Source organism: Microcebus murinus, chromosome 12 (genome assembly GCF_040939455.1).
Source record: "Microcebus murinus isolate Inina chromosome 12, M.murinus_Inina_mat1.0, whole genome shotgun sequence".
Classification (NCBI taxonomy): Eukaryota; Metazoa; Chordata; class Mammalia; order Primates; family Cheirogaleidae; genus Microcebus; species Microcebus murinus.
In genome coordinates, this window is record NC_134115.1 from 48,464,097 (window position 1) to 48,608,275 (window position 144,179).

Here is a 144,179-nt window from a genome sequence, read left to right on the forward strand (position 1 = left end):
GGTAATTTATACATTAAAAACAGAAATGTATTTCTCAAAGTTCTGGAGGCTTAAAAGTCCAAGATAAAGACAACAGCATTTGGTGAGGATTATTATCTGATTCTAAGATGGTTCCTTGATTAGTATGTCCTCTGGGGGTGAGAAACTCTGTCCTCACATGGCAAAAGACAAAAGGGCAAAAAGAGGCAAACTTATTCTGTCAAGCCCTGTTATAAGGACACCTAATTTATTTCATGAGAGCTGAGCTGTCATGATTCAATTACATACCAAAGGCTACATGAATTTTGGAAGGGACAAAAACATCTATGTCATAGCATTCCATCCTTCCCCCCCTGCAAATTTATGTCCTTGTCACATACAAAATACATTCATTCCAATAGGCCTAAGTGTTAACTCATTCCAGAACAAACTTTAAAGTCAAAGTCCAGAGTCTAATCTAAATCAGATATGAGTTAGATCCAAGGAACAATGCATCCTTAGGCAAATTTCCCTCCAGCTATGAGCCTGTGAAATAAAATTATGTGCTTCCCAAACACAATGGTAGTACAGGCATAGGACAGACCTTCCCATTCCAAAAGAGAAATAGGCAAGAATAATGGAATAACAAATTCTAAGTAAGGCCAATGCCCAAGAGAAAAAAACAAAATTAAATGTTGAGGCTTGAGAATAATCTTTGACTCCGTCCCACCTTCCAGACACAATGGAACAGGAGTTGGGGCCGCCAAGGACCTGGGTAGCTCTGCACTCATGGCTTTGCTGGGAATAATCCATGCTACCCTCATGGGTTGGAGCTGGGTTTCTGCAACTATCCTAGGCTGACAGGGCATGCTAGAGGCTTTACCTTAATAGGTTCTCAGAGGTAGCTCTGTACCTACTGCTCTACTAAGCATTGCCCTGGTGGGGACTCTCTGCAGAAGCTCTGTCCCCATGCCAAGTCTCTGCCTGGGCCTAAAGCTCTCCAAGACATCCTTTGAAATCTAGGTGGGGGAAGCCATGCCTTGTGAAGTTTATGTGCCTACAGAATCAGTATTCCATAGATACCACCAAGGCTTTCTATTTCCTCTCTAGCAGTGGCTTGAGCTGTTCATCATCCCACTTGAGCCACACCTGGGGTGGCAAGAAGTGCTGTATTGGAATGGGGAAGAGCAGAAATCTGAGTCAGCTCAAGACAGGGAGCCCTGAGGTCCCATAAGTACCATGGGCCCCTCTCTCAGAGCTGTTCTGCCACCAAAAACAGTACTGTGGGCCTACGATAGGTGTGGCAGCATCAAAATCTCTAAAATACCTTCAGGGTCATTTTTCCATTGCCTTGATGAATAACACCTGGCTTCCTATTATCCATATTAATTCCTTAGCAAATCTTGGTCACACCCTTAATTTTCTCTCCCAAACACACTTTTCTATTCTTTACATGGCCAGGCTCAGAATTTTACAAATCTTTATGTTTTGCTTCTCATTTGATTATAAATTAAATTTTCAAATCATTTCTCTCTTCTCACATTAGAAACCTTCTCACTATAAGGAATCAAGACAGGACATGCATCATCTTAAACACTTTTCTGCTTAGAGATTTCTTTTGTCAAATATCCTTGTTCATTGCTCTTAAGATCCAGCTTCCACAAGGTCCTAGGATATAAACATAATTTAGCAAAGTTCTTTGCCACTTTATAACAAGTGTGGCTTTTCCTCCAGTTTTCAATACTTTGTTCTTCATCTCTTTCTAAGACCTCAACAAATTGCCTTTACTGCTCATATTTCTACCAATACTCTGATTAGGACAATTTAAGTAACCTCTAAGAAGATTCAAGCTTTCCCGTGCCTTTCCTCTTCTTCTGATCCATCACCAGAATAGTCCTTTATGGCTTAGCCTCTACCTGCTACCTAGTTCCAAAGCCACTTTCAAATTTTTAGGTATTTGTTATAGGAACACACTACTTCTGAGTAGTGAGTACCCATTTCTGTCTCTGTCCATTTGTGTAGCCATAATGAAATACCTGACACTGGGTACTCTAGAAATAATAGAAATTTATTTCTCACTGTTCTGAGGCTAGGAAGTCCAAGATCAAGGCACTGGCATCTGGTAAGGGCAGCTACCTGCTTTCTGGATGGCACTGAATGCCGTATCCTTTGGAAGGAAGAACACTATGTCTTTACATGGAAGAAGGTAGAAGGTCAAAAAGAGACAAAATCCCTTTGGCAAATTCTTTTATTGGTCCCCTAATCCCATTTATGGGAGCAGAGCCTTCTTGACTCAATCACTTGCCAAAGGCCACAGCTCCCAATTGCATTGGGGATTAAATTTCAATATGAATTTTGGAAGAGACAAACCGAGCTTAAAATTAGCAGAAGGAAGGAAATAATAAACATTAGAGCAGAAATTAAAAAAATAAAGACCTGAAAGATAATAGAAAGCATCAACAAAAAAAGCTTCTTTCAAAAAAATAAACAAAATTGACAAAACTTTAGGTAGACTAACCAAGTAAAAAAGGGAGAAAACTCAGAAAAATAAAAATACGAATGAAAGAGGAAACATTAAAAATGATACCACAGAAATACCAAGGATTGTAAGAGAGTCCTATAAATGATTATATACCAATGAATTGGATAACCTAGAAGAAATAGATAAATTCCTAGAAACATTCAACCTACCAAGAATGAATCATGAAGAAATATAAAATCTGAACAGACCAATAATGAGTAAGTGGATTGAATCAGTAATCGAAAACATCTCAATAAAGCAAAACTCAGGACAAGATGATATCACAGGTGAATTCTGTCAAGCATCAAAGGCTAATTAATATCAATCCTTCTCAAAATTTTTGAAAAATTGAAGAGGAGGGAACACTTCTAAACTCATTATATGAGGCTAAGTTTACTTTAATAGCAAAGGCAGATAAAGATACTATAAGGTAAGAAAAGTACAGGCCAAATTCCTGACAAATGCAGATGCAAGAATCCTCAACAAAATACTATCAAACTAAATTCATTAGCACAATAAAAGAATCATATATGGAGTATGGCTTTTTAAATCCAGCAAAATAAGTCACATATAGTTACAGACAGTATTTTTTCTATTAACAAAAGAACACAGAGGTCAGATACAAGTGTTTAAAGCTCTACAGCTTCCTCCAAGTTCTTCTTTCTTCCAGGTCGCAGTACCATTAGATTTTATAAAATTACAAATAAGGTCAATACCACTACAAAATAAGTGAGGAAATTGGGAGCAAATGTACCAGATGGAGTTCAAATGGGCCCCATTGCACAAATTCAAAATGTACTCATTTATCAAACTTAAACACAACATAAATAATTATTCAGCAAATTAGAAAAGAAGTAATTGCAGTAGAGATCAGGTTGTTGTACAGAATCACAAAATAATTTAATATATTTTCTTTTAAGAATAAAAATTGTATTGGTAGAATATTTTCTACTGTCATGTTGAGAAATGCATAACATAAAATCAATTTTGGCTAAAGAATTTGAAGAGTTAAATGTACATTATATGACACATTATCTTATAAAATTTTAAAATATATTTTCACTCTTTGTAGAAAAAACAGAAACCCATGCACTTGACCTTCTATTCAAATTATTATGCTGCAGAGGATTTATGTTACTGAAAACATTCAACCTCAGTAGCTGATTTTATCTTTAATTCCCAAGAAATTTTATTAGAATCATGAGCAATAAAAATATAATTGTATTATTATCAGTAATCCTGAGTTTTAGTAGTGGTTTTCTTTTCTTTTAACTGCTCTGAAATTGAGCAGAAATTTAACTCTTTTGAACTTCACTTTCCTACTCTAAAGTAACAATACTTATACCATAAGCCTGCGTGAAAAAAAAATAGTATAATGATATAAGTGAAGAAAGTGAAGAAAACTAATATAGTAGTTATTCAAAATATATGCATTTATGTTTATATGCATATATTCATTCAAGTTTTGCCTTACTCTATAATAAATTTGGAAGAGCCTATAAGAATTAAAACTAAAAATAGAATGTTAAGTTTGGAGAAACAAAAGTGTGGATCAGAAAAAAAAATAGGTCAAGTTGGGGAAAGATGAATAATACACAATTGAACAGATCTTAAGGACTTATATAAACCATATAGCTGAGTCATATATTTTGCTCTGTTTCCTGAAAGTTGAAGTAAAAAAGGGTAGTATATTTAGCGATATGGTTTTGATTAGTCATTCAAGGAAACTGCATTGTTTTCTTGCAGTTAGCTCTAAAATCATTTAGTTTTTTTACAGAGTCCATCAGAAACAGGGGGAAGCACTAAGCTACATAACAGATAATAAGCAATGAGCAATCACCTGACAGGCTGGAACAAGAATGGATCTTATAGTAACTCTCTAAGAAACCTATCATCTCATTAAAATGCAAATTATTGAATGAAGTTCTGTAGGGCTCCAATACTAGATGGTTCAACTTTTGCCTTTTTGTTGATATATTATGAGCTAACAATGAGTCATAGGCTATCTAGAGGGGTAAAGGACCTATATGTTCTTAACTCCCACAATTATTACCTTTCCAATGAAGCTTTCAAAAACAACTGGACCTCGAACACTTTGCAGTACATTACCTGAGATGGGCATTAATGCCTGGAGTACAAAAAGTCTGATTTATTGTGTTTAACAAAACTTGGATGCTTTAGAGATCAAAGAATATATAGAAATTTAGAAAATGCTATAAGACTCCCAATATGATTAAATAGATGTTTTAAAATAATGCTTAAAAACAAGGAGTAATTTTATAATTGATAAACAAATTAGTATCAAATTTATCCATGCTTTGGAAGAGTCTTCTACTGGGAAGCCAGAGTGTATGAAATATAATTGATTATTTGAGAGACTAATTTAGTAAATATAATATATACTACCAACAAATCACTCTTGATAAATGCATATATTACTACTTGAACAAAAATTAATAGTTTTCTTTTGACACCTGTGCCCTCATTACCTTGTCATGATCAAATACTGCTTCCTGTCATACCATTGAAAACAAAGAGAATGCCTGGTGCTTTAGAAAAAAAATACCGGACAAGAACATGTAAAAGCCAAATTAGAGCTCTGCGTCTCCCAACTGTCTGTGTGACTTTGGGTAAGTCAATTACCTAAACTTTAGTTTAAGTCTTCATCAAAAAACTAGGACCTCAAATTTTCTTATATTCAATTTTTTTTCTAAGTTTAGCAATTAATAAATTACTAATCTTATGAAGGCCTAACATAAGTACAGATTCTTGACTAAAGCTGAGGGCCAAAGGAGGAAATTAGATGAAAATATGTATAGAAGACAGTATAATTTGAAGGCAGAGTGTTTAAAAGACTCACTAAAGAACATACTAAAGAAGCCAGTTTGAGATTTAACAAAGAATACTGTATGGATGCAGTCTTGAGATTGTGAAGAAAGATATTAAAATCACAAATCACGTTTATAATAATCATAACCTAATTTTTTTTTAGTCAGTTTAGGACAGCTAATTCAGTTGTTTTCAGCATATTTGTTGGATGAGGTCAAAGTTGTGAGTTAAATGTAAACACAATCCATTTATAGGATAATTCCTCTTTTTCTTTGTTGGCTTAAAGTCAATTTTATCTGATATGACAATGGCTATACCTCACAATGTCACTAATCATCAGGGAAATGAAAATTAAAACCACAATGAAATATCACCTTATCCCAGTTAGAATGGTTTTTATTAAAAGTCCCAAAACAATAGATACTGTTGTGGATGCAGGGAGAAAGGAACATTTATACACCCTTGGTGGGACTGCAAATTAATACAACCCCTGTAGGAAACAGTATGAAGCTTCTTCAAAGAACTAAAAGTAGAACTATCATTCGATCTGGTAATTCAATTATTGGGTATCTACCCAAAGGAAAAGAAGAATTTTCCTCAAAAAGACACATGCACTCAAATGTTTATTGCAACACAATTCACAATTCCAAAGATGTGGAATCACCCAAGTGCCCATCAGTTTATGAGTGGATTAATAAAATGTGGTATATGTATACCATGGAGTACTACTCACACATAAAAAGATGAATTCATAGCTTTTGCATCAATCTGGATGGAACTAGAGACCATTCTAGTGAAGTATCTCAAAAATGGAAAACAAACACCACACGTATTCACTATTACATTGGAACTAAGCAATGAGCATAGAGGGAAGTAAAACTCAGTGGAAATTAAGCAGAGGGGAGAGGGAAAGAGGGGAGGGGTAAAAACATACCTAATGTGTACAATGAACATGATTTGGGTAATGGGCACACCTATTAGATGTGACTCAAACATTACAAAAGCGATCCATGTAACCTAAAACATTTGTACTCCCTTAATATTTTGAAATTAAAAAATAAACACATTCCAGTTAGTTTGAAAAAGAATAAATAGATGTTCTTTTATTTAAGGGCAGCCACTGTGGAAGCTACAGCAGACACTGGACAAAGTGTGAAGAAATCAAGGCAAGCCATTTCAAATAATACAATGATTTGTGACTATTAAATGCCTCCATACTGATGATATCATTACATGCATATCAAGGGATATTGAAGTATCATTAAGAACATGTAAAAGGCTATTACAGATTAGTTTGCAAAGAATTAATTTCAAATGAAATATTTGGGAAAAACATACTCTGTGCCAGATTATAGAAAAACTAAAAAAAAATCTCAAATTCTTCCCATTTTTGATTATATCCCCTTTGTAATGTGACTTTTTTTGCTTTTCCTGTAAAGTTGTGGAATCTTTCCCTCTGCTTTTTCCTATACCTTTCAATTTGGGCTTGATTATTTGACTTGGATTTGATCAGTAGGACATTAGCAAACCTGACATAAGAGGTTTAAAAAGCACTTGTGCATTGGGGTTTATTCCCTATTTCTGTTTTGGGATCCCAGAGTCAGATGGAGTTCCAGGGCTGGCCTCATAGGTGCTGGAGATGTGCCCAGTTTCTCTCACTGCCCTAGAAACCACAAACTCATGTTAGTGAAGCCCTTCAGAGCATGACCAAGAAGAATCCAGACAACCCTTAATAGAAAATACAGGAATCCAGGACAGCAATTAATATGGGTATAGGCTAGAGAATCTCAATAATTTGAGAATTGTAAAAACAAACATACTCTATAAGATATATCTTATTAAATTATGATTTCACTAGGTGCATATCCTTTAACTAACATAAGGAAAGAGATATTGCAAAGACTAATCAAGCAATTAATCTGCAAATTAATCTTAACTTTTTTGTTATAATTTTGGTCATATAGGCAAGTCACTTAATATTCTAAACCTCGCCTAATTGATCTCCTAGCCATAGGAGGTCAGGTCTTGACCTTGAAGTTATAATCTGCAAGGACTATCTACTTAGAACTTAAATCTGATTATGATAATTCTCAGGTTTAAAAAATAAAAATCTGGTTCCTTTTGTTGACAGCAGAGGTATAAGTGTTTGGTTTTAGTCTGAATAGGCTTTGATTAAGTAAAACATTAGATGGCAATAAAAATGAACACCAGTAAGCAGAAACTGCTCTATTTGAATAATAGGTGAGACTAGAAATGAACTCACTATTTTGTGGATGTATTTAGAGAGATTACCATAAAGTACACTTTGAAAATAATCTGGTAAGAAATTACATTTCAAGATCTTTCACATGGCCAGTGAGATTTAAGCTCCTCTGTAGCCTCATCTCTAGCAACTTTCTGTCTTGCATTCCACACTTCACTAGTGCCAAACTATATGTAGCTCCTGAAAAGCAGCATGCCATTTCAGACCTCCACATCTCTACTTTTGCTATATTGATTCTTCTGGTTTAATAATCTTTCCCTTCTTTAGAATAATTTCTAGTAGTCTTTTAATGTAAACTTTAGGTGTACACTCCTTCCCTAACTCTGGATGACTTGCATGCATCCCTATAAACCTGAGTCAGATCTATGTCACACTGTTTTTGAGTTTTCTTTTACATATTTTTAAAAAGAACATATATGTTTTTAAGAGCAGAGCTGTGTGTTACCAATTTCTAGGACATGGAAAATTTTTGATGGCCTATGAATGTTTGAGAATAAAACCTTGAGTTAGAGCAAGTATTTTAAGTAAATAAAATGGTCTGAGAAGTGTGAGGAATGAAATTTCATCACAAAATATCTACTCTCTCTGCTCTGCCAACCTGCCATTCTAAAAAGTACATTCTCTTCTAAGAGATTCATTCTTTTGATAATTAAAGTTTTACTGGCCTACAAGAATCCATTATGCCCCTGGAAGGAGGAATGCTTTGATTCTCCTCTAATATTTCAGTGTGATTTAGTTTACAAGTACGAACTTTTTGAAAATATCAAGATCAAGCTGAAATGACATAAATAGATGGAAGGGAGAATTAAAGGTTACAAGGAGAAAAGTATTCCAAAGAAAAATAACGTATTGAATTAGAGATGAAAAAATCTAACAGTTATGTCGTATGCATTAGAATGACCACAGATTTGGTTAAAAACTAGAATTTTGCATATCAGCAACCTTGACTCAAATTTATGTTTCTCAGACAATATCATGGCAACTACGTTTCAGCTGTAAGACAGAGATGGGAATTCATTTTCAGCATGCAATCTAGAAGTTATGATTCTTGCAAAACGGAGCATTATTATAAAATCTCCCCATGTGTGGCTAAGGACATTGAATGTGGAATGCATGCTCTGATTACACTCAAAGCTGTCTCAGTTATGTAAAAGAAGGAACTGACACTTTTGAAGTACATTTTGAAGAAAGTAGACCTCACTGGAGGAATTTTCTGTTAGTTAAAAAACTTGGAATTATTATAGAAAGATACAATTTTAAGTAGAAACGAGGGCCTTATTTCTTCAACTACAAATTGCTATGATACTGGAATATCCTGAAACTCAATGAAGAGATCCAGCAGAATTTGAATAATATAATCAGAAACTAAATCTGGAATACTTTGAAACTGAATCAGTTCTCCTAGTTGCATTTACCAAAGGGGTTTTTCCAATTTCTTGGAAGGAAAAGCAAGAAATTCAAATTTTATTGCATCTTATATTTATAGATTTCTGTTAACCGAATATTGAACCATATGTAGTATCATTCTATATGTCTTGCCTATTTATTCTCAATTGATTCTCTTGGTGTTTTTATAATGTCTTAAATTAAAGAATATTTTTTATATAGAGCAGTGGTTCTCTTATCACATATTAAGATCACTTGGGGAATGTTTATAAATTACTAATGCTAACATCAGAATTCTGATTTAATTGATCTACGTAGGTACTATTCATCTGATATATTTTGTAAATGGCCCCAGTGACTCTAAAGTACCTCCATGGTTACTCTGTTTTATAGGAATTCTCAGACAAGGAAGACTTAACATGATGATGGCAGTTATAAGATTCAGGTCTTAAGCAGAACACAAAAACTTATAGCATGAGATCTTAAACGATCTTATTTTCATCTACATGCTTTTTAAGTTATAGTTATACTTGATATCCTCCGAGACATTAAATCTTTAGTCACAGAGCACCTTAGGTTCAAATAAGTATGTTTTTTCTACAGCAGAGATTGCACATGCCCAGAATGTGACAAAAAAAATTGTCATTAAATAGTTTAGTATTTATAGGGAAAAAAACAGAGCTAAAGGTGTATTAGTGAAGAGGATAAGAAATCAAGATTTTTAAGAAATTGGTTCTTATCTAAACAAGAGAGGCAGGATATTGGAATGGAGGGTTGCTAATGGATTGTTAGAATATATAAAAGAACCTAAGTAATATAAAAATAAGAAAACAGGATGATTAATAAATAGCAGAACAAATTCAACCTTAAGCACAAGCACATTTATAAAAATACTATAACGCAGGGTTAGGAGTAGCCTAATATCTCATCTAATACTATGGATTTAAATCTAAGGTGCACAGAGAACACAGATGATCCCCATTGAAAAACCCACTGGATTTTTCCTTAACTCTTTAAAAATTAACTTTTCAATTGTAAGTCTAAAAGAATCTTTATGTTAGAACATGTTAGATATTTAGGTTTATTTAAACCTAAAGACTTCCACATGGTGGCAGTAAGAAGCTGTTACATTCAAGAAAAAGAACTGGCAAATGCTTTGTATCTCCATGTATTGGAAACCTCTGCTATGATATTCTAGGGAATTCAGAATCATTGTGAATAACCCATTTTTAAGTTGCCCTCTGCATTTTAAGTTGCCCTATGCATTGGTACACATATGTTACAACTCTGAGTATATGGTAAAACCAAGAACATCTGGTATCCACAGTGAGAAAAGACATCAAGATTTTTACACTTTCTGCCTCTGCCTACCTTTCCAGTGGTGTTATTTGCCAATTCCATGAACAGCACTTGTGCTATAATACAATTTCAGCGCTCTGCCTTATCTTTATGACTCTTATTAAGCTTTCACCAGGCCTGGAACGTCACTTACTCCTTCCTTCACATGACTAAATTCTACTCTTCATTTGGGATGAGCATAAGGAATCCCATTTCTCTCCATTTCAATTAGGTATTCTGCACATTAATGTTTGCCTGGTTATATGCTTAGCACTACCATAATGCTTGTTACCCAGTATTTTAATCATCTGATTCTCTGGTATAATAATAGTTTGGCTAAGATTTTTTTATCTCTGAAATATCTTAGCACCCATAAGAACTCTAACTCAAAAATTACTCAGTTCACAAACCTTAATTTAGATTTGTTTTTCCCTATTAAATAATCTAATGGAATCTAGTAATTATTTTCATTATGCCACTTCTAACAATTATAATTACACAGTTTTTCCATCATCACATCTTTAATGTCTCTCTTCAGACTCTAGCCTTTGTGACGGTAAACACCATGGCTGTTTTATTTCTTGTTCTATCACCAACCACTACCACAGTTCCTAACACATAGGAAACATAAATTTGCTATATGTCAGACATTTACTCTTGTTAAATAATTAAATGAATGAATGAATGAAAAAATATATGAATTAAGGAATGAAGAGATAATATGAAAGATAAAGTTGAGTTGATTATCTGATAATTCAATAAAATAATTATAAACTACTGTAAATAATTGACAAGGATTATTTCATAATCAGATAGGCCATTCTTTTTTGCCTCTCATACTTTAATTATTCTTTATTAAGTATATCCATCATGAATTTCCTGGATCCCTAGAGGATTTACAAATTCCTGAAGATTATGCATATTTTCAGTGAAGTATAAGTGATCAATAGTTTATTTAATTAGTTTTGAGTGGGCCTGATCCTATCATATCTAAAATCCAGTTCTTTGCCTTCAACAAAAGTTACTTAAAAGTGAAAAACATAAGTTGATAGTCAATTTATGCAGATATCTATATTCTCATGTTTATTTGGATAAACAGAATACATATGTCACATTTCTTGATGCTATGGATTGCATGTTCATGTCTCTTCCAAAATTCATGTTAAAACTTAATCTTAAACTGTATTAAGATGTGGGGCTTTTAGGAGGTGATTAGGCCATGAGAGCTCCACACTCATAGATGGGATCAGTGACCTTATAAAAGGGTTTGAGGGAGTGAGTTTGATTCTTTTAGACCTGTCTTCCGACATGTAAGAACACAGCATTTGCCTCTTGTGCCATTTGAGGACACAGTAAAAAGGCTCATTCTTGGAAGCATAGACTAAGCTTTCACCAGACACTAAACCAGCCAGTGCTCTGATCTTGGACTTCCCAACATTCAAAACTATGAAAAATTAAATTTCTGTTCTTTATAAATTACTCATTTTCAGGTATTTTTTTAAACAGTGGCATTAACATACTTGAGCAGGAAAAAACTAATACAATTTGCTGAAGTAATACTGTACCCTTTGCTTTAATAGATATTTATAAATGCTTTTGTATTCCAGGCTTAATACTTATCTTGTCTTAGGTATTGTCATATATAGCTAAAAGTGGGTGGTTGGTGTACAGATGGAAATGTAGCACTGTTTTATCAAGATATATACATAAAGGGTCCTGAGTCAGAGGAAGGGGAGATAGAGGGAACCTTGTAGTAATAGGGGTAATGGTTATATAGCTATGAGAAACATTCTCTCCCACCCCCATCCTGCCAACAAGTACAGTCATCACAGATGCAGTTCAAAGAGAATTGTGATAAATCTACATACAATTTCTAGAGAGAGGGTCATCTAATTGAGGGAAGAAATTTGAAGGAGTAGGTTGAGAACTTGAGAACTGAGATGTTTGGAGCCAGAAGATCCCAAGAACAGCCTGGAGACAGGACTTGAAGAAAGTATGAGGACATAGCTACTGGGCTAGTATACATACCAGGCTTTCACACAGCTGAAAGGACACCAATTTGCAATTGCACAAACTTCACATCCCACTGATTTATTGTGCAACTTTAGAAAAAAATATTTATTCTTCTAGGGCCCAGTTTCTTCTTTGATAATGTAAGGATAATAGCATTACCAAGAGCTTTTATGAATATATTAATAGTAGGGACATGAGGGACCCTTGATAAAAATTTCATTTCCTTTCCCTCCCATATAAGGTAAAAGTCATAACTTCAAGTTTGTTCTTATTCGCTCTAAGAACTGAACTGATTCTACAGACTCTATTTAGTTTTCCATAATTACCTGTGACTGATTTTCTTATTTATTTATTTATTTTGAGACAGAGTCTCACTCTTTTGCTGGGGCTAGAGTGCAGTGGTATCATCATAGCTCACAGCAACTTCAATCTGCTGGGCTCAAGTGATCTTCCTGCCTCAGCCTCCCAGGTGTCTAGGAGTATAGGTGCACATCACAATGCCTAGATAATTTTTCTATTTTTAGTGGAGATGGGGTTTTCACTCTTGCTCAGGCTGGTCTCAAACTCCTGAGCTCAAGCAATCCTCTGGCCTATAGGTGTTAGCCACCCCACCCCAGCCTTGGGACTGATTTTCATTGAGAATGTATTCTTAGTCAATGGTTGAAAAGTAAGTAGATCCTTTTACAGGCTGCTGAGGGTTGGAATAAGTGCTGGTAATAATAGCATATGCCTATTTCCCTTTAAGCATGTTGACAGTATTTTAAAATGCCAGGTATTAATTGTTGTAACACTTCACCTAAATGTTGTACAGGTTAGGCTTTTCACTGAGAACCTATCCTAAGTACATGCATTACTGATCCTGAAAACAAAGGAAACTGTGATTCTACATTCCCTATCGCAGTTGTTGACATCCACCTTCTTAAACAAAATACTCTAGGTGGTAGCCAATTGAGATTAAGAATGGAGGACACTCAAGGTAATCTGTAGAAAAGAAACTTTAGCAATAAAGCAGAGTAGCTGATCTTAACAATAAAAAAAAGAATGGAAACAATAATGAAGGACAAAGTGACGTTGTGGAATCCAATATACCCTCTCTACTCCCACAGAGAAAGCACCTAACAACAAAATGCTTCCTTATCTGTACTTTAAACTTAATACAATGCTTTTCCTCAGTTTATGAAATATTTCTTGTAACTTATGTACTCTTTGACAAATAATAATGATCTCAAAATGAAATAAATTGTTTAAGGGGGAAATATAGCAACAACCAAAGTATTAAGCTAGCTTGTAAGCCTGCATTCACTTTTGTAGTGACAATCATGTTGAAATCCCAAGAACTTGCTGGGGAATTAATGTTTAAAGATTTTTAAAAATAAATCCCATTCTTGGTTATACATGCCATTTTGATAGCTATTTCTTATACTTTTTTACAATTTAGTAACACAGATGATTCTAATGTAAGGTTAATCTTGGAAATCTCTGATTTGTTTATCATTTCTATCTATCACACAGGAGACATTTGGGGAAGAAATGATTAAAATGATTAGGTAGTAGAAAATTACTAAGTTAGGTTACTGCTCAGGTCCTTGGAGGTAAACTTGAGTATGCAGGGCTAGCCTGAGGGGAATTAAGTAGAAGCAAATCAAAGAGATAGGAGCACTCATATAGTTTTGCTAGAACTGCAAACTAGTAAAACCTCTTTGGAGAATAGTATGGAAATACCTCAAAGAACTAAAAGTAGAACTATCATTTGATCCAGCAATCCCACTACTAGGTATTTTATTCAAAGGAAACAAAGACATTTTATTAAAAAAGACACCTGCACTCAAATGTTTATGGCAGCACAATTCACAATTGCAAAGATGTGGCAACAACACACTTGTCCATCAATACAGGAGTAGATTAATAAAATGTGGTATATATATATCACAGAGTAATACACAGCCATAAAAATGGTGAACTAGCACCTCTTGTGTTAACCTGGATGGAACTGGATATCATTCTTCTAAGTGAAGTATCACAAGAATGGAAAAGCAATCACCACCACGTACTCACCAAATTGGAACTGATTGATCAGCACTTATGTGCACATATGGAAATAACATTCATTGTAAATCAAGCTGGTGGGGTAGGAAGGAGGGGATGGGGACATTCACACCTAATGGGTACAATGCACACTATCTGGGGGATGGGCACACTTAGAACTTTGACTCAAATGGTACAAAAACAATTTATGTAACCAAAACATTTGTACCCCCATAATATTCTGAAATAAAATTTAAAAAAGAAACAAAAAAATTGAAATCAATGATAGCTATGTAAAGCAAAACAAAACAAAACAAAACAACTATTACCTCATTTATAAAAAAGACATTATATAATTGGGAAGAAGTCTAATTTCACCCTCTTTAGAATTTTGCCCACAATTTATTTGTGAAATAAACAACAACAACAAAACAATAAGCAAACAAGAAAACTCAAGAGTTATTTAACTCAAATCTATAAATGCCACTAACATAAACACATGAATAATTTCATGATTTTAAGTCCTGGTATTTCTTCTTCCTCCTTTCATTCTTCTAGTACCATGGCTACTGCCTTAGTTTAGGCCTACAATACATTTTACATGTGATGTTGAAATATTCAAACTGATTCTCATTGTTTCTGTTTCCATTCTCTCCTATGTCTATTATCTCTACCACAATGATTTCAAAATGACTATTTGCTATCTCCAAATTCCTAAGCCTATCATACAACTTTATGATTTGATTTCTATTGATCTCTTTGGTTTTGCCCCTTGTCATGGCCACATGTATGCTCCACACTTACTGAACATGTACAGTTATTAAAACACAACTGATTTAGATTATGTTTTTAACCTCAATGTCTCCAACCTCATGCTACTTCCTCTTTCGGTCTTTCACTACACAGTCTATATATTTCCTCCTTTGAGAAACAGTCACTGATCACCCCTTAAATAAATCTGATCACTCTACTTTTTGTGCTATACACTATGTATTATGTTAAGATTTACTATGTAATAATCATCTTCTATATCTGATGATAGCCTGCATTGTCCTGCACCTCAATCAGTGGTATAAAATAGATCTATCAATCACAAAAAAATTCTTAATAAAATAACTGAGCTGATGCTTATGCCAATTGTAGAATTGATATTGCTTATTCTACTGAGATATCACACTAAATGAGGCAAGAAAATACATTCTGTATCTTTCCTACCACTGGTGTAGTTTATCTTTATTTTTCTGAATGAAAGCAGCTGTAATATATCCAGAGGGTTTAGGAGTATCTTTGTTGTAAAAAAGCTAGTCACTGAGTTCCATTTGTTCAAGGAAAAGCATACTTTAGAGCTGCTCTTTTTGAGTCATAATGGTATCAAGTTGATATTGTTGTTGCATGAATCAATAAAGAATAGTCTGATAATGGCAACACTCAATGGGGATACTTGCATAAATGCTCCGTTTTGTTGTATTGATGTGAAAAACTCTGATTCTCTTTCATTAAGGCTATTTCTGTACAGAGCATTGTGAATCACACACATGCACACACACACAAATCCATTTTCTCTCTCCATTCAAATTTTACTGCATCTCAAGAGCCTAGGATATTTTAGTATGGAGAAAAACAGCAAGAGAGAACCAGAGCTCTATGGTTGTTAAAATTATAAAATGATCAAAATATGTCACCATTATCAACCAACCTAAGTTACCCTCAGAAACTCCATTTTTTGGGTCAAAATAGAATTTAAAGGTTCTGAACATTTTGACATGACAGAGTGTTAATCTTCTAGAAAATAAAATTTAAAGACTTGTTTCATGTCTTTATGATACTGTAGAAATAGCATGAAAGAAACAAAATACTTGGAAGGAGAATATCTGGTTTTGAAACCTGACTTCAGAGACTTAGAAGCTATCTAATGTTTTAGCAAGTAATTTAATATCTCTGAAATTTATTTTCTGTATCTGTATGTAATAAAACTGACTTCAAGTTAGCTAGAAATTCAATGAGAGAGGCCGGGCATAATGGCTCACGCCTGTAATCCTAGCACTCTGGGAGGCCGAGACAGGAAGATTGCTTGAGGTCAGGAGTTCAAGACCACCCTCAGCAAGAGCGAGACCCTGTCTCTGCTAAATAATAGAAATAAATTAACTAGACAACTAAAAATAGAAAAAATTAGTGGAGAGTGGTGGCTCAGGCCAGTAGTCCCAGCTACTCAGGAGGCTGAGGCAGGAGGATCGCTTGAGCTCAGGAGTTTAAGGTTGCTGTGAGCTAGCCTGATGCCACAGCACTATAGCCCAGGTAACAGAGGAAGACTCTGTCTCAAAAAAATAAAAAAATAAATAAATACAAAGGAAGTTCAATAAAAGAACAAATGGGAAAGTATTTTACTATAAATCAGAAGGGATTACACATTAATCACTAAAGGTCTCAATATTAATAAGTCATGATTATCACCTATTAAAAAACAAATTTATAATTAATAGATCAATTATTATTATATTCTGAGTTGTGGTTCCCCACATTTTCAATCATGCAAAAATATTTTATAGTAGTATGAAAAATTGTTGTGGATTAACCCTTACAATAGCATTGATAGAGAAAGAGCATAATGGCAGAAAGTATTATAAATTTAATAATATGGAATTACAAAGCATTTTAATCAAAGTAGCATACATATATATTTTGGGCATATAGTAAACCAGTGTGTGTGTATATATACGTGTTTGTGTGCATGTGTGTGTATGTGAATATATATGCTTGATGGATGGAACGAATTTGTGAGCCACAAAGCCACTGTAGCTCAGCTCAGGAATTCTTGATTTGGAAGTCAGAAACAGCAGTGCTAGATGAATATGCATGAATAGATTGCATAAATCTATCTGCTTTAATTTTTAACAGTGTCCTTCCATGACTTAGTAATAGGCTAGTATGTCACAAATATAATAATACTTGAAGATTCCAGTTTCCTCAATACAATTAGATTGCTTTTGTTATCAAAGCAAAGTCCTGAAAAAGTATTTGATGCCTTATTTGAGATGTTTTAATAAAATGACTAGAGTAGTTCAATTTAGATCAATGGTATGTTTTATAAAGCAAAACTTGCCATAAATATGGATTGGATTTGCAACCAGATTCCATTAACTTATCTATGGGGAAGCAATTTTTAGAGATCTTTCTTTAAAATGTTTGTCCCACTCCAAAATTTTTCAGAATACTTTTGATATTTGTGTGAAAACCTTAAAAGAAAGTATGTGACTAGTTCTATATGCCAGTATTTTCTTATCTGAAGTCTAGAGAGTGACATGTAATGTCAGGCAATGTTATCTCTATCCTCTTAGCCACCCAGAGTCAAAATCTCAGTCATCTTAACATATTATTCTCTCTCTTACTTTTCATCCACCTGGCTCCAAAATGTATGTTTATGGATGTTATCTCTAATGTAGTCAAAGACATCCTGAATTGAATTCATAAACTGATTTAAGAATAACTGAAATCTTTACATTATTGAGTCTTCTAATTCATGAAGATGATTCCTCCATATATTTGAGTTCTCTTAAATATCTTCCATAAACTTTGTAATTTTCACATTGATAATTTATTACAAGGTACTTGATATTTTTGTGCTATTATAAATTTTTAAAATCATATTTTTGATATCTTTGTGCTACTGCTACATAGAAAAATTTTAATTTTTTATGTTAATGATGTTTTTCATGTCTTCTATATTCTTCCTGGTTATTTTTCTATTTGTTTTATTATATTAACTACCCAGGAATGTTTATGACTCACTCTAATTGTAGATTTCTTTATTTGTCCTTTCAGTTTATCATCTTTTTTTTTTTCCCTTGGACATTTTGAAATTGAATTATTGCCTGCATACAGATGTAGTGTTGTGTTATTATCCTTGTGGAGTAAATACATTATCATTTATGGCATGATTTTCTTGATATCTAGAAATGCCGATTGCTTCAATTTCTACTTCAATTTTCCTAAAAAAATACCAATAATTTTTTTTGGATAGGGTTTATACCTTTTTCATTCAATTTTACTATGTCTCACTTTTTAAGATTTAATACTTTAAGAAGCATATCACCTTTTAAGTTTGTAACCTTAGCTATTTCTAAGTATATTTTGTTCATTTGTGTTATTTATATATATGCTTATATTTAATATTGCATCTTGCTGTATTTCTTTCTATTCTACTCTGTTGTTACATGTGCTTTTTTTCTCCATTTTTGCCATATTTTTGGATTGATCAACAAGCTGTCTTACTCCACTATTTTTCATCTTTAACATTTTATGTAGTGTGTTAGTCTGTTTTATGTCGCTATAAAAAATACCTGAGGCTTGATAATTTATAAAGAAAAGGGATTTATTTGGCTTACAATTCTGTAGACTGTACAAGCTATGGTAAGGGTTTCAGGGAGCTTCCAACCAAGGCAAAAGGCAAAGGGGAAGCAGGTGTGACATGCATGGCAAGAGAATGAGCAAGACAGGGAGGAGGTGGTGCCAGGCTCCTTTAAATAACCAGCTTACACATGAACTAATAGAGAGAACTCATTCGTTACCATAAGGAGAGCAACAAGCCACCCCCCTCATGAGGGATATTCCCTCATGAGCCAAATATCTTCCACGTGGCTCCACCTCCAATACTGGGTATCAAATTTCAACATGAGATTTGAAATGGCCAAACATCCAAACCGTATCATGTAGATCTCTTACCTTTAAGTTATTATGCAAAAGATGCATCTTTTAGTTAGCCTAGTGTTACAAATAAAGATGACTTTTTATCTTTTCCTAACAATGTCAGAACCTTGGACAACTTTTGTGTTTATATCCTTCTACCTTTTATATTACTGTTGACATGAATTTTATTCTATTTGTAATAACCTCATAAGACATTATGACTGTTTTCAAGCAAACATTTACTTATTTTTATCTATATATCTATCTATATAGAGATAGTTTTCTTATTGCTTTCTATGCCTCCTTACAATTTTATTTTTATTTCTGTGATCATTTTCCTTCTGCCTAAAAAACTCTTAGCTTTTCTTTCCATTCAAATATGTTAGCAAAGTTTCTCTCAGTATTTGTTCTTCAAAGTTTCTTACATTATTTTTATTTTTTTATGACATTCAGAAACAGATCACTCAATACCTGGTTACATTTTGGGATCTGTCAGTTTTGGGTTCACCCATACTCCTGGGATGTAGCCTTCTAGGTATCCAGCTGGAAATCAGGATTGCTCTTGGTTCTTCTGTAAATGAGAAAAAAAAAAAAACACATTAAAACATTATAGAGTCTTTATAAGTTTTTCCCAGATAAGGAACAGAACAATAAACAGAAAAATTTAGTCAGATGATTTATTATAGCATTATCATATTAAAATATATAAAGTGTATATTTATTAAAAGTTAATATAGATAGCTTTTAATAAAAAGAATACGTAATCCTCAAAATAAAATATTTTTAAACTGAATTATATAAAAAGAGTAGAATAAATTTAAAAATATTTTACATAAAGATATCTGTATATCTTAATTTTTATTTTATATTTCAGTATATTTTCATGATTTCCCATTGCCCTATGGAAAATTTTCTCATTTTACATATCATATCTTTATTATTGATTTATTATTCCAAATATTTATCAATCTTCCTTTTTTCCATAAATATTTGATTTCCAACATACTGATTTCTTTGTCATAAAATAACATTTTTTCATACCTAAACTTTTCATTGGGATTTATTTTTATGATTTCTATTCTTGCTTTATATTAATAATAGCATCTTTATCTTATTAAATACATACATTACACCTATTTTATAATATATTATTGGTCCACCTGTTTCATTAATTATGGTGGAATACAAGGGTATATAATAATTAATTTATCTTTTTTTAAACAGTATTTGAACTACTCAGATGTCTAGCTATTTTGTCTTGTTGAGATCATGGTCCCCAATGCTATAAGCTACTTTGTCTCATATATAGTATCTAATGAAAAGAGGCTGATGGTCAACCATAGTCAATGTTAGTCTTGGTTTGAGTTCAAGGAGATGAGAGAGATTAATCTCTAAAGCAGGTAAACTAAAGCACAATAAACCCAATATTGATAATACCAGTTCGCTTCTCTTTAGTCAGAATTTTATGTTTAAGCTCTTATAGAGAAGAAGCAACAGAATGTGGTAATGTGTTCTGATTATAATTTACAAATCTTGAAGAATTGGATACAGGGGAAGGCAGAGAAAAATGAATGAGTAAATACTTGTCAGTCATGCTTAGCCTTCACTTTTTTCATTAACTTCCAACTCCACTGTCCAAATTGGCCACACAAATGCCAACAAACTTGACTGTTGCTGCCAATAGTTGTATGGAAATTATAGACTGTTATAATCTGAAGATAGTGCAGAGGAAAGGTTAGAGAAAAAGAAGTTCCTCTCAACATTTCCTCTCATTTATGTCTTTGGTTATCCCTGACTCTTACTACAATTATTCACCTATCCATGAATTTACCTGACTTCACCAGATTTTTCTCAGTTATCCCTGTTATATTTTGGATGGTAAGGAAGTCGGGAATCTGTACATACTTCATGATTTTATAGTTTCTATGGAAAGTGTTTGTGAGAAATGTCAACAATCTGTAATAAATCACTATGTTACCTGAATCACTTGAATTTATTTCCATAATTTTATATTTTTGGTGTTTAATTTATTCTTTTAATAATTATCTAGAATTTTATATATGTCAAATAATGTAATATGTATACTTTTTGGTCTGACTCCTTTCACTTAGCAGAGCTATTTTGAGTTTCATTTCGGTTTTTATATTAGTACATATCTATGTCCCATTCTTTTTTATTGCCGAGTAGTAGTTCATGATATGAATATGTCACACTTTATTGATTCACTGTTGATGAGTACTTGAGTTTTTCTCAATCTTTGGTTGTTACAAATAAAGTTGATATGGACATTTCCTTCTAAGTCGTAGTTTGGATATATCTATTAATTTACCTTGGGTAAATATTTAGGAGTAGAATGGCTACGACATATGGCAAGTGCATATTTACTGTTTAAAATAAACTCTCAAATTGTTTTCCAAGATGATTGCAACATTTAATATTCATACTAGCTATGAGTAAGGTTGAAGTTTATCCATCTCCTGACCAACACTTGGTGTAGTCAGTCTTTTTTATTTTAGACATTCTAGCAAATGTGTACTAGTTTCTTAATGTGCATTTATTTTCTTAATTTGCATTTACCTAATGAGTAATGATGTTGAAAAACTTTACATGACCTTATTTTCTATCTATATAACTTCTCTAATGAGATGTCTCTTCAAATCTTTTGTCCATATTAATGGGGTTGTCTTCTTTAATTTTTAATTTAAATCTGTTGCTGTCAAAAAATCTACTTAGTATGATTTCAAAGCTTTTAAATTTGTTAAGTCCTGTTTTATGATCTAAGAGATGGCCTCTTGTGGGGAATTTTTGTTGTTACCTAAGAAGAATGTGTATTCTGAGAATGAGTATTCTGTTGTTGGAGGAAGTGTTGTATAGATATCTATTATGTATAATTATATTGTAGTTTTGTTAATGTCTTCTATTTCCTTGATCTTCTGCATAGTTTTTCTACCTAGTATTGCTAGTGGATTAATGGCATTTACAGATATTATTGATGTATTATCAGTTTTACTTTTCAATTCTTTCAGTTTTTACTTCAATGTTTTGAGGCTCTGTTTTTGTATGCATATATATGTATAATTGATATGTCATGCTGTTGGATTTAAAATTTATCATTACAAAAAACACTTACTCATCTCTAATAAAAAATTGTCTTAAAATATGTTTTATTTGATATTAGAATAGACATTGTAGCTCCCTTTTTGCTATGACTTGCATGGAGTATCTTCTTTTTATTAAGGTAAAAATCATATAACATATATTAACCATTTAAAAGAGTACAATTCAGTAGTATTTAGTGTATTCACAATGTTGTTCAACTACCTCTATTTTTTATTTCAGAATATTATGGAGTACAAACATTTTGATTACATATAATGCCTTTGCCTCCCCCAAGCCAGAGCAGCAAACATACCCTTCCCCCATACAGTGCAATCTGCATCCATTAGTTGTGAGTTTACCCACCCCCAACACCCTCCTGCCACCTGACCCGCATCCAGTGAATATTACTTCTATGTGAGCACTTTAGTGTTGATCAGTTAATACCAATGTGATGGCAAGTATATGTGGTGCTTGTTTTTCCATTCTTGTGTACCTCACTTTGAAGGATGGCTCAAGCTCTATCAGAATAATATGAGGTGCTAGTTCACCACTGCTTTTTGTAGTAGTATTCCATGGTATACATATACCATATTGTATTAATCCACTAATGTTTGATGGGCACTTGGGTTGTTACCGCATCTTTGCAATTGTGAATTGTGCTGCCATAAACATTCGAGTGCACATGTCTTTTTTATACAATGTCTTTTTTTTCTTTGAGTAGATGCCTAGTAGTGGGATTGCTGGATCAAATGGTATTTCTATGTTTAGCTTTTTGAGATATCTCCAAATTACCTCTCACAGGGGTTGTATTAATTTGCAGTCCCACCAACAGTTTAAGAGTGTTCCAATCTCTCTACATCCACACCAGCATTTGTTGTTTTGGGACTTTTTCAGAAAGGCCATTTTCACTGAAGTTAGGTGATATCTCACAGTGGTTTTGATTTGCATTTCTCTAATGATTAGAGATGTTGAGTACTTTTTTATATGTTTGCTGGCTATTATTCTGTCTTCTTTTGAAACGTTTCTGCTCATGTCTTTTGCCCATTTATTGATGTGGTTGTTTGATTTTTTTGTTAATTTTCTTAAGTTCTGTATAGACTCTTGTTATCAGCACTTATCATGTGTAGCATGCAAATATTTTCTCTCATTCTGTAGATTGTCTATTCCCTCTAATGATAGTTTCTTTGGCTATGCAGAGCTTTTTAATTTGATCAGTTCCCATTTATTTATTTTTGTTGCTGCTGTGATTGCTCTGGGGTTCTTGTTCATCAATTCTTTCCCTAGATCAATGTCTATAAGAGTTTCCCCAATATTTGCATCTGGAATTCTTAAGGTTTCATGCCTTCGGTTTAAGACTGCTATCCATCATGAGTTGATTTTTGTGAGAGGTGAACAGTAGGGATCTAGTTTCAATTTTCTGCATGTGGTTATTCACTTTTCCCAGCACCATTTATTGAATAGAGATTTTTTTCCCCAATGTATATTGTTGTCTGCTTTGTCAAAGATTAGATGACAATATGGGGATGGTTTTATATCTGAGTTCTAAGTCCTATTCCAAAGATCTATATCTTTGTTCTGGTGCCAGTCCAGGCTGTTTTGGTCACTATAGCCTTGTAGTAAAGCTTGAAGTCTGGTTTGATTGATGCCTCCCAATTTGTTCTTTTTGCTTAATATTGCTTTGGCTATATGAAGTCTTCTCTGGTTCCATACAAAACATAGAATTATTTTTTTCTAGCTCTGTAAAGAATGATGATGGTATTTGAATAGGGATTGCATTAATTATGTAGAACACTTTTGGTAGTATGGACATTTTAACAATATTGATTCTGCCAATCCATGAACATGGTAGGGTTTTCCATCTGTTTATATCTTCTACAATTTCTTTGCTCAGTGTTTTATAGTTCTCACTATATATGTCTTTAACCTCCTTCATTAAATATATTCCTAAATACTTAAGTTTCTTTGATGTTATTATGAAAGGTATTATGTCTATGATTTACTTTTTGGCTTGACTGTTATTGATGTATATGAATGTCATTGATGTGTGTGCATTGATTTTGTCTCCTAAGACTTTACTAAATTCATTTATCTATTTCAGGAGTCTTTTGGTTGAATCATTGGGATTTTCTAGGTATAACAGCATATCATCAGCAAAGATAAGAGTTTGACCTCTTCTGTCCTCATTTGGACACCCTTAATTCCCCTCTCTTGTCTGATTGATCTGGCAAAGACTTCCAGCACTATGTTGAATAGAAGTGGAGATGGTGGGCAACCTTGTCTGTTCCAGTTCTAAGTGGGAATGCTTTCAAATTTTCCCCATTCAGTATTATATTGACTGTGGGTTTATCATGTATGGCCTTAATAATTTTAAGGTATGTCCCATCTATGCCTATTTTATTAAGAGTTTTTATCATAAAAGCATGCTGGATTTTGTCAAATGCTTTTTCTGCATCTAATGAGAGAATCATATGGCCTTTGTTCTTGCTTTTATTTATGTAGTGAATTGCATTTATAGTTTTGCATATGTTTAACCATCCTTGCATCTCTGGGATAAATCTCACCCAATCATCTATTTCTTGGAATAATGGAGGAAAACTTACCTGGCTTGGCCAGAACTCTAGATATCCAGGTACAAGAAGCACAAAAAATGCCTGGGAGACTCAATGTGAAAAGGCAATCACCACATCATATGGTTCTTAGGCTGGTGAAAGTAAACACAAAAGAGGCAATTCTTCCAGCAGTACGAAAACAGCAGATAACCTACAAAGGAAATCTTATCAGACTAACTGCAGACTTCTCAACTGAAATCTTGATGTTGAGTTATTTTTCATTTGATTCTTTCCAGGTTCTGTTTTTGCTTTTATCTTTTGCTAGTTTGACTGTGATATGCCTACATGCAGATCTCTTTCATTTGGCCTTTGTAATGTGTAGATAAATGTTTTCACAGATTTGGTGGTGTCACTTTTCTTCAAACATTCTTTCTGCAATTTTTCTACCTTCTCCTTCAGATACTCCTATTATGTGTATGTTGTTACACTTGATGGTGCTCCAAAGGTTTCTGGGCTGTGTTTATTTTTTTCTATTTGTTTCATAGACCTGGATAATCTCAATCGAACTATCTTCAGGTTGACTGATTCTATCTTTTGCCACCCTAATTTACTTTTAATTGCCCATTAGTAAATTTTTATTTTAGTTATTGTATTTTTCAGTTCTAGAATCTCTATTTAGTTCTTTTTTTAAAAAAATTGTATCTCCTCATTGATTTTCTCCATTTAGTGAGACATTATTTCCATTCATTCTTTTAATTTTTAGACACATTTTTCTTTAGTGTTTTGAACATATTTATGATATGGACTTAATGTCTTTGTCTAAAGAATCTAATGTCTGGGCTTTCTTAGAAATAGTTTTATTAATTATTTATTCCTATGTGTAGGCCATAATTTTCTGGGGTTTTTCTTTTTTGCATGTCTTTTAATTGTATTGTTGTTGTTAAAACTAAACATTTTAAATAATATAATGTGATAAATCTGAAAATATTTCCTTCATCTCACTTTTTTTATTATTGTTAATTTTTTAAAGTGAAATTCCCCAGTCTTTCTAAAAGCATGTATCATTTTTGTTTGTGGCCTCTGACATTAATTCTTTTAGCTTAATGTCAATTATAATTGGACATAGATTTTCTTAAATGCCTTAAACCAGCAAGTTTGTTAGGGACAATCTTCAATGCCGTGGTAGGTAGTTTAATACTCCATGCTTGTGTAAAGCATCAATGTCTACCAGAAGTGGGATTAAAGTCTTAACAGTTCATTCTTCCTGGACATGCACACAGCCCTGCATATACATATGGTCTTCTAGTTTCCTAAGAATATGTGCAGTCTTTCAAAGTCATCAAAGACATTTTATTTACCAGGTTTTTTTTGTCTTTTGTTTTGTTTTTTAGTTTTTTTTTTTTTTCAGCCTCTTGTTAGTCCCAGCTAGTATTGCTGCCTCAGACACTTGCAATGTGAAACAATTGTCACTGAGTTTTATCAACAAACACTGTAGGGATTAGGTTTTTCTTATAAGTGACTTTTAAGTCAGATCAAGTAAAGGCAAGCCTTGTGAATGGTGCTTTTCCAGAAGGCTGACAGACAGATCAAATGGTGACAAATATCTCAGAATGTACCTTTTAAGGAGCTCCAAACTCATTTTGCCCCCTCCAGTGGCTTGTAGGCTGCTAGTTTTCACTGCTGCTGTGGCTCCAAGGTTGCTGGTTTTCAAGGCTAACACAGAGCTGGGGAGAGGAAAATAGGAATGGAGAAAGTTAAAATACTAGAACTCTTATTGCTCTTAAGAATTTTAGCTATTTGTGAGATAGAACAGGGACCCCTCTTAGGGGCCTGCCTGGTGCCCCAAGCATGGAAATAAAGGAAAATCTTGTGTCCCATCAAGGAATTTTGGGGTATCTAGCTAGTCTTTTCTTTTTTGAGACAGACTCTGTTCCCCAGGCTAGAGTGCCATGGCATCAGACTAGCTCACGGCAACCTCAAACTCCTGGGCTTAAAAGATCCTCTTGCCTCAGCCTCCTGAGTAGCTGGGACTACAGACACATGTTACCATGAGCGGCTAATTTTTTTTATATTTTTAGTAGAGACAAGGTCTCGCTCTTGGTCAGGCTGGTCTCAAACTCCTGAGCTCAAGCAATCCTCCCTCTTTGGACTATCAGAGTGCTAGCAGTGCAGGCGTGAGCCACCATGCCCTGGCCTATCTAGGTCGTCTTAAAGAGTGAATGAGCAACGTGAGGAGCAGGTAGATAATAACAACAATGGCCCTTCAGGTAAGCCAGAGTCACAAGGTTTTTGGTTCCCTGTGGAAACTAAAAGATGGCATCTTAACAAACATGCAATGTAGTAAGAAGGAACTGAGGAATTGAACTCTGATCCCAGTTCTTGGTTTTAAATTTCTCCCTGAGGGGCCTGAAGAGAGTCATACCATACCCATCTTAAGATTTCTCCTCCATGTACTGATGTACAATTTTGCCTGCAACTTGTGCTTTCCTGAAATGTACCCCTGCCTTTAAAAATCCTTGCTTACAAGCCATCGGGAAGTTCTGGTCTTAAATGTTGGCTGTCCATTCTCCTTGCATGGCACCATGCAATAAAAATACTTTTCTCCTGCTGTAACTCTCTGTTTTAATATCTGGTTTTCCTGCACTGAGCAAGTAGATGCCAGTTTAGTTTGGTAACATCAGTCTTAAATAAATTCACATCCAATTGTTGCAAGGTCTTCTTAATTTCCAAAATTCTTAATTTTATGCCATGTTCTTATTGCTTTTATGGAGAGCAGAGGTACTTACTCCACCATTCTTAAAGTGCTATATTAGTTATTTGTTTCATATTAAGTTTTAAGAGTTCTTATGTATTTTTGAATGTGAATCCTTTATCATGTAACAAAGGTAAAGGTCTGAAAAGGGGCAAGGAAATGTTTTACAAGTTGTCTTTATAAAATCCCCCATTTAAAAAGCCCTGTTTTTCTGTTTATAGCAGGGATGGCAGTCTTTGAGTCCACTGCCCTCCTCATTTGCCTTCAAATTAATAAACTTTTCATTCCTTTTACTGAAACTACTTGTTCTCATTCTTCATTCTCACTGATTCGATGTCAGGGTAGAAGTATCTGATAAAATTCACATATGTGATTTGCAAATATATTCTCCCATTCTGTAGGTATCATTCCATTTTTTACAATGTCCTTTCATGAGTAGAAGTTATTACTTTTGATAAAGACTTTTTTTATTAAAATCTTTATTCATTTTATTTTTTCAGAATTAAATCTCTCATAGAACACATTAGAAAATTCGATGCATATCTGTCTTGTTGGGTGTCTTACCAAGTACAACCTTTATTGGTGCAACAGTTCTGAGATAAAATCCTTGGCAGACCAAAACAGAGGGTTCCTGCATCTCCTGTTTAAACAAATAAATTAGTTTCCCAGTAAGTTATTCCCAGTTTCCCCCAACATTTTGTGTTTGTGAGGAACACCTCAGTTCCTAAAAACCTGTAAAACTGGCCTTCCCCTGTGAAATAAATTTCATGAAGTCAGGTTTACCTGGCTCACGGGTATGCCTAGCCTGCACTGGCGCACCATAGTTGCTCAGTAGGTGTTTGCTGAATGAATGGTCTTTATGTGACCTAGGGTCCACTCTTAGAGATTAAGAACCTTTTACTAACTTCAGGTCTTTCAGCAACATAAGTCAGTGTTCCCGTGTCAAGATAAATATATTTTTCTGGCTAGAATACATATCCAGCTATATACAGAGATATACCTTTACTCATGTTTCCTGAAGCTCAGCTCACAGGATGACTCATAAGACAGCTCACGGATACATGCTGCTTGTCGTCGATGTGTGCTCAGTCACTGCACAAAGAACACATGGATGACTGAGAAGGCAGGCTGAAGGAATATGGTGGCTGGGAAGGGCTAGCCGAGGCATTTTTTTTTAAGAAAGGAAAAGAGGAATTTCTTTGGAAGACAATGTTAACTTCAGGTGACAATGAAATTGCCATGTGAAGGATTCATCTTTCCCAAAATAATATGCAATAGATGGACCTGAATTCCTCCATTTCCTTCTTAAATTTCATTTGATATATTAATCCAGAGTGTAAACAGGGAGAAATGTCTTAGTAATACATTATTGAAAAATACTTTGACCAAATCAGATCCTATTAATTTGTTTTGCACAGAAAATTATTTGCACCCCTTCCCAAACCCACAATGCAGCCTCATATTAAAGAACAGTGGTAGAAATTTCTGCAAACTTTGGAATAAACATTTTCAGAAGTGGGAGGAGGGCAGGAAACGGCAATCAGTTCTAATTTTCATACTTTTAAATATAAAAATGTAACCACATCTACCTTTGGATGTTTGGTTGGCACACCTAACTTAGACCTACCAAAAACCTAATGACTTGACTTTAACAGCCTTAGATTCTAATAAACTCTAAAGAGAACAGTGTTACAAATTTTTTTAAAAAAGATATCCACCTCTTTTTTCAAACAGAATTTAGTGTTTCTGAATTTTGGGGCTGTAAGCATATGGTTGGTTTTCTCCAAGATTTGCCTAGGCACACTTTTCCTTATATTCTCAGCGCCACACTGTGCCACTCTGTTAGCTTAATTCTAACTTTAACTGCTGTGAATCAAAATATCTCTTAAGATCATGAGTTTGAAAATAGTAGGGAAGAGAATAAGATGATACATTTTCTGCAAACCCTTTGAAGAAAGAATGAGACAATATTCAAAGCAACTTTCCTTCCTGCTTTTTTCCTTAGCAGAATCTTCTGCCTTCAACATTATGAAGTTCCCAGTTTGAGAACAGTTCTTACTCATTTCAGTGTGGCATATTAAAGGCATCATGTGTTTGAAAGAACACAAATCCATAATTTAGCTCAAGTAATATTCACTAAGGAATACAGAGATGATAATCCTTCCTACTATTTCCTGCCAGCTGTTCTCAGAAGCTTGTGGGTAAGTGCTAATCAAAATCTTAAGGCTCTTCCTGGTAACCTCCTTAATTTCAAGGCTCAGAACGCTTAAAATCTTTGTTTCCAGGTCTTTCACTTGGCCCAAATCACAGGATAGCAATAAATCCTGCCACCTGTAGGGTGCACACTCTCATCTGTAGGTGTGAGCTGCCTTTTCTCACAAGAAAGGCACAAATGGGTTGACTAATTATGAATTTCCCTGGACATATAACAGCCTTAAAGTAGCCTTAAAGTTGAAACCTCACTCAATGATGATAAAGACTTTTTAATAAATTTTTATATGCACCTTGGTTTATGTATTATATGTAATTTTTTTTGTCTAACAATGTCACATAGATGTTTAATTTCATGTCCTTAAAAAAATATATAGTTTTACATTTTACATTTATGTGTTTGGACTATGTCATTTGTTTGTGTATTATACAAGGTATAGATCAGTGTTTACATTTTTCAATATCGATATGCAATTGTTTGATCATCATTTGTTGAAAAGAGGACCTTTCCCCCACTAAATTATATTAGCAGCTTTCTTGAAAGTCAATTTATCATATATGTGGGTCTCTTTCTCAACTCCCTATTACCTTCAATTGCTATTTGGATATATTGATGTCAATACCATACTGTCTTTGTTAGAGCTTCAATGTCTGGCTTTGCTGTAGGTCTTCCTTTTAAAAGAAATTTCAAAGTTGTTTTGCCTTTTTAAAGGTCATTTGCATTCCCATAAAATTTTTAAAATCAGCTTTAGGTTTATTTTTAAAAACCTGCTGGGTTTGATTGGAACTGAATTGAAGGTACATATCAATTTGGGAGAATAGACATCTTAACAATATTGAACCTTTTATCATTCCTAATATTAGTAATTTGTGTCTTTTAAAATCCTGATCAATCTGGCCAGAGGCATATCAATTTGATTGTCTTTCTCAAGAAACTTTTGATTTTTTAAATCTTCATTGGTATGCTTCGTTTTGTGGCTTGATGTCTGTTCTATTTCTCTATAATTTCCTTTCTTCTGATTATTTTGTATTTCATTTGCTCTCATTTTTCTAGTTTCCATTATAGCAGTGACAAACAACAGAAAATATATTTGCAGACTAAAAAATACAAACTGCATCTTCTAATATCAACAAACACCCTATAAGAAATGTAATAAAAATGTTGAAGTTCTTTGTCAAGAAAATTATAATTAAAGGACATTCAAAAATACTCAAATTAATTGAAAGATGTTTATAAAATATTCACTATTTTTTCTCATTTCCTTTTTAATTATTTCTTATGAGATTATGAATATATATGTGTACATATATATTCTAAAATGTGTATACTTTTGTTATTCACACTTAAATATTTAATCTGTATAGAAAGTTTTTGTGTTTGTTTTAAGGTAAGCATAAATACACACAAATACACACTCACACAATTATCTTATTGGTATGTAGTAAATTATACATAGTTTTCTTCACTGTTCTACAAAAGCTAGTCTGTCAACATCAAATTTTTTTAATAAATTAATGATTTTAATTTTAGGGTCTCTATTCCATTCACTTATTGACTCTTTGGACTCTTCACCAATAATGTACTAACTTATTTACTATGGATTTCAGTGAGTTGTTGTACTTCAGAGTGTTTTTTATTATTAGCCTATTCATTTTCATAAAAATTTAGGAATCAGCTTATTTAGTGCCATAAAATATATGTAAGGAATTTTATTTGAGGCACAATGAACTTATTGAATAATTTGAGAAGAAATGACAGCTTTACAATATTGAGGCTTTTTATCAAACCACATGCTATATATTTATTAACTTAAGTTTTCTTAATGTCTTTTCTTTGTAATTGTCTTGACTAACAAAAGCTTAAACAGCCTTTGTTAACATATTCTTATAATTTACAATTTGGGGGCAATTGAAAAGGGTAAGATTTTTTATTATTTAATAATTTTTTCTGGCTAATTTTTGTTTTGTGATAAAACATCAATTGACGTTTTTCTATTGGTTTTATATCCAAAAACCTTGTTAAATTTTCTTCTAAGCTTATCTGTAATTTTCTATAGATACTATACAGAAACATATATAAACTGCAAGTAACTAGCAATTTTTCTGTTTGCGATTCATGTTTTTCTTATATATTTCTGAACAAATAGCATCTCTAGAAGAATACTGAATAAGAATAGGTAGCAAACATCTTTGTCTCGTTAAAGGAAATGATTTTGATATTTCATCACTTGTATCTTCAGTGTATTTCTTTGGTAGACACATTTATCCATTTACAAATTTTCACTTCAATACTGAGTTTTCTATGAGGATTAGGATTTTTAAAAAATTTTTATTAATCATGGCTGATTTAGAATTTTATTAAATGCTTTTCTGCATCTAGTGAGCTGAGTATAGCATATGATTTTGTTCCTTTAAATTAATAATAGTGAATTGCAATAATCAAATACCATCTTCTAGTATTCAATAGTATCATAGGGAAATTATAGTTTATAATAAAGTATTGTATATTTCATAATAACTAAAAGAGAAGAATTGTAATGTTCCCAACACAAAGATAAATGTTTGAAGTGTTGGATATCCAATTACCCTGACTTAATTATTACACATTATGTACATGTACTAAAACATCACGTGTACCCCCAGAAAATGTACACCTATGACATATCAATAAAAGAGAAAAAATTGTAAAGTAATCAGAGAATAGAAATGACAGGAAAATGGTGGTAGTGGGGAGGTGCTGTCAGAATCTGAGAGTGTACATGCTGTTTCTCTGCTGGAGATGCCATTGTGACTGTGGAAGGTGCTAGAACTACTGACAAAGGACTAACCAGGCTAGAGCTGTGACCACTGAGCAGAGGCTACTGAGGCTGAAGCTGGGCTCATCAAGGGGATTCAGAAATTTTGAAATGCCCCCAAAGCAAGGGGGTGGGAGGGAGGGAGAGTGAGAGAGAAGACAGTGGTTCCTCTTCCTTTCCTACCTACTGTTCTCTGCCAGAGCCTCCTGCTGAGAAGCCAGATGGCAACAGAACCTGGAAATGTAGTTTTCAGCCTTCTAGTCAGCCCTCACAGAGTAGTGCAAGAGGAATGAAAAAAAAATTACCTAATATTAATTTTTCATCACCAAAATAAATATTGTTTTATTAACTTTTGTAATATTTTCTTTAGGATTTCTTTATCTCTTGCATCCACAATCAGAAATGAGAATGCCCTGTAATTCTTCTATCCTGTCTGTGCCTCTTCTGTCTTGACAATACATTTTTCTGCAACTATGAATGATATAAATGAGAATGATGAGGAATAGTTCCTCTTTTTATGCTCTCTGGAACAGTGTGTGTAGTTTTAAAACTGCATTATCCTTGGATATTTGGTGAAACTCTCTTATAAACGCACCAGGCCCCAGAGTTCTGTTGAACCTGATAAACTCCTAATACAATTATTTTATTTTATTTTTATATTTTAAGCCTGTTTGCATATTATAGACAGTAACATCCATTCCTAATATCCCTTATTTTAATCTCTATGACATCTGTGTTTATATAAAATTTGTTCCTGATATTATTTATTTATGTCTTATCTCTTGTTTTCTTGCTTCATTTTGTAAGACATTATCTGTTTTAATAATCTCTTTAGATGCTATTTCTCACTGTTCATCATTTCTGATTTGTGTAATTGAATTATGTAATGTTATTAAAATTGTTTTCTGATGTATTCTTATATTCTTACTTATACTTTGGGTTATTTTGTTATTCTTTTATAATTTGCTAAATTCAATTTTTTTGCTTATTAACTTGAGCCTTTCTTTTTATAAAGTTTCTTATTCTCTCAATTTATGTTTAGTTGCATTCCAGAAGTTATTAATTTCTATACTTTTTCTAATTTCACATAAGAGTCTCATTTGAGGCATGAGATGCTAGAACTATGCTTTTAAAATTCTAAATATATCATTTTTAATTAATTACATTGCTATTTAATAGTGTTATTTCAATAACAACAATCCTCTGAAATTGGGTAGGATGAGCTCTGTGGCTCTTCATGTAATCATTTTTTTTAATATGTGTTAAATGTGTGTTGACTTCTTTTGTTATGTTCTTCAAGTTTTGTCTGTCACATTCCATAAAAGTTAAACTAAATAATTGCTTTGTTTAAGTCATCATGGTAACTTGAATATTCTTGATAACTGAAATTCTTTTTCATTATTAAGTAAACAGTTTTATTTTTAGTTTGTGTTTCTTCCATACTGTCAACCTATTTCTCGTATAGTATTGTTTAGCATTTTTCTGACTTACATGTGTCCACACACTTTGGCTTTTTTTTATTACTGCAACCTTTGTTTTATTTGTATTCCATAAATAACATATAGATAAATGTCTAGATATTCATTCTGGAAAACCAAATCTTTGGTTTTAATTTTCTATGTTTACAGCTGCATGTGAACATATTTTTATACTTTATTGTGTAATTTTTATTCCTATTTTGAGTCATTTTTGTTATTTTTATTTAGTTGAATGTTTTATTCCTTTTCTTCTCTATGACCCTTTCTTTCTGTTTTTCCTTTTATTTTTTACAGAAGTTCTCAAAACTATGTCTATTTTTTAAGTTGTAAAAATATTTTAAAATGCTTATACAACAATGTATAAACATAATGTCTTTACCCTACATTTGAGTAACAGGTTTTCAAATTATGTTAATCTAATTTCCACATTCCCATGTATGAAATGTTTCATCCATTAACTGTAGCCTTTATACTTTTATATCAGGGATTATTTTAGCATATAATCAATGCTTATAGAAATTTATCTAAATAGTTATGGATGTTCTTGCTCTTTGCCACTTTTCTTTTTGTGAAGTACATCCTTTAGAATTTTCCTAGTGTGGGCCTTTTGGATATAAATACAATTTTTGTATGTCCTAAAATTTTTTATTCTGTCTGCTGCTATAACAAACATTAAATTTCAATGCCTAATACCATAGAAATTTGTTTCTCATTCATATTAAGTAGAATTGGGTATTCAGCAGGCAGCGCTGTCCATTCGGTGATTTGGGTATACCTCTTCTTTGCCTGTGTCTCTGAAATTCCCTAAGATGTTCGCATTTTTTTGCTTTGTAAAAGCATGTGAGTAAAAGGAAGAACAAAAGTAAAGGAATATTCAATCATTTATTGTGCCAGGAAGTTTTATAAATAAGTCTTATCTGCATTCTATTGCCCAGAAGTCAGACATGGTTTCACCTAATTTCAAACAAACGCAGGAAAAATAATATAACTGTGTACTCAAGAAGAGAAGAATCAAAGTTTTGGTGAAATCAGAGCATTCTCTACCACATCATTCTTTTAGGCAGACAAGTGTGTCTACAGAATCCAAGATTGACATCTATTTCTCTCATAATGTTGAAAATACAATTGAATTGTCTATTTTTCCTAATATGGCTTTTGAAAAGTCAGTAGATAACCAAAATAGTCCTCTAAGTGGCTCATAAGTGTTCTTTGATAGTTTTAATCTCTTTTTCTACAAGCCATACTGGGAGAATTCTTTTAGTTCACTAATGTATGCCTCTCTGTCTCTCTGAATGTGCATACACACACACACACACACAGAGCATCTCCATATGAATACATATGCACACATTACACATATATACAATATGTGTATGTGCATATAATTTTTAAGATATTTAGAAAGATCCCTTATGAATTTTTTTTAATTAACATCTCTAGTAAGGTACAATTCACATGCCATAAGATTCACTCATTTAAAATGTATAATTCATTGACTTTTAGTATATTAATAATGGGAAATCTTGCCATTTGTGATAACATGAATGAACCTGGAGGACATTATGCTAAGTGAAATAAATGAGACACAGAAACACAATACTATATGAACTCATATGTGGAATCTAAAAAAGTTAAAGTGATAAAAGAAGAGAGTAGAATGGTGGTTTGCAAGAAGCTGGGTAATGGGGGACATGGGAAAATTTGGGTCAAAGGGTACCAACTTTCAGTTATAAGAGAAATAAATTCTAGAAATCTAATAAAAAGCATCTTAATCACAGTTAATAACACTGTATTATTTACTTGAAATTTGCTAAAAAGATAGCTTTTAAGTCTCCTCACTACAGACATACATACACACACAAAGAGTTAACTATATGTGTGTGGTGATGAATATGTTGATTAATTTAATTGTAATCATTTCACAATGTAGACATCTGTCAAATCATTACATTGATCACCTTAAATATATGTAATTTTTATCAATTGTTTTTCATTAAATCTGGAAAAAATGAATCCTTTTTAACATCTATTTCATCTATTTTGTTTTATTTATATTTTTTCTTAATAATTTCCTAATTTTTATAAATGAAATTTATGTATGTATTTAAGAAGCATACTTGTTTCAAAATAGTTTAGAATATTTTGGACTATTAAACTGTATTAATTTTATTTATATAGAATTCATAACCCATTTACATTGTGGTCTTTTATTTTAACATTATATTTCTTCACTTGCTTTGCAGTTGAAGGCTAATTTTGAAAGGGATCTTTTTGGTTTATTACTTTTTAACTCTGTTTTTCCTTCTCCATGTCAAGTAATTTTGACTTTGCTTTTTCATGACACTTTTATTCCCTTTGTCCCTTGGGCACTGAAATCCTTGATACCACATACTTCCAAATAGCAGTGGGCAGCAAACCAGGGGTTCTGTCCATTTAACAGCTTTTCATTCTTGCTCCACTTCTAGTCTAAGCAGGGTTACTAGGTAGGGTTGTCCCATATAATATTTGGAATAAGCTTAACTAAAAAATTTCTGTTATTTACATGAAATTCAAATGTAACCTGGCATTCTATAATTTTGTTTGCTATATCTGGCAACCATAAATCTAAGTATATGCTTCTTTCTATCTTTCTTTTTTTTTTTCATAATTTCTTTCCTTGGCAAGCTTCATCTCTTTATCTTTTCTAAATGTTTGGAGAAGGTGAAATGAGTCAAATGTAAGATAATTGTGCCATTCTAAACAGAATCATATATTACTTTTTAAATCAGAGATATGTAGGCCATATAAAGAAATGCAACTATCTAAAAACCAAGGCCAAAAAAGCTAATATCAAGTGTCCACAGTCACTTTAACCCAGTGAATTAGTGAATAATATTTTCAGGACACTAAATTGTTTAGTGGCTTTTGATATCCCCAGGGCTGTAAAAGTAGGTATAAGCTCATTCACGATGTGCAGTGGTTCAACCTATTATAGGCATACCTTGGAGATACTGTGGGTTCAGTTCCAGGCCATTGCAGTAAAGTGAATAAAGTGAGTCACACAAATTTTTTTGGTTTTCAAGGGCATAAAAACGTATGTTTATACTACTGTAGTATATTATGTGTGTAATAACATATCTAAAATGAAATACATGTAGCTTAACTAAAATTACTTTATTGCTAACATGCTAATGACCATCTCAGTCTTCAGCTTGTCATAATCTTTAGATGGTGCAGGCTCTTGCTTTGAATTTGGTGGTTGCTGACTGATCAGGGTGGTGGTTTTTGAAGGCTGAGATATCTGTGGCAATTTCTTAAAATAAGACAATGAAGTCTGCCACATTGATTGACTCTTCATCTCATGAAAGTATTCTATGTAGCATGCAATGCTATTTGATAGTGTTTTATTCATAGTAGAACTTCTTCCAAAATTGGAGTCAGTGCTCTCAAACCGTGTTGATGCTTTATCAACTAAATTTATGTAATATTCTCAATCCTTTGTTGTCATTTTTACACAGCCTCTTCACCAGAAGTAGATTCATCTCAAAAAACCACTTTCTATGTTCATCCATAAAAAGCAACTCCTCATTCACTCAAGTTTTATCATGAGATTGCAGGAATTCAGTCACATCTCCAGGATCTCCTTCTGCTTCTAGTTCTCTTCCTATTTCTACCACATCTGCAGTCACTTCCTCCACTGAAGTCTTAAACTCTTGAGAGTCAGCCAGAAGGTTGGAATCAACTTCTTCCAAACTCCTGTTAATGTTGATATTTTGACCTCCTTCCATGAATCATAAATGTTCTCATTAGTATGTAGAATGATGAAGGCCTTCTAGAAGGTTTTCAATTTACTGTGCCCAGATCCATCAGAGGAATCACTATTTATGTCAGATATAGCCTTATAAAAAGTATTTCTTAAATAATATTTGAAAATGAAAATTTCTCCTTGATCCATGGGCTGCAGAATGGATGTTGTGTTGGGCATGAATATATCAATCTCCTTGTATAGCTCCATCAGAGGTCTTTGGCTACCGGGTACATTGTCATAAACAGTAATATTTTTAAAGAATTTTTTTTTTTCTGAGCAGGAGATCTCAACAATAGGTTTAACATTTTCAGTAAATCATGCTGTAAACAGAACATGCTGTCATCCAAGGATTGTTGGACTATTTCTAGAGCATAGGTAGAGTAGATTTATTAATGGCATAATTCTTAAGGGCCCTGGGATTTTCAAAATGGCAAATGAACATTGACTTCAACTTACAGTCATCAGCTGCATTAACCCTTAACAAGAGAATTAGGCTGTCTTTTGAAGCTTTGAACCTAGCCATTGACTTTTCCTGTCTAGCTATGAAAGTATTAGACGACATCTTCTTTTAATAGAAGGCTGTTTTATCTATATTCATAATCCATTATTTTGTGTAGCCACCATCATCAATGATCTTTTCTAGATTTTCTTGGTAACTTATAGCTTTTACATTAGCACTTGCTGCTTCATCTTGCACTTTTAAGTGATGGAGATGGATTCTTTCCTTAAACCTCATGAACCAACTCTGCTAGCTTCAGACTTTTCTTCTGCAGCTTCCTCACCTCTCTCAGCCTTCAAATAATTGAAGACTTAGGGCCTTGCTCTAGATTAGGCTTTGGCTTAAGGAAATATTGTGGCTGGTTTGATCTATCCAGACCACTCAACCTTTCTCAATGTCAGCAATGAGGCTCTTTCATTTTCTTATCATTCATGGAGTCACTGGAGTAACATTTTTAATTTCCTTCAAGCATTTTTCCTTTGCATTCACAACTTAGCTAACTGTTAGGCACAAGCAGCCTAGCATTTGGCCTATCTCTGCTTTTAATCTATCTCAGCTTTCAACATGCCTTTCTCACTAAGCTTAATCTTTTCTAGCTTTTGATTTAAAGTGACAGATTATGACTTTTCTTTTCACTTGAACACTTAGAGGCCATTCTAGAGTTAATAATTGGCATGATTTTATTGTATCTCAGGGGATAGGGAGGCATGAGGAGAGAGAGAGAGAGAGAATGGCCAGTTGGTGAGCAGCCAGAACTCACACATTTATTGGTTAAGTTCTCCATCTTATGTGGACACAGTTTGTGGTGCCCCAAAACAATTACAATAGTAACATCAAAGATCACTGGTCACAGATCACCCTAATAGGTATAACAATAATGAAAATGTTTGAAACACTGTAAGAATTACCAAAATGTGACACAGAGACATGAAGTGAGTACATGTTATTGGAAAAATGGTGCCAATAGACTTGCTCAACACAGAGTTGCCACAAATTTTCAATTTGTAAAAAAAAATATATATATATCTATATATAATATTTACAAGTGCAATAAATCAAAAGATGTCTGTATATGAATGGCTAAAACTTGATGTTATTGTGAATTCAGTTTTAGTATTTAAATCAAGCTATGAGATGTGCAAGAAACTCTGTAAAAATTGTATGATTTTTTTTTTAATGGGCTTTGTGTTGTACTGGTTTCTTTGTAATTTGATTTTTTTTGTCATTTTTGTTCTCTTTATGCTTTCTAAAACAATCAGTTGATTTGTGTGTGTGTGTGTGTGTGCGTGCGTGTGTGTGTGTGTGTGTGTGTGTGTGTTGATAGGCCCTAGAAGAACTCTCATCTGCTACAAATGATATTAGTTTAGGTTGCTTTTGTTTCCTGATTGGTTGCTTTTCTTTCTTTTCTTTTCATTTTTCCTGTTTTTCTCTTTTGGTGTGTACTTTAAATGTATTGACTTATTCATCATTAGGTTTAGATGCTGTCTTATTGCTTTTTTTTCTTATGCTAATATTTTATATCATTTCTGAAAACCATGAGCTTTTATTACTACTAAAATAATCCCTAAGATGCAGAGATTTGAAGAGTGCCCTTTATTTTTATAATCTCTGTGACTAGTGCTTTGTCATTTTTACTGTTACAGCAAAATAGCTTTTTGCATCTCCTTGATGTAAGTAGGAATAGAATGAGATGAGATGAACAGATATTGGACAGTCTAACTCATGCAGTGTAGTCATGGTTACCATCAAAATACTATGGCAAATGGAACACCCAATCTTCAAAGAATACATTTATTAAAGAGTATATGTTGGCATTTTTGCTAACATTTCCCTCAAAAATGCACATTATTAACTGGAAAACATCTTATCATCTTATTGACATTCATTGAGATTGATATGGCATAGATGAAAATAAAATGCAGAATATCTTATAGGAAGACAAGAAAAGGAAATACTAAAGATTAACCATAATGCAGAGTCTTTCTCTCACTAGCACATATTCAAACACTTCCTAATATTATTAGTCACTGCAATGTATCAAAAGCTTTGTGTGATATAATGTCACTAAATGTTGCTGTTCCCCATATGTTTAGGCAATACTAAAATTCTAGAAAAAGAATTTTATTTTTATATTACTGATAATTACATTTAAATAACAATGTAAGTTGTTTACAGTGAAGCATGTAATATATTAATTATAATAATAACATTATTGGATTATAATAATATTATATTATTACAATATTATAATAATATTGGATTTAATATTGACAACATTAAGGTAAAACATTCCTTTTAAAATCAAAATAATATGCATTTTTATCAGTTTAACAAATATTTATAAACTATCTACCTGGAGAAAGAAAACTAACCAATCCAAGTGTATACTATTAATATGTTTTGTGTAGAAATAAGAATATTATATAATTTATATATTGAATGTCAAAGTCTATTGTATTTAAAAAGTTGTGGACTCCTCTCCATCACTACAGGTAATTGGCAACTGAACAAATATGGGTTTACATTTTTAACAAATTCCCTCATTTAAAAGAACCATGTATATCTTATATACTTCTGGGACTGTGGTAAAGGATTCAAAGTAGGGAGATTCCATACCTTAGAACACAAAAGCTTCTCTGTTCCCATTCTAAGGAATGTTCAACTGGAAACTGCGGTATAGTGTGTAGGATTAGCCTTCACCTGAAGCAGAACTCAGGAAACACTTTGAGGAAATCTATGAAGAAAACAGAATAAAGGCCAAAGTGAGCTAGGAAGTGCTGAACTTATGTTCCTGATCCAAATTACAGGAACAAAAGAGAAAAGTAGTTTTATTTTAAATTTTAATTAATGGATTTTAGAAAGAAAATTATTTTATTGATTTCTTAAAAATGATATTTCAGAGAGCAGCAAAAAAATTATACTATATCAGGGTAATATATAAAGCAAAATAGATCAATCAAAATCATTATAATCTTTTTCTATGATGCTGCCCTAGGCAATGAGTCTATGATCCCCTTGATGTTCACTCTTTCAATGCAGCCTGCTTTACCTTTCAACTTAGAAATTAGCAATTATTTTGTTGATACTTTCACCTATTTATTTTTTGAGGTGAAGAAGGAATGGTTGAAGCAGCTCAGAAGTAGACTTAACTTCAACAATTGACTGTGCTTACTTTTTTTGCTACAATAGCTTCTTAAACACATTAGTTTGACTATGTATAGCTTCTGCTGACATAAGTACAATGTATAGGTTTTGGAGATAATAATGTTCCAGATTATTTTTTTTGAAAACATAGTTACAGTCAATATAACACAAATATATTTAATTAATACAATATACTCCTGTTTTATAAACAGGAGTAAGTCGTTGTCATTATGACTACAAAGTGCTCAGTAGGCACTGGTTAAAGCTGTCAGGAAAATAAACATCTATAGAATACCTTTGAAACATCTATACAAATATCTACAGAACATCCATGTAGCTTTATCTTTTAAAATGAAATGGGAATACAAATGTGGAAGCAAATATTCTTAGATGGGATATGAGAAAAATATTTGGAAAGCTATAGAGAGGAAAGGATAATGATATTGGGCCTGGAGAGTTGGCTATGGGTTGTGTCATATGGAAAAATGTAGTGAGGGTTATTCTAGAAGGAGGTGCAGCACTAACAAGGGAGATGCGTAAGGAGAAAACAAAATATTTGTTTGCTTCTTGAGCATACAGGGAGAAAGCCTGAAGTTAAAAGCCATGACCCCAATAAGTTTTTTAGACAAAATTAAAATATTTGCATTTTTTCTTATAGCCAATTGAGACTTACTGATTTTTTTTCTTTGCTACTAATGCTACAACATGATCACAAATATTTAATAAATCAAAGATGAAGGGTTGGTGGCATAGATGCACGGAGGAATAAACTAGAGAGGTAGAGGCAAGGGAGATGATACTTAGACTTTTGGGATAGTTAGAAAACATATGCAACTTTCTATCAGTATGTAATGACCAGGATGCTGTTATCTCTAATTTCTGTGAGGGCAGAAACCATGTTCATATTTATCCACTAATGTATCAACAATGTGTAGTACAGTGTGAAACACATAGTAGGTTTTCGGGAAAGGTCCACTGGCCATCCCACATGAAGTTTTATTGAATGTGAAATGTTCCAAATCTTCTAAAATGGCCATATCACTGGATGCCACATTTAAATACACTTCTAAACGTATACTGCACAGACTAAGAACCCAGAAATAACAATACTGCGTGATAAATTACAATGCTCATGTATTATATTTGGAGGAGGGGTTTGGAATTTTTCTCAGGATGTGGGATGCAAGGATTGTCTAAAGCATTTTGACAATTTCTTAAGGTAGTTCATGAAAAAAAGATTGACAATACATTTCCTCCTGGTAAGGTGTCAACATGTGAAATTGTAGTCACTGCACAGCCAGTGGTTCTCAGTTAAGGGAGAAGGGGAAAACTCATCGCAGAACTCTGTCGCCCACTGGTTTTGTAGGAGAAACAGAAAGTTAATGAGAAGAGCCCTTTTGTGTTCCGAGCAATCCACTGGCTGCTGCCTGGGTGCATAGAACACTATTAACAGAGCCACTGCAGTTTCACTTTTCCCTTGCAATTCAGGGTAGGCACTTTGATGTGTTTCTTGGTTTGCCCCCTGTAGCTTCCTCTTCAAAAGCTTGGGGATGACTGAGCCAGTATCTCACAGCCACATGTGAACATTTCAAATTTGATACCCATCTTTGAAGTGTAGTGGCTTGTACACATTAAAATTCTTGCCCCCAAAAGACTTCTTTTCTTGTAGTCTTTCCTTCCAAGTAACTATACATTTCCTATACCCAGGTGAATTTAGAGGCCACAGGCTGAATCACTAACCTTAATAAAATGCCTCCTACTTTTCCTCATTGCTAGAAGCACCACTAAATTTCCCCCCACCCCAGCATACAAACATAAAACACTTGCAGTACAGTATTTGTTGATTCACCCTCTATTTATTTATGGCATTTAGTCCAGTTTTCCTTTTAAATATGCTTTGTGTCCATCTATCCTTCCTTTCTATCCTTAAAATAGTTGACCTTAGTTAGCTTGTACTCAAAAGTAGAATGACATGACAAGAAGTTGAGAGCTTAAGAAGTGATGCATGCCTAATTCCCTACTTAAGCTTGTGACTTCCAAGGAATCTCTATATATTCTATTAACAGCTGATGGATGCCTCTATATTAATAGATAATAGACAATCCAACATCATTTCTGTTCATTTCATGGTGATCATTTAATAGGTTATTGTGTACCTGCTTACCCAGTTTCTTGGGTTAAGAGTGGATAAGAAGCTGAAAAACATTTACAAATAAAATAAGCAAGGCAGCATTTATTAATTAAGATAGAGAAAATCACACCAAATGTTATTAAGAATAAGTCATCATAGTATAAACATCTTTTGTTTTTCAAAGTATGTGAATAAAATAAATATCAGTTAGGGAAAGCCTTGGGATTAGCTATCAATGTAAATGGGTCCAAATTATCCCTCCCTCCCTCCCTCCCTCCCTCCCTTCCTTCCTTCCTTCCTTCCTTCCTTCCTTCCTTCCTTCCTTCCTTCCTTCCTTCCTTCCTCTCACCCTTCCTCTCTCTTTCCTCCCTTCTTCCTCTCTCTCTCCATCCCTCCCTCCCTTTCTCTCTCCTTCTCAGTAAAAGGAGAGTAATATGAAAGGAGTAAAAGAGTATACAGTGAAAAATACATCCATTGTATATCTCTGCTACTTACCAACCAGGGAGTTCCCAGAAGCAGACAATATTTGCCAGGTTATTGTGAATTCTTACAAAGATAGTCTATATATATTCAGGTATATATGAATAAAATAAATTGTTTTTTTTAGTGATCACATTATAGACTTGGGGAAAACAAGGTTTTGAAGGAGTTAAATGATAATCCACAGGGTTATGCAAAAAGTCAGCAATGGAGTTGGGGATGAGCCCAGATTTTCTATTTTTCTCCAGGCTTTGTGCCATCTTGCAAAGTTTTATCTTCTATATGCCAATCCTTCTGCCTTTTGTATGGATGGGCATATTTCCAAAAGTGTTCAATTTGGTTTTGATTCAATAACTTACCCTAAGAATAAATGAAGTATGTGAATCTCCTTTGTATGCAACATTTCAACCTAAACAAGTAGGTATGTCAGTTCAGGACTCTGGATTTTTGGAGTTTGTGCTTCTCTGAGAATCTAATGCCACCGCTGGTCTGACAAGAGGTGGAGCTCAGGTGGTGATGCGAGCAATGGGGACAAGCTGTAAATACAGATGAAGCTTCACTTGCTCACCTGCTACTTACCTCCTACTGGCAGCCCAGTTCCTAACAGGCCACCAGTCCATAGCCTGGGGGTTGGGGACTGTACACACATTGTATTCATGTTATCAAACTATTACATATATCCCCATAAATATATACAATTATGTGTCATGTAAAATTTTAAAAATATAATTTACTATTAAATAATTACATAACAACATATAACATAACTTACATAATATAAATATAAATATTTAATTATATAAAAATCAATAATTAAAATCTCTGATAAAATGGTTACATAAAAATGTTAAATTTAAAAATTGTATTTAAGAGCACTATGCAGTTAAAGCCAAATCATAAACCAGGCATATTGTTTGCAATATCAATACCAAGGAGTTGATATTTTACATATAGATACTTTTTTAATAATTATGTATAAATATATATTTATGATATATGTATTGTATACTACTTGACTAATAATCTGGATGTTGGAGCTACTTTTCCATTGAGGTTTTTGTATGCTTTTCTTTATTTTTCTAATATTCTTTTCTGAGCCTGTTACTTCACATATATAATATAATAAATGTTATTAAAATTAAAAATAATATCTTAGGTGGTTTCCCAAAACAATATTCCATCAATTATGGATATAGACACGAATTGGATAAATATAGAATATAAAACAGCAAGGCTTGCATTTATTTGTCTAATGTTACTATATTAGATATAGCCTTAGGCCACAATAGCCTGGGGTACAGTTTAGCTACAAGATAATAATAAACTCCTTCATACTTAGGAATGCCTGAGAAGCACAACTTTTCTCCAAAGCTTACATTCCTCTTAAGTTTCAGGTCACTGTGTGGTGTTCTGTGTGCACCTACAATAGTTGAGTGGTATCAGGGCAACTGTCCAAGAGCATGTGCTGCATAATGTTCCATTTGCTTCCATGTTAAATGCCTGCTTGGACATCATGCCCTCAGGAACAGAATGTTCCATTCTTCACACCAAGAGCTGTTCTTGCATTTTGATAATGACTTTAAAAATTATATATGCATGTGTACATATATATATATATATATATATATATATTCCTTACTCTACAATGTAAACTATATTATAAATAGAGAACTTAATATGTACATTTAATCTAACAGTACAACAATGAACATCCAAATAACCACTGTAACAGAGTAGTCACCCCTCCTCCCATAGATATGGAAGTATAAAATTGAGAGTAGGGAATATATAACAGAGGGAATGGCCTGGGGAAAAAATGGCAAAAGATGTTTTCTGTCTCTTTAAAACTTCCCCCACTCTTTTTGGAAGCTGAGGCCTGCATCCCTGCCTGGGACAGGTGGTAGGGGGGGACGGAGAATGTCTTTTGTTCTTTATGTTAAAGGAGGATAGCTCAGCTGAACTGTCCTGCTCCATCTCAGGCCCTGAGTCTCCATTCCAGTCTCAGGGCCTGGCTGGAAAAGAGCTGGGTGGGCCTCCCTGGTGGGTGGAGGTCACAGTTTAGTCTTTGGCAAAGATGGAATGGCAGAGATAGGAAAGTTAGAATCATTAACAACAATAGCCTAGAACTGAGAGCCCTCCCTTTACAAGGTCTGTATTTCTGCTTCTGGACAGGAATTTGAATTTTGAGAAGATAGTCTGCCATTTTCTTCCTTTGCCGGAAAAGCAATAAATTTCTCTTTCCTTCTCCTCAACCACTTGTCCTCATTCTTCTGATGCAGCCTTATGGACAAGTGCCAACCTTTCAGTATCACTACCACAGATGTCAAAAATGGTGTACTGTTTTTACCCCAGCAATGTATCTTATAAATCATCACAAGTCCTCTCTAACTTAAGAAAAAATATACTATTTTGTCATTGTTCGTAGTTGTTTCTTTGATTTTTTTGTATAGTTTTAACCTCTACATCAATTCTCAAATAATTTAAGTTTTCTAAAATCATTGATATATATTGTTTTATATACTTGTTCTATATCATTCAATTTTATGTTAATAAGAGTAATCCACTGTTATTAGATGTAGCTCATTTTCATTATTGGAGAGTATTTCTATGTAAAAATCTAGATGTTTATCTCTTTTGCTATTGATAAACATTCATATTGTTTCCATATTTAAGCTATCACTACCAATGCTGCTGTGAAAATTGTGTACAAGAATCCTGGTGCACATGCAAATACCTGATGCACATGCAAATATAACTGCTGGGTCACATGAAACGCTCATCCTTAACTATGTATTGACAAACTGTTCTCAAATTCATACCAATTTAAAGCCACATCATTAGGATGATCTACATCTTTAGAATCAGTTAGTAAATAATACTAAACTTAATCATGCAAAGTTATATATTCTTATATTAATAGATATAACTGTAATTTATCCTATTGTTAATGCAGTTGAATACTTTTTCTTATATTTATTTTTTATTTAGATTCCTCTTTTGTGAAGCACCAGGTCAATCTTTTGTCCATTTTTTTAAGCATTTATAATTCTTTAATAATTTTTTGCATACTTTTTAAATTCAAAATATTAAGGGGATACAAATGTTTTTCTTCCATGGCTTGCTTTTGTAATGCTTGAGTCATGGCTGTAAGTGTGCCCATCACCCAAATAATGTTCATTGTACCCATTAAGTAGGATTTTGCCCATCCCCTCCTCTCCCCTATTGGGTATCTACCCAAAGGAAAGGAAGACATTTTAAGAAAAAAGACATCTGCATTTATATGCTCATCATAGTTGCAATCAACCTGTGCACCTATCAACTGATAAGTGGATAAAGAAAAAAAAAATATATATATATATATATCTCATGTAATACTACTCAATCATGAAAAAGAATGAAATAATGTCTTTTTTATGAAACTGAATGTAACTTGAGGTCATTATTCTAAGTGATGTAACCGAGTATCAAAAACTAAATATCACAAGTTCTCACTTATAAGTGAGGGCTAAGCCATGAATACACATGGTCATACACAGCATCTTAATGGACATTGGAGACTCAGAAGAGGAAGGGATAAAGGGAGTATAAAATGAGAAATTACCTCTTGAATATAATATACACTATTTAGGCGATAGGAAATTAAAAGACTGATCTTCTCCACTATGTCATCCACCCATGTAACAATAATCTACCTGTATCCCCTAAAGACACTTTAAAAAAAAATGAAAAAAAGTCATATAGATTGAGTGACTTAAACAACAGAAGTTTATTTTCTCTCAGTTCTGGAGCCTGTAAGTTCAAGATCAGGATACCAGCATTTTTGGATTCTGGTAAGGGCTCCTTTTTTGGCGTGCAGATGGGAGCCTTCTCGTTGTATACTTATGTAGACTTTCCTCTGTATATATATATATATGTGGAAGGAGAGAGAGAGCTCAAAAGTGAGAGTGAGAAAGAGAGAGATAGAGTGTATTCTGGTGTCTCACTTGGTTCAGATCTTAGAGAAAAAGCATATAGTTTTTCACACTTCACTACAGTGTTAGTTATAGGTGTTTCATAAGTTCCCTTTACTGTATTGAGGAAGTTTTCTTCTATCTCTGGTTTGTTGAATGTTTTGATCATGAAAGGGTAATGTATTTCGTCAAATGCTATTTCTGTATTATCTTAGCCAGTTTGGGTGGTTATACCAAATTATCATAAACTGGTGGCTTAATATATATTTGTCTGTCACAGTTCTTGAGTCTAGTATTCTGAGATCAGGGTACTCACATGGTCAGGGGCTGGTGAGGCCCCTACTATAGGTTGCAGACAACCAACTTATTCTATTCTCACATACCATCACATTGGAATTAGGATTTCAACATATGAATTTTGGAGGGACACAAACATTCAGTCTATTGCATACATCAATTCAGAAAATCATGTGGTTTTGTTCCTTAATTCCATTAATGTGTTTTAGTACTTTGATCAATGTTCATATGTTGAAATACCCTTACATTCACCTATTGAAGGATACCTGAGTTGTCTCTAGTATTTGATTATCACAAATAAAGTTTATATAAACATTATAGACGTATTTTATAAACATAACTTTTAACTTTTTTGGGATAAATGCCCATGTATGCAATTGCTTGGTCATATGAAAATGTTTACTTTTGTAAGAAACTGGCATTCTCTTTACAAGAGCAGCTGCACCATTTTACAACCCCACCAGCAATGTATAAGTGATCCAGTTTCCCCACATCTTTACCAGAATTTGGTGTTATCATCACTTTATATTTTAGCCATTCTGATAGGGGTGTAATGACATCTCATTATGGTTTTAGTTTGCATTTATCTAATTGTTAATGATATTGATTACTTTTTCACATGCCTATTTTTCATCTACATATCATTTTCAGTGAGTTATTTTTCATATCTTTATCCATTTTCTATTAAAATTGTTTTTACTGTTGAATTTTAAGAGTCCTTTATATATGCTAGATATGTGTCCTTTGGTATATTTTAGCTATATGGTATTTCCTTCTAGCCTGTAGCCTGTCTTTTCATCTTCTTCGTAAAATGTCTTTTACAGAGAATTTTTTAAAATTTTAATAAGGTCAAATTTATCATTTTTTTGCTCATATGGATTTAGCTTTTGTTGTAAAGTTTGGGAACTCTTTGCCTAGATCTAGCTTCCAAATATTTTCTAAAAGTCTTTTCATTTGTTGTTTTGGCTTTTTTTTGTTTGTTTTACTGAAAGTTTTATAGTTTTATACTTAAGTCTATGACCATTTTTGATTTAAGCTCTGAAGTTTAGACTGAGTCTCATTTTTTTTTTTTTTTTGCCTATGGATTTATAATTGCTCCACTTGTTAAAATGGCTATTCTTCCACCATTGAATTGCTTAATAAATAAAAGTATATGGAGATTGACAAAAACACTTCTGTAATTCTAGTTGGGACCAAGCAAAGGGCCACACTAGTGGATTTCCACAATAACTTCTGATTGTGTTAGAGGAAGGGGAAATTGAAGCTGTGAGGGGCTCAGAAGAGAGAGAGAAGACATACATTTTGCCCATACTAATAGAATGGAGAAAGTAAGAAACAAACAATTCCTGTTCTTTTTCAAAGGTGGGAATAAGGAGGAAACAACAATAGCAACAAAGTGGAAGGAGGGGTTGTAAGATTATGCAAACTGTCCCATGACTATTGCTCTTATTATCCCCTATTACCCATTGGTGATTAGTGATAAAGCCTTTCCTGGAAAGAGCCTCAAGAAAGAAAGAAGCTAGTTGCCTAGAAGAGAGAAATACATTTAAACTTTGAAAAGCTCCAGTTAGAAAATAAGGAACGAATGAGAAGCCAGTCTGGGATCCAGAATGTGCTCTGGGAAATCACTTAAATCCTCAGAGGTCCATGGAAGGTGTGTAACCATTTGTAGCTCACTAATCTAGATACTCCTGTTGGTTTATGTAATAGCATCATTGCAAAAACATTGAGATCACAAATGTTAAAGATTATTTCAATTTTTGTTGCAATGTACTATAAATACAAACTAGTGAAAAAACAATTATATAACAGATGTATATAACTTCAATCATACAGAAAAAAAATCACAGTAAAAGTTCATTAAATAGATTAGAAAACTTTGAAAAATTAAATTGGTATAAATATAAAGTTTAAAATAGGTGAATAAATCTACATATTTAAAATGCTAACATAGAAAAAAGTCTGATCTAAAACAGCCATTTGCATGTATAAGGCTGTTTCCCAAAGCATTTCAAGTGAAAAAAACAGGACATAATTTAAAATATAAAAACATATGTTTGAATGGAATCTATGATTTTTAGTCATATGATTTTGAAATATTCAGGTTATGAAATATTCAGATAATATAAATGTAAGATTATCTGAAATATTTGCCTATATGAGAGGAATCATATATTTGTAATAGAAGTCCTTCATGTGCAATAATATCCTTAGAGACCCAGTACCTGGAGTCTTATAATAAAGGGTAAAACTTACCATATGTGAAATAGATTCAAGATAGAAATGAAGATAAAATTACAAAGTTTGTGTTATGAATGCTGAGCATAGAATAGTAGTTAAACAATTTTAAAAAGTGAGAAAAGTACTCCTTTCAAATGTCTGTTTTTCTGTAAAGAAATGCAATTATACATTAACCTTTTAATTACATAAAAATAACACATAACACGTATATTGACAATATAAATGTTTTCTAATATTTAAAAAAATATATTTGGAGGAGGAAGTAGCCCCATTCTTCCCATATCTTTCCTCTTACAACTAAATACCCTTGTACATAACAGCAAAAACAAGCAGAATAAGACTCTCAAAGGTTGAAAGAAGAAAGCAGACTGCCTAGGGACTACAGGACCTGACCAGTGGCATGGCAGTGAGTTCCCTGTGTTTCCTTATTGCCTCCCATATATCCCAGAAAGGGTATTGCAGGAGACTCCAACACAACCACCAACAGTCACAGGTAGAAAAAGACTCCAAAGAAAGCCTTTTCCTTCTAATCAAGGGACCAGGAAAAGGGTTGCCTAACAGAACAGAAAATGTTTAGCAATACCTATCCTATTCGACCCACACAAAAATGGAAAAACTGCTCCCAATCCATGGCTTCAGTCAGGGGAATGTGACATAGATATTCTACTTTGGCCACATATCACCAGCCTCTATGAAAATAGTAACTAGCATGCTTATTTCCCCACTTAGGTGGTATCGAGAGAGTATGCAGGAAGCTGATTTGTCCCCTGCCCAGGAAAGCCCAGTGTTCTGATTCTTCCACCAGGGTAGCATCCAACAGAGTTCAAGGTGAGTTGAACTTTCACCTCCACATGGCAAGGAGACTTAATGAAGCAGTGAGAACAGTACTAATTCACTTCACTACTTCTTCTTCACAGATGTTAGTGGGACCTAGCAGAAAGCTAACTCACATATTCCCAACTGGTTTTTAGAGATAAACAAAGCAGTTTAATGGAGAAAAGATAACAATTTTATTAATAACAAATGAAGCAATCAGAAATGTACCTTGACTCATAATTCATCATAAACTGAAATGTAAAATTATAAATACGTAGGAACTAACACTAGGCAAAGTTCATAAACTTAAACATGACTCCAAATTAGAACAAATGAGCAAAAATACTTCATATTAGTTATTTAAGCATTTAAAGAAATAGCAGAATATCAATATTTACATATATCAATCAATTTCTTGGTCATATCTTTTCTAATAAAGACAGCAATTTTAATATTGAATATTCCCCTATGCTTTCCTATAAAGTTTTCTTAAAGTTGAAAATTTTGTGTAATAAACTTAAAGTTGTTTATTAAAAAACAAAACAAAAAATGTATTATATATCTACTGTAAGAAGAATCAATGTCTTATTGGCTAATAGGTAAATAGATTAATAACACAAAAGAGACCAGAAATAAACTTCCACACATATAGAAAATTGATTTTTGTTAAACACTACAAGATATTCCAATAGGTAATAGAATTATTTTTTCTACAAATTTTTCCTGAACTTCCGTATACCCATATGGGAGAAATTATTTAGTTTTCTTGACAACTACCTAATACTGTACATAAACATCTGGAATAGATCATAAAGTATAAATGTGTATGCCTTTTTTAGAAAACATAGAAAAATATCTTCTTAATCTTGTATAGAAAATTTATTTGGCAGGATAAGAAGATAGCAAACAAAATTTAAAAAATAAATTGATCTTCACCAAAATTACATATTTTGCTCATCAAAAACACTAAGAAAACAAAAAACCAACTATATATTCAGGAAACCTATTCTCAATGCATATATCTCAAAAAGGATTTAAATCCATAATATATAAAACTGTATAGAAATCAATACATAACCCAATTTAAAAGGAGACATGAACAGATACTTTAAAAATAAGTGTATGATAAATTACAGTTTCTTTCCTAGGAATTTACTCATAATAAATTAATAAGTATGGATTTTCAAAGACTTGTATATGAATATACAAATATATAAGAATATTCACAACCATATGCTAATGTCATATAAATTCTGCTCATATTACTCTAAATGTAGATATAGTCCAAATATTTCTTCAATGGGAGAATAAATAACCTATCTCAGTGGAGAGAAAGATTTCTTTAACCATGTAAAAAAGCAATAACAATGGAAAAAATTATCAATTGGCTTTTACCAAAATTAAAGTATTCTGCATTTTTTCTGATATCTATTTATGTTGGTCATCTTTTTATGTATTAATTAGCCACATCAATATCTATCATGGAAATACAAGTTAGAAACAAAATTAAATATTACTTCATATCCAAAAGAAGAATAAGGTTTTGGAAAAACAAACTCCTCAATTTCTGTTGGGAGCATAAAATGGCATGACTACTTTGGAAATAAGTTTGACACATTTTTGTTAAATTAAACATAAACAGACCTGTGACCTATTAGCTTATTAATTTCTCTTTTAGACATTTACTTATGTGAAATGAAAACTTGTGTCCATGCAATGATTTGTATTTAAGTGTATGAATATTCATAGCAACTGAACTAACTCATGATACTTCAAACTGGCCACAATCTAATGTTCTGTAACAGGAAAATAAGAGACCAGTGGCGCATTATTACTATGCAAAACAACATAGCTTTACAAATGATAAACTACTGATATGTGCAACATGGATGAATCTCCAAATTATTACCCTCAGCAAAAGTTATACATGTACATATATTTATGTACATATACATGTACATAAGAAATATATACTGAATGATTCCTTTTGTGGAGGTTAAGATCAAACGAAAGTAATCTATGATTATAGAAATCAGAGTGGTGATTACCTTTGCAAGTGGGGATTAACTGCAAAGGGTATAAGGAAACTTTCTGGGCTGATAGAAATGTTCCATTTCTTGATTAGATTGATGATTATTCACTAATGTGAGTACTAAAATGTGTATATGTGTATATTTTATTTTATATAAATTATGACTTAATGAATAAAAACATCATTAATATGCTGTTATTTTGTGACATTTGCTGTATTTTTCAAGTTGTATATCTTTTCTCATTCTAATACATATTTGGTTTGTACTTACATTTGTATTTGTAATTTTATATTCTTTTTCTAAAAGATGGCCTCCATAATTATATAAGCTTAAGAGCCCAGAAAACTGAATACAAAATGAGTATAAACTTGTTCCACAAATATATACTGTTTAAAGACATCTCTCCTTTCTGTCTTATACATTCAACTCAAAGTCACTATTGAGGATTTTTTTTTTTGCTTCATTTTGCTTCATCCTTATTCTTCAAATACTACCACTCTCGCATATGTCTTCCTCATCTAATGAAGTCACTTTTATAAAACTTTCCTTACTCAGAAAGTGTTATGTGTTTCAGTTATTTTTTCTTATATTTTCTTTAACACATATCATTTTTAAACATGGCCATAATTATACATATTAGCCACTCTGTCTCTTCCACTACCATGTGGTTTCTTCAAGGACAGGAACTATCTTTGCATTTTCCTTTGGCTTTATCAAGCACCATCCTTAACATCTTCTTCATCTGCTTAAAGCAATCTACTGCATTCTTCACAGTTGTCTACCATATAGTAGGATATGATGCAAATATCAAGAAATTATTACATTCATCTTGTTCTCTTTTCTTGTAGTCAAATGTTCAGAATTATCATCTACATTTATGGCTCCTCAAACTACTTAGATTCACAATTCAAAGATTGCTTTTTGAATTTATTCAGAAATTTGAAACCGAAGCAAAGGAGGAATTTACCAGACAAATAAGTAAGAAAGAAGCATTTAAAACAGAGGAAATCCTTTGTGTAAAGAATGGAAATAAGAAAACTAAAGTTGGTTTAAAAAACTAAACATACTTTGTCATGGCTGGAATGCAGGTATTTAATAGAGAGGCGAGAAGCTATAGTCAGGATGTTAGTGGATTTATACATAATACCAAGGAATTTGGACATCATCCTTGACATTTGGCTTTAGTATATTAGTAAATATACTAATATTTACTAGTAATATATTTACTAGTATATATATTACTAGTAAATATACTGATATTTACTAGTAATATTGACGAGAGTACTAGTCAAAAAATATTAGCTAAATTTATACAAAACAGTCTATCTCTGCCTCCATGATACTTGCCATTAATGGAAAAGACAGATAATAAATAAATAATTAAAATATAATAAATACAATTATTTTAAGCATGTAGTTGCTGTGGAAAAAATATTTGTAACATTTCATGAATATAGTTGTCCTCCACCAAGCTTGTGTGTTAAACAAAGATCCCTGTTTTGTTTGGTTGGTCAACATTGTTTTCCCAGCATCTATAACAGTGTCTGATGTATAATAGATACTCAACAATTTTTGCATGAACAAGAAAATGAATACTTGAATTGAGCTTTATTGAATGAGTATGAGTTAGTTAAATAAATAGTATATTGGCATTTACTCTATAGAGTATTATAATCCATGTTAAAGATTTTGGAATTTATTCTAGGGCAATGTGAAGTTATTCATCCATTTGTATCAGGAAAATTACAACATAATTTTGCAACTTTAAAAAACAGTGCTAGCATTATTATGGAGATTATCTGTGACGATTGGGAAGTGGTCACAAATATAATAGATGAATAGATGTGAAGAGATCAGTTAGAAGTCTATTTGTGCAGTTTAGGAATTGAAGTTGGGGATTGTGGGATGGAAAACAGCGGATGAAGTAGGATCAAATGGATCTGAGCATTGATGAGTAAGCTAAATTTAAAAGGGGTCAAGGTAATTAATGGGTTCATATATTGACCAAATTCAGTGGATAGATGTTTAGAAGAGTTTCAGAAGAAGCATGCTTTAAACATGTTCTTTTGAAATATCCTATAGGGTTTCAAGATAAAATGTTTAAAATGATAGTTATATGTAAATACACCAAAGACGGTGATAACCACAAAAATAGATCAAGGAATGTAATGGTGATTCATACTCTAAAAAAGATGTATTGTCCTAAGAAGAGAATAGAAGTATAAAAGTAAAGAACTGAGAACAAAGCCTCAAGAAGACCCCGTATTTAATGAGCAGAGCCTTAGAAGCACAATTGTGAAAGCTAGAAAATACAGGAATATCAGAAATGTCAGGAGACTAAAATGTTTCTGGGAGAGAGTGATCAAAGTTCTTTAAGTAAAAAAGTGCTAAACCTCACTCTAGGCAAGAGATTTTTGTCAGCTGTTTATATAAATCAAACCAAGGAGTTTATGGCAAAATCTCTAGAGGAAACCCAAGCATCATGCATTGCCATGTTCAATAACTGGGTAACATTTGCTACTCCTAGTCTTCAAAAACAAAAACAAAAAAAGTAAGAAAGATAAGCAAAGAAATGAAAAAAAGGAAAGGAAAGAGATACCAACTGGGTTTGTGATTCTCCTATGTTACATAGGCTCTCATATTGGCGTAGTACTGAGCAAGTTTGTAAATACGTGTCAAATTAGATCTTTTATCTTGCCTTTAGAAACAAATTACCTACTTTTTATGACTAAAATTATTCTCCTTCATAAAGATAATAAAAATATAAAATGTATTATATTAACTGGATAATAAAAGTCAAACATTCCCATTGTTTAAAATTTAGCAAACAAAAGATAAAAAAGAGAAAAACTAATAACATAGTACCTAATGAAAACTATTAATATCCTTATGTAAAAATATATATCCATTGCACACATGTAAAAGCTATATTATAATAATACATTATATATGCATATATATAATTAATATAATGCACAATACATTTTATAGCCAGTGGTTAGGAATCTTTGAATATCTCAAAACTTTATTAATAAATAATGAAACTGAATTTTTAACATTCATAGCATGAAGATAGAAATCACCATATCCTTCCTGAATCAACCATTATAGTGAACAAAAAATCCTCAATAAATCTTACTAACTGGTTGACTGTTACCCAAATAACAATAATAACAAATTATTTTTCACTGACCTAATAAGCCTCAACAAAGGTGTAGCATTAATGTATCACAGCCCTCTTTTGGTCTCCAACATTAAGCAGTATGTAATGGAAAAAAAAAAAGAAACATATACACAATAATTGGATGTTTTTCTATAACCTTGATCCTATATAAGATTTACCTATAGTCAATTTCATTTGTTTTTAAAGTAAACTGATTTTTATTTTGTACCATGTCTGTTTTCTATACTACTTACAAGTTCAATTGGGAGGTTCTGTGCTATTTTCCTCAGGAATTAATTTACTAAAAACTTCAAGAATTTTCTACAGATAAATTACTTTTAATTGAAAATTGAAGAGAATATATATGGATGTAGAAGAAAATGGCATCATTCTATTTTTATTACATTTGTGTTTTGGAGCAAAACTACTCACTTTGAATAGATGGTGCAACTGTAAATAAAGTACAAATGGTACTCAGACAGGGGAGTGATCAGGAGGAGGTGGCATCTCAACACAAAGCTGAAAAAGCTGATGTTTTTCAGTAGGGGCATGTGGAGCTTTGTTTGCCATATTAAATATTCTTGAAGACCACATATTCTTGCCATTCTTGCAAAAATTGGTCAAGCTTCAAAGGAGATATTTTTATGCTTAAAGTTACAAAACAAAACAATTCTCATGGGCATTGTTTTGTTTACTTAGTTGTAGCTCCATTTACTACAAGTAAAATTTGAAAGATTTATGGGACTAGCTAGAGGCTAAAGTCATTATGGCAACTCCTTCCTAGCAAAAACTGTTTCTTGTTGGGTTAAGATAAAAATTAAGATAAAACAAACAAACAAAAATGTAGTATATAGGATATGAGTGTTGGGAGACTAACTAAAGTTCGTATACTATACTGTGCCCTTTCAGTGCCTTGTTCTTTAAACACCATTGACAAATTGAATTTCCATCAATTCATTTATTGACTCTATAAATTATGATAGTGCTTTTGAAAATTATTTCTTGACTCATCAAAAAGAGAAACTAATAGACAACATTAACTTACTGCTGACTTTTCTGGTCTGAACAATGAAATGCAGAGTCCACTCAGAACCCAAAAGAACACTTAGAACAGAATAAGCACTCCATAAATATTTGTTATGTAAAACAATGAATGGCTATTATAATTAAGAACATTATTTTTTTCTTTTTTGTGTCTTGTCTATGCAGTTAACAATAAGAAATAAACACATGAAATCTATTTGTAGAGCAGTACACCAATGTATTGAGGTATGGCATAGAACATCTGTCTGTGTAAAAACATAATGGAAGGTGTCTTAGTCTACTTAGGCTGCTATAAAAATACCTTAGACTGGATAATGTATAAATAGCAGAAATTTATTTCTCATAGTTCTGGAGGCCTGGAAGTCCAAAATTAAGTTGCCAGAAGACTCAGCATCTGGTAAAGTCTTGCTTTTTTCTCCATACATGGTTCCTTTTTGCCATGTGCCACATTTCACACAGATGGAAGGCAGCTAGAAGGCTCCCTCACGTTTCTTTATTAAGGCGCTAATCCCATTCATGATGGCTCTGTCCTTGTAACTGAATTACCTGCTAAAGGCCCCACCCATTAATGCTATCACCTTGGGGATTAGGTTTCAATTTATGAAATTTGGGTAGACACCAATATTCAGACCATAGCAAAAGGTGTTTCCATCCTCATGAAGTTCCTAGGTTCTTCCTCTTCAACCTCCCATCTGCTCTTCATATCCTGACATGGCTATAGTGCCTATCTTTAAAATGTCCCCACTTGTGTAATCTCTCTATAATTAATCCAATGTCTAACAATTTGCCCATTCCCTTTTAAAGCAATGAAAGCTCTTAACAAATTTGAGATAGAAAAGAAAATAGACAAAATATATCATAAAATAGAGTCCTAGGTTTAGGAACTGCTAACTCTGAACAAGTTTACAGTCTGAACATATTGTGTGTGGCTCTTCCACTCTCAGATATCTGCCAACATGCCCAAGATTCAGTTTCCTTATTTAAAGAGTGAGTTTATCACAATGGATGATTTCAGGACTCCTTTCTCAGCTGTAAAAATAATTTGAAATTATTTTTATATAAATATTAATTTTTAAAAGTCCTTATCTGGAGACCTTTGACAACAACATGGCATAAGCATAGCCCTTCCTGGAAAAAGAGCAGAGTTAAAAAATATCTGATTCCCAGGACTCCTTTTAGACAAAAATTCTTGTTTTTATGGTTTCATGAGATGGACACTGATGTTTGCTTCAAGTTCTGTGGGCTAACGTTTATATCCAACAGCAGTTATAATTCTAGTAGAAAAATAAGAGCTATAAATTGTCTTTTGTGGATGGACTAGGATGCTGCTCTGAGTAAAACATACTATCTGTGAAAAGTTATCATTCAGACTTTAACTTTTCAATTCATGCCTTTATAATTCAATAAGCATACCAAGTAGAAACAAGTATATCTTTAACTCTTCTCTAACCTTTGGTAATTTTTGTTTTATGACCATTGGTTCAAAGCCTTTGGCAAGCAATAGCATCGACCTTAAATTTAATAACACTTTTTATTGACTATATTTATTCTTGCAGTTACCTTCCTTTAACAGCAAGTGATACTTTCTCCCAATTCACAATAGTGGTATAAATTTTCCTTCTATAGTGGATTTAAACAAAAGAAAGTGAATTGATTTTAACATAATAAACTATGTAGATCATAAGTGGATAAAATAAGAACAGTGAAAATGATAATTAGATGTCTGAAGGTTTAAAAAGCACATCCTTGGAAGTGGATGTGATTTATTTGCTGCTCTCCTAATCACAACAGATCTCTTAGGTAATCACAATAACCTCCTACTTGGCTTCCAATATGATTTGCGTGCCACCCTACTATACAAAAGTCTCATTCAGGGACAGCCAACTCTGTGTCTGCTTATATGTTGAATTTTGGAGTTGACTGTTTAATGGTGCTTTTTGTCTTTGGCTTAGTTGAAGATCAGAGATGTTTGACCTAATGAGTGTAAATGGGAAAGCCAGTTCAGGTTATGTCTTTCGTAACCTCCCCAAATTAATCTTTTCTTGAAAGGCATCTGGAGCAAGATACATTTCTCTTTGTGTATTATCTTATATTGAGGATATACATTTAAATTTCTATAATTCCTTTCTTTTGGTAGCACCTATCAATATTTTTAAGTCAACATAGCTTTTTTCCCAAAATTCTACTTTTGGAAATTTGGTCTACCAAAAAAAATTACAGGTGATATTGATATAAGAATGTTTATTTAAGCATTATTTGTATAATAATATTGGGATTTTAAGAAACATTCATTCTTTTGAAACATTTCCTACTCTTGATTTCAAGAATACTTCATTCACCCTTCCAGTTTTCCTCCTGCCTCCCTAGCCACCCCTTTCAGCCGGGGTCCTCAAACCAGGGCCTGTGACCACATGTGGCCCACTGAGGACGTTTATCCGGCCCGCAGGGTGTTTTTGCTGCTGCTGCCTGTCCTGCTTAGCAGCCAACTGGTCTGGGCCCACAGTGTGCATGTGTGGAATGTGTGCCGCACTCTCTGATGGCCCCCCAATGGTCTGAAGGACAGTGAGCTGGCCCCCTGCTTAAAAAGTTTGAAGACCCCTACGACTGCTTATGACTCTTAATGGTCAAGTGCTTTATAGCAAACTTTTTTCAACCTTTTCTTGGTCTGCCCTTTTTGCTTTTGTATTATAGCCAGTCTTAAGGTTTTAAATAGTCTTTACATATTGTTGATCTACCTCTTTCACTCTCTTACTTGTTCCATTCCTCTAAAATCAAGGTTTATATATAATTTTGATCCAAAGAGTGAGTCCAGATGAACAAAATTTTAAGGATAAGTTTTCTAAATTGACTTTGGAGTTTCTGGAATTGGTTCTCTAATCCTAATAGATTTAAAGATGCTAATGACTCTATTTCTAGTAGTAAAGAGAAGCTCCGATAATCCCAGGTGTGAACCATTTTTTTATAGAGAAATGCAAAATATCTGTAGCAGGCACTTCTAATAAACCTCTTATAAGAAGCAAGGAGTTAATAACTCTGTATATGATATACTTTAAAACATTTTTGGAAAGCTAATGTGAAGGGTAAGTTGTTTTTATATGACTCCTCCTAAACCAAGAAAAATACACAATGCCTTGTGGGCCCATTTGGAATTTGAAAGTTGAGTGTGTTAGTCTAGCCTGTTTACTGAATGAACTGAAAAGCTGGTAGTTTTCAATGGGGCCCAGAACAAAAGAAGGCTCTGCAACAGGTCTAGGCTGCTGTGCAAGCTGCTCTGCTCCTCAGTCCATATAGTACAACAAATCCAATGGTGCTTAGAGTGTCAGTAGTAGATGGTAATGCTGTTTGTAGTTTTTGACAGACCCCTATAGGTGAATCACAGTGCAAACATTTAGATTTATGGATCAAGGCTTTGCCATCATCTGCAGATAACTATTGTTTTGAAAAACAGCTCTTGGCCTTTACTGGGCTTTAGTAAAAACCAAATTCTTGAACTTGGGCTGCTAAATGACCATGCAACTTGAGCTACCTTTCATGAACTGGTGTTATCTACCCCACCAAACCATAAAGTTGGGCACTCACAGCATACTCCACCATCAAATGGAAGAGGTAGATATGTGATAGGACACAAGCAGGCCCTGAAGACACAAGTAAGTTATGTGAAAAAGTGGCCCAAAATATCTGTGGTCCCCACTCCTGCTAAACCACCTTCTCTCTCCTAGCCTGCACCTATGACATCATGGGGCATTCCCTATGATCAGTTGACAGAGGAAGAGAAAACTCAGGTTTGGTTTGCAAATGGTTTTGCATGATATGCAGATACCATCTAAAAGTGGGGAGCTGCAGCACTACAGCCTTTCTCTGGGACATCTCTCAAGGTCAGTAGTGAAGGGAAATCCAATAGGCATAACTCTGGGCAGTGCACGTGGTTGTTCACTTGATTAGGTAAGAGAAATGGCCAGGCATGGGATTATATACTGACTAATGGGCTATAGACAATGGTTTGGGTGAATGATCAAAGACTTTCAAGGACCATGATAGCAAAATTAGTGACATTGGTGATAAAGAAATTGAGGGAAGAGGTATTATCCACACAGACACCTCGGAATAGGTGAAAACATGAAGATATATGTATTCTGTTTGAATGCTCACCAAAGGGGGACCCCAGCAGAGGAGCATTTTAATAATTACATGGATAGGATAAACTATTCTGTGCATACCAATTAACCTCTTTCCCAAGCTACCACTGCCATGGCCCAATGGACTCATGAACAAAGTGGCCACAGTGGCAGTGATGAGCTTATATATTGGTTGAGCAACACTGACATCTTTTGGCCATAGTTGATCTGGCTTTTTCCTCTGCTGAATGTCCATCTGCCAGCAGCAGAGACCAACACTGAACTCCTGATATAGCACCATTACCTGGGGTGATCAGCCAGGTACCTTGTGGCAGGCTGATTCCATCATGGAAGAAGTGTCATTTTGTCTTTAGTGGAATAGACGCTTACTCTGGATATGAATTTGCCTTCTTTTTCTGCACACAATTCTTCTGCCAAAACTACCATTTGTGAATTTACAGAATACCTTCCCCACCATCACAGTATTCCCCAGGGCATTGCTTCTGACCAAGGAACTCAATTCACAGCCAAAGAAATACAGCAATGGGTTCATGCTCATGGAAATCACTAGTTTTACCATCTTCTCCACCATCCCAAAGCAGCTGGTTTAATAAATGATGAAAGGGCCTGTTGAAGATTCAGTTATAGTTCTAGCTAGGTGGTAATATCTTGCAGGGCTGAAGCAAGGAGATTCCTTATGATGTTTCTTAGTATTGCCATGCCCTGTGATTAAGGTCAATGTAAAATTATGACAACTCAATTCAGTCAGGGCTACAAATAACCAAACTCCAGAAATGAAAACAAAGAAAATATAGAATAGGTAGTAGAAGATGATCATAAATATTGTACTAGCTACAATTATACTAGCAGTTATGGAAATGAGGACTATAATTGTCTTGAGTATTTCTTCTTTACTTTCTTAGGAATATATTTGTATGTATATATTAAGCAAATATCTTCTTTCTTTCTTATTTCATTATCATGTAACATAAGATATATTGATTTATATTAGTTTTAATTTCATATCATAGTGTGTAAGTTACAGGATATCAAGAGAAGAGTAAAGATCATTCAAAGACTTTACTTTCTCTTCTGGAAAAGAGATTAGTGCATTTGTGGATGTAAGCAGGATACTTGTAACATGGTAATTGTAACATGACCTTGTTTTTGCCTTTATTTGGAGATTAAGTATGGTTTGGAGATGCATATAGGTGCCAAGCTGACAAAAGGTGGACTTGTGATGGTTATTTTTATATTTCAACTTGATTGGGCTAAGAGATCACAAATGGCTAGTAAAATATTATCTTGGTGTATGTGAAGGTATTTTTGGAAGAGATTAGCATTTGATTAACCAGTAGACTAGGTAAAGAAGGTCCACCCTCACCAATGTCAGCAGGCATCATCCAATCAGTTCAGTGTCAGAATAGAACAAAAAAGTGGAGAAGTGTGAATTCTCTCTCTTATTGAGCTGAAACAGCCATCTTCTCCTGCCCTTGAACACTGGAACTCTGGGTTCTTGGGTCTTGGGTCTCTAAACTCTAAGACTTACATAAGCATCCCTTCATCCCTCACTCCTGCCCAATTCTTGGGTCTTTAGCTTTGCATTGGGATTTATACATCAGTTTCCCCCTGGTTTTCAGACCTTTGGACTCAGACTAAATTATACCACCAGCTTTCCTGGTTCTCCAGTTTGCATGCAGCATGTCATGGGACTTCTCAGCCTCCATAATTGCATGGGCCAATTCTCATAATAGATCTTATCTATATATGTATCTATCCTTTTTGTTGTTTCTGTGGAGAACTGTGACTAATATAATATGTCACTGATTACTCTTCATATCTACTTGCATATCTAATATATCTCTCAAATTTAACACGTTCAAAACTGAGCTCTTGATTTTATAGCTCCTCTAATCTCTCTAGCATAGTAACTACATTCCACTAAGCTGAAGAGTCATATTTTATTACACTTTTTAACCATTGCCACATCAAATCTGTCATAAAATTCTGTTTGTTCCACCTTAAAATAAAACAGAAGCTATTTCAGCACCATGATGTATAAATTGATGTGTTCAAAGCTTTCCCTTTGAGATCAGGAACAAGGTAAGGTTTTCTTTTTCCAGCTTTCCATTCTTAGGCAGCTCATTAAAGCAAAGACAATAAATAAGAAACAAATATACTACAGATTATATTCTTGTATATATAGAAACTTTGAAATAAACTGCTAATAAATTATTAGAATTTACAACAGAGTTTTTATCTATGTTACTAAATTCAAACCCCATTTATTTGTATACTAAGAATAAAGTTAGAAGAGAATATACCATTTACATAAAAAGTAAATAATACATAAGAATAAATTAAACAAAATATGTATAATTTCTCTTTATACAAAATTATAAAAGCTTATTAGATACAGTAAAGAAGATCCAAATACAAATTATTATAAAGATGTCATTTCTTTCCATTTCCATTTTAATATACAGACATTGAAACATCACATGAAATCCCAACAAGAATACAAAAGGTCAAATTAGTGAAGCGACACTTAAATAAGTATCTTAAACAAATAATCTCTTTATTTAAGAAATACTTAAATAAAAATATAAGATCATCTAGATAGCAATATTTATTATAAAGGTTTTATACTTCAGAAAAATTATAAGAGTGTACTCTGGCATAGATGGACACCCTTGCACAGTGCATCTGCATCCACATATAATAATTTTCACAGCAGCATTGCTGGAATAACTGAACACTGGCAGCTACCCATTCTACTTCATCTGTAGAATGAATGAAAACTTTTAGCATATTCATAAAATGGTATATAATCCTGAATGTTTATACCTAGAAAATGAAAAAATGATATGCAAACATACATAGTTACACATTCACTATAAAATTCTTACCACGAATAAGTCAAAAGACCTCTCTTTATAATGATTGTCTTGGTTTCCGATTACCACTGCATCAAATTATCACAAGCTTAGTGGTTTAAAACAACAGAAATGTATTACCTCATAGCTCCTGAGTTCAGAAGTCTGAAGTCAGTTTCACTGGGCTAAAATCCAGGTGTCAGCAGGCCTCTTTTCTATGGCTAGAGGTCACCAATTTCCTTAGCTTATGGCCCCTTCAAAGCCAGTAGCACAGCATTTTAAATCTATCTCTCTCTTCTTCCATTGTCATATTGTCTCCATCTCTCTGATATACTGCCTCCCTCAGGTTAAGCTTCTTGTCTTGACATTGGACTCACTTGGATAATCTAAAATCTAAAATAATGTTCCTATCTGAAGATCCTTAACTTAATCACTTCTACCATATAAGTAATCCCTTTTACCATACAAGGTAACATATTCTTAGGTTCCAGGGATTAGGACATGGGCATTTTATAGGAAGACATCATTTGGTCTACCACAATGATATACCAGATTGTATAGTCTACAAAAGCACTAAAATGTTCTTACATTGGAAAGAAAAAATTTTTCTAAAGCAATTGATCGATGTCTATGTAAAACTAGCAAGAATATAAATTCTGTTCAAATATTTGCATTTCATCATCACTAACAAATATTAATTAGCACTTCAGTATTGGAGAATGAAGGAACTGTAATAACATAGGCTTATGTCAGATACCGGTATCTTTTGTGTGAGCGATAATCCCCTCAAATAGTATTTCTAAAAATATATAGAATCCCTTTTACATTTATAAAATCTTTTATAACTTTTTAGACTCCTATACTCCAACTCTACCTAGTAAATTTCTTCATAATCTCAAAACCCCTTACCTGTAGAATTTCAAAAAAAAACAATTTTAAGAGCTATTTCTTTCATATTTTTTAACAGCCAAGTGTATGTGTAAGGGCCAACATATATTTATGAGCTTTCCTATTATAAGATTCCCAGGCCTATTTATTCATTTAGTCATTTTTTCCATAAATATTTATTGAATGTCTACTATATATCAGGAATTATGGTAGATTCTGGGAATATATCATGGAAAAAGCAACATACCTACCTTCAATTTTTCACTTAAGTGTCATAACAAATGAGGGACAAAGATACTCTTACAAGCAGAAAAAAAGACAATGTATTGTGCTAAGAATTATAACCTAGATACAAACCCACTCTAATGAAAAGAGGGTAAAGAAGCTCTTACTTGTCCCTGGGTGATTCAGTTGAGACATCAAAGTGGAGAAGACACTTCAAGATAATTCCAGAATCTATAGACCATAATACACAATTGAGCAAAGCCAAGGAAAAATTATTCCTGACACAAAGAACAGTAAGTTTATTCTAAGTCAGTGGTTCTTGACTGGGAGAAATTTTGTCCCCAAGGAACATTTATCAGTATCTAGAGATATTGTCTCTAGACAATGGTTGTCACAATGGGAATGGAGGAACAGGTGCTACCAGTATCTAGTAAGCACAGATAAGAGATGCTGGCAAATTTCCTGCAATACACAGAACAGCTCCCCATAACAAAAAATTATCCCAGAATATCAATAGTGCCAAATCTGAGAATCTTGTGCTAAGCTGCACAGGAGGAAAATAGCATATCATGTTCTGAAAATCACAAGAAGCCTCATTTTACTGTTTGAATGAAAGGACAAGTTGAAATGAAGCTAGGGAAATGGGGGGAGAGCTTCAAAGAAATATTGATAGTGGACATAATGATAAAAACTATCATAAGGATATGAGGTAAATGATTATACTTTATCAATAAAATATTGTCATTAAAAGAGCTGGAGCCCATACTATTAAGTGAAGTTTCCCAAGAATGGAAAAACAAGCACCACATATACTCACCAGCAAATTGGTATTAACTGAACAGCACCTAAGTGGTCACATAGGTACTACAGTCATAAGGTATTGGGCAGGTGGGAGGGGGGAGGGGGCAGGTATATTCATATATAATGAGTGAGATGTGCACCATCTGGGGGATGGTCATGATGGAGACTCAGACTTGTGGGGGGAGGGGGGGAAATGGGCATTTATTGAAACCTTAAAATCTGTACCCCCATAATATGCCGGAATAAAAAAAAAATAGAAAGAAATTAATTGACCAACTAAAAATATATATACAAAAGATTAGCCGGGCATGGTGGCGCATGCCTATAGTCCCAGCTACTCGGGAGGCTGAGGCAGGAGGGAAAAAAGAAAAAGCCCCCCAAAACAAATTAGTTAACCATTGAGTTAAGCCTAATATACACTGGTATAGGGTACCTTCCCTCAAAAAGTGTACTGTAGAGATTATTATTAGGAAAATATGATTTATGCAGTTACTACTATGGAAAGTTGGCTTGGTTGATCATCATATTCCAAAATTAGGCATCTACATTCTTGCAATATGAAAATTTGTTTTATATTGTGACCTACTTTTTTAGAGATATATTATTTTCAAGACTTGTTTTCTTTTAGCATCATGCAGATAGTAGGCTAATTTCTTATCAGATTCTAGAAGATAATTTCACAAACCAAAAGATATTATCATGATTTAATATCCTCACCATGTTTGCAATCACCTCTTTAAGGACCTAAAAGACAAAGTATTCAAGTGTCTGAGAGTGTGTACAAATCACCAGATGTAGCATCAGAAACATACCAAGAATATTTTCAATTGTTTTGTGTGCTGGGGAAAAGTTTCAGAAGCCATGTCAAGGTTGAAATAAAATTCAGAGACTTTATTATATATTCAGAATTGTGTGGGTGTTTGGATATTGCTTTAAAAAAATGCTGTGAAAACTCTATTTTGGTACACAGTCCCCTTAGAGAAGCAACTTGTCAATTATGCTGAATAGTGGTGTGGTTTTCAATGTGTAGAAAACAGACAGGGACTGACCTTAGACTCCTTGAAGCAATGAACTCAGCTGGTTGTAAACCCAGGTCCTTAGGGTGTCAAGGCGGCTGTATTACCCTCTGCATTAACTAGCCCTTATGTGTTTACTTCTGTTGATGTCCTCTATTGTGCTTTCTCAGACAGAACCCTTAAGTTGCAAGTTAGTGTCCTTGGTGTTAGAACTTTAGAAAATGTCATTGCAATTTAAGCAACAGTGATCAAAAGTAACTATCTCATATCACCAGGAGCCAGTTCTAGTTTTTAAACTAATACAAAATAAATAAAGAACATCATGTTCAAAGGAACTATTTTGTACAAGATTTGACTTTTAAGTCTGATGAATTTGTGGGTAAAAAAATATTCCTTTTGATCTGAGTTCAGTGGTTGTTACCTCATATCTGAAAAGAGTGGAATAGATAATAAATTAGATTGGAATTTAAAACCAAGAAGGTACAAGGTAATAATTTCTATAAAAGTTTGGTCTCAGGAAAAGTTACATTCAGAAATTGTCTAGATTCCAAACCACAGGAACCAGGATGCAGAAAAGAAGGAAATAGAAATTTGACATTTGTGGAAATCCTCCCTTTTGGAAATCACAATTCTGTTTCTTTAGTTATTAGATCTACTCAACATCTAGAATCAGCTTTAGTCCTTTAATTCTCATTTTCTCCTGGGATTTTTCCATAAGTATATATAACCCTTTTCCTGTTAGACAAGCCCTGCCGAGCTGCCAATCTAATAGGCATCCATGCTAGTCTGATGATGTGCCGCTGACAGAAGTCTGAATATTTGGTTTCTATGGTTGGGCGTATATTATACAGTTACCAACTTTCTTCCCTTGAGGTCAATATAAAAATGTATTCAAACAAAAAGTGCTGTTCAAACAAATTCAGTTTTGACCAAGAAGTAAAAATCAATACATTATATCTCTGTGTGTACCTGATATCAGTTTATATTTTAAAATGAAACAATTCTGGTGATAATAGTGAAGTGGTCATGCAAGTATATCTATCTTTTATACTTGACTGAGAAAAAAAGGATGATTTGATAAGACTTTTTGGAAATATTTCCAGTTCACTTACTTCTTTTATTTATAAATTGTAGCAGGACCAAAGTGATCATCTAAAAATTAAAACCAAGATCTTAAAAAAAAAAATAGGAAGGCAAGATTTAATAAGTTATCTGTGGTAACACAGGTTAGTTTTTACTGCCTTTGCACCTAATCTTCTCTGGAACATTATTCACATATTCTAAGATTTCAATTACTAACATGTTCTGAAATGGCTAAGGAAAACATCTATTGATTAGCAGTTTTAAACAAAGGATAGGTATTTAAAGACTCAGAATAAGGGCCCTAGCTCTATCCTGTCAATCAAGTGTTCATACTGGCATATCACAATGCATTGAAATTAAATGAAAAATACTATATTTCTTTGCCAATGACACCCCCCCCCAACAATCATAATAATATGTAAGAAGAGGCTGAAAAATGCAGGCCTAGCTGGGCAGCAATGTTCCTGCCGTAAGTTGTTCACTATGAAAGAAGGAGATAAAATATCTTGTTTTAACAGGTAGTGGTTTCTACCACATAACTTGGTTTTAAAATTAACAATTAACTAATCTCTTTACTCTAAGCTGTTTTATTCTATCAAGAAGTTTCTTGCAAATATACTCCCTTTGAATCTGCCTGACTAGCACATCAAAAATTCCCAGAAAATATCACCTAGGTTCAAAAATGTTTGTACCCCCATAAAATTCTGAAATTAAAAAAACAATTTTTAAAAGAATTACTAAAAAAAAAAGCCAATAAAGCAAGACTTGGGAGGAGAAAAGTGCGAGTCAGGAGACTTGGGTTGCTTAAGTGTCCTAATTGTAGTATTTTAAGTTTCAATTCCCTTATTTACAATGAGGGAGTTACACTAGGTAATCTCTTGGCCTTTTCTTTGTCTAAACTTGTAGAATTCTTAACAGATCAAGGGAGAATTTACTGTGAAATGAACCAAGCCTAAAATAAAACTGAGAGGGTCTTTAATCATGTATGTAGGGAAGGACCCTTGCAATATGTTATATAGTCATATGATTTTTCTGAACTTTGCAAAAGAAAGAAATTTTAATTGCAAATAGCTGTCTCTGTCACATTTTCCCTTGTGTTGGGAGCAATGGAGAAATGGATATTTTATATTAGTAATTTGGATTTCTTCTCTTTTTTTAAAGAAGTCTCACCATTTTATGAGCCTCAGGCTCCATAAAAACTGAATGTGCCCCTACTTATGATGTCTATAGTTTCTTTCTTCAGATATCTTAAACATAACAAGATGGTTGAGAATTTCAGCCTATCATATAATAGTAGTAGTAAAAAGTAGAATAAAAAACCTTCTTAAACTCCCTTCAGTCCAAAGGTTCTTCTCACATTTACATGGCAGGAATGTTAGTTGTTTCAGATTCTATGGATCAATATTTGTATCCAAATAGCAATTATAATCCTAGATGGAATCGTGAGAATTGAGAATTGTTTTCCTTTGGTTAGTGGTCTATGTTGCTCTATCTAGAAAAAAATACAGTATCCATGGCAACTTGATGTTCAACTTGTAACTTTTAAACACTTTGCTTTTTTATTTACCTTGTTATGATTTATAATCACACTAATGACCTCCCAGTTAGGCATTTTCTGACCTTTAAGGGCAGGCTCCATTAAAAGCCCCTAGATTCACCTGAGATCACCAATGCCTTCAACTGGTCATTAATGCCAAGAACATATCCAGTCTGAAGGTCATTATTGTTTAAATAATGCCTTGGAAAATTTTGCAAGGCTAGCAATTAGGTTGACTTTTAGAGAATTAAAAAAAACAATCTGTCTAAACACTGCTATCAGACAAAATAACAATAATGAAAGTCCAGGCCACTGATAAAACTGAAGAAAAGGTAAAACATTTCAGGAGGTTGGCCTTTTAAAATAGATTTGAGACTTTAATAATATGAATTATGTACAGTCTAGAAGTATTAACTTCCTTACTCTTCCTTAGTCTCCCATTAAGATTCTAGGAACTGTCTGCCCCAGAATGTATGTCCTGCTGTGTTAATTACCTTGCGAAGTCAAGGGTATCACTGGCCTGTTTATGTTAATTGCCCTTGGTCGTTTTACAAGTGAGAAGGAGAAGAGCACCAAAAATTAGTGTAGAAAGCACTTCAGTTCTACTATGAACACTCCACTGGACTTATGTTTTAAAAGTTTGAGTCATTCAACATGTTTTCTTTCTCCTATACACACAGCATATACTGCAGCACAGACAAGGGGCCATTTAGGCTGCAATGTACATTTTTTCCTTCCTGCTGTTGTTGAACCTTTTCAGTCACTTTATTGAAACCACTAATCTGACCCTCATGTTTTTCTTACCAAAATATAAAATGTTTGTAAGTTGTTCTCCTTTTAAAAAGGACAACCTTCTATGCCTTGCTCTCTTCTCAGCAATTCCCTCTTATTGTTTCTTCAAAAGCAAACGTACTAAAACTGTAGGCTGCAATCACCATCTTTATGTTCCTTTCCCCCTCATTCCTCAGCCCGCTGTGAAATGTCCACCTCTCTTACCATCCTGCAACATCACTCCCATTACTGCTACCGGAGATACCCTCTTCACATCTTGGTTTATATGACCTCCAGGATCTACTTTCAACCATTCCACATAATCTCAATCCTCCTTTTTTAATCACACAAGTATATATTAATATTACAGTTCCCTTCTCATTACAAAATTCCCTGTGAGTCCCATTCTGATCATCCTTTAAATGCTGGCATCTATAGAAATCTATCCTTTCTGCTCTCCTTATTCTACCTGCTTTTCCTGGGTGATTTATCCTAATTTCATGGGTTAAAATGCCACTTATGTTCTAACAATACACAATTTGAACCCCAACTGCTTTCCTGTGACCCAGTCCTTTATATTCTTCAATTTTCTGTAAATATCCATTTTATTTTTCATTATCAACTTATACCCACTATGCTAAAATTATTTTGCATGTATATGTTATTCCTCATTGAATATTTCCATTGACCCACTTACCAAAACTAGAAATAAAGAAATTATCCTCCATTTTGTTTTTGCCACACCACTCGCATCCAATCTCCAAATCCTATAAATTCTATCACATTAAGATTTCAAAAAATCTACTCTCTCTAAGAGCCATACCACTGATGTGGCCTTTGTTATATTTCTAACTAGACACAAAGTTTCTACTTGTATACACTAAATTCATCCTCAAACATAGTGATCTTTGAAAAATACAAATCTCACCATGTTCCTGTTCTGTATAAAATTTTTCAGTGACTTGATATTTGCCTATATGATAAATTTTAAATTTCTTATCATCATTTAAAAACTAAGTCAAATGTTAGAATATTAGCTCCAGCAGAATAAATTCCATGTCTTTTATTTATCATTTTATTCTCAGTCTATATCTAACTAGACCTCACAGCAGATAGAGATTGAAGGAATGAAAGCCTTTAAACAGGGCTATTATTATTTCATTATCTAGCTCACTTTATCTGTCTCATCTCTTAATGAGCTTTCATTTATACCCTATTTTCCAGTCATTTTGAACTCTTAGGTCTGAAGTTTCCTGATAATGCCACTTTGGGTAATACTTATGGGGTTTGCCTCCTTTGTTTGGACTACTCTACAAATTGGTTCTGACTGCAAATGTTTACTTAGATTTTAAGGTTCATTGTATGCTATACGTCTCCTATGAGGTTTCTGTGAAATGACAACTCAAGTACAATCTTTGCATTCTTCTATCTAGGACCTTTAATACTTTATTACACTATTAGAAATGTATCTGTTTTACCCATAAAGTAGTAGATTTAATTACCTGTCTGTCAATAAAACCACGCAAGAGCATTCCGATGAACATATTTTTTATACAAAAAGGACACAATAGAAAATTTTAGAGTTTTACTAGATTAAAAGTTGTTTTAGACATAAAACTTTGTTTCAGACATACATACATGTACACCCACACAAATGATGTATATGTGAACTGCATAGTAAAATATATTTCATACCATGGGCATGGTCAACAAGATTTTAAAAACTCAACTGAAATTTCTTTAAAAGTAGGAACTAGATCTATACATTTTTATCCCTGGCATAGAGATCTTTGCCAGGTACATATTATTAATAGTTGCTGAAAAATAGTAATTATTAAAATGATTATTCCATTAAAAAACGTGATTTCCAGAGCCTCTAGTAGTGTCAGAGTATAAGGCTAAGGTGATTTCTCTTCTGTGGTAGACATAAAAATGGCCCTGCAAAATGTTCACACCCTGATCCCTGGAACCTATAAATATGTCACTTTACGTGGTAAAAGGGACTTTGTTGATGCGATTAAGGATCTTGAGATGGAAAGATTTGCCTGGATTATCCAGGTGAGATCAGTAATCAGATGGGTCTTCATAAGAGGGCGGTGAGTGGTCACAGAGAGGAGGTATGATGACAGAAGGAAAGTGGGAGCGATGTGCTTGCAGGTGGAGGAGGGGCCTGAGCTAAGGGGTACAGGTAGTCCCTAGAAGCTAGGAAAGTCAATTAAATGGATTTTCCTCTACAACTTGGGGAAGGCACTAGCCCTGTCAACATTTTGATTATAGCCCCTAAGATCTATTTTGGACTTCTAATTTCTGGAACTGTAAGATAACACTTTTGTATTGTTTTTATTCCACTAAGTTTATGGTAAATTTTTACAACAATAGGACACTAATATACCATCTCAGCCAGAGGAACACCTCACACACCAACCACTGCATATTTCCCTTTTGTTTGGAAATGCTAAGCTGAATATTCTGGAGTTTAACCCTAAATTTCAAAACAACATTTCCTTAGAGGATCTTTTTCTTTAGGGAATCTAAGGCCTCTAGTTGCTGCCTCTGGTTTCACTAGACCCTGATTTTTAATACATGTGTTATATTGTCCCAAGGACTGATAGAGCCTCAAGAGGAGGGATTACTATTTATGCAAATCACATAGCACTGCCTCTTAAATATCAAGAACATCAAATAATGTTTAATGGTCAATTCTACTCATGATTTTGCCTCAGAAGACATTTATATTCTCCTGGAAAGTCAGTATTTATAAACCTGGATATGACCAAAAGAACCCTAGAATTTTGAATTTTGAAATCTGGTCCTTGTTACTTTGAAAGAATTTATATTAATATGTCTAATAATTATCATCTTTTAAATTCATGCATGTATGATGTTTGCTTTTTTTATTATTTGAATCTTTATTTAATCTATAACCACAGCCATTCTGTCTTTGTAATGCCAAGAGGCTCTCAGTTCTGATCTGTGTGTAGAATATTATCTTAAATAAAAAGAGGCATATTCATGAGATAAGCACCACTCATGAAGAAGAATAAAAGTGAAATGAATATCCATAAATGGCAAGAACTATAAATGGGGAAGAATCTGGTATAAGCTTAGAATATCAATTGGCATTTCCCCAACAACATTTATGCAGGCTATTATTATCTGAGAAAGATAAAAATTGTATGCTTTCTCTTTATTACAAGATTTATTAACATATGCCTCATGAACTCCAAATATCTCACCATTTAAAAATTTTTCTTTGTTATCTGATTGTTCTTATTTGTGGGTTTATCCCCCCAGTGTCCAATAGCCCCTAATTTTGTCTGAGGTAGCCATCTGTCTTGTCAGCCTGGCCATTACTGGGTTCTCATCCCAAAACTGAAAAGCAATAATGAAAACCTAACTGTACTTCTTAATTTTGAGAAAAGATGGTTTTTCTTCTTTTCCTCAATATCTTCCCACATAGCTAATGCAGTCTTTTCAAAGAGAAGAGCTGGAAATTTACTATTTTTAATGTTATATATGGGGTTACAGTAATATGCTGTCCTTAATATGTGGTATAGGTCTGTATACTTAAAGTGTTTCTGTGATTCTTTAAAGCCTAAACAAAATACAATTTCTAGGATTTAAGGTGGAATTCAGAATATCTGATTGGTCTTTCTAGTAGTAAAGAATTGAATCCTTGTTCTAAAAAGAATATAATGGCTAAAACGACATTTGCTGAAATAAAAGCTTGGTTGACCTTTTTGCCTTCATTTCAAAACTGTGTGAGCCCTCTAATTGCTCTGTTAGCATTTCTGGCATGGGTTATATCACTACATTATCCCAATATTGTTTGTTGTACTATGCTGTCTATCTTTGCCACTATGTTATTTTTGACATTAATGTACCACACAAAAAATAAGTAGGAAAGAACAGGTCATTTTTGCAAATGTAATGTAATTTGTTAGCTTCTATGAATTATGTATCAGTCTAGCTGTGCTTTTATTAGTATTTGTAGATACAGGGAACAAACGCCTCATTAATTTTAAAAAATGCTTTTCTGTCCTTATTCTCTACAATAAGGTTTTAACATGTAAAACAATGACAGTAATGTGAGATCATAGATTATGAAAAAAAAAATTTAAGTCATGGCAGATTTCATGTAAGCGCTGAACTCTGATTTAGGAGCCCTGGGTTTAAGCCTGTTACTAACTGGACATCATTCCTAGGATTTGTAGATGTTATCCCATGGCCCTAAATTTGCTCAAGTGAAAAGTAAAACAGTAGTTAATCTATAAGTGACATAGCATGGGACAGTGCAAAACACATAGGCTTTGAAGACTGATTTGTGTTTATATCTTTCCTGACATGTAGTAGTTGCATGAAATTGAATGAGTTTTTTTTTCACTTTTTGAGTATTAACTTCCTCATTTGTTAATGTGGCTATGTGTGTCTATCACTGTGAGAAGTAAATAAAAATGAGATGATATCTGATTATATCCTGTATCAGATGAATTTCCATTATCCACTATCAAAGTTCTTGTTATTCTTCCTAGCTCATACAAATGTAATAATGATAATAGCAAACACATAGAGCTATTACTATGTGCCAAGTCCTATACTAAGCAATTTACATATGTTATGTCACTTACTTTTCATAACAACTTAATGAAGTAGTAACTATTATTAAAAGCTTGAATTAATTACCTAAGTCTACTCAACCAGTAAGTGGCAGAGCTGGGACTTGCACACTCATAATCTGGATCTAGAATCAATGCTCTTCATTGTTACTCTACACTGGCAATCATGAAATAGTACCATCTACCATATATTATCATAAAGATTGTTTCTAATTTTTAAGTATACATGGTATATTAGAAGTAGAATTTAAATAGGTATCAAGAGAACTGACTTTTGGATTTGGATTTAATCACTAGCTATGACATGTAGCCACTGTCTCCATTTGTAAACCCTAATGATATTTGGCTTTTCAACTTCACAATTCAATTTAAATAAAATAAGAAAGATAAAACTATTTATTTTAAATTAAAATTTTTAATCTTGCTAAATTAAAAATAAAATTATAATTATTAAAACAGTATTAAAATAAAGAATTTGCAAATGCAATCATGAAATCAAAGTGACACAACTCAGACAATAAATAATTAAATAAATCAATAACCCTTGTTTCCTTCTTAATTATGATCATCCTATCAGTAATACTCATACAAACAAGTTGGTTATATAAGAGGAAGGGAATGAACACTTATGTAGTATCTGGATTTGTGGAACTTTGTGTCATCTCATTTAATATTGATAGTCAAAAAATATATTACCAGATCTGCACAGTGTTTCTAAAGAAACTCACTTGCCAACTTTCATCAATTAAGAAGGGTTCGATTAAAGATTTATACATAGATCCTTTCTCTTTATATTAACTATAAACTCTTTGTTGGAGCAGAATCAGAAGACAATGATATTGAGCTTAACTTTGAGAAAACTTTTCAAGAGCAAACTGGAATAAAATTTTTCCCGCTAAAGTTAGATTAACTTTTTTTCTCAAATACATTTTGGAGAAGTTGAATGTTTCTCATTTTATATCATGAACAGAAATAAAACAACAAAATTCAAGGAACAAAAGACATTTTGGGAAATGTCTTATAACTTGTCATCATGCTTCTTATCCAGAAATATTATGGAATTGGTTTCTGAGTTTTTTCCAGAATTCATCACATATTTTTTCACACATGCCTTAAAAACTAAAGGTAGGAAGACTTAGGGAGCACGTCTAGCAAGAAGGAAAAGTAGAAAGAGTGACATAAGAATAGCAGGGAAAAAAAAGTTAGATGACAAAGATAAAACAAAAAGCATAACAGAGTGAGAATTTATAAGTGATCAAAAGAAGTTAAGCTGGGGCGAGAAATAAGTAACTTCATTTCAGAAGCTTAAAATGCTTTTAAACTTTAAAATTGATTGTGGAAGTTTTAAGGGTAGAGACAAGTTGTAAGGATAGGAACGGTATATATACGAGCAATTTGCCCCTTTTCCCTCATTATTAAGAAGTTTTGATAACTTTGTAAAAATTATTTTATTTAAATAGTGGATTTCTTCCTCAGTGATTATTCTTCAAAGAATATGTTAGCATGATGACTGTATACCCTAAAGGGAAATGTGACATTATACAAAAATAGAATCAACTGACTCTTTAAAATGTATTGAATGTAGTTCCTGCTTCAACCAGATTATTATTTCTTATTTGATTTATAATAAAACTTTTAAATCAGTGACAAATATCAGGCTACATCTTGGATCCAATTTATGGTTCAAGGGGCTGCCATAAAAAATAGTTTCCCAGTTTTAAATGTGATCATATTTATTAGTTTTGGTGAAAAATATGTTCTGAGACATCTCTAATGATTAGCAATTGCATAATGCCTGGTATCAAGTATAATTTATAATGTAGGAAGTACAATCATGGAAGGAGCTAAAAAAAATAAATGAAGATTGGGGAAAATTGAAATCCAATAGCACTAGAAAACATGGTATCCAGATGAGTAAAGACTGGCTTGTTGTACACACATCTGCACATTGTTCATCCCAAAAACATGATGTCCTATATCTTGACACCTAGACTAATTAAAGAGTCTACTGATTTAAGGGCTACATGGTTCAGAAGTACGGTGAATGCTAGTAGATTGAACCATTTGAAATCACTGATATTTGACAAATTTTGACCTGCAAAATAGTTCAGTACAGTATATTCTATTAGCAAAAGTTTGGCACTTGTCCCTGAGGCAGCATCAGAAGAATGAGGACAAATGGTTTAAGGAAAAGGAAAAATAAGTTTATTAATTTGCTGGCAAATGAGGATTATGGCCGACTCATGTGTTAAGGTACCATAGTCCTCTCTATAAACAGTAATGCAGACCTTTTAAAAGGCATTTTCAGCTTGGGGCTATTGGTGTTTATCTATGGTTGATGGTTCTGATTGACCCCATCTCTGGCAAAGACAATCTCATGACCTCTGCCCAGACAATTCCATTGAGACTTCTGTGGTACAAAGAACAAAGGTCCCTACCCTGCTCCTTTGATTACTGGCCTTCCACAGGGATGCAAGTTTTAATTCCCAAAAAGAGTGAGGGAGGAGTTTTTAAAGAGACAGCTTGTAATACATTTTACCCTTTTTCAGGCCTTTCCCTCTGTTACAATTTGATTCTAGCTTGGAGGAGGTAGGAAAGCAGACGTAGAAATAATCCACTCAATATGGAAAGATGTTATCTTAGTGTATGAAAAGAAGCTGTCATATAATAAAAAAAAAAATGAGCCACTCTTTTCCCCTATTATATATGAAAAGAAACAATTTAATTTTGCAATTCTTTATAAAACAATAAAACTAATAACTGTTTCACTTGAAATACCCTTGCCAAGGTTTTACTGAGTCTATTCAAACTGCAGCATGGTTTTTAAAAGGAATGATTAGTTATCTTGGTCTATATAAATCAGTCCTCTTCTCCTTTTAAAATATGTACATTCTGACTTAATTGTAGATAGCTGCCACGTAGGAACCAAAAAAGAGAATGTAACTGTTTAGTAGAAGTGACTAGAAGTAACATCTGCAAAAACACATTTTTACTTAAGGAAATATGACTTGGGGAGATACTACAGCATATCCAATCCCATTGTAGGACTTGGGAAGAAGGATGTGCTGTCCTTCAGTCTTGTCCCACTTAAAAAGTATAATTTAATATACTAGCTGCCATATTGCAAGCCCCAATAGAATAGTAGTTATTCTACTCAACCAAAATATTTGTTAACACTAGGAATGACTTCTAGTTTTAATCCTCCAAAATGATGCTAAAATGGTTTTATGGAAAACATGAGAAATGTTATACAAGGCAAAACATGCTACTTTGATTATCTCAGACAAAATAAATAGGCTATTTTGTGCTTTAAAAGCTTCCTGTAGCAGCACATTCTGTATTGAGGACTTTGAATTCTAGCCACCTTTGCATATCAGCTTTGGAAATGCTCAGTGCTATGGCCATTTGTTCAGATTAGTTCTTCAGCAGATAAGTCTCTCAGGTAATTTGAAATACAAGGTGGAAAACATAATCTTTTTGATGGTCTTAAATTAGGAAATATCTCTTGCCCAATTAATTAATGTTGTTCTTTTTAATTTTCTGTTTAAGTTTATTTTATTTTTTCACATGTGTGGACTCCAATGGGTAGCTTCAAGATTTTTTTTTTCCCAATTGTGCTTGGTAAGAGACACTTCTGAGGAGAAAGCTACTCATTTTATTAAATGAATATCAGATAAAGGATTTGTGTCTGAGATAAAGGAGTGATGGTTAAAACACTAGTCTTTGGACAATTATTGGTTACAGTCCCCAAACTCTATTTGCTAATTTTTTAAACTCTCTACACCTTAATTCATCTCCTTAAAGGATTAAAAATAGTAACACTTTCATAGAATTTTTATGTGAAATAGATTAGATTATACATGTAAAATGATTAGTACAGACTTGTTCCTTTAGGCATGAGAGGGAAACTTTTCCTTCCCCCTAAAATTTCGCTGTATGATCAACCACAATTAAGGCAGATTAATAAGAGGAAGTTTATTTACTGTGCACATGGGCAGAATCACAGAGTGATTATCCAATATCCCAATGGGATCTAGATATTTTATACCTGTTTTTTAGAGGGGAGAGGAAGATGAAGAGTATACACAATTCTGTTTAGGGGCAATAAATGGTTGCTAGGGAGGAGGAATGATGGAGAAAACAGATTGACTTATAAATTAACCTGAGAGACAAGCATTAGATTTAAAATAATTTGGGCCAGGTCTGGTTGCAATCTTAACCTTCTTTTCCTGCAATATATTGAGATAACAGGGAGTAGAATGGAAGTTGATTGTTCTTTTGATGGGTCAGTCCAGTTTATGGTTTATGAAAATAGAGGGAAAGCCCCCTTTCCAATGTATTTTGATCTCAAAAAGCCCTCAATTCAAAATATTCTTTGTACCAAGGAGTCATTTTATATGGTGAAATTTCCTGAGCTCCTTCAGGCCATAGGTATTTGTGTTCTTGTTATTATTTAGCTTTATTGCTGTGTTTTCTTACCTCTACAAGGATATAACAAACGCTCCTGTAGGGAAGACAAAGAAAACTTGAATATAACTTTTAGTTATTGAGAATTTATCCCAAATGAGCTGTTTCAAAATGAAATGAATGTTTTTAAATTAAAAGAAGATTAGTGTTAGTTAGTTGGAAAATTTTGGGGGAGAAAAGAAAATAAGCCATAGAGCAGGGGTCCTCAAACTATGGCCGGCGAAGGACATTTATCCGGCCAGCCAGGTGTTTTTGCCTTACTTAGCAGCCGACTTGTCCCAGGCCCACAGTGCGCATGTGTGGAATGTCCGCTGCACTCTCCAATGGCCCTCCAACAGTCTGAGGGACAGTGAACTGGCCTCCTGTTTGAAAAGTTTGAGGACCCTTGTCATAGAGCATTAAAAATTTCGTTTCATTAACATATAAAGCTTGTCACTGTTTAATTTGTGTTCCTTCCTTTTATTTAAAGGAGATTTTTGTATCATTTATTCAGAAAACACTTACAGACATTTCTTTATATTTGGTGAACAATTGTATGTTCAATAAAAATAGACTGAAGCGATCTCAGAGTTTATGTTCTAATTAGAGAATAAGACATGCACACATTCCTTCATCCAAATTAAAGCACACATGGACAGAAGGAAATAACTAATACAAAAGAAGCACCAACATTAAAAGCCAACATGAAACAAGTGATTCAAAGAACTAAGGTACTCATGAGAAAGTAGTGAACCCTATTCTTTTGGCTTTCTCAAAAAAAAAAGTTTATATGTAGAAATTGATGCAAGACTGGCTACATAGTTACAGAGTTTAAGAGCTCATTGCAAAATGAAAATGTAGAGTTCCTTGTTAAAAAATTATTTGGAATTTCACAATGGCATTAGAAGAACATTAAACCAAGCATAGTTTCTTCTAATCACAAGGTCCTTTACAACTGCACATGTCTCATACACCTGGTCCAGCATTGAGTAGGACTCAGAACTTAAGACAAGACTTGATTAGTTAGAGAGGATATTTCAGGTAGAAAAGAGTCAGTTTGAATCCTCTGAGAATCAGAAACTGAGACAAAGTTATGTGCACAGAGGTTTATGTGTAGGGATCAGGTGGAATGGAGAACAATGCCTATGAAGGATAAAGTCAGAGGAAGCAGCATTGAGGAGGAAAGCCCTTCCAATTGTGAAGACGATCTGACACTGTGGAAGAAAAGAGGATGGAAAGAAAAATTGGACAATGAGAGGTTCTTATTGTAATTCCGATCTAATAAAGTCTGAGCCAACCCAACAGAAACCTTCAAAGAAGGTGGCCCATGAGAGGGGCTCTAGGACAGTTGGAAATGGCCAAGCTTAGTCACTGGCTGGGGGCTTCCTGGGAAGAACATGGCACTGACTCTAATGCCATGGTGGACACTGAAAGTGCTGTAGCTATAAGCTGTCAACTAACTGCACTTGTCACCATGGAATGTGTTACTAAAAATTGGTACTTGTCTACGAGGCCAAATCAGAAGAACGAGGACAAATGGTTTGAGGAAGAGGACAGAGAGTGTTTATTACTTTGCCAAGAAAGGAGGAAAAAGGGTAGACCTCATGTCAAAATCCAAATTTCCTAAACATAAGCAGAAATACAGAGCTTTTAAAGGGAGTGCCCCTCAGTTCTAGGCTGTTCTGGTTAACTATTCTAATAGTTCCTTGTCTGTCAAAGACAAAACCTGTGCACTCACCACCCACCCACGTAGAGGGCAGGCACCATGTGGGATGGAGTTAACTTTTTTAACAAAAGACAACCTGCCTCGGGGATGCAGGCCAGGCTATGGTTCCCAAAAAGAGTGGGGGAAGTTTTAAAGAGACAGTCTTTTTTTTTTTTTTCATTTTTTCTTTCAGGCCCTTCCCTCTGTTACATATTCCCCACTCTCAATTTTACACTTCCCCATCTATGGGAGGAGGGGCGACTCCTCTGTTACAAATGCATTTTCTATTGTGAAAGGAGACCTGAAGGTGCTCCCCTGCTGCTGTCACAAGGAGCAGCCTCAGAACTTTTCTAAGTGAAAGAGAATTAAGGAAGGAATTGAAGCTCTAAATCTAGTTTCAACTTGAATAAAAATTCTTATATTTATCTTTTACTTTATGATTTTCAAATCCTTTCACATTCATATTTCTAACTTCATCATAAAATTATTTGTTGCCAAAAGGTTTAAAAGTAAATGCGTGGGTTTCAGGTTGCTCTTTGACTCTCTTCTACATTTTCCAGCAGGGAGGGTGGCAGTGCTGGGAAAGGGCTTTGTCCTATTCAGAGCATTGCTTTGCTGTCTCCCATATCTCATCGGGCTAACCTGAAGATTTCTTTTACATGAATTATACATATGTGCAAATTTCAGCAAATTTCAGTGGAAAGGTAATTTAGAAATTGCCCAATCTACATTCTTTAAAAATGTTATTTTTCTCCTCTCTTTCACCTTATAATCAAAAAACCAATCTTGTGGTTGAAAATAATTTTAAAGGTTGCCTAATGCATTCATTCATGCAATCATTTAATCATACATTTATTGGGGTCTGGTATGCATCAGATATTAGTGATAAAATGATGAACAGTAATAGTACACAGCCTCTGAATTTTAGTACAGTGATTTTATACTTTATATAATTATTATAGAATCCATTAAAATGCAGATTCCTGGGCCTCAACTTCAGAGGTTTTATCTAGTAAATTTGAGATTTGATCTATGAATCTGTAATCACCGGAAACACCCCAAGAACTTTTGATAAATGTAGCACTCAGAGAACTGTTTGAATACACTTTACTGTTGATTGCAGGAAACGTTTTAAAAGATAGCAAGTCAGTTAATACTATGTGTGGTAAGATGAATAATGCCCCTCCAAGTTGTCCATGTCCTGATCCCAGGAACCTAGAAGTGTGTCATCTTACATGACAAAAGGGGATTAATCTGTATGATTAATAAGGATGTTGTGATGGAAAGATTATTCTGGATTACCTGGATGAGCCCAAAACAATCACAAGCATCCTAATAAGTGAGAGACAATTGCATCAGATCCAGGACAGGAAGGTATAATTACAGAAGCAGAGGGTCAGAGTCAAAGAAGAATTTAAACACTATACTGATGGTCTTGAAGGTGGAGGAAGGAGCCAAAAGCAAAAAATTGAAGTGGAAAAAGATTCCTACCCCCTTATATCCTCCAAAGGAGTATTGTCCTGGCAACACCTTGATTTTGGCACAACAAAACCCATTTCAGACTTCTGGCCTCCAGAACTATAAGATAATAAATTTGTGTTATTTTAGGCCACTAAGTTTGTAATTTGTTACAGCAGCAATATGTTAAGAAATATATAACATAGAATGGAACAATAGAAGAGGGAATACTTAACCAATTTCAATGAACTCAGAAAGCATGTGTTTTGTATGTTTGGAGTGAATGACATTGAGAAATTTCAAAATCAAAAAATTAACATGTCTTGGAGGAGTTGGAGTTGTTAGGTGTACAAAATAGTACAAACATGTTTAAAGTAGAGGAAACATTTATAAATGATGGAGGAGAGAACAGGCCAGGAGCTTTTGGGGGATTGTAGTTTGAGTGGCAGGGGCATAGCATGCATGCAAATAAACTGAGAAAAGTAGACAGAGACCAAATTAAGAAAGATATGAATAATGTGTTAAATATTTTACTTTTATTTTATCCTGAAGTGGATAAGATTGAAAGATTTTAAAGATTGACACAACAGGATCGTAGTTGTGCTATAATTATGGACTCTAGAAGTTATGTGGACAATGATTGAAATAGATTAAATTCTGCTGGAGCTCTCCAGGTGAAAAATGTAGAGGAATTAAGACATACTTAGTGAGGATTGAGAGAAGTAGTTTTAATTTACACTTTCAGAGATCCTATGAACTGCCCTACATGTGAGGAACAAAGTAACACATTCTCAACTATCAGGTAGGAGTCATATCTTTATACTGAATTTTAACTTTCTTTCTAGATTTTCTGATTGCAAAGTTCTGGGTGCATTGATAAATCTTGAACTCTGTGTGTGTGTGTGTGTGTGCACGCACGTACACATGCACACACATATGCACATGAGAGAACATACTTGAATAGGCATAAACATTTGATTTTAGCTGTTGTTTTAAAGTGATTTAATCTGTCTCTTGGGTAAGGGGAAGTACAGGAAATACTTAGAAAATGGAATTGACAGAGTTGGGAAAATGGATTTTGAATGTGAGGAAGTGAAATATAGAATACAGATGTTTTACTGTTGTTTTCCTATCAAGAGGTACCTCAGGTAAAATAAGAGCCAGATTAAAGATTGCCTGCTAGATTTGAATTCTAGAATCATAATTTGTTGAAAACATTTTCAGTGGAAGAGTTAGAAAAGACAAATTGTATTGGACTAAGAAAAAATTGAGATGAATTGAGAACGTAATGATTGTGGGCTTACAATAACTAATTTTTTTATGTGTCAACTTGAAGAGATCAGGGGATGCCCAGATATCTGGCTAGTCATTATTTTGGAGTATGTCTGTAAGGGTGTTTTTGGAAAAAGCTAGCATTTGAATTGGCAGACTGAGTAAAGCAGATTGTCCTCACCAATGTGGTTGTGGCATTATCCAATCAGTTGAGGGCTTGAATAGAACAAAAAGGTGGAAGAAAGAGGATTTGGGAGCTCTCTGACTGACTGCTAGAGTTAGGAGCTAGGACATCAGTTTTCAGGCCTTCATATCTGTGCTGGAATCTACCTCCTAGACATTCCAGCTCTCAGGCCTTCAAACTACACCAAGAGCTTCCTTGGGTCTCCAGCTTGCAGAAAACTGATCATGAAATTCTCATCCTCCATAATTTCTTATTTATAAAGTTAAGATATATTACTTTATAATAAATCATATATAATAAATATACATGGGATATATGTAATAAATATATGTAGGAGATATAAATAAAATAAATATATATATATATATAAATGGGATATATATATGTATATATATCTCCCCCATATTGCTACTGCTTGTCTGGAAAACCCTGACAAATACAGGGCTCTAATACAGGAATTTCCCTGCCACAGGATCAACCTATTTCTGATAGCAGTGAACTCTTTCTATAAATACCTGTTCTGTTGCTAGATAGCTTTAATGTTATTGAGTTAAGGTATCCTTTTTAGCTTTAGTAAATAAATTTAATCCCACCTTTAAATATATGAATACTTGAGAATTAATTATTATAGTCTCTTTTAGTCACTCTTTAATAGCTTTGTTGAAATATAAATCACATACCATATAATTCACTCATTTAAATTATACACTTAAATACTGTTTTGTATATCCACAGAATTGTGCAAACAATACTATAATACAATAAATTTTAGAATATTTTTATCACTCACAAACTTCTCTGGTACTCTTCAGCTATTACCACCCATCTACCCATCCCTCTGAGATTTAGTCAACCACTAATCTATTATACTTTCTGTTTCCATAAATTTGGTCATTCTGAACATTTCATATAAATAGAATCATTTAATATGTCATCTTTTGTGACTGGCTTCTTTTCTGTAACAAAATGTTTTCAAGGTTCATCCATGTTGTACCATATATCGATACTTCATTTCTTTTTATGGCAGAATAATATTCTATCATATGGATATATCACATCTTGTTTTTCTATTCCCCTGATGAATACTTAGCTTTTTTCCACTTTTAATGATAATGAAAAATGTTCTGTAAACATCTGTACACAAGTTTTTGTGCAAACATATATTTTCATTTCTCTTGGGTATATGTAAGAATGGAATTGATGGGTCATATGGACAGTCTATATTTAGATTTTGAGGGATTTCCAGACTATTTTTCCAAAGTGGCTACACCATTTTACGTTCCCACCTTCAATAGATGAACCTTCAAAATATTCCATATCCTTGCTAACACTTCATATTATCTGACTTTTTGCTTATAGCCATTGTAGTTTGTAGCAAGTGGTATTTTATTTTGGTTTTGTTTTACATTTTGCTGATGACTAATGATGTTAAGTGTCTTTTCAAGTGCTTACTATCTGCCTGTTTATCTTCTTTGGAGAAATATCTAATCAGTTCCACTGCCATTTTTAGTTGGATTACTTGTTTATAACTTGTTTGTTACTTGTTTATATATATGTCTATCTTTATGCCAGTACCACCCTCTCTTAATTATCATTGACTATTATTTATGTTACTTCTCAATAATTACTATGAGCTCTTTTCTTATGCGCTATAATTCAAATCTATTATATTTCTTTACTCAGGAAGTACTGGAGTTTGCCATTGTCATTGTTAGAATGTGGCATCCAAATGCAAACCCAATAAAGAAAGCTAAATGAGAGCTAACTCATAATTTTTCATAATTAAGCAGACCTATATTTGCCCAAGAGCATATTCAAGGTACTTAGGCTCAAGCAATAAGGTCAACCTTAAGAGAAGTGGAGATTGATCTTGAAGAGACATAGACTAACAGCAAAATGGCAAAGGAGAGGAAGTTAAAGAAATAGCCATGCCAATAAGCCATTTCATTATTGATGACCTGGCCTCTAAGTCAGAAGAAATGGTAGAAATGGAAAAGGGTGGAAGAGAGAGGGGATAAAACTTTGGCAAATTTATAACACAAGGTATTGATAAATTTTTTTGGTAATAAATCTCAAGAGAGAAGAGAAATGTCTTTACAATAAGAAAATGAAGTATCTTTTTACATAGCCTAAGTGTTACCTCCCATATCAACTCTGCCAATCACCCCCCCCACACACACACACACATACACCAAGGACAAGATAAATATGTTTCAAAAAATCACACAAAACAAATTAAAAAGTAAATGAAAGTAATTTTTTATAGATAACTATGGGAGACAACAACAACAACAAAAAGGACATCCACCATTTTCCCTGTTGTGCTTGAATAGAAAAGAGAAAAAAATATCAAAATATCCTCTCTGGAAGAAAGGTTTTTTTTGAATAAAATAGGAGAGGAAAATAAAAATTCATGCTAAAGCTTATCCCAATATAATAAGTTAAATTAATGGGGAAAAACAGATTTTAAAACATTTGTTACAGGCTAGTCGCATTGGCTCACACTTGTAGTCCTAGCTACTCTGGATGCTGAAGTAAGAGGATTGCTTGAGCCCAGGAGTTTAAAGTTACAGTGAGCACTGTCTCAAAAAAAAAAGTTATTTATAAGAAAGAGTAAAAATTGTCTTCATATTTCTTCAAATATCACTTGGTAGTATAAAACAATATAGAATGTTCTGATGTAGGCAATGATGCTGTAACTTTATACCTACCTACCCACCTACCCAAAATGTTCTTCAAGGTAACAAAGAATATATTCTTTAAAATCTAATAATTCAGCATATTAGGTACCATGCACCTATCTTGAAGAATCAATTTGATAATTAATAAAAATAAAGAACTCAAGAATAAAGAGGCGATATTAAAATCTTGGTGATATGTATTAATTTCTTTAAATATATAACAATGAAAAAATAATGAAAAATTTAAAAAAATCTCTGATGTGACATATAATTAGTAATATAATAATAAAAAATAGAATTTACATAAGTGTAGAAGTTTGATGAAAGGAAAGTAGACTAATGTTCTCATCATTTTGAATAGGAGATAGAGACCGTCTAGTATGGAAATAATTAGTCAAAGTTAGTGAAAAGATCCTAATTTTTTAAGTAATATTTCCTTCATTTTAAACAAAATATTTTTTATTTTTTATTTTTCAGTAATTAATTTACTGAAATTTTTAGTTATGTAGTAATTAGTATTTCCATTCATAAAATAACTCTAAAGTACAGCAATTTTTACAGGCAGATTTGTTCCCTTTTCTTATTCAAATACTCAAAAAAACATGTATTATTTTAATTAAAAATATCAATAATAGTTGATATTTTCCCTAAAACTATCTTTATCACTTTATCTTTGGCTCACTATTCACATGTATAAACACACACAAATCCTACAAATTTCTGGAAAGATTATCATCATATACTAAATCTGATGGGTTATAGAATTGGGGGATATTTATTTTCATATTGCTCAAAACTTTTACAATTAACATAAATCATGTTTGGAAGAAAAAATATGGTCAGTATTCTTAAGATATATAGAAATTTTTGTGAGTTATCTAGTCCATTGTCTAAACTATTAGATACCAATATTGTTTTTCCCTTTCCATTGATTTGATTCTTATGATTTTTAATCTCTAATTTATCTGTTTTACTTTATTTTTTCACCAATACTTAGTGCCTCTTTTCTCATTTTTATTAGCTCTGTTCCTTTACTGTCTTCTCTCTTTGAGGTGATCAAGCTTGTTTATATTTCTTTGCATCTTTCATACCTAAAAAAAAAATGGTTGTCACAGAACAGGTATTAAACATATGTTCACTTAAGTGAGCTTCCTCCAATGACTGGCATTACCCAAGACTTTCTTTTTTCTTTTTTGTTTTCTATACATTTCTGAGTCCCCATGATTTCTTTCCCCAGAAATAGAATTTGGTAAAATTATGTAATATCACAATTTTAAGTGTTATTAATTTTTGAATGATACTTTCATTTTATGCATTTTCATGAATTTCAAAGAAATGTTCAAAGAGATGTTTGTGTCTCTTTGAGTGAATAGTGAGTGAAAAAGTGAGAAAGTTTCAAGATTATAACATTTCCTACTTTTATTCTTTCTAGTATTTCTCATTGTTATGTAATAGTTACAACTTTCTACTCTCCTTAATATTTGAAGCCACATTGAGAATACTACAATTTCTACTAAATGCAATCTAGATACGAGATTTTTTTATTAAGCCTCATCTCACTGAGTTTCCAGGGAAAGTCCACTATCTTAAGTCCTTATCCTTGAACAGCACCCCCAATGCAGTCTTATAGAATGCAGTGGCTGCAATCTCATGATTTATAAAAGTATGATGGTTCAATGCAATAAGTACTCTTCTGTAAGTAATAATGAGAAAATGCACATGCACATGAATAGACATGATGGCATGTATGTGATTTTCTGTTAGAACTAGGCCCTTGTTAAAGGAGGTTTAACATTAATGATACAAATGAATGGCGATTTACATCCTCTATTCTTCCATAAGAGCTACCTTACCTGTATCACTGAATTTACATCCCAAGTAAATAGATATCATCCCAAAGAGCTAGATAATGAGCTCTTTGCAGCTTCAGGCCATGTTTTATTCATTTCTGAATTCTAACACAAAATATGTGCCTATGTATGTAGCAGATGCTTGGTAAATATTTGTGTTAATAGTATATGTATAAACAAATGAATGGATTAATAAATTTATCCATAAACATCTCCCTAATCTATAAAGCCTGTATTGTGTCTAGTTCCATGTTTCGTTCAGTCAGCTTTCCAATGGCTACACTATATGTTTTGATGTTCAATATTACCCACTTTCTTTTATCAGTGCACTTAATTTTTTTTAGCTTTAATTTAGAAGTCTTTATAAATTGAACAAAGGTGGTCATGGCCCATATTCTCAGTAACTATATTCTTCCTTTTATAAGAAAGATGGTTTCCAGACAGTGATGGGAAAACTACTACTATTTTCTGAAAAAGACAAATTTGGGTAAAATATAATATTTATATCAGTTACAAAATATGACTGACTTAAGAAATCTCTTGGAATGTTCTAAATTTTCTTATTTTCATTAGGTTTCTGGATAGGGTATCCATCTCTAAATCTTTTATATAATTTCATTAACAGTTATCCAAATAACTTCATTATGAAAAAGTCCCATCGGTAAACTGAACCAAAATTAAATCTATAATTGAATGTGTTTTTCTCATCTCATAACTTAATTTTATTTTTTCTTAATAAATGCATGTTAATACCAGCTTCTTTAAAAGTCTAACAAGTAAAAATTCAGCAGTTACTGAAAAATAATGTTTTACAAGGAGTTAGAAGACAAAACAAATATTCCTTTTATTTATTTAATGAAAAATTTTAAATACCTTTATGTTATTAATTCCAAAACTGTTCTATGAATTTTGTTAATTCACTATACTCACAATTTATCCATAATGTCATATTATAATCCATAATGTAATTTTACAATGATTTTAGAATATATGTATATCTTATATCTATGCATAGACATAGATACCTTTACTCTTATCAAACAAATAAATAGGATCATATTTCACTGTGAGAAATTTTTGTATTGTTTTCAAAGAAAACGTAAAGTGAAGATTTCATTAGCGGATTTGTGATGGTGAATTAAAGTAATATTTTATCCTTTTTCAGAATTGTCATTCCAAGATTAAAACTGCAAACTCTATGAGTCTATGAGAGTATGATTTACAAATGTTAATAGGACTAAATAATTAACAAAAAAAACCACCCCAAAATATTCAGCTTGCTAGATGTTTAATTCAGCCAGTAATTTCACTAACACATAGTGTTTTATCTCCACAAGGAAATGTAACCACATGCATTACTCTAGACCACGTCTCCTTCCGTTGGCAAAAATGAACTGGAAACACGTATATTAACAGATTGCAGATTACCTGTAGCCATGAGATTTATTGTCTCCTTTCCAGACAGGCTACAGGGTCAGCTCCTCTATTAATGCAGCCATGTTTAACACATCAGGTTATTTCTAAAGTAAAGAACAAGAGCCATCTTACACAGCATTTTTATTGAAGTGACGTAAGCCTTTGATTTAGTTAGAAAATTTTAACTCTATATTGTGGGTTTAAACTATTAGAAGAGTATTAAAAACATTCTTTGTTGTTGTTGTTGTTGTTTATTTAATTTTTTATTTATTCCCGAGTCAATTCTGATAATTTACATTTTTAAAAAAATTATTCATTTTATGTTTTCAAAGTTATAGATTTAAAGTTCAATTTAGTCATAAGATTTTTAAAAATTTCTACCTATAATTATATCTCCTCTTTTCTCCTTAATATTGGTTTTTTGTTTCTATTTTTTTCCAGCATATTGTGGGGGTACAAATGTTAAGGTAACGTATATTGCCTGTGCTCCCCCCTCCCACCTCGAGTCAGAGCTTCAAGCGTGTCATCCCCCAGTTGGTGCACATTGCATTCATTAAAACATTCTTGAAATCAATTTTTTACTGAAGTAAGAAACACATATTTGAAATCTGTTCTTTGTGAACTTGTATTTCTTGAATATTTTATATACAGAATGCTAATAACTAAAGATTGAAATTATAAAAAAAGAATTACGAAATGATAAATGCATATATGTCAAATACATGTAATATTCACATATATATTATATATACATTTGATTTTATCAAACAAATGTGATCACATTCTACTACGAGAAATATACATATTTGTATGTGTATTTCTTACACATACTTAGGAATATACAGAAAAAATATACACAAAATGTAAATAAAAATTACTTTTGGATAACAGAAATTTAAATACTTCATATTTTAAAATTCTAAAACTATCATAAATTACTTTTGAAATCAGAAAAATAACATAAGAAATTCTATAAAAATAAATAATAAACATATTTCCCTTAAAAGAGTTTGTAAGCACATTAATTTATATGCTCACATTGAATTAACCAAACAATAAAAGCAGGATCTATCCTAGACTCACTTTGTGTTAAAGAGGTGTCTTGACAAAATCCAACATATAGAATCATGATTTGAAGTTTCTATCACCAAAATGACAGTCCATGCAAAAACAATGAAAATTGTAGCTTTGACTCACTGACATACAATTCTGATTATTTTTACCTGAAATACTTCCACCAAGAGAACATAAATACAGATCAAAATAAAATTAAGGAAAATAGAAATTGGGATTTGATATAACAAAATACATCTAATTTCTCTTGCATTAGTTATACAACTATTTTTATTTGCCATTTTGTAGCTACTTGAGGAAAATTTTATATATCGTGGAGCATTTTTACATCTTTTAAAAATATTTTGTGTTCCTTGTAGAACATGCATGTGTTGAGGGGTTGGCAATCCCTGGGAGGGACCCTAAGTACCCTTGTGCTCCATGAACCATAACCTATACCTCACATCATATGCAAAAATAACACAAATGGGCCATAGACCTAAATGTACAATATAAGACCATGAAACTTCTAAAAAGCATAGAAAATATTTGTCATAAGGATTTCTTTGATGTAATATAAAAAGCAAGAAGTACAAAGAAGAAGGTAAATTGAACTTTGTCAAAACTAAAACTTTAGGTGTTTAGAAGACACTATTAAGAAAATGAAAAAAAACCACAGATTGGAGAAATGTTTGCAAAACACATAACTGATAAAGAATTGTTATTCAAAATACATAAAGAGCCATTACATTTCAACAATATTATAAGAAGACACACAACACAATATAGAAATGGGTAAATGGTTTTAACAGATGCTTAAATACACACAAAACATAAATAACTACATAAAAAAGGTGTTCATCATCACATCATTAGGGAAGTGTAAGTTAAAATCATAATGAGGTACCAATGCTTACCTATTGAATGGCTAAAATAACATCAATATAAAAATAATAATACCTGAAAATATTAAGTGATGACAAGAAGGTGGAGCAACTGGAACTCACATAGGTTGTGAGAACACAAATGGTATAGCCACTTTAGAAAACTAACAATTTCATATAAAGTAAAACATATATGTTTACCATATGAACCAATAATCCAATACCTAGATATTTGCCCAAGGGAAAGGCATGTCAAAAAAATCCTCCTTGCAAATATATGTAGCAGCTTTAATTATAATTGCAAAAATTGGAAGCAACCCAATTATCTATCAGCTGGTGGTTTATATATAAACAAATGTGGCATATCTATAGAATGAAATATAATTCAGCATGGCAATAAAAGGCAATAAACTACTGTAACATGCAATGACATGATGACCATCAAATGCATTATGATAAGTGTAAGAAGTCTGGCTCAGAAAGCACATACTCTATAATTATGTTTATATGACATTCTGGAAGGGACTGACTTCAAAGGGTTCCTTTTGGAGTGTTGAGAGTGTTCTATACCTTGATTGTAGTGGTGTTTACTCAACTTTGAGCATTTGTCTAAGTTAATTAAAATGAACATACAAAAATATTGAATTTTATTTCATGTGAATTATACTTCAATAAACCTAACTTTAAAATATAGGCTCCAAGGAAATGGATATATCACTAACTATAATTAGATATGGTGAAATTATAAATATTCAGTTTTGTTCTGTGGCTTTGTCTTACAATTTATTCTGTAACTAAATTTTTCTTTGTTTTTTTTTTTTTGTTTTTTACATTTCCTATAGATCTGTGCATATACTTTATTTCTTTATTTATTTTTGCAACCTCTAGACTCTAAATGATTTATTAATAGCAACTTTCTTGATGGGTCCTTTTTTAGGGGAAATTATCTATCTTAATTTCTTTCTGCCCTTATGTATATGTCAAGTTGGAATGATGTACACAGATCTTTTTCTGGACATCTTTCAATTTTCTGTGGTCACTCTTTCATGTGAAAGAATATATCATAACAGCCTTAGTTTCCATCAGCAAATTTCCAAGATGAAGAAAGGTGATCTGCCATCAAAACTCTGGAAAGCCCTGGAGAATTACTGCTGAAATAACCTGTACTTACTTTTATTCATTACAGCTTATATTATTTCCTATATAAAGGTAGCTTGGAAAATCCACATTATGCTAATGTGTGGGCTGTGAATGAAATTTAATTTTGTCAGACATAATATTTTATCCTGTAAGCAAAAAATGTATTTAATCAAACATTATTTATTCCACACAGGAAACCCATTTCATCACTGAACATATTTTAGACACTTAACATTGCAGTCCCTCAAATCCATGATTTAATATTATGTATAACCTGCTAAAGAAAAAAAAAACTTTCATTACATTAAAGTGAAAGTCCACTGCTTCTTGCCACTTAACTAAAAAGAGTATTCAATATATTGTAATCTGAACTAAATATATCATTTCTTTTCTCTTGACATAAAATCATACCTAAAATTTACATTCCAAGTTGACCATTACTTCTGATCTATAAATCACATAGCAAGCTATTTACAACTAAATCAGAGTTGCTTGCATATAACAAACTGAGTACATATAATATGCAAATATGCATGTGTAGTGACTATTGTGATTTTTTTCTCCTCATATTTTACTCTACAGTTAAAAATAAATAAGTTTCAGGTTTCCATCCTAAAATGATATTATAGGTTCCTACTCCTGCTTTCAGTTTGTATGTCTTTCACATTGACTTCTAACAGACCTTTCTAATCCAAAATGCATTGGCATGACGTTAGGAAGGGGCAACATTTTGGAATGTTGTGGAGTTATACTATATAGAACATTTCTCATTTTTAGCATAGGAAAAAATGTGAAACTAATATCATTCTTGTGTTTCCTTTTTTGGTGCCTTCCTGAAATTTTAGACCAGTTAAGAAGTAAAACCGGATCAAGGCTGAGTGTGGTGGCTCACACCTGTAATGCTAGCACTCTGGGAGGCCAAGGTGGGAGGATTGCTTGAGCTCAGGAATTTGAGACCAGCCTAAGCAAGAGCAAATGAACAAAAAATAGAAAACTTAGCTGGGTGTGGTGGCACACACCTATAGTCCCAGTTACCCAGGATCCCTTGAGCCCAGGAGTTTGAGGTTGCAGTGAGCTGTTAGGATGTTATTGCACTCTAAACAGGATGACATAATGAGACTCTGTCTCAAAAAAAAAAAAGAAAAAAAGAAAGAGAGAAGAAGAAGACGTAGTAAAACAGGCTCACTTTGTAAGCATATGGTAAAATAATACATAATCTGGGGATCTAATTCAATCTAACTTTTAATTTGCTTTTGAAATTTTACTTCTATTATTTAAGGTGTCATATTAACAATGAAAAAAATCCAGGGTAAATCAGAGTTTTTCTATCTTTGCGTTAGGGATGGGGTACAGGGTACGAACGCTTAGAACCTTAGGTTGTACGGTCATAAAGAGTTGTAGGAAAAGATGATACTCACTTTGAAATCTAAGTGAAATGAATAAGCAACCTTAGGGAAGCCTGAAATGAAGAGAATTCCAAGCATAGAAAATGTCAGTGCAAAAAATCTAATACAAGAACAAGTTTGCTGTACATATTTTATTTTTCAAATGGTTTAGTCAGGAGACAATTGACAGGTGGATATTATTTCAAACACTTGAAATTCAACATCCCTGTTCATGAACCTGAAAAATAGCTTGATATTTTTTTGCACCTTCTCATATTTATTTTTTAGTGGTTGCAAAGGTTTACTTCCTACTATGTCACAGCAAATGAATCTTATTTTTAGTCTTACCAGAGTCCCAAGGACCTGCATGTGAAGAGGCTTTAGCAAACTTATCTGCTTTTGTGGAACTTCCAGTTGTTTTAGGTTCTGGAAATTCATATTCTAGCCTATAAGGTCTTCTACTAGCTGTTTCCTCTACTATTTGGAAAAAGAAAAGGGGAAAGGAAGGAAGGAAGGAAGGAAGGAAGGAAGGAAGGAAGGAAGGAAGGAAGGAAGGAAGGAAGGAAGGAAGGAAGGAAGGAAGGAAGGAAGGAGAGAAAGAGAGAGAGAAAGAAAAGAGAGAGAGAGAGAGAGAGGGAGAGAGAAAGAGAGAAAGGACGGACCACCCAAATGAGAACATACAAAGGCTATTCAGAGTTTGCTATAGCAAGAGAGTCAACTACCATCACTTGTATTTAGCAAAGATAAAAAGGTAGGTGGAAGGGTGGGAAAGCTTTATAGTAGGGGGAAAAAAGGGAAAGCTTCAAGTATGTCCTGCTCAGAGGTTGCTGACAGGGAGAAGATAAAAGTGGGATAATGGCCAGGTGGGAGGCTGAGGCAGGGGAGGATTGCTCAAGGTCAGGCATTCAAAACCAGCCTGAGCAAGAGTGAGACCCTGTCTCTACTAAAAATAGAAAGAAATTAGCTGGACAACTAAAAATATATAGAAAAAATTAGCCGGGCATGGTGGTACATGCCTGTAGTCCCAGCTAGTTAGGAGGTGGAGGCAGGAGGATCACTTAAGCCTAGGAGTTTGAGGTTGCTGTGAGCTAGGCTGACACCACGGCACTCTACCCTGAGCAACAGAGTGAGACTCTGTCTCAAAAGAAAAAGAAAAAAAGCAGGATAATTGCAAGTGGGCATCCAGTGATTAGTTAAGAGGAACAGGTTTGGCTTTTTCTGGTTGATCCTAATTTGGAAGTAGGGCAAAGTGGGAGGAAGGAGGAGGAGGGAAGAACCCTGGATTTCCACCTCCACTTCACTTCCAATCTTCTCCCAGTGCCTCCTATTGGCCAAACTTACATGGAAACCAGAAAAAGTAGGAAGGAGCATGAGAAATACATGTACCTGCAATACAAAGCAAAGTACTGGAAGGGCAAAGAGTGGATCTGAGTGCAAACAAAAATAAACACACAAATAAAATGATCTTAAAGTATTAGGAGTGATCATGAATTATCACAGGTGTTTCAGATTCTCAGTTTTGCTTTTGTTTCTTCATGTTTTCTTTGCCATGTCTCAGAATTCTACCTCTTACTCTCTTAGTAGTACTTCTGTTTGTGATGTGTTTAAGTCAGCTTCCACCACAGACTTTAGCGGATATCACAGCAAATGGTCAGTTGCTTTGATTGGTTATCTTATTGCTTGTATTATACCACTCTTTCCCTCATGGGACAGTAAACTCTCAAGTGTGTATCCATGATCCTTTGCTGAGAAAAATTACTTTGGTCATGGTTCCAGGTTATTCATTTCTAGCATTGAACTTTAAAACATCCTGCAATAAATGTACCTCAAGAGATATTTTCAAAACTCTGAAATTTTTAAAATAAAAGTTTCTGATTCCTTATGTAAACAAATATTACTCTCCTTGCTCTTTACCTACACACATCCAACTTCTCATAACATTTTCAGACATGGATTAACTCCCAATGTCAACTTAAGGTTTGATTACAAAATGTTCTCTTGCTGGGTTTTGATATAAATATGTACATATTAATATCTTATCTAAAATTGAAATATAATTTTAGATAAGCATATGAAATTATCACTTTTCTTCTCTAATGGCAGTATGTGTGCTATCCCTAAAAGCACCTATTTCCATTTTCAAAAATCAGTAATTAATATTTTTTTTATTTCAGCATATTATGGGGGTACAAATGTTTAGGTTATATATATTGCCTTTTCCCCACCCAAGTCAGAGCTTCAAGCATATGCATCCCCCAGGTGGTGCACAATGGACCCATAAGGTGTAAATATACCCATCCCCTCCTCCCGCCTCCCACCTGCCTGATGCCCAATCTATGTTACTACTATATGTGCACTTAAGTGTTGGCCAGTTAATACCAATTTGATGGTTATTACATATGGTGCTTGTTTTCCATTTTTGTGATACCTAGTAGAATGGGCTCCATCTCTGTCCAGGATAATACAAGAGGTGCTAGATCCCCATTGTTTTTTGTGGCTGATAGAACTCCATGGTATACATATACTACATTTTAGTAATATGGAGATACCTCAAAGAACTACAAGTAGAACTCCCATTTGATCCAGCAATCCCATTACTGGGCATCTACCGAAAGGAACAAAAGACATTCTATGAAAAAGACATATGCACTAGAATGTTTATAGCAGCATAATTAATATTTTAAATGATTTCAAGAAGTAAGCAATATTCTAGAAGAGGTTGGTATAGTAAAATTTAAGTGAAATTATCTCTTTGGCTTAGGAAGTCATGGCTTCAGCCCAAACTACTTCTTTTCTTTTTTATATTCTGATTTATTGCTTCCTTCATAGATATCATGATATATCCCATCAGCAATTTGGAAATACAATCCAACAGGTTATTTGAAGAATGATAAAAGCTAAAATACATAGTTACTACTATGTGTCAATTATATAGATTACCATTTAACCCTCACAACAATCCTAATGTAGCCACGATTATCATAATACATTTAAGACAAAAACCTGAGACAAAGGGAAGTAATTGGCTCAAGTTCACACAGCTAATAATTAACACAATTAGAATTCAAATGAAGAAAATCTGGCTCCAAAGTTGTGCTCTTAATCCCTACATTCTATGGTCTCTAACAGTCAGCATTCATATTGCCAAGTTACACGAATCAAGACAGGGACAAGAGTGTAGACAAAATGTTAACTATCATGAAACCATAACAGTCCATAAAGCTACAAGATGGCTTCAAGGTGAGTGAGTCACTATCAGAACCCGAGAAGTGTTCGCCTTCTGGTTTTTCAGAAACTTGGTCAGGTGCATGTGTAAATAAATATGCGTACAAGAAGGAAACTTTCCTCAAGTTCAAAGAGAAACAAGAAAACCAAGAATAGCCATTGCCAAGAAGTTCTATTATAATCAACCCAGTCATTCATGGGAACTCCCATTGGACTAGTTTGCTATTCTATTTTCTCTCTACCACTAAAACTGGCTGTTCATTTTCATCTCATTACTCCCTTCCCACCTAGGCCAATTTATTTTTGCTCCCAGCTCATAGTACCCGCTATAAATGTATAAATATAGCCTTCATAAACACATAATCACAACATCTAATCACCATACAGTACTCTAAAACATTCAAGTCATTTTTAAAACATTAATTTAGAACATCCATGAAGTTTATTGTGAAAGGTGCCTTTATCCTCTGCTATTAATGCCTGAAGTGGATAGTCTGATGCTTCCTCTAAAAGGTCGGGATCTCCTGACTTACTTTGGATGTCTCAAATTCTGCCACACATAGGGATACAATATAACATTGCCTTCAGTCATACTTAGCCCACTTTTGTTTTCTGTCATTATAATTTAGCTCTTATAGGAATGATTAGTTGAGGCTTAACTGCTGTTTATAGACCTCCGGCTTTTTCATGGTAGCATGCCTAACACCTGTCACGAAGGAGAGTAGCTCCCTGTCTTGAGAGCCCCCAGCTACATTTAGGCTTCCGTACCACAGTGTCTAACAGCCGCCCTGCCCTAACAGGAAATGAAGGGAAGCTGGACAGGGATGTTTACAGTGTGCTTTTCACGGGATATTTCTTTTACTTAGTTTACCTTGTGGACGGACCAATGCCTAGTTTTCTGACCCATGACCAGGGGGCCTCTCACAGGAAAACTTGTTTGTACTGACACAGGTGCCTGTGTGGCTCTTGTTTGGCCTATGTCCAGTGTACACCTGCTTGGTCATCCCTCTGGCACTGAGAACCTGACTTTATGTTCTCTGTAGCATCCCAAGGAAAACCTGGCCTGGAACAGCCCCCAGTTCTTCCAATGGAAGGCACAAATTTAACATGCCACCACAATAGGAAACAAGTTCAAAGATTTTTACTTACAAATCCTGGGCAATGAGGGCATAATGAGTTGGGAGGGCAATCCACCCCCAGGTCAGGAATACAGAGAGAAGTACATGGGCAACTAGCAAAATACATAAAGGAATAGGGTCTAGTTCACTTTAAGTTTGTGGACAAATGCCTGAATGGTTTAAAAGAAGCAGTGGGAAAGTAGGGAGCCCAGTCTGTTAGGCAGGAGAGATGCCACTAAGTTCTTATCTCTGACCACCGGCTTGAGTCATTTCAGTGGGGTGTAGAACTGGAAACTGTAGAGGGTGACCGAGCTCTTGTTTGGTATGACAAAGTTAAGCTTGTATTCAAAATGGGTAGTGAGGCAAAGTAAATTTTAAGAATTCACTACACTGACCTTTAAAGTATTTGGGTAATTTTAAATTGGCACAATTCATTCTTTATGGGCATTGAACCCAGTCTTGTGGCTGCTTCCTGAAAATTACTCTTAGCTCTAAAAGGTGATGCAATCTGCCGAAGTTAAAGGGGCAAGGAAAAGCATTCGTAATTTCAGACTGTGCTCTAGAATTGTGCCAGAGTTGTCAAGTATATGTCAAGATATTTCAGATCAGAACAAACATGCACCAAAAATGAGTTCATTTCATTCCTTCTCTTAACTAAGGACTACTGAGAATGTTGGTCTTATTGCAAAGTGGGGGAGATGTTTTGCCATGCAGTGTTTTTATAGGTTTTGACGGGTTTTGTCACTTGGACTTTTTAATTAGAATGGAAAAGCCTTCCCTCGACCCTCAACACATACCTCTGTGTGTGTGTGTGTGTGTGTGTGTGTGTGTATGAATATATATGTGTGTGTACATATGATTTTTTTCTGTGTGTTTAGCTGCAGTCCTTTGAATGTGTTTCACCATCTGGCTGTCAGATTTTATAAGGTTATGGTGAGAGAGCTAAATCCCAATTGTTTTTATCCTTGGTTAGTCAATGTAAACAGTTGTGTGGCTAGTGAGGAATGGCCCCTCTGGTGAGATAAGTACTGCTGCAGACATCTACCATACTGTAGAGCCAAGGTTAAGAAAACAAAAAAGATACAAATCAGTTTTAGTATCAAAAACAGCTCTTACGACCCAAAGCGGACTGAGTAGACTATATAAACATGAAGCAATCCTGTTGTGCCATCCTTTCTGTATGAAGTGAGGTGGCTAATTAAGACAGTAGGCACCAATCAGGCTGCAAAGGAGTAGTTAAGCAGGGAACAATGCATAATGTTGCCATGCAAGTCCTTGTCCTTACTTTAAGTGTTCAAAGACAAAGTGCTAAAGCTCACTATTTCTACAGGTTCCCACGCATGCTTTTTTTCATCCTCTTTTGAACCCCAGGAGCACACAGGGTTGCTTGTAGCCAAAAGCTCCCGAGAAAGCAAACTGCTGCTGCCCTAGGTTCTCTATATTTTTATAATTAGGTTGATGCCCAAAATGACTTGAGGACAATGTCTCTCCAAATGCCTTACTTTCCAGGATGCTTGGAGAATTCTAATCCTTGCCTTTTTTTATTATTACATTTCTTACCATTTCCTCTCAAAGGGCACAACCCTAGGTTTCCTCTTAATAAATAAAAGCCTGCCAGTGCCCACAATTACAACTGCAGGTGACATGAAGAGCAAAGGGAGGGGTTAGTTTGACAAGAGACTGAGGTGTTGAATACTTGAATACGCACAAAGAAATGTAATCCTGGGGCTTGGAAAGAGAATCTGGAGCTTTCAAAAAACAAAAATAGTTGTACTAGTCCCTTTCCAGTCTAGCTAGATCCTGCCTGGGAAAGCAGAGGCAGGCAGGTTCACACGCATACGCACATTCACAAACACACAAGTCACCACCACCACCATAGACACACACAAGTCACTACCACCACCAAACAACTCCTGTACCTTGATTCTGTATAATTAGAGAGGAGTTAAAAAATAAAGACCAATAAATCACTTACTCTCTACATCTCTGAGTCCAACATAAAGGCAAAGTTCACATACTGTGACCCAATCTTCCACATTTAATTATCGTTTCATGTTGCCTCACAGAAGAATTTTCAAAATATTTATTTTTTTCATGATGATGAGATAATTTAAAGATTAAAAGCAACTTGATTTTTTTTGCTTGGAGTTTGGCTTACAGAATTGGCAGATTCCTCAATGTTTATAAAATATACCTTTCAGGAGAAAATACTAGCTCTGGAGGGGACTTGAAGGTACGTTAAGTCTTAGGCACCAAATGGCTGCTTTTAAATAAGTGAGTGTCCTTTAGCTACATTCACCAGAGTCACTGCTCTTCTAAACTCCCAGTTTGCCATTTTCATTGGTGTTTTAATATTACAACCCAGGCCAGTAAGTACAGCCTCAGTGTTCACTATTTATAACTGCCAAGCACTTGCTACTTAACCCTGACCTTGCCACAAGCCTTCATTGAGCAGCACTCTTTTCAGAAACCATGGCACTTAAATCTTCCAAGCTGTTTCAGTCCTTGGCACCTCTGCTAAAAATGTCAGCGATGATGACAGCCGATGTCTATTGTGGTCAAAGCCACCACAAACACATTTCAATTAGCCATTGACAATGTACATATATCATTGATTTTTCTGAAGCCCTGGATGATGTTCAGCTGAGATTTTCTACAAATGGCTGTTCCTTTTATTACTTTTTAAAATCTATTTCTTCCTCACCCTGTCATTACACATGGTGGCATGAGCAACAGTGGCAGATACAGGAATAACAGCAATGATTTCTACCATTTACTGAATACTTACTACATGCCCAGCACTATTTAGACACTTTTGTTTACTTCAATTGCTCATTACAAAAATAACATGATAGGTATTAGCATCATTTTAATAACCTCTGTCTTTTATAAGGTGGAATTAGTCTTTGTACATTTATTGTGACCCTTTATATGAACTTCTTACTGACTTATTATTTTGTGTTTTAGAATTACTTTCATTGCATCTTAGTTTCCTCCCTCCTTCACTCTTTTGTTGTATAGACAACTGTATTCCTTTGTATCCTTTTGCTGATTTGAAGGCTTTTGATTGATTTCTACTCAGTGTTTTCCTTAAAGGTATATATTTAACTCTAATTTCAAAAACACAATTTATAGTTATCAGTATGTCTAACCTCCTCCTGACCTCAGCCTCTAAAATATTACTATAATTATTTCATTTTAGTTTTAGTCTTTTCTTTAATACACATTTTCTTATTACTTATTTTGTAGTGACTATTTCATCAAATTTTCTGGTCACCATTATAAATTGTTTTCCATACCATCCTGATTTGCCATTTCTTTCTGAAATGCATATATTAATTTTTTGTGAGTTTCAGTGGGCAGTAAGATTTATTAGACTTTGCATGTCGGAAAATGACTCTATTTGGCCTCCACTTTTCAAGGTTTATTTGGCTGTACATAAATTTCTGTCAAACAGTTATTTTCACTTTATGTTTTGAAGATATTATTCATTGTCTCTTGGCCTCAATAGTCGGTGGCTAAGAAGTGTAACAGCAGCCAAAGTGTTCTTTTTGTAATCCATCTTTTTGCACTATTAGCTTTTGAGACATGTCCTCTAATCATGAAGCTCTTTGATGATTACATTATAATAAATCTATGTGTGGTATGGATTTGTTTTTATTTTTCCTATTAAGCACATTCAGTATACTTTTAATCTGAAGATTCATATTTCTTAAACTATAAAAAAATTGTAATCATCTTTTGATTCAAGTATTGCTTGTCAACCATTCATTTTAGTCTCATCTACTAATACCTATTAGATCAGGAGTCAGTAAACTTTTCCTCTACAAGATGAAACAGTAAATATTTTAGACTTCGAAGGTTATAGAGTCTCTGTCACAAGTACTCAACTCTACCATTGTACCATGAAAACAGTAAGAAGCAATATATAACTGAATGGGCATAGCTATGTTCAGATAAAATCTTACTTACAAAGAAACAGTAAGATGGAATGAGTATCAGAGAGTAGTTAACAAACCCCTGCGTTAGATGAATGCTACAGCATTTTCATCTTATAAAGTCTCTTAAGTGCTCTTTCACCTCACTTCAATCTTTTTGTCTTAGTGAAGACATTCTTAGTGAATCTCTCCATAGCCTCTTCCCCTTCACTAATTTGCTATTTATCTCTACACTATCAAAAGTTTATTCCATCTCTTTTTAGTCTTTTATTTTAATGACTATAATTTTTCTTTATTTCAAAGTTTTCCTATGATTTATTTTATATATTTTTATCATAAGTTCTTTTGTGTATTCATTCTATCTTATTTTATTTCTCAATCTTTGTTTCTTTTATAGTTTCTCTTTCTTCTCAGATATTTGTCCTTTGACCATCTGTAAATGCTGCTCCAGTTATCGATTTTGTTGGCTGTCTTCTTGGAATTGGTCTTCTTAACACAGTTTGAATTTTTGCTTGCAGGCCAATCTGTTGTTTTCATTTCTTCCTATGAACATAATATTGTAGCATAGTTCTTTACTAATTTTCACCTAGCTCTCTGAGGTTACTGACTCTGTGGGGATATTGGAGTTGTGGCAGATCTATTCATAGAGACAGAATGTAATTTTAGATCCAGTCTCAATAGTTCCAGAGTACAAAAGCAGGAAGTATGCTGCTGATCCCCATCTCTTATACAGTAATTTTAATCCCACTTACCCTTCAGTGACAATTTGTGACTGCTACTGCTTGCTGCTAAAGCCCAATGAGTAACTATATCCCGCACTCTTTTACGCTTCTGTTTCATTTTGTCACTCCTTGCAATTTTTACCTTTTATACTAGAGTTCAGCTTTGCTATTTCTTTTTTTAATTTAATTTTTTTTATTTAAAAAGTTATAGCAAAGATGTTTCATAGAGCCCTAACTCACTTCTCAATGTTGACTCCAAATTGGGTATTATTGTTAACATAAAAAGGTGAAACTAAGGTTGAGAAATATCTGTATAATTTGTACTTTGCCTCAGGTTATTAAGTGGCTGAGAAGTGATACAAACCACTTAGCTTATGCTCCTCCAACTTGCTACAAAAGTTGCAGAGATAATCAAATCTGTCTCTTTTCATTTGCAATCAATTCACTTTTCATTGGCAGGTTGGTTCTCAAGGAAATACTATAACCAATTTAAAAAGGGATACAACGTATGTGTTTATTACAGAACAAATAAAGGATATTCACCCTGGGAATCTCTCTAAGGCTATGGTCTCCAATCCCTGGGCCATGAACTGGTACCCGGCTGTTAGGAACTGGGCCTCACAGTAAGAGATGAGTGGAGGGTGAGCAAAGCGTCATCTGTATTTACAGCTGCTCCCCATCATTCACATCACTGCCTGAGCTCTGCCTCCTGTCAGCTCAGCAGTGGCATTAGAATCTCATAGGAGCCTACTGTAAACTGTGCATGTGGCAGATCCAGGTTGTATGCTGGGGAGCGGCCACGAAGAAAGATTATCTTTAGCAGACAGGTTTAACTGCACAGAGACCATAGTAGATCAATTGCTTGCAGATTCATATCAAAGCCTTATCAGTGAGTAGCAAGTGACAATGTAATAATAATAGAAAAAAGTGCACAATAAATGTAATGTGCTTGAATCATCCCCAAGCCATACTCCATCGAGTCCATGGAAAAATTGTATTCCATGAAACTGATCCCTGGTGCCAAAAAGGTTGGGGACCTCTGCTATAAGGCATTATGTCTGCCAGTTACCAATGGCTGGTGATGCGAAGGCACTGAGTCCCATGAATTTCAGGAAAAGGAACAAAGTGAGGCTGGCTGCCCTCCTTGTGGGCCTATAATTTGTAGATGTAGGTGTCTGAGGTCACAGTGCCAGTAAGACATCTTTATAAGGCCTGTATGTCTTCTTTTAAGAGATGTCAATTTAGATCTTTTGCCAATTTTTTATTTAGATTATTTGATTTTTTTTCCTATTGAGTTGTTTGAGGTCCTTATATAATCTAGTTATTAGCCCCTGTCAGATGGGTAGTATGCAAACATTTTCTCACACTCTGTGTGTTGTCTCTTCACTTTGCTGATGGTTTTCTTTCCTGTGAAGAAGCTTTAAAGCTTGGTGTGATCTCATTTGTCCATTTTTACTTTATTTGCCTATGATTGTCAGGTATTACTCAAGAAATTATTGCCCAAACCCATGCCCTGGAGCATTTCCCCAACGTTCTCTCTTAGTAATTTCATAGATTCTGATGATAGATTTATTTCTTTAATCTATTTTTAATTGATTTTTCTATGTTTCAAGATATAGGGGTCCAGTTTTATTCTTCTGCATATGGATATCCAGTTTTTCCAGCATCATTTATTGAAGCAACTGTCCTTTCCTCAATGTATGTTCTTGGCACTTTTATGAACAATAAATTCACTATTTATGGGGGTTTACTTCTGGGTTCTCTATTCTGGTCCATTGGTCTATGTGTCTGTTTCTGTGCCAGTATCATGCTGTTTGGTTACTACAGCTTTGTAGTATAAGTTGAGGTCAGGTAATGTGATTCCTCTAGTTTTGTCCTTTTTATTCAGAAGAACTTTGGTTTTTCTGGGTCTTTTGTGAGTCCCTATAAATTTTAGGAGTTTTTTATTATTTAAATCCTTGCTAAATATCTCTTATAAGATTCTGAATTTCTTCTCTCTATTGTCCTGAAGTTCACTGAGCATCTTCAGAGCAGCTATTTTGAATTCTCTGTCTGAAAGGTCACATATATCCATTACTCTGGGTGTCTTCTAAGTTCATTTGTTGATGTCATGTTTTCCTGGGTTTTCTTGCTGTTTGTCAATGTCTAGGCATTGAACAGTTAGGTATCTATTCTAATGTCTTCAGTTTGGGCTTGTTTGTACCCATCCTTCTTGAAAAGGCTTTCCAGGTATTCAAAGGAAATTGTGTGATCTAAGTCTTTATTCCCTGCAACCATATCATCACTAGGGGGTGCTCCAAGCCTAGAAATGCTGCAACTCTGCAGGACTTGGTAGTATCACCTTGGTGAACCTGGGTAAAGTACGGGAAAATTCCCTGGATTATCAGGCATTCTATCACTCTCTTCCCTCACTTTCCTCCAAATAGAAGGAGTGCTTGGCTTCCTGAAGTTGAGGCAGGGCTGATGCAAGCACTCCCCCCTGGCCAACGCAGCTGGGACAGCACCAGGTCACAGCTGTCGCCTGCAACAGTCTCGCCCAAGGCCCATGGCAAATACTGCCTGGCTACCACAGATGTTTATTCAAGGTTCAAGGGCTCTTTAGTCAGCAGGTGGTGAATTTTCCCAGGACTGGGTCTTTGTCTTCATGGCAGTGGATTCCCTTCTGGCCCAAGGTGGATCTAGAAATGTTGGGAGCTAAGGCCTGGAATTAAAGGTTTCAGGAATCTGCTTGGTACTTTATTTTACTGTGGCTAAGCTACTCAAGTTACAACACACAATTATCTGTATTCTTCCCTTTCCTTTCCCTGAGCAGAAGAAAATTCTCCCTGAGCTGCACTCTCTGGAGTTTGGGGAGGGGTGACACAAGAACGGGTTTGGCCACCACCACTGGTGTCTCACTGGGTCATGTGCACCCCAAGTCCACTAGCTCTCAGCAAAGTAGCAGTACTTGCCCAAGGACTGCAGTCTCTGTGGCCTGACTGCCTTTCAAGTTTATTCCAGGCCCCAGGCCACTTTCTGGGTGGGGTTGGAGCTAGCCAGTAGTCAGGGTCCTATAGCTATGGCTGAGGATTCCTCTCTGGCTGGGGCTGGTCTAAATGTTGCCCCTGTGGGTCCAGCAGAATTCTGCCTGTGTTCTGCTGTAATAGGGTGGCCCTGAATTCCAGTGCAAAGTCCCACAATCACTTCCATCTTCCTCCTATCAGTACATAGGTGGCATAAGTAATGCAAGACTGTCTTTCCTGTGCTCTTCAGTTCTTCTTTCCATGATTTTTTAATGTTAAGACCAGATACTATGACCTATCACTTTTGGTTCTTATGAAGGTATTTTCTTACATGGATAGTTGTCCAATTTTGTGTTCCCATGGGGGGATGATCATTGGAGAATTCTATTTGGCCATTTTGCTCTACCTCCTTTCCTATAATATTTTTTAAATAAACATTTATTTTATAAGGAGAATTATTCACCCAAATCTCAGAATCTTGACTTTTAAGTTGGGTCAACCTGAATCATTTGCCTATTTTGAACAATTCCTCAAGTTTCATTTAACTTAACATTTCACACAAAAAAGGAAAATAGTTCAGAATGGCTTAACCTACACTGTAAAATGACCTATGTGGTTTATTAAACCATGAAATGAAACATAAATATGTACTGGAAAACATAAAGAATCTAAAATGTGGTTCCAGTGTTAATTTCAATCCTTCCTCTCTAAAAAGCTTTTAAAACTTTCAGCTATATGTAGTTAATAGGATTGACTCTGTATGGTTTTATTGGAGTTCAACAATTCTGCTATATTGCTTTGTGTTATAGTATTCGTTGACCTATCTCAGTGTTTAATATTGTAGTGCATCTCATTTTATTCCAAATAGCATGGTTAATTAAATGGTATAAAACATTCATCCATACACACATTTTATAAGTTTTTGTTGAATATCAACCATGTGCCATGCAATTTTTTAGTCATTGTGGCTATATCAGAAGATAAAAATAAAGTCCCTGCCTTCATGGGACTTACATTGTAGTGGGAAATATAGACTATAAGTGAGTAATTTAAAAAAATATTAGGTCATTATGAAATGTCTGATTTCAAATCAAAAGTGTAATTTATTATATCTCAAACAAGAAGCAGTAAAATTAATCAAAGTATGCACTTAAACTATTGACACAGTTTTGCCATCTTAACAGTAGCTTGTTTATGCCAGCAGGAAGGAAGCCTGGAGAGTGAGTGGCAATGAAATCGTAAAAGGCATTTTCCACAGCTGGTTGAGAATTGAATATTTTTCCTTGCCTGGAAGAAGCCTGGAAGAAGCGGTAGTCAGTTAGTGCAAGGTCTAGTGAATATGGTGGACAAGAGAGAGTTTCCAAGCCCAGCTTCTATAGTTTGAGCAGCGTTGTTTGTGTGATATGCGGTTGAGTGTTGTCTTGTAAGAGGATTGCTCTGTCTCTATTGACCAATCTTGGCTAGTTAATCACAAGCATCCTCATCATTTTATCCAATTAGTTGCAGTAGACATCTGCTGTAATTGATTGATCAGGTTTCATGAAGCTGTAGTGGATAATACCACTGGACCACCAAATAGACATTAGGGTTTTTTTGATGAATATTAGGTTCTGGACTGTGTTTTGACACTTCATCTTTATCCAACCATTGTGCTAAATGCTTGTGATTGTCAAAAAGAATCAGTTTTTATTACACAAAGCAATACTGTTTAGAAATAGTTCACCTTTATGTCATGACAGCAAAGAAAGGCAAGCTTAGAGACAATTTCTCTTCTGATGCTAGTTTAATTCATCCCGAATCCTGCTATCCAGCTTCTTAACCTTGCCAATTTGTTTCAAATGGTCCAATGTTGTTGGAAGAGTAACATCAAACCTTGCTGCTAATTCACAAGTAGGTTGAGATGGAATTCGCTTCCAGTACAGCTTTCAGCTCATCATTACCAACCTTGGTCTCAGGTTGCCCATGTGGCTCATTTTCAATATTACAATGACCAGAATGCAACTTCTCAAACCATCGACATACTATGCATTCATTAGCTACATCCTTCCCAATCACTTCCTTGATATTTCGAGCTGTCTGCACTGCATGGGTACCACCACAAAACTCATATTCGAAAACAACACAATTTTTTTACTTATCCATGGTTTCACAAAAAATGCTCTAAAAAAATTTGAAAGATATTCACAAGCCAAAACATGTGTTTGAAAAACTGAGGATGCACCTTCATGATAAATATAAAACAAAAAGTGTCAAAGTGAAATGTCAGAGATATCAATTGTCAAACTTAGTACTTAAGGAAATCGGACATTTCATACTTAATAGCCTATGTCCAGATGGCCATACATGCAATGGTGAAAGTTAAGCAAGGAAAGGAGATTGGGAATGGCTCTGTGGTGTGTGGATGTGGGTAGGATTCCTAAAGTTTTAAATGTGGTTATCAGGGAAGGACTCACTGGGAAGGTAACATTTGGAGGGACCTGAAGAGAGAGGAAGAAGAATAGTCAATGGAAAGTCCTGGAAGTGGGCATGTGCCTGAAAAGCTTGAGAAATAGTGAAGGCATTGATTTGACTTTTATCTTTCATTTCTTATTTCAACAAAGATTTAATTGAATGTTCAGTGTGGCTCAAACACAGTGCTATGTTCTGAGAAAGCAATAAGAGTAATTAACTATTGTACTTAATGGTTGTATGTGACTAGTAAAGTCTCTACTCCTAAAAATTAAAAATAAATAAATAAGTAGATATAGTAACAACACAAACAAGGTAGTTTTAGTTATTTCTCCTGCTACTGATTTGTAGAAGAATAATGGTCCATAAGAAACACTTAAAGCAGGAACTATAAGACACTTTGATTCTAATTACCCTCTCCTATACCTAACCCCCAACCAGAATCAGTGGAGGTTTCATTTCAACTCCCTACTAGTACTCTGAGTGGTTTTAATGCTCTTCCTAGCATTTCCTAAAGCTATCCTTCATTCAAGGACACTCTGCCCTGTGTTCATCACATAGAAGTGTTTTACAGAAGCTATTTCTTCAGTTATTACTTCACTGCTTCCATGCCAGTCCAAGCCACTGATCTTGTTGGTGTGGAGGCCAATGCTTTAAATTATATTCAATCCCTCTCTCCAGGGGACCTTAGTAAAATTTTCTTGGACTACATTAGGTCTATATAGTACTACCAGCTACAATATATCAGTGACTGATGTAAATGGGTCATAGAATCTTACTGGTGCAAAAGAGTAGCTCATCTGCGAATCCATTTGTAGGGGTTAGCATTGCCACAATCAACAGGAGCCCTGATTTTCTGTTAGGAAAAGCAGCTCATCTATTTTAGAGACTAGTACTAAGCATCAAACTTGATCATTTTAAAGCTATCTTGTCAAACACAAGGAAGATTAAGTAATTATATCTGTATGATGAATGTTCACATAGTTACTAAGGATCATGTTTTCAAAAATATTTAGTCATGAGTAAATATTTATTTTAATAATGAAGCAAAATATGAAGAATTTAATTTGAATATTTATTATCTTCCCAACCATATAAAAATTATAAATAAAAAATCTGGAACAAAAACACTAAAATGTTGCGAATTGTTATCTCTAAGTAGTAAAATTTAGTTTTTCAATATTCTTCAGACTTTTCCAAATGCTCTACATGATCTTTTAAATATTTATAATAAACATTATTTACCCAAAAAATCCCATAAAGAGCAAAAGGCAATTCCTCTTTTTTCCCTAAAAATGGAAGCTGCTAGCTCTGTATTTATAGAAAATAACAGTGAACTAGATATTCTTTATGACACTCTTTTTCACCAGGGTATTTTGTGGAAGTGATATTAATCTGAAATTTAGATAGTATACTGCTTTTAGATAGGTTTCCTAACACTCAGTGCTGAAATTTGCTGTTACTTGAAAGAGTCTATTTTGAAAAACCAGCCCAATATATTTATTATTTTCTTCTCAGGCATTTTGCCTACATTGGTAGAATTTTCCATCAGATGAAAAGTGGAACATTGGGATGATTCAAAGTTTAAACATGAAGTTCAGCTGTGGATATTAATAAAAGATGAGAGATCAACGTGCTTCCTTTGTTTTTATGTTTTGATGCACAATTCATTGTTATAAAAATAATCATGCATTAACACTCTATTCTGCATTTATTTTACAAAGTCAAAATACATTAAGATTCTCTGTCCCAGATGTGACTGTCAAGCCCAAAGCATCAGCATCACCAAGGAACTCCTTAGAAATGCAAATTCTCAGGCCCCAGCCCAGACCTACTCCAGTAGAAATTGCAGAGGCATTTCAGCAGTCCATGATTTAACAAGCACTCCAGGTGAATTACTTCATGCTAAAGTTTGATAATTGGAGAATTGAGGAAAACAATTTAAACAAATATAAACAACTAAGCTAATATAGATATTGTTACCCTCTAAGTTCAACTCTTATTAAAAACTACTTAATAAATGTTGACCTTCTGCTCTCAGAAAAATGATCCCAAATTTTTTCTTCCACATTTTGAGGTATTGAAAAGACTCCGTGCCCTAGGTTTGTGTTAAACCTTCCCCACTTAAATTCTGAGTGTGATAAAAGCCTTTACTGATGACAAATTGAGTGAAACTTCAGACTGTCTAACTGATAGCATCATATTTACCTGGCAGACTATGGATTAAAGGGCATCTCTCCTAGAGAGAACTATGAGAAGAAATGAGAACCCTGTATGACTCTTAAGTTTTTAGCATGAAAGACTAGTTTGTATTTCTACCAATAATTTAAGTCAACTATTCAGGCTGAGACTTGAGTAAATTAAACACCTTCCATTTCAGCCTCAGTATTCTGAGTCCAACAGGTAACTAGCATTTCTTCTCAGAGTTCCCTATCTAATATCTAAGATGTTCTCAAGCTGCCTTTCTCTGTATCCTATTTTTCCTTATTTTTTTGTATTCACTTCCAGAAACAAAAAAAGATTTTTAAGAGATCACACAGTCCTTTCTGAAAGTTACCTTAGCAACAGAATTACTCACTCAATTAACTCTCCCTTCCCTTTTTTATAGGTATTTAATTTGCATTGAATTGCTTATTTCTAAGTTTAGCAGTTACAAGGGCAATTGCTACCTGGATTTTTGTTATTCTTTAAAGGGATTAAATTATTATCATGTAAATTTTAAAAATAATTTAAAATGTATTTGTAAAACCTTCATGTTATCTAGAATTATTTCATAGTAATTTGAAGTTACTAATATAAACTATATAGGTGAAGACTTATATATTATTTCCATAAATTTTAAGTAAAACTTGATTAGCCCTGAAGCCACTTTGGACAATCCATTTATCATTTTTGCCTTTACTTGAAATAAAAATAAATACATGTTTCCTTTGGGAATCCTCGAAATACCCCTCAAATTAAAAAATATGTAAACTGAGATTCTTCATCAGTTTCCAACATTTTTAAAAGAAAAAAATAATCGCACCAGAGAAGATGAGCAGAGATAAGTTGATTTTATTTGTATGGTATTGTCAACAAAAGGATAAATCTGGATACTCAGCTATTCACCACCCTCACCCTTACCCCAAAGGGCTAGAGAGTTTTTAAGAGTTGGGTGGGGCCACTTGAATTTGCTAATTGGCCTTACCTAAAGGAAAAAAATAAAGGGTAGTTTTACAACTTGGAACAAAGGCAAAGTTAGGCTCCCACCCATCCACAGAAACTGAGAGATTAGTGTTTTATCTTCCTTGATGGTTACATTTCATATAGATGGCTCTCAGGCCCTTCAGAAAATCATTCCTGAGTTCTAAAACTGCCTAGAAGCTTTTTAAAAAAAATTTAACATCTCTAAAGGGCAGAGAAAGGATTTACAATTACATGTTTTCTAAAGTAAATGCTCTAAGAAAAGAAAGGTCAGGAACCTAAAGTGAGGTAGAAACCTGTCTAAAATTCAGTGAAATGGAGTGGACCATTAGGCTGTCTTCATCAACATTTACCCTTTTGCGGGATTATATATATGAGCATGGAAGCATCTTTTTCCATGATTTCCTGCATTAGCTCACCAGATAAGGAAGAGTTCTTAGGAATCTTTTTACAAAGGAGTTTTTTTCATAATTTGGATAAATTTTAATAAAAAATATAAACCAAATATTTTCCTTTATAGGAAAATTGTGTTTTTAAATAAAATGATGGTTGACTTTTAACCAAATTTAGTTCTAAAACTTTCTAAATTAATGGAGATCCTATAAAATGGCTTTAGGGTCTTGAGTCCTCTCCCTTTCTATCCCTCTTCAAATAAAGTGTTTGTTTGCCCTATAACCAAATAGCCTGGGTCAGAACAGTGGGCTCCCCTTTCAAATGCAGTTTCTAGACAACCATCATTCTCACACTCATCCTCTGTGAATTTTCTAGCCATATTTTTGCTCTGAGCCCTTCCTACATCAAGATTCTGGGTCATCCAGGATTGTCTTATTACCACAGAGAAATTTCCTTTGTTACCCCTTAATAGTCACACCCTCTCCCAACTCTAATCTTCAGCAGCCAACAATCTGATTTTGTCACGTGGAGAATATTTTAAAAATGGTATGCATAGTATGTAACCTTTAGAGATTTTTTCATTCAGTATAATACCTTTTAGATCTATCCACACATATTGTTTTAATCTTTCAGTTCTCAACTTTACAGAGGCTTTGATGAACTACTTTTTTCTTTCTATTCTGAAACAATTTTAAACTTACAGAAAAGTTGTAACTATAATGCAAAGAGTAATGCAAATGATTCCCCAAATCATTTGAAAGTTACTTACTTGTTTTGCCTATACCCAAATACTTTAGTGTGTAATTTCTTACAAATAAAAGCATCTCTTTATTTCTGTCTCACATAACCTCAATATAACCATCCAAATCAGGACATAACATTTCATTTCTACCATCTAAATTGTAGACCCCATTCAAGTTTTATCAATTGCCCCACTACTGTCCTCTTTTTAGAAAAAAATTGTCAATCTGAGCAGGACAGGTTATAGTGCCTGGGGCCCAGTTCAAAATGAATGTGGGCCTGTTCAAAAACATCTCTAATCATCAGGGAAATGCAAATCAAAACCACAATGAGGTATCACTTATATCTAATGAGAATGGCTTTTATCAAAAAGTCCCAAAATAATAAATGTTGGCACAGATGTGAAGAGATAGGAACACTCACATACTGCTGGCGGGACTGTAAACTAGTACAAACTCTGTGGAAAGTACATTCTACTAAATGAAGTATCACAAGAATGGAGAAACAAGCGCCACATGTGCTCACCATCAAATTGGTATTAACAGAGCAATACTTACGTGCACATACAGTAATAACATTCATTGGGTGTCAGGCAGATGGAAGGGGGGAGGAGGAGGCGGGTGTATGCACACCTAATGGATGTGGTGTGCACTCCTATTTAACACATGTCCCACCTAATATCTTCTAGGCTAAATGCTCATGAAGGAAAGAAAAAAGGGAGAAATCTCCATACATTGCTTTTAGATATTCATGACTAAGTTCTTCATAACCAGCAGATACTTTACCAAGGTTTGGAAAAATATTTTTCCATATAAATAAATAGTTCAAGAAACCAAGATATAAGATTATTTTTTAAAATTAGCTTCTTCATTAGACATGTATGAGCTGGTGAATGTGGCAGGCAGAATAATGCCTCCTTCCACAAAGATGTCCGCATCCTAATTTCCAAAGCCTGTATATATGTTACCTTACCTGGCTAAAGGGACTTTGCAGATATGATTATGGTTAAAACCTTTAAGATGGGAGATAATTCTGGAGCATCAGGGTAGGCTGAATCTAATTACATAACTCCATAAACCTTTCCTGGCTGTAATCAGAGAGAGATGTGACTTTGGAAGAGGAATCAGAGAGGTGCAATGTTACTTGTTTTGAAGGTAAAGAAAGGAGATTACATGCTAAGGAATTGGGGCAACTTCTAGAAGCTGTAAAATGCAAGGAAATAGATTCTAATCTAGACCCTCTAGAAAGGAACAAAGCCCTGCCAATACTTTGATTTTAGCACAGTGGACTTCTGACCTACATAATTGTAAGGTAATGCATTTGTGTTGTTTTTAGGTATCGTTGGTATAAAGAAAACAAAATAAAAATGCTCAAAGGATACAGTAGGTGCTAGTAAATATTTAAGGAATATTGAATATATGAATTATATGATAAGCTCTTTTCTAAGAAGAACTGCTTTTTTTCCTTTTAAGTCTTCATATTAAATTCTCAAGATTAAAATATCCTCAAATTTTATTTCCCTTTTTTATTTTAAATAATATAACATTGAAATAATTTTTAAAATTAAAATATTCATAATTCTACCACCTGAAATAATTCTTATAAAACTATTTTATTCTACTCCTTTCTCTTTTTAGCTGCATATAGTTAACATAATTTTAATCATATAGCTTTTGCAATTATCTGTTCACTTCTTTCCTTCTAAATTGTATAACTCTTTTCTGTGTGTCTGTAACATCTTTATAATTATCATTTTAATGACTATATGAATCTCATTGAGTTAATGTACAATAATCGATCAATTCATTCTTTTGCTGAAATTTAGTTTGCTTGCAACTTTTGCTATTAAAGATAATTTTTCAATGAACATAGTTGAGAATATAGCTTTTTGTTCTTATTGATTATTTTGACTTATTTCCTGAAGATGAGTTTATGAGTAAAAATAAGATTACTGAAATAATCTTCATGAATCTTTCTAGAACTTTCTTAGTGATATCTAGTAGGTTCTTCTGTTTTTCTCAAGTTATTGCATGGGTTGCTTTTCACATGAAGCTAAGGGTTTGTTGACGTTATAATGTTCTACATAGATATTCATCTGTTGTCAAGCCTCCTTTAACTAATACAAGAAACAATATCTAAAATTTGTCAAAAATTATACATATTTATTTAAATAAAATTATGATTCTCAGGCAAGGAAAAAGAGAGGCAAAGAAAAGCCAGGGTTCTGACCTAAACAAACTCACAGACCATTGAGAGAAACACATTCAGAGCAGGGATGATCATGGGGCCCAATTTTGTCAGTGATCTCAGAGTTAGAGCAGGAAAAGACCAGAGAAGAGGTCCAAATAATATTCCTCTCCAGTCTTTCAAAAACAATAAGATTTTCTTTTTGTTGTACAAAACTTTAACAAAAGTCTGCAATTCCCTTAACTTACTCTCCTGATTTTTTCCTGTGTAGCATCAAATATCTGCAGTTGGGGATTTGTGTTCTGTTTTTATCTCCTCAGCACTATCTTTCATTAACTTTATGTAATCTTTTCTCCACCTCCAATCCTTTTATTCCATTGTCCTGTCAAAATGTTTTAAATGACCTGGATATGTGTTCTCCTAACAACAGAAAATGCAGAACATTGCTTTTAGCATTTTAAACTCAGAAGCAATGAGAGAAGACAATTAATCCTGATAACTATTTCCTACCAGAAAGACGTTATCATGAACTATAGTGTAAATTATGTGAATCATTAATATAGCACACATTTACATCTTACCTAATATCTTCCAGGATCAATAATACATACAAAGAAAATGGAAAAAGTCTTTGCTTTCAACTAGAAGCTCAGTTTGACAATCAAGACAATAAATAAGTAACTGTATTTTAGTGGTAGCATAAAGTAGGAAGAAATCAATTCTAACCTGGACTCAAGAAAGTATTAAAGGTTTAATATTTGAGCTGATTTTGAAAGTTGAATACAAATCCCCTATGTGGATAAATCAGAGAAGAGAATATAGCTAGAGGGATAGTTTATAAAAAGTCATGGATACGTGAAACATCAATTTCAGATGATGTAATGAAAATATATTCTCTTTAATATTGTGGTTATAATGGTGACATGTATCTATACTTGTTGGTATTTTCTTCATATGCAGAACTTTTTTCCAAAACTATTTCCACTGCCTCTGAATTGAATTCACATTCTGAAATTAGCAATATTAACCTTAACCAAATCTTTTCATACATTTCTCTGTGGTCATATTCATTTTATTCCCACTTTTCTTCCCTCAATTTATACTGTTACCATAGGGAAATTTGTGAACACTTATCTTAAATGATCTGCTTCTTGCTCCAAATTTTGCATACATAAGAAAATAGTTACTAAGCTCCAACCTTTGGAAAACTATGGAAGATTTTTATCATATTCAAAACATCCATGACAATTCTTTTACTTTCAAAGGTTGATGTATTTGATATTACATGTGACAAAAGTCTTTTGACACTGGCAAAAAGTGGAGGTGTAGTTTGTCCCTTGGTCTGGGGAGTTTTTTTGATATCAACTCTAGGTACCAACAGAAAGAATAGTTTATAAAGAAAATTTATCAATCATATGAGAATTCTATGAAATTATTATTGTGGAATGTTTTTATTTTACTAAAACTACAAATTCAAAATAACAAATAGCACCAATAGACTATTAATTACTTTCATTTCTTTAAAATATTGATCCACATCTCTTATTATTCATCACAATTTCTGTAGCAAAGAGAGAAAGAGCACATAAAAAAGAGAATTTTCCAGAGACATTTTGCAATTTATCAACAGAGTAGTGTAATTAACAAACAAAAACCACTAGTAATGATATATATTCATATACCAATATTGTTAAGCAATATGTATTATTCTGATGTATGCAATTACAAAATCACCATTTTCAGCTAATTAAATGGCAGTATTCTATTTAACTTTCACTGAATAAATATGAAAAATGAGCAAATATAAATAAATAAGTTGAAATAGAAGCAAATATAAATAAATAAATTGAATAGAAGTTGTATTCTGATATAAGAGGAGAGCAAGAAACATCAACTTTCTTCACTCTGCTGCCTTACATTAGTGATACAATATGGCTATTTGGAGAAGACAGATAAATGCAGGAAAATTAAGTAGTGAGGAGCTGAATTCAGAGTGTTTAAAAAACAGGAAACAAATGCAACTGAATGAAATAGAATTAGCGTAATGGAAAGCACAAAAATAAACATAAATAAGCAATTCAATAAAAACATAAAAAATATAATACTTTTCTACTATTTTCCTTTAATAGAATTGATTGTTTCTTGTAACTGAAATGCTAAGCAAGAAAAGTGTTTTTACATAAAAACAAAACATTTAGAAATATTGCAAAAAATCAGTAGGGGGTCACCAACTGTTTAGTAGTGATTTTTCATTATTTTCTCCTGTGCCTGAGGCTTGGAAGTAAGAAGTTAATTAAATAGGACCAACTCTGCCTCCAATAGTTGTTTTCATGAAAGATGCTTGGAAAAAAAATGTCTTTGTTCTGAGGGTAACGTTTGAGATAGACCAGCACATGTGTGTTTTTGCGATAGTGACCAATCCATTGTTATATGTCCCCGGAGTGTGTTAGCAATTGGGCCCTGGCCCTAAGTAGATTCAGGATCCTAGCCAGGCAAGAAATTCCTTCTCTCCTCCCTAAAGTTTTTACACAACTGAAACAAGGCAAAATAAGTAAGAATGCCTGAAATAGGCACGACTTCATCAGATGGCCACATGCATCATGATGGGGGTGGTTAGTGGTCCTGAGGAGATCTGAGATCTCACACTAGGACAGATAATGGCAGATGAGGTTGATACATGCATAGAAGCATTCATTGTCTTTTTATTTTATTTTTTTTAAGTCTCAGTTTAATGAATCTACTTCCTGTTCCTCCTCTATGTTAGATGTTTAATGCAAAGGAAATTTGACACTCTAGTAATCACACCATGGGCCCTTTAGACAAATGAAGTTTCCATAGATTTTACCTATGAGATAAATTAAGGAGTAACTAATGCTTTACTGTAAACTGCTGTGACAATAATTCCAGTCCACAGAACTATAAGTTTTGACTGATCTGGAGACATAAATAAATACTAGATTAGAACTACTGTTTTTCTTTTTGTCTGTCTCTTTAAAAAACAGACAAGTTGGATGAGAATGCTCGCCTTGCATGAAATATGTGTGTGAGTGTTGTGCAGGGCTGAGAAGGAGGACAGAGGTGGAAAAGGGAATGCTATACAAATCCAGAACTAAAGCCAGCAATCTATGTAATCATATTGGCTGCTTCCCCCTGCCCCATTCCCATCTCTACTCCCATGGCCCCTATACCAGGTATGTGTAGTGTGCATTAGTAAGTGCACATCTAGTGTTTGCTAATGCTTTTCAAAGATATTTGATTCTCATTAGCTTGGGAAACATGGATAACTGAACCCCTTGATCTCCTGATTTTAGCCAATAAGTTGAGTGGAATGATGTAACAGGGAAAAACCTTCCAGGGCTTTCTTAACCTCTAGCACAGCCAGCAATATTCAAAATGATGGCTGCTTCATTAGACTAGGTTGTTGAGTGACTTTGGTGAGCAGATTCCCCTTGATAACAGAGATAAACTATAACTCAGAATCAGCCTTTGTGATTCTCAGCACCCAGATTTGAAGATTGTTTGTTTTTATAGTGTATCTGCTCCTTTGACCAGTACAATTGGCCCATGCTCATCTGTTTGGGGACATCTTCATCAAACATCAAAGAGATAGGAATATAGATGAACATTATTTTCCCTTAGCCTATGGTTTTATAAATTGTTTGAGATAAATAGTTAATCTTTAGTTTGTAGGCTATGCACTAACTATGAAAATTCTAAGCTTTAAGAAATAACATTTTTCTTGACTTACAAAGCATTATGTGCCAGGCACTGTTCTTAGCAAATTACTCGTATTAACTCACTTAAGCCTCTTATTTTGAAAGTGAGGATATTTGGGTACAGAGGTTAAGAAACTTCTCCAAAGTTTCCCAACCAGTAGAATTTCCTTTTGGTACTATCAATATGCCTCTTATACCATCACCTTATCCTCAATACACAAGGATTGTGTCTCCTCTTAATGAATAACATTGGGGCTTCTCACATAAGCAAATGACAATTTTTATACTTAAAAGAAGCAGTGCCAATTTCAGCTGCTCTTGATTTTTAGAGTCTCCCATTACAATGTACTCTATATTTAACTGTATAGTTTTCCATGGGTGTGTCCTCCCTATCTGAGATGTCACTAAGAGAATAAATTCAGACGCTGATATTCTGATGGTGATGTGAAATACAGAACTTTATTCCTGGAATGCTAAAACTTCAATAATTTTTTGTTTGGATCAGATTTATGTTGTTTTGCAAAACTGGAGAATTGCCTGTCAAAATGAGATTTGGCCAATTTTTCATCATTTAATCCAAACATATGATGCAATTTCTCCTTCAATGTCTAACCAAGAAGAAGGAGGTGAAAAAAAATCAGCTATTAGTTGGAATTTAGACAGCAAAGAGAGGCTTGTATTATCTTCCTCCTTTGTAGCAATAGTTGGAAAGCTTTTGAGAACTATTTGTCTTTTGATGCTAGAGCTGCAGATATACTTTGAGCTAGGCACAAGGACCAATTCCTAGTTACAAAGGAAGTATATGTGAAGTTTTAGGCATTTAAGATTGTGAATACCATGCTTTTGTGTATTTATATTCATGTGTGTTCTAAGCTTAATACAAAAGGTTTTATAAGCATCCAGAGCTACTCAAACTTTTGCGTCTTTATGTATATATTTTAAAAGAATGATACTATCATATTACTCTAGAGTGTTTTTGTGGTGATCAGTTAAAAGAAATTATAAAAGTATTCTGTAATTACTAAAGGACAATACAAAGGTAATGGTTATTACTTTTAAAACTTTTATATTATTATTTTCTGTGACCCTGATGTTCATCACATTGTTATAATCTGTTGCTGATGAATATAACATGATAGGAAGCCTAAAGAGTTCTTGAAGGAAAGAGAGTACTATTCTTTTTTGTATAAAAATAACACCTTTTATATCGCATATGAGGGAATATCAAATATTTTATTCTTTAATGTACATGCCATCTACTAAGACATTCTGCAGTTAGTCTCTTAGCTTAATGAATTTTGTCTTTCAAAAGTATTCAGTGAATGATAAGAATCACTGAAGCAGTTAATAACACACTAAACCAGAGAAAAACTACAAAGAGGACAAAACTAGAATATTCAATAAATAATAATCAGTAAATTTAAGATTTGAGAAAAATTGAATATGAATACAACAAAAGAGAAAAGACACATTATTATTATTAGAAAACAAAAATAATTTGCTAGTGAATGAAAAATTTCTCAAGTTTCAATGTTACAGAAAATTATCTACTAATAATAGAAACTAGATTAAGGATAGTAGCATCTGAGCATTAGCTAAAAATAAATATATCTTTAAAGATTTCTTTTAACATAAGATAATAAGCACAATACACTTAGGGACTTAATCCTTTCTGTGACAGAAACACACCACCTTACAAGGAACTTATTTTATTAGTAAATATTTCTATGTTTATTTCTCCCATGTTGTTGCAAATGGCAGGATTTTCTTGATATTATGTTCAGTGAAATAACCCAGTTACAGAAGGACAAACACTACTTCATCACACTTTCATGATGTATCTAAAATAGTCAAGCTCATACAAGCAAGGAGTAAAATGGTGGTCACCAAGGTCTGGCAAAGAGGAATTGGGAGTTGCTCAATGAATGTAATGTTTCAATCATGCAACATGAATAAGTTCTAGAGTTCTGCTGTAAAACATAGTGCCTATAGTTAACAATACCATATTGTACACTGAAAAATTTAAGAGGATAGATCCTATATGGTAAGCGTTCTTATCACAAAATAAAAATTTGGGAGTACAGGAGGAAATTTTGGAGGTGATGGGTATTCTTATTACTTTATTGAGGTAATGGCTTAACAGGTGTATGCATATGATCAAACCCATCAAATTGTATGCATTAGATATGTGCAGGGTTTTGTATTAGTTATATCATAACAAAGTTGTTTTTAAAAAAGTTTCTTTTTTTTTCTATGAATCTTCTATTTGCCATCTTATAAATTTAGCTGTTTTTTTTTCCTAATTCAGTTTTCTGGACCCACATAAAATAAGTCACATGACACAAAATCCAAACCCACCTTTTGAAATTTATATTCTAATTGCCCTTTCAACATCTACCCAACTACAGAGGGCACCTATACTTGCCCTATACTTCCTGTGTCCCTTCTTTCACTCCAAAACCCCTTTATGAAACATACTTAGAATCCTGTGTATCTTTTAAATTTCAGTTAAAATGTTATGGCAGCAATGGAACTTTCTCCATTCTTTCTAGCTGGCATTATCTTTCTGTAACCAGTTCTCAAATAGCAATTTGTTCTTATGCCACCCATGCATTTCTACTTGGTTTTTATGTCCCTCTTCTGAGTCAGGCAGTAAATAAAGAAGTGAATTCTGTTACTTTCTCATGGCTTACAATGATTTGCATATAAAAGCACCTGATATACTTTTGCTGAAAAATGGCTACATACTTAAATTCTACTACTTCATAACTCTGTGATTTTAGACAAGCACTTAACTTCTTTGAGCTTTTATTTCCTCATCTATAGAATGAGGACAACAATAGTGCCCACCTCATAAAATTTTAGTGATGATTTGGTGAGATATTCCATGGAAAATCACTTAGCATAGAGCTCTGTGTCATAAAAAAAATGTCTCATTCATTCAAGGTATGTTTCTGACTGCAATGGAATTAAATTAGAAAAAATATGAATCAATAATAAAAATGCATTGGGGCAATACCCAAGTATTTGGAAATTAAATGAAAGATTTACAAAACCAATGAATCAAAGAAATCAAAAAAGACATTCAAAATATTGTGAATTAAATGTAAAAGTAAAGTCAACATATCAGAATTTGTGGTATGTCTGTATAGCAGTTGTTAAAGGCAAATTTATAGTGAAAAATGCCTGTGTAAGAATAGAATCATAGAAAATCAGTGACCTTATCTTCCACCTTAAGAAACTAGAAAAGGAAGATGAAATAACATTCCAGGTGACAAGAAAGAAAATAATAAAGCAAAAATAAATACAATTCAGAGAGGAGGCAAAAAAAATATTTCTTTATGTGTAAAGCACAGATTACATACATAAACAAGCATAGGATATATCTGTAGAATTAAAATTTTAATTGGAGACCAATTAAGAAAAAATATCTTAAAAAGCTCCTAAGGAAGAGATTAAAATAAAGTTTGATAAATACTTTTATACAGATATTAAAAGGATAATAAAAATTACAAACAACTTTATGGGAATAAATCCAACAATTTAGATGAAGTAGATAAATTTCTTAAAAGACCTAAACTTCCAAATCTCCCTCAAAAAAATAAATAAATATAGCTTTATATATGTTAACTACATTATAATATTAAGTAAAAACCTTCCTAATGGAAGAACTTCAGTCCCATATGACTTCACTGGTAAGTTTTACCAAATATAAAGAAAATGAATGACACCAATTCTATACAAATCATCCAGAAAATTGAAGACATAGGAATACTTCCCAACTCATTCTTTAAAGCCAGTATTACATGTTACCAAAACCAGCAAAAACATTACAAGAAAACTATAGAACAATATTCCTCATGGACATAGACAACAAAATCCTCATCCAAATTTTTAAAAATCAGCTCCAGGTATATATAAACAGATAAAACCTCATGACAAAGTGAGGTTCATCCCAAGAATGCAAGGCTGGTTCAACAGTCAAAACTTAATCAATGTAAATCATTAAAAAACTAAAAATTATCCATGCACCAGGGCTCACACCTGTAATTCTAACACTCTGGGAAGCAGAGGTGGAAGGATTGCTTGAGGTTGGAGTTCAAGACCAGCCTGAGCAACAGCGAGACCCTGTCTCTACTAAAATAGAAAAAATTATCTGGGCACAGTGGAATGAGCCTATAGTCCCCAGCTACTTGGGAGGCTGAGGTTGGGGGATTCCTTAAGCCAAGGAATTCAAAGTTGCAGTGAGCTGTGATTACGTCACTGCACTCTAGTCAGGTTGGCAGAGCAAGATGGTCTCAAAAAAAAAAATCTAAAAGTTAAAAATATATTATCTTAGTAGACACAGAAAAGCATGTGAAAAATCAAACTTTCATTCCCAATTAGAAACAAAACCAAACAAAAAACATAGCTAACTAAAAAGAGAAGGGTATTCTGTCAACCTGAAAAGGACAATCTCTAATAAAGCTAACATTGTACTTATTGGTGAAACACTGAAAATTTTTCTTCTAAGTCAGTAAAAAGACAAGGATATCTACCTTGCCACTTCTATTAAACTTGTTTTATGTGTTCTAGCTAGTGCAAACAGGGAAGGAAAATAAAGAAAAAAAAGGCATTCAGACTGGAAAAGAAGTAAAACTGTTTTGATCCACAGATAGATCTGTATGATCATCTGTATAGAAAATCCAATGGAATGTACAAAAATACTACTAGAACTAATGAATAAATTTAGCAAGAGTTGTAGGATGCAAGATCACTATGCACAAATCAATTGCACTTGTATATATTCATATGAACAATACACAATATGAAATTGAAATTGCAAAATACCATTTAAATTGACATAAAGATTAAAGTACTTAGAAATAATTCCGACAAAATATGTAACTTACTTGGACACTGAAAACTGCAAAACACTGCTGAGTAAAAATGTAAAAACCTAACTCAATGGAGATATATTTTTACTTCATTAGTTAGAAGATGCAACATCATTAAGATATCAGTTCTCCACAAACCAAACTATATATTAATGTAATCCTTTTAGAAAAGATTATTTTATAGAATTTGTCAGGATGATTCTAAATTCATATGAAAATGAAAACCTAATTAACAATAATGGCAAAAAAACCCAACTTTGAAAGATATACCACATTTTATGAAGTATCCCAAGAATGGAAAAACAAACATCACATATATTCACCATCAAATTGGTATTAACTGATCAACACTTAAGTGCACATATAGTAGTAACATTCATTGGGTGTTAGGCAGTTGGGAAGGGGGCAGAAGGGATGGTCATATACACACCTAATTGTGGTGTGAACCATCTGCGGGATGGACAGGCTTGAAGCTCTGACTCAGGCGGAGCAAATGCAATATACATAGTGTAAACATTTGTAGCCCTGTAATATCCTGAAATTAAAAAAAAAATTAAATCTTTGAAAGAGAAGAAAAGTTTATAAGTCTATAGTGTTAGTTTATAGTCCTATAACAAAGGATAATAGACCAGGTGACTTATAAACAACAGAAATTTATTTCTCACAGTTCTGGAGACTAGAAGCCTGAGATCAGGGTGTCAACATGGTCAGGTTTTGTTCCTCTTCCCTGTTGTAGATTGCTGACTTCTTGTTGTATCCTCACAGGGTGGAAAGAGTATGAGCTAGCTATCTGGTCTCTTCTTGTAAATGCACTTATTCTATTTATGAAGGCTCCATCCTTATGACCTAATCACCTCCCAAAAGCCCCACCTCTAAACACCATCACATTGGAGATTAGATTTTAACATATGAAGTTTGTTGGGACACAAACATTCAGTCCATAGCACACAGTAATCAGAACAATGTGCAATTTATGTAAAGTTAGACATATAGATCAATGGAATTTGAGAGACCAGAAAGAACCCCCATTGTATACAAACAACTGATTTTTGGCAAAAATACAGACTTTGCTGAGGGTCTGAGTGTGCATATTGGAGCATATGTTCACCAATAAACCTGGTTTTTGTCAACTCTACCTTGGCTTTCACTTCCTCTTTGCACAGAGCCTCAAGATTAGTCAGAGATGAGAGTGGAGAGCCTTCTTATGTCTTTTCTAAGAAAGAGAGAACATTGTCTCCATGTATATGTCATTTTAGATTCCCAGTAATACTACTAAGTTTTTCAAAGCTCCATGGACATCTCATTTACAGTTTTTCTTTTAAAGTTTTTTGTCTATACTATTGATTGCCAGAACTCTTATCCACTGCTTTAGGAAAGCATAAACAATTGCCTGTAATTTTTTTTGACAGCCTCTGCCCTCAGGTAAAGACTGTTCATATTGTGTTTACATTCAGTATGGATGGCTTTGTAAGTGGGATCTTCCAGGGAATCTCCAGGTAAGTCAGATAATGGCAATTCTTTGGTAATGAATCTTTAAAAGAGCTCTAACCCCTTCCACTCTCCCCAGTGGCTGTCCTATTGTTGGTTTTTACTGCAAATGTGGGCTTTTATTTTTCAAGGCTATCACAGAGTTGGAGAAAAAGCGATGAGAATAGAGAAAGCTAAAAGGCCACAAAAGCTAGAACTTCTTACTAAGATTTGGCTACTTTCCTTGAATAAATGCTCCCTTATTTCTACGAGCCTTTAGTTAATTTCTAGAGTTCTGAAATAGTTGGATTGGAGGTTTTTTTATTTGTTTGTTTCATTTTCTGGTCAGTTTTCTTATTGCTTTAATGGAGTGAATATTCATTTATTTTTTTCTCAAGATAAGTTCAAAAAGTTTATTGCACCAAATTCCACAGAATAATGGATCAAAATAATACATGAACGTGTTTTTAGAGAAATTTCCTACATAACATTAGTATCTATTCAACTGATCAAAAATATAAAGTCCTGTTAATGTCTCTTAAAGAAGTTTCAAAGAATAACAGATACCAGAATTTATGGAAAGAATTTTTAGAGGTCTCATTTTGACCCACATTTTCTTCCAATATTTCATTGCTTCTTTTCCCTCTTCATCTCCTCTCCCTGCTTCACTTCCTCTATTTTTCTTCCTTTTCATTTTAAAATGTGTTCCATTATTTCAGCCTGATTATACCTAATAACACCAATTCTCATATTTTTTGTTTATCTGCCTAGTCTGCCTCCCCTTTCCAGAGCACTGCCGTGAAACATCCAAATCTAGATTTTAGTGTTACTATGAAGATGTCATTGTAGATTCCAGTGGGCTCTCGGTTTAGCCAGAAAAATCTGTTTACTTTTCCTTGACTACATTCTCTTCTAATCATCTTGGTTTGGATGTTTTCCCAAATTTTTACCACTCTTCTAAATATTTATAGCTACTTTCTTGTCCATTTGAGCATTTTTCTACATTTTTTAGAGAAAATGGAAACCACACATATGGCAACTTTTACAAGATTCCTGTACTTCATTCCCCTTCAGGCAAGAATTTATCTTTATCTATTAATACACATAACCCATTTTGCTCATTTCCATACACAAGCCATAACTTGTCCCTTTACAAATCCAAAGCCAATTCTTTTTCCTGTGGTGTAAATCTCAAGATCTTCTGTGGCAAGAGAGGTAGGTATGATAAAGACACAAAAAGTGAATGTGGGAAACTGATTAGGAACTAGTATTTCATTTTGGAAAATGGTTCTGGGTGACCTCCAAATCTGAATATATTTGGCGGAGTATAATATGGCAGAAAGAATCAATCAGCAGTTATTCTAACAGTCCATTTGTATTATTGTTGTTGGAGGGCAGTGGGTTAGGTAATAAGTGAAATAGCATGCTGCCACTCTTTCATCCTCTCCATTATCTCCTTTTCTTCTTTGAAACCTTCTAATGACTATAAATGCCCCTAAACCAGTTTCAAACTTTTCATGTTGGTGTTTGATTTTATGCAACTGTTAGTCCCTACTTATATTTCCTCACTGCTATTGTTTGAATGTGTCTCTTAAATTTCATATTTTGAGGACTTAATCCTGATGGCAACAGTATTGGGAGATTGGGGCCTTTAAGATGTGATTAGTCCAGGAAGGCTCTGTTCTCATGAATGGATTAATGCTGTTATCATCAGAGTGGGTTAGTTATCATGGAAGTTGGCTCTTGGTAAACTGATGAACTTGGCCTTCTTGCTCAGTCTGGAATGCTTACTTGCCATGTGATGCCCTTCCAGCATGGGCTAACACAGGAAAAATGCCCTTACTGGATGCTAGCACCATGCCTTCGATTCCAACCTCTAGAACTGTGAGCCAAATAAACTTCTATTCTGTACAAATTATCTAGACTGTGGCATTCTTTTGTAGCAACAGAAATTGCACTAGGACTCCCACTACATATCTTTTCTTGTTTTATTGTATTTTTATCCTGTGAAACAGAATTTTTTAGTTATATTTAGTGATTATTACATTAGGATTTTCCATCCATAAAAGAATGAGTCCTTACAATGTATTTTGTTGATATTATTGAGTTGTGAATGTGTAATGAGTGATGAGCTTTAAGGCTTCTGAATTAATCCAATTGCTTTTCTACAAAACTATTGTAGATAACTAAATCACTGAAGAAATCAAAACATGAAAGGTGAATCACAAAACATCATTTTGTTTTGATGATCTTCTATTGTAGGTATCTACCTCAGCATATCAATAAAAGGACAATTTTGTGTAGTGAAACAAAGGAGCTCATTAGGATATAAAAACCAATGACATTAAAAGCAGCATAATCCTCAGCAGACTAAAGCCAAATAATTCAGTATAATGAAATGGTTATGTTGAAGTCTTACTAGATTATGATTGTTAGGTGTATAAATCATAGCTAAAATGATTCCCCATATATGAGGTAAAAATTGAAAACAATTTTAAAACACAGAGAACTCAACCCAACAGGTAGAAAATATATTCTTCCTTATTAGAGTACTAAATAAAAGCAAATGAAATGAAGGAAATTGTCCAGCCAAGGGGATCAGCTGGACTGAGGGCAAAGGAAAGTAGACCAAACAAAAAACTGTTCCTGAAAAAGACTTAGTCATTCTCTGAAAAATACAAATCTAGTCTCAATTCCTATTCAGAAAAGCAACTGCATCCCTATTATAATAGGATAAGCAATACAGATGGGTCTCTGGTCTCTCATTTTCTATCAATATATCTGTAGTTGTGTAACACTGGGGACGTGCAATGGTAATTGGTAGGAAAAGGTACTTAATAGCCCATATCATACATCAGTGTCAGTAAAATTTGGCTACAAGCACCAACAGTGTCATTTACTAACAATGTCACCTTGGGCATGCCACTTACTGTTTTCTGTTCTGTGATCCATAAACTGGTGATAATAATAGTTCTTACCTCATAGAATTACTTTTAGGATTGAAGTGAGATAATTTATGCAAAGCATCTAGTACATGGTAAGTAGCTTTTATATAAGTATTAGCTAGCTATTATTTTATTATATATAAATACTGAAGGACTAATAAAATATAAATCTTGATGTGCTTCTTAAATATTTATTTATTTATAAAATGATTTTTCTTTCCACCATCTGGTAAGATTTCTGGATTTCCCAGAGTTGAGATTCTTGACTAACCTATTGGAACAATTCCATCAATGTATTTATTGTAAGCTCCCTCCCTCCTTACCAGGATAAACTCTTTCAGGATAAATGATTTTTATGGATTATCACTCAGTTACCTTCATGCATTCACTTTTATCCCTGGCATGGTGTCAGTTGATTTTTTGTGGGCAAGGAGAGTAACAGGTTTAGCATTCTGGTATGAATTTCTTATATGCCTGCTTCTAGTTCAGTTCCTTCAGCTTTTGGCCCCCTATCACTGGAATGATCTAGTTGTCTCAGATCCTACCGAGACCATTTCCTCCAATTATCTGTGTATAGGGTGGTCTTATTATATTATAATTCTTACAATCTTAAAGGCTTTCTGTGGCAAACAAAAGATTTTAAACTCTTTTGAACACAGGAATCATTTAAGATGCTTTAGCACAGGAATGAAATAGAACTTTAGCAAACTCAGATGAGTTGAATGTACCAGAAGCAGGAATACCCATTTGAAAGCTGTTTTAATAATCCAAAGAGTAACTTTAGGAGGATAACAGACAGACATGGAAAGGATATAAACATCAAAGAAATTTCAAATTATCTTTTATGGAGTAGTAATTTTGCAAAAAAATATCTTCTAGCATCACCCTTATTCAGTGGTTAGTAAATGTGTAGCATAATAGAATGTAGGAATAGAATAAAATTACTTCAAAAAGGAGAAATCTAGTGGTTTTCTTTAAAGTCTTATCTACTACTTACTTAATTTTATTTAAAAAATTAAAGTTTCCCTAAGCAAAATATTAGTATTTCTTATATCACAGAATGTTTTTTCATTTATTTTTTAACTATAAAATGTACTCTGATAGCATACATTTAAAAATTTATGTTTATAATATTTTCAAAGTACATGTAAAAACAAAGACTGCAAGTTAGTCCTAGAAATTCTCATTAATTACAATTCATTTTAGGCAAAATTCCTAATATACAAATTAAACATAGAAATGAATATATTGTGTAAATATATATCTCCTGGGTCCTCAAGGAAGAAGGGTTACAAATATAGCTCCCCATCTGAGAGAAGATGGATTACATAAATGTACTTAACTTTTAAAGATATCTATAATTTAGACACATAATTTATGTTTCATATACTTAAGATAAAGAATGATTTCCTTCTTAGACAATTCATTCTTCAATGTATTATAGATACAATATATATCATATATCATTAAGATTATCAGATAATCTTAATATAGTATGCACAAGTTAGGTAAATGAGTTCTCTTACCAAAATTTTTGAATCATATTATCCAACCTCTTTAGACTATCTTGTTTGGGATAGAGGAGAGTTAGACAAAACTGGTTTCAGACAAAATTGGTTTCAAAGCAAACTGGATTCTGCCAAAATTGGCTGGGAGATTTGTGTTAAATTTAACCTCTTCAACAGCTTCCCATTACTCTAGATAGACTCATGACCTCTAAGGTTCTTTGCAGTCAAACTCTTGCCCCTTTAGCAGCCTGATTACTGCCCAAGATTAGCATGCACCCTCTACTCACTCTGTCTCTCTTTTATTGTAGTTGCTTGATATTATTTCACTAACACAAAAAATGGTAAAACATACTAGTGCTAAAATACATTTTTAAATTGGGTCTTACTCTTATTTTAGACACCTTGTTTCATTCCCTGCAATATGGTAACTATCAATATCATTTTTTTTGTTTTGTTCATCCTTTATATAAATGAAAATAAATTATACACAGATTTTTTTGTTGCTTTTCTTTCTTCACACTGGTAATTTTTCATAACAGAATTACTAATCTATTTCATTCTTTAAAAAATTGATATATCACTTTTTGGTGATCAGTAATTTGTTCAAGTGGCCTCAAATGGACATTCAGATTGTTTTTATTTTTATTATTATTATTAATAATAATAAAATTCACATATATTTGTATATACATATAAGTATATTGTTTTTAGTGAGTTCTTAGATCTGTAATTTCTCAGTAAAAACTTAAAAAATGAATTTTCATAGTGTTTTACATCATTCTCTAGTGAAATTTTATTTTCATATATCTTCTAAAGCTGTGTGTCACAAAAATGTTAATATTTTTCCCTCTATAATACCAACATTATGCTCTTATTCACAAGAACTTTGAGATTAGTCAGGAAGATTGACAATAAATAAATGAATGAATGAATAAAATCATGCCAGGCAGTAATTGTGCTGTAGAAACAACACAGAAGGAAATAAAAAGTGACAAGGGTGCTAATGTGGTCATGATAATCTCAGGATATGTACATAATAGGACTGTATCTGAGGAGGGACCATATGAGCAGAAACTAAGAGATTTGGTTGAGTACCTGCTATGTGGATATCCAGAAGAAATATGTTCTAGTTGGAGGCACTGAAATTCAAATGCCTTGAGTTGGGAGGGTATTTGGAATATTTAAAGGAAACAGGAGTCATGAGATGAAAGGAGGGAGCAAGGACATGTGTGATGTGTGTTAGAAATTGATATTGACAGGAATCTCTAGGTCAATTCACAAATGATTTTTTTTTAAGAATACGAGCTGTTTGTCTGTAAAATGCATTGCAAATAATTGTCCTTTGCCTTGTGATTATTTTTCACAATTTTGCTATTCAGAAGTATACAATTTTTGCATAATCAGTCATTGTTTTACTATCTGTTTGTGGCTTTGCAGATTTCCTTCCAAGAATATTAAATTTTCTTCCTTTTTTTTTTTACTTTTATTACTTTCATGGCTCCTCTATTTCATATTTAAACTTATGCAACACCTAGGATATATTTTGGATCACAAAGTGGGGTAAAGATGCAGTTTATGTTTTCTCACACGGCTAACCAGTTGTCCCAAAGGAAAAAATTATATACATATACACAAAGGCACACACACACACACTTATATATGTAGATATATTTAGTAAACCAACTTTTGACCACTAATTGACAAGACATCTTTATTCTATATTAAATTTCCTTTAAAATATTTCACCAGGCTCTATTCACTTAATTGAAATACAACAAGAATAAGTGTTTAAACTATTGCCATGTATTATTATATGTAAATGATGAGCTACTCAAATATCATCATTCATTTTTAGAATTTTTCTTCTTTTCCACATTATTTTTCCAAGTTATCTTTACAATGACCATATCTAGTTTTATAATAGTTGGCATTTTTTAGTGGTTTAGCCATTTAACTGTATATTTACTTTAAGACCAAGTTCTTGATTTTTATTATTAATTATACTATACCTCTGTATTCTTTTGTAAATTTAATTTTCCTTTATAAAATTATTTGTTTTGCTTTGCTTAGTTTCACACTGTCATGATTTGACTATCTCTTTGAATTTAATGCATAATATCATTATTAAATACATAATATTCATTTTCTTGTTTGATAACTTAAATATTAATGCTATGAAATCAATTTGAAGATCTATTAAGAATAGTTTTCCTATCCAAAACTGAACATCTGACAAATGATTTTTCTAAAACCTCCTCTACATTAATGCTTTCTTATGTTTACAAGTTTTAATCTATACATGTTTTCCCTCTTGTATTAGGGATTGTGAAAAACATTTCCTTTTTTTTCACAAGTTTATTCAAAGCAGAATACAATTAGTAAAGCCTTTTTATGTTGTGAAGAAAAGAATATGGCTTTAACTTATTCAATTACCATGATTATCAATTTATCTTAAATATTAATATCTTCTGGTTCTTCAATCAACTCTCAAATGAACATTGGGAGTTAATTTATTCTCCTCAGTAGAAAAAGAAATTTCTCAGAACCCAGAAAGCATAATTTTAATAAGCAAAAAATCAGTGATATAATTAATGTTATACTTTGCCATTTAATATCCACACAAATGTGATTCTTTAACTTTTTATTTTGAAGAAAATCAGATTCACTGGAAATTGCAAAAATAGTATAGAGAAGTTCTATGTACCTTTCACCTAGTTTACTGCACTGGTTACACTTTACAAACAAAAAATATAGGCCAGGGGTGGTGGCTGACACCTGTAATCCTAGCACTCTGGGAGTGGAAGGATCCCTTGAGCCCAGGAGCTCAAGACCAGCCAAGCAAGAGTGAGACAACGTCTTATTAAAATAGAAAAAATTAGCCAAGCAACTAAAAATAGAAACAAAAATTTAGCCAGGCGGGTGGTGAGCACGTGTAGTCCTAGCTACTCAGGAGGCTGAGGAAGGAGGATTGCTTGAGCCCAGGAGTTTGAGGTTGCTGTGAGCTAGGCTGATGCCACAGCACTCTATCCTGGGCAACAGAGTAAGACTCTGTCTCACAAAAAAAAAAAAAAAAAAAAAAAAAGAAAAGAAAAAGAAAGAAAGAAAAGAATATCTCATCTAGGAATAATTTTCTTAATAATAATAATGATAGTAAATGATATTCTTCTACTTATACTCTTTCCTCATTTGTATACATCCCAAATGATTTTGTGTCATTTTAATGTTTGGATTAAAATAGAAAAACTAGTTCCTCTAGACTTGATTTTTCAATAACTTGTTATTCTATTTTTCTTCTCTCTCTCTCTCTCTCTCTCTCTCTCTCTCTCTCTCAAACATACTGCTACACATATAAAATAGGTCTTTTTCCCTGGAGTGTGGAGTTTTTACACACGTGATTTGATCTAATTTTAATTTATAATCTTACATTTCAGAGGAATTAAGTATATCCTACCTACCTTTTCTTCCCTTCTAAGTTGTATAACTGAAAAGCTTTTTTAAAAATAGCAAACAATTATCCACCTAGTCTTGAATAGTGGAGATGGATAATATAGCAATGTGATTTAAAAATTGATCTTAGCTCTACTCAGCTGAGCATAAAAGAAAATATATGACCTGCTGAAGAGACATAGTAAGCCTGCAGCATATAGTACATCACTGCCAAAGCTAGAAAAGGTTTTAAAAGACTTTTCTGCTAAGGATGTAGTTTGCTATCTGCTGTATAATCCTCGCCAGACTTTTCCTTGACCTTGAAAAAACTAAAAGCATAATCAATGATCATCTAATAGCAGTTGTTCAGGCACTGTACATGGTGTGCATTTTCTGCTGAACCACAGATGATGTTTACCTCATGTGAAGAAAGCATACTGTCAGACAGTTAGTAAACAAAGATTTGTCTCTCTGAAAATGCCACAGACTGTAAATACCAAACTGCCCAACCATGGCTATTTTAGAGTCCATTCACATTAAAACCGCCATCACACCCTAACTGCAAATTTAACCTATTTGTGATTTGCAACCATTCATAGGATTATGGTTTTTGAAAAAAATATATCATTTATGATTTGCCAATGGAGGCATTTAACACTATATCCAAAAACTGTGTATGATTGCCAAAAACATTATTCTGAAGCAAAAATACCAATTTTTATGAGCAGAATATTTATATGTATATTGATGACTAAGATATGCATGGCATCATGGAATCAGACAACTAGGAAAGTAAATCCAAAAGGTTACCTGATCCAAGTATCTATTTTCCAGCTGAGTGGCTGTGAAATATACAAAATGGAGAAAATATTTAATGGTGATATTTATTCACTGAGTCAACAAACTCTTATTGAAAATGCCTATTATACACTAGGCAGTGTATTCGGTGCCAGAAATATAAAAGAAGACCTATATCCTGCTCTCAAAGACTTCATAATCTAGGAAAGAATGCAGGGCACAGGTGTAATCAGAGTCAATTATTTCTGCACTCTGGGATAGATTTTTCAACTACTGCTCATCTAAATAGATGATTTTTATCATAAGAAAACTAGATATGTTGCTAAAAATTAACTAATATTGCAGGAAAAAGTAAACGACAATGGAAGTCAGAAAGACTTCTGAATTATAGGCAATTGGCATAATGCAAAGCAGCCTCTAAAGGAAGACAAGCTTTCATAAGCATTGTAAAGATCTTTCCAATAGAAAAATTGCAACAGAAATAGCTAAAATTCTTGAGATACATTTGGTGAATAATTTTATATACAGAGTAAGCTTTGCTAAATTGCAACCAGAAAGTGAGAATTCACAAAAATAAGTGTAAATGCTAAAATACACAGAGATGTTTGTTATAACACAGATTAGGTCATGTTGTGATTGGTCATGAGCCATAGAAAATAAAGTGTCAACAGAGAACCAGGTAAATGACACAAGGCAAAGAAGGCCTTAATGGGGCCATAACACTGGTTTGTCCTAAGGCTTCACCAATATATTCACTGAGAGGTATTCAATGTTTATTTTAAATAAATATCCTTAACCCGTACATAACATTTACATTTTTTTTTTTTTTTTTTTTTTACTTAAGGTTTAGCTATAACCTTTAAAGCATTATGTCCTCAGGCAAAGCTTGAAAATGAAGGTGGGGAGGGGAAGAGTAGGATAGGCAGAACTCAGGCTGCCTCAGCACTCACCCCTCCATCCATGAGGCAGGTTTCTAATAATCAGGTTTTGTTTGTCATTATGTGTTCAGCAATAAACTGTTTTTTTTGTTTGTTTGTTTGTTTGTTTTCATGCAGCAGTGGGGAATAAGAACACAAGAGGATGAATCTCTGATATGGTGGATCCAACTAAAACTTAAGCTAACTTTCTGGTGCACAGGTTAGGCATACTAGAAGAACAGGCTCTCTGTTCTTAAAAACGAAATAAATCTTTAGGGAATTATTTCAAAAGTAGGCTACAAAAGAGGAGAACAGTGGAAATCATTTCCTGGGTTGAGCAATTCTAAAGATCAGGATGTTAAGTCTGGTGAAGGGTAAACAGGTAGCAAGGAAGTGGCTAAGGGCAGAGAACGGAAACCGAATTGTAGCTAGGAACCAAAGTGTGGCTAGGAACTGTTCTCTGGTGGGAACATAAATAGTAAAAAGTTCCTATTAACCTTTAACTGACCTAGAGCTCATTACCATCTACTTAGCATGGCATGGGTGGAGCTTCCTGAAGAATTGTGGAGAAGCGGTACCAACCTGTTATGTAACTTGTCATGTGATCCATTACATAACCCCAACCTGTCAATCACCCAAATAGGCGGGAAATGACAAACAATTCTGCCAGGCCAAAGGCAGAACAAACTAATGAGCATATAAAAGATGCCAGGGTCTGCTCAGACTTTGGTGTCTTTTTCCACTCACCAAGATTGACCCTTTCCACTCTCTCTGGAACGTGTTTTCACTTTGTGTAGCTTTCTTCTTTACTTTCATTCTTTCTTTTATGTGATAAACTGTTTAAAATTGCTCTGTCTGTGATCACTCCATCATTGGCTGTACTTGGTACCAGTACTTATTCTTGACACTGGGAACCAGGAAACCAGGGAGTAAGCATCCAGATAAATCTAATAAGGAGACTGCTAAGACTTTCCTTTTTCCCCAAATGTTTTCTTCTTCATAGCAGCTAGCTAAGGGAAAGATTGCAATAGATGATGACAACATCTAGAGCTGTTTAGAGTCCACAGCACCTTTGCATACTTGAACAATAAAATATTGAAAGATGCATTTTTATTAAAAAGCTTTAAAGGGAAAACAGAAATGACTGAATCCTTTGATAGATAATATATAGAACAAATAAGATACCAAGTCATACCAAAATATAAAATGTGGCTATGTATTAAATCGTAAAGGGAATATTTTATAATGCTTTTACCCATTGTTTTAATATAGCTAAGTAGATACTACATCTATTTTCTTTGTTCCTCATTGCCCATGCCTAGTCAATTTTTCTTGCTCTTATCTCCATTATTTCTTAATTGCTGATGTAATATTCATAATTCTAAATGAATTATCACTTTATGGTTTTAATAAAATATATTTCTTTCTGCTCTTGGTCTCTTTGTACTCTATGTATTCTACAAGTTTCCCAGATCGATGTTGTTAAATTCAGCTTTGTATGCACCATTCTACTTCTCAAAATTATTTTCATTGTTTAATTTCCTATAATAATATTCAAAAAATGACCCAACTTACCTTTCCAACTTTATTATTTAATGACTTCCTTCCATCCATTTGTTTTACTCATCATCTCCAAAATGTTCCCTGCCTTCCCAGCTATATGATTGTCTATATTTTCATTAAACTCTTATAGTTTATATTAGCAATAAATATAACCACTTCATCTCAGCTCTACAGGTTTATCATTCTATGACTTGAATTATTCAAACAAGTTGCAAAATTGATTACTTAAATGATATATCAATAGTTTTTATTTCTTGAAAAGTTCTTGATGGTAAACAATTCAAAAGAAAACACTTTTTTCCAGTGTTCCTGTTTTCACATCTGTTTTTGCTTTTCTTATTAGGAGAAGAAAACAACAATTTTTAACTGAACATGATCCTAACCATTTGGAGATCTAGATTCTCATCAGATCATAATACTGGCTCCACTGCATTGGAAAAGAAAAAAAAACATCTCATTATTACATTTTCTTAAAAATAGAAAAATTCACTTATTCATTCAAAATAATGTAGTAAAACTCACTTATTCTATATCAAGTTGGGAGATAGGAGCAGTGAGAGAAAATATAGTCCATTGTATCTATAAAGTTCTCCCAGGTTAAAAGGGACAATGGCATATCAACAGATGAATGAAGTATAGTAGATGTATGATATTATAGACATATGGCTAGAATACTGTGAAACACCAAGAAGGAGGTAAATAACACTGCCTAGTAAAGATATTGTGCTTATGCTTATATTTCTTTATCTTATCCACAGATAAACTTAAAAGATTTGCAAATAACATCTGCAAATTTGTTAATTATGAATTTTAATTTATACATATGTTTGGAAACAAAAGAGAAAATCCTCAAGTCCTTTCCTCTGAATAAGTTAACCTTACCTAAAGAGAGTTTAATTTGGGGGTTACACAATATTTTTAAATAGCATAATACCTCTAGTATTTATTATATCAAATACAAAGGAGAAGTAAATCAGACTTTATAAAATGCATGGTATTTATACTGACTCATTTTTATCTGGCTTCCTCTAGCTTTCTTTCTTCAAAGGAAGAAATTTAAGATACTAATAATAGTGGGCCTTATTTACTGAAATTAAAATTCTGGTCAAAACCTTTAAGCACTCATGGCAACTTGAGAAATGAACAATTATAGTTTCCCCTAAAACTCTTCTTCATATAATATTGTACTGATACTATATTTTGTGTCAATGTTTCATAATCAAGACCTTATTAAAATTAGATTATAGAATTAAAGGTATATGCAGCTATATATTTCATAAGTTTTAACTAATTTTTTATAATTTTTAAATAAATTTTACAATGATATTGTGCTGTATGTACAACAAGGCAAGACAAACTTTATAGATTGCAATTTTACAGCATGTGGAATTAAGAGATAAAGAAAATAACTTAATCAAACTTACAGTTATGGATGCATAGCTTAAAAATACATGGCTCATTTTTAGAAGTTTTTCTTACAAGTTAGATGTCCTTGGAACATGTATCATGATGTTTCATATCCTGACTAATATATAATACATGTGAGTAAGCTGTATCTTGGAACCAAACCACTGCTCTTCTACATCTATTTGTATAATTGATTTTCTCCTTATATTCTTAATATGATAATTTACATTGGTTGATTTTTAAATATTAAAGTAACCTTACATTCCTAGAGAAAACCCAATTTATTCATATATATACTTCTTTTTATATATCATTGGATTCAATTTGCTAATACATATTATATATATATTATATATATATATATACACACAGTATTTTTGCATAAGATATTTTGCACTATATTCATGAGAGTGATTCACCTAAAATTTTTTTTACTGGAAATGTACTTGTTAGGTTTTTGTATCAATATTATGCATTGGAAAGGTATTACATCTCTATTTTCTGAAATAATTATAAATTTAAAAATATTTTTTAAATATAAATATTTTATATATTTTATTGTTGAAGCTATACTTATATAAAGTTTCCTTTTGGAAAAAGTTTTTATTTTTGTACTCAATCACTTTAACAGATGTTGGACTATTTAGATTTCTATTTCTTCCTGTGTTAATTTGAATAAGCTTAATTCTAGAAAATTGTACACTTCTAAGTCAACAAATTTACTGTCATAAAGATTTTATTTTTGCTTTATCTTTTTAATGTCTATAACATTTTTATAATTATCCTCTTTTAAATTCACAATTCTTCAATTTATACCTTCTCTCCTTTTTCATCAGTGTTTCTAGTCCTACATTAAAGTATTAATCTTTGTATAGAGCCATCATTTTTAAAAAAAGAAATTCTTAAATTTTTTATGTTATATTTATCTTAGTTTTAGATTAACCAGATCCTCATACAAGGCTTCAGGTGTTAGTAGTTTATTTAAAAGATGAAATAACCACTGGTAGCAAGTAAAAAAGTGAAAACCTAGCATTCCATTTATGTGGGTTTCGCAAACTGCCAGTACTATATTTTCCATCCACAGTTGGTTGGAAAAAATCCTCTAATAAATGGACCTGCACAGTTCAAACCTATATTACTCAAGGGTCAACTATATATGTCAATCCATATAAAAGCAAACCTAATACATATTTAAACTTGTGTTACTGTTTGGTTTTTCTCTGTTCTTTGGGGGTTTCGGGTCTTTTGCTCACATCCAGATACATAACTGTACTGAATTGAAATGTATGGTAGGTTATCATAAGTAATACAATGGGGCAGCTATAATCTTCTGAGTTTTCCTATCCTCCTGTCAATGTAAGCCAAAGAAATATTAGTGTCCTATAACTGTGCAGTGGAACATGGCATGCCAAATCCCAAATCCCAGAGCTTCAACTAAGCAAGCCATCTGATAGCTGTCACTGTCATCAATGTGGGGGTCATTTATTCTATTTTTCCCATCTGTCAGAATTCTATATGAACTATTTGGTTTCTTGGGATCATATTTGTTCTTATAATACCCAAGTTATCTAAAATTCTTAATATTCCTCAAACTAACCTTCCTTATAATCGTATCTCACTTGCATTTATTGTACTGTCCCCCTTTCTTCTCTGAGGTTGAAAATGTGCATTGTTATTAATATAAGACCAGGGAGTGTTTTTTTGTTTTTTGTTTTTTTTTCTCAGTGCATTATAATTAGGTTTGCAGATGAAGGCCATGGGGTTGGGGATAAAATCACTGTCTCCCTATCAATTTAATTACCAACTACATTTTCAGCTCTACTTTGCCTGCCTTACAGTCCTTTTAAATACTGTTTTTCATCTTGGGTATCTAACAAGGAAGCATCTGCTCTGATCATATTACCTTTTTTAAGAGAGAAAATGCTTGAAAAATGCTAAATTGCTAGTAGAACATTCCTAACATTTTTGTCCCACAGGAAATATTGGATTAAAATTTAGGCCAAAAGATCAACTTTAAATTCAAAAAACTTGTTGTTGCTGGCAAAGTTGGTGCATAAATACTGGTCTCTATTGCCATCTTAAATGATAGGGCAATTCTTAATATGAAAGTAGTAGGTATAAAAAATTCAAATCACCTAAATTACAGGAGTCATAATGTCATATTTTATGCTTTTTCTCCTAGCAGAAATTATTGGTGAAACAAAAATACTTTTAAATATGCTTTCATTCTCTGTGTCAGAAAGCAGTATGGGGATAGTTCTTACACATGTCCCTCTCTATGCTCACTCTTAAACTAAGGTTCATTTATTTACTTATTCTCTTATTTAAGGAATTCCCCATGGGATCTAGTCACAAGCATCAATTACCTTAATATATTTTGATTAAGTTGTTGGAAAAACCAGCTTACTGCATTTCAAATGAAGCTTACTTTACACTTAGATGAACAAAAATCACCATGCACAAAAATAAAACCGATTAGTCAATATTTATTGGTACTGCCTGTCCTTCTGTACTCCACAAAAGGTCTGCTAGGGATTTAAGAAATAATTAGTATAGGCTACACTGAGCTTAGAAAGCTAACATGTCATTGAAATGAAGAAAGTTTTATGCTGAGAATTTATTCATCCATGTTTGCTAAGTTGGACTCATGTTCAGTAATAATGTCAAGAGAGGTCAATCAACAGTAAGGCAGCTAACATCAGGTTCCTGATGATTTTGTAACAAAGATTTTAGCCATTAGAGGATAGAATAGGGTAGATAAATTTAGTAAGACCACATTAGCATAATTATTACAAAAGCAAGTAGCAAGTTTTACTTTTTTGTATAGTTAAGATACTTTGAAGGAATTAATAAAATGCAGAGTTTTGTAATTAAGACAGAGACTGTAATTAACTGAGATTCTGAATGGTTTTTGTTGTGTCTCTCTCCACAGGCTACAAAAAAATAAAAATCAACCGTGATTACTCTGGAATTAAGTTCTTAAATAAATTATAAAAGTAATTAGAAAACACAGAATATTTATAAATGACCAAATCCAAACAGCTGGGAAAGCTAACACCAAGTCTCACAAAACATAACATGTACCAGGGTTATTGGAGTTGTCAATTTTATTTAGTAAGATTGACTGGAGAAGAGTAGCATTCATAGAAAAATGGCAAACATGTTGAATATATTGTACGTATTTTAGGAAAGAAGGGAAAATTGGTATGTTTTATAAGATATTTGTTGACGATTCAGGGTACAGTAGACAATAATGACACAAAACTAAGGACATATGGGGTTTTACATATGTCAGAGTTTATACAGGTAACTTCATTAATAAATATTGTTATAAAAGGATATACAGAGAGTTATTCAAGCTCAGAGGAATAGGATTTGACCCGGCCTAAAGGAAGGTTATCAGAGAATGCTTCATGGCATTCTCTGAAATGACACATGAACTTATTCTTGAAATATGAGTAGGAGGTAGTCAAGTGAAAAAGCAAGAGATACAGAGAGGGTATTTCAAGCAGCATTTTCAGAGTGAGTGGAGACAGAGTATGTGAAATGGCTTGGGGCGTGCAGTTTTTCAGTGTTGCAGCTAAAGTATGAAGCAGGAAGTGCCATCAAGAAAGACCAGAAATGTAAGAGGGATCAGTTTATAGAAGACATTTTATTCTAAACAAAGAAACTTGGATTTCACCTTATAAACAAGAAAGCTCCACTGAAACCTTTTAGCAAATGAGCTCCATGTCAGAGTTTCTTGTTTGATTGATCATTTTGTCAATAGAGCAGGACAGGGGGAGGAAAAGTTGGTTTGGGTGATAAATAACTGTCTGACATAGGTCAGAATGAGTACAGATAGAAGGCATATAGATACAAGAACTATTTAGGAAATTAGCATCATTAGATATCGATTTGGATGTAGGAAACGAGAAAGTAAAAGTAACAAGTCAAGGATATTTGCCGGAGGAGAAACACACATTTAGAGGTAAGAAAGAGGGGTTTATCACTCTACCTATCAGCCCTGAAGGGTTACTGAGCAAAGTGTGCAGGCTACCTTGGGAAGTCTAGCCCTGCTCTTGAGAAAGTAGAGCAAGAAGTAATGCCTGCCTTTGAAGACTATATTATATTGCTGGAACAAGTGTTTTCTGTTTTGTTTTTGTAGTAGGCTGTTTGACGTCTAGTAAACTAATTTCTTACACTGAAAATAAGTAATTGATTCTGGAAGTCAACATCATATCTTATTTCTGACATTCAGATATATTTTAAGACAAGATAAATGTCCAGTAGGAAAAGACATGGATTCATTTAGGAAAGTGATACAAAGTAGTAGGACATTACATCCAACTTTACCTTTGCCCTCCCAGGTTCCACAGTGGTGTGTAAAGTAACTATTTCTCCTGGGTCCATGATGATAAAAATCCATATAAACATGAATAGGGAACTAAAATATAAGTCTTTGAGGGACTAGGACATATTGTCTGCATCCTTTATCCACAGCACTGTACATAGCATTTGGCACATAGTAAGAACACAGCTAATGAAGTCTAGATTTAATTGAAGGACACTGAAATAAACCTGTTTTACTAAAGACTTTACAGATTAAGCTCTGTAAAATATGTTATAAAGCATTTCAGTGCAATATCTTGACAATTGAAATTGTTCATAACTGGGTTAAGCTGAAAATTTTTATCACATAGCAACATATCATATAGATAGGAGGCTAAGTTTACAAAAACAATTTTTATGTACTTGCCTAGAAGGACCATGGACTCTTATTATCAAATAACCAGCTTCTTTCTCATGTCGCATTTGCACATCCTGGGAATAATGATGCAGAATTCTCTCCTGTTCAACTGTAATTGGCTTTACCCTTAATACAGTCTCTGGCCCCCTTTTCTCTGTGGTGTTTATATATTTTTGCCCATCATTTTGGATCTTGTTTTATCACAAACCTTTTTTAAATTCTGCATATCACAAACACATCTCAAGTAGCTTTACTGTAGGAAGGAAAATTAACATTTATTGTACACCTAATCTGTGCCATAAATTGTGCCAGATATTTTACATAAATTAAATTGAAAATCACAATACTCTATAGAGTAAGTAAAACCAATGCACAGAGAGGTTAAGTACATTCCCAAGGTTGCACAAATACAAATGCACAGATGGACTGTCAATATGAGACTTCTTGCTTCAAAAGCCATGGACTTTCAATGGAACCGTATTGTCTAACAAATGCATATTTGAGGAACTTTCTGATCTTTCATGTGTTAGGGTCTGAATAAACAGATCACCCTGGTACAACTTTCATGTTTTCAGATTTCATTTTTTAAAATGGCAGACATCACCTGTTCAATACTTCTCTTTGTTTCCCTTTCTCATATCCTTAAATACTAACATCACTGTCCATTGTATCATTACATCCTTCAGTCATGGCTCATTTTCAAGTCTTTTCTGGTTTTGGTGTTCACTATTCCCCTAACTAAATATCTTCTGGCCTATTGCACTCCCAAACTGCCCTCATGGTGCTTGGATCTCTCTTTTCCATATGCTGCTCTCACCTGTAGTCACCCACCACACTCAGTCTGCCAATCCAACTGAGTAATAAGATCCTTCTCCCTGCTCCATAGCCTCATCTCTTGGTGCTGAGGCTCTTGCCTCCATCCTACACACCAGCCATTCTGAAATGCATGTAGTTCCACAAATGGGCCAGGCTATTTCATCTC